Below are 104,155 nucleotides of genomic sequence, written 5' to 3' on the forward strand. Positions count from 1 at the left end.
TAAAGAAAATAAAAACTCCCTTTGCTTCTAAGAAGTGATGAGGAACTCACCAATCAACTTGCTGAACTTCACATATCGGCCCTGAGGTTTGAGTCAAGAAAAGACGAGTATGAAGTATGATCTAACAAGAAGTACATAACAGCCATTCTTACGTTTTGTTTTGGAAATGCGTCATCAAAAAATAACATGAGAAAGATCAGTGTTTGGTAGTAACTTTAAAAGGTCTTGCTTTTCAAAGCATGCCATGCAAAATGTGCAGGAATACTCTGCAGATATAATTTAGAGCTTTAAAACATTTTACTTTGCACCCCTGATATGGCAAGATAATCAATAGCGCAACTCTAAAATGAATAATCTACATGTGGTGCTTTTTTTTTCCTTTTTCTGTTCTGCATGTTCTGAGGTTGCTTTCCTCACAGCTTATTTCAGCCTCGACCGTGCCCCCTAGTGATCTTGAGCTACAACTGTCGATCTGCAGGGTGGATGGATGGTGGAGGATGAAGAGCAGTTTAAGAGACTGTCATTGTTAAGCTTTTGGTCTTCTTAACAGAAAACAGTCACTTGATCTTAATCTAAATACTGAAAGTATTTGTTAAGATGAACAAATTCACAGTACTCAAATTACACATATTTAAATTGATGTGTGGTTTTAAATTGGTTTCTACTTGAGTGACGAGTAAATGACATCATCACATTCCCCAGACTGTGCTGAATGTTTCTACTGTAATTGAATTCAGACTCAGTCTCATGCATAATTCAGAAACCTGACACATGAGCACATTTCAGTGCGGAAGGAAAGTTTTATCCGGTAAAATTCTGCCAGGTAACTATTCCCAAATCATTTGAACACAACATATGTAAACAGTTACATGTGATTTACTTTTTACATACCACTTACTTTAAGCTCATTCATGCACTTAAATATGCTTTACCTCTGTTGTTTGCTCAGACAGGTTTTTATTAGAAATTATCCAATAGTTTTAGAAAGAACCACTCCCAACTCCATCTTAAAATGTTATATTTCTTTTATAAAGAGGAGACTAAATGGTTGGAACCATTGCTTTAATCTATAATAATGAACAATGTGGTGTTTTTAATTAGATTATTAGATTACTATTGGTATTATCCTAATATATAAAGTCATTATATAAATTATATATCTATCTTTCTCACTCAAGATCGATCGATCTATCTATCTATCTATCTATCTATCTATCTATCTATCTATCTATCTATCTATCTATCTATCTATCTATCTATCTATCTATCTATCTATCTATCTATCTATCTATCTATCTATCTATCTATCTATCTATCTATCTATCTATCTATCTAGCTATCGTGTATATTGTGTTTTTCGAACTTAAGACAGCTGGGAGCTTAGACACATCCAAAGATGTTATAGGATGCTATTTTACATAAAGAGAAAAACGGAATGATCGGGCACAACTGCTCACGTTAATAACAATGTGGTGTAATAAAAGTCTAAAAAAACCCCAAATAATTAAAAAAAACTTACTTTCATACTGTCTCTGGCTTTTTTATGGCACAGGTACAGTTTCATCCAATGCTAAAGCACTGTTAAGGTGTCACACTAAACAATACAAAAGTATGGCAAGAAAGATCTGAAGTGCTTTGGTTCCTATATTTGTACGCCTGGTTTAATTTGACTACAGTTTAAGGAACCGTAGTGGTTAAAACTTAAAGTGGGAATGTGACTTCTCTAGCGAAATAATTTTACATGATTTACATGACTGAACCTAAAACAACAGGAAACTTATTTCCTTTTCAGCACCAGCAGTCAAACTGCTGTGCATCCTGTTTAGCCTTGCGGGCAAATGCACAGAAAAAGTAAAAGACAGACATCACATTAGGATTTACTTTGTGTGTGTGTGTGTGTTTGTGTGTGTGTGTGTGTTTGTGTGTGAATGTTTACTCTTTGGAAATATTTTTAAATGTCACTGTTATTTGTCACACTTTCCCCCCCTTACTTTAATAATAACAGCGACATGCTGCTTGAACTCCTGCCTTTTGTTCTGTTAAGAACAGTGAATTCATGATGGCCAATGTAGGATTTCATTTGACGTTACAGCGAGAAACTACTTCTTTTGCTAATTTTGGACAGGCAGGCAGCTGGATTTCCACAGACAAAGCAGCTTCATTGCTCTTTTCACAGGTTTGATGATTCAAGCTCAGTTGTGTTTCTCAATAGGAAAAACATTTACTTCGAACAATAAGATCGTAGCTGTAACCCCAACTGTTAGATCAGCGCTCGTGGCATTTGTACACAGGCATGGACCAATCTGTTGTAATCTCTGAGGCAAATGGGAAAGTAATGTAAACTAATGAGATCAATACGAGAGTGTGTGAGACAGTGGGCTGTGCCAGAGCTGAAAAAGCAGAGAGTCAATTACTGAACTCCTTATGAAAATTGGCATACGTGCCCAATAAGGATACATTAAAATAATTACAAAGCAGTTCTGCTTAAAACTGAGCTGCGTCCCGCTGGAAGAGACACGTCTGAGCCACTTCCCACTGCTTTGTGGCTTTTGTGCCTTCTTCTGCTTTTTTTTCTCCTTTTTTTAAATCAATTGGCATGCACAGAAAATGGACGAAAACCTAATATTGTAATTGAGCTGGACAGTTGCATTACTGCCTGATTACATCACTTGCAAACAAGAAATATCAAAGCTTGAGATTACGTTTAAAACCTCAATATGACATATGCTTTTAATATTCAAAGATGAACATCGTTAAGTAGTAAACTTAGAACATGAGTGTCAAACATAAGGCCCGGGGGCCAGAATTGGCCTGGCAGGGACTCCAATCTGACCTGCTGGATGGCTTTGGAAAATGTTAAGAGGGGCATAAATCTTTGGACTTAACTGTATTTTTATGTTTTTACAGCTTTTTCTGTTCCCCCATAGCCATTCATACTACACTAAAGTGGATAAGTAATGGATAAACAATTGAATGACTGAAAGGTTCCTGTTTTTTTTTGTCTACCATCAAAATTTAGGTAAAAATAAGAAGATTTTCATCAATCAACAAAAACCTTCGGTTTTATAAATATGGGGGAGTCTGGGCAGTGAGCTACCAGAGCTTTTTTTGTAATTTTGCACATTTATCATATAGAAAAATAGATGTGCTGTTGACATTACACTTCTTTATTTTATGTAAAGAAATCGCAGCGATTAAATGTGTAGTTTAACGTCTTTACATGGATAAAAAGTGGAATTTCACTCGGCCTGCTTAAGATCGAAACGGCCTGTATGTGTCCCTCGATGTAAAATGAGTTTGACATCCCTGACTTAACAGAAGCAATGATAGCAGTGACTCTGTCAAATAACATTAAGAAAAGTCTGGATGTGTCAATGATTTTCTAGGCGTCTGAGCAGCAGTTCTGCTAGACCTCTTGTTCCCCTCCTCCTGCTTTTCCTTCTACATATTATTTTCCCCCTACTTCTTCTTTTGTGCTTCCTCTTCTACTTGTATGTTTTGATTAATTCGTTTTCAAGGTTTTCAGTTTCTTTTACATTTATACAGTGGTATTTCAGCCAATCAAAACGTGCTGTGAATTTTCATCTGCTCAGTTTAGTCAATTGTGGACTCAGAATCTTATATTTCCTTTTGTGTTTGTTAGATAGTATGGGGTTTTTTTTTCATCAGTTTTATCAGTAAGTCTGGCTATTGTAAGTCTTTTAAAAGCACTGGGAAAAAAAAGGAGAAGAAAAAAAACCACCCCAGTGTTACACATGTCATATTATGGCCTCATCATGTCTGTGATGCCAGCGCCTTATGACAGAAGCACAGTATTTGGCCCTGGGCCTAGAATTGCATTGCAGACAATGTGTAGAAGGCAATGTCTCCACAGTCACTCTGTGTCTGTAGGAAAACTTCTCTGAGGATATCCAGTTCCGGGATCAGAATATCCAGGTTGGAAAGTCCTATGAGAACCAGTGTTGCAATGTATATGTATTTATAAGTATTCATTAATATCAACAAACCTAATATTTTAAATGCTATCTGCATAGACCAGGGGTGGGCAATCTCAGGCCTCGAGGGCCGGTGTCCCTGCAGGTTTTAGATGTGTCCTCGAACCAACACAGCTGATTTAAATGGCTAAATTAGCTCCTCAACATGTCCTGAAGTTCTCCAGAGGCCTGGTAACGAACTAATCATGTGATTCAGGTGTGTTGACCCAAGGTGAGATCTAAAACCTGCAGGGACACCTGCCCTCGTGGACTGAGATTGCCCACCCCTGGCATAGACAGTATCTTGGTGCTGCGGCTGCAGTGATGCGAACGCTGTACAGGTCCGTCTTGGTAAAGAGAGAGCTGAGCTTAAAAGCGAAGCTCTCAATTTACTGATCGATCTACATCCCTACCCTCACCTATGGTCACGAGCTTCGGGTAGTGACCGAAAGAACAAGATCGCGGGTACAAGCGGTGGAAAAAAAGGGTGGCTGGCCTCTCCCTTAGAGAGTGAGGAGTTTGGCCACTGGGGAGGGGCTCAGCGTAGAGCCGATACTTCTCCACATTGAAAGGAGACAGTCGAGGTGGTTTAGGCATCTAACAAGGTAACTCCTGGGCACCTCCTGGGTGAAGCGTTCCTAGCATGACCCACTGGGAGGAGACCACAGGGCAGACCCAGGACACGTTGGAAAGACTATAGCTCTCAGCTGGCTTGGAAATGCCTTTACAGGAGGTGACTAGGGAGAGGGAGGTCTGGGCTTCTTGACTTAGGCTGCTGCCCTGAAATAAGCTGAAGAAAATGAATGTATGGATCTGCATAGACTCTAATAATTGCCTGCATGTAGTATTATTACTTCCTTTTTTATTACTAGTTGTGGCCTTTTGCAATGGGAGTCTTCCTTTGGATGTTCAGTCTACACCTATGGAGAAAACACCCTGTTGGGTGAAAACATTGCAGACATAACCTATGATATAGCTATACACAAATGAAAGCAGTGGAAAGAGCTGTGCATAGATACTGCAGCCAAAGCTGATTTTAGCAGTCTTTTATGAAAATAGACACTATCAGTACACTAAATAGCTGAGTACAGCTTTTTTTTGAAAGGGAGAAAAGAAATCCTAGGATTAAACTGTGCATTGGCAATCATCCACTCTGCTGAAGTGTCCTTGAGCAAATGAATTCTCACCTTAAAAAAATGAATCCCAGCCAGCTTAAGAATACTGCGGGCTGACCCAGACCTCTGACACTGAACACAAATAAGGAATTGCATGAAATCTATATCTGACAAATCATCTGCATTAAGTGACGCCTCTCCTTTAGAAGCCAGTGAGAAAGGACCCCAAAGAGATGTGAGAAAAGATGCAAAAGCGACCACAAAGAAACAAAATGACACTGCAAAACCAGCGTGCTGCCACTCCTAACTTGTCACTTACGAATGCTTGGTCAGGATTTTCTGGAATATCTGTGGGAAGTAGCATTCCCTGCAGGTAGACAACCTACATGTTTATAAAACAGATAAACTAAATGTAATTTAATGTTGCAGTTTTTTTATATGCTAGTTTAGGATTTTTTCATTTTCACTGTTACATTCAGTAACCTGCTGATCAACAGCAGGTGCAAAATCAGGATTTCTTTATAAATCCAGAGCAGACTGCATCACCTACATAACCAATGTACTTCTGCTAAATTGACCTTTTCCAGCAAGAGTGCAGCAAGCTAGCATTTAGCATCACGCTGGCTCTCTCACATCTGCTCAGTGGTTAGAATTGCTGCATATACCATAAGTGGGTCCTGGGTTCAAACCAGGGTACGGCTCTTTTGTGAGGAGGTACACTTCTCCCCATGCTTGCAGAGATTTTTCCTGGAGCTCTGTTTTCCCCTGCCATGAAAAGTATGCTAGGTTAATACTGTCTATAAGTGGCTGTGGCTTAGGAGCTACACCATGTTGTCAGTGTCTCTGTTTCTTACTTTGGCTCCTGAAATCAGCATGTTGAAGTATCCTCGAGTTGTGGAGGAACTGAACTGACATATGCAATCAGGCAACCCCCCTATGAGCAAGCATTGGGTGACACTGGGAAGGAGAAAGTCCCTTTAAACAGGAAGAAACCTCCAGCAGAACCAGGCTCAGGGAGGGGCGGCTATCCATCATGACTGGCTGGGGGTGGGGGGAAAGAGAAGAGAGCAGAGAGAGGCAGTCTATCCATAGCTGTAATGCGGTTTGCTCACATTAAAACTTTTTGTACAGTATGTTACAATCCACATGTGAACCATTACTCTCCTTAAAGTTCCTGAAAGGTATATGTATGCTCACCTCCCAGATTCCATTTTTGTCACCAGCCTCTCACAAAGATCAAGAACCTATCTTTCCCTTTATTTTCCTCCCAGTTCTCCATCCGCTGGTAAGTTATTGCTCCAAAGTTAATTGCAGTATCCGTACTGCAACACATCAACACAAGATTGGATTACAGCAAAATTTAATGGATGGAAGGACATTTTCTGCACTCTGAAATTGATTGTCTCCAGGGACCGCATGCATGCGATGGCTTGACATAAGTTGTTCTTGTATTATTTGATGCTGTTAAAGGTTACATAATGGTGCCCTGAAATCTCACACTTCCACTTCTCTTCCATCAAATCATAGCTGAACACACCTATTTCCTGTCAGGCTTTTTTGTCCTCTGGCTCCCTTTCAGACTTTTGGTTCTGCTGCCCTGTCTGCATTTTCTACCTCTAATCTGTCATTTCCGTCCTCCTCGGATACTTGGCTTTAGGTTATCTTTCGCATGCATCTCACTCTTTTATTCTCCCTCCTCCATCATTTCTCATCAATAAACCTCTTTTTCTCTTTGTTCCCTTCCTTCCTCTCTCCTCTCTCCAACTTTCCCTTCATCAGCTGCAATCCCTCCTCCTCTCAAACATCACACAATCCCCTCCTATCCCAATCCAGTGCACCCTAGCTCTCTCCCTCCCTCTCCCTTTATCTCTCCCTCCCTCTCTCTTTCTCCCCTTCATCTCACCTCCAGCTAGCTAGGAGAATCCTGCTCCTCCACTTGGATCGCTTCAGCCCGCCCCTCTAGTCCACTTTTTCCCTTCTCTCACTCTCTCTCTTTATACCTCTCACTCCCTCTCCTGTCTTGTCTCTCTTTCTCTCTCTTCCTCTCTGTCTGTCCTCCACTTCTTTTTTATCTACCAGAAGCTCACAGAGGCTCGCTGCTCTATCTTCAACCACTGAAGATTCAGAAGCACTCCGGACGGAAGATCCTGTCACAGAAGGTAAGTGTCTACGCTTGTGTGTTTGTATGTGTGTGAGTCTTTAGGCATTCACCCTACCCGCATCAGCACCTTCCTCGGGATGCAGATGGGATGGTGAGAAGAAAAGAAGGGTAAGAGAAAGATGGAGTGACAGATAGAAAAAATGTTGTGGAAAAAGCAAGTTGTGCAATAAATGGGAAAGTGGACAGGATAATGAAAAATATTTGGAAGAGGCAAACAGCTGTGGATGATGGTGAAGGTAATGGTGAAAGAGGGGGGATATTTCAATGCAGCAGTCACATCCAACTGCACCATCCAAAAAAAGATGAAAAGAGTCAGAGAGAGTTCAAGAAGAGGGAAAGAGTGATGCTGCAATAATAAAAACAACCAAAATAACCATACCATTAAAAATGAAACACAAAGAGAAAATGAGAGAAATATTTGGGCTTGTGGAGGAAAAAAAAATGAGAATGGGATGCTGATGCTTCCCCGCTGTAGCAGCTGCATGCCTACAACACAGAGGTGCCTGCCTCCTCCTCTCCCGTAAAAATCCCATTCACAAACAGGACCTGAAAACAGGCAATGGTGATTGGTTCCCTGAGCGCTGTGTATGTGTGCTTTATTGTGTGTATGTGTGTGAGCATGTGATCAAAGGAAAGGAAGATATGGAGCAAGAGTGAGTGTGAGCAGTGGAGAAAACACAGTGCATCCCCGTGCGTGTGATGATTTGGAGTGAATGAATGTGCAGGGCGTGTGTGTGTCTGTTCTTGTACATTAACTGCACTGCCATAGTACATACTACACAATGCTGCAGAGGCATTGAGACAAACAGTGACACTGCATTATATATCTGTGGAAGCACTTTCTCACTGATACCACAGCCTCACAATGACAGACAGATGTGGTCACAGACTTGGGATGTCAGTAATTTGCAACCAGACTTGAACTCTTCCTCTCTCGTTGCGTCATTCACATTGCCATTCCAGATTGTCATCCCTCTCCCCACCACTGTCACAATCTTCTCTGCCGCTGCCAACCCTTCGAGATTAACAGCTGTCCAAACAGCGACGCTCTCATGACTCCCCAGTTCTGGCCAATTAGAGAGTGACATTTGTTTGGGGAGAGGGGGAGAGTCGGTTGCACTTCAAGTGGAAGGGGGTGATCAAAAATGGTTAAAAAAATGGATGGAGAAAACTTCAGATGCCTTCTTAGTGTAGGAGTGATAAGTTGGACTGAAAAGGGAGGCGTACAGATAACGATAGGATCCCGTAGAGGCCAAGAGTCAAAGACAGAGGATCACCAAAGCAATTAAAATATATCTTCTGGTAACCATTTAAAGCCTGTGCAAAATTTGCGCTACAGCAACAAGAAGATTTAATATATATAATTCTGCAGTACTGATATGTTATTCTTGGACTTTATAATAAATTCTGTGTTCTGCCAAATACATAAAAAAGGCAGATCACGAGCTTTGGAGCATGTAAGCTAAGCATGTCTAACATATTCACCAGTCCATCCATTATAAAGTTGGATGAAAGACATAAAACAGTATTGTCTTTTCACTGCTAGTTAGCTTTTTACCTTAAATTATAACTTTGCAGCTTGACTGAGACACTTACAAATTATCAAAGAGATATATAAATGTCTGTCATCTGCATATGATTTAGCACTATATAAATAAAACTGAATTGCGCTAAATGATTTATTACGACTTCCCTATTAGATATAAAAGTCAGATGTGATGCATGGTAGAATATCTTTTTGTGATTTCATGGCAGCCCTGCATAGAGCCCTGTGGAATGTAAAATACCTACATATATAATTATGTCAGTTTTTGTCTTTAGGCTCGAGATATGAAACAAACCAAGACAAATTATAGGGACATACAATTTTGTGTCATCTGCATATACAAAAAGTGCATATGCAGACAAAAGAGAAGAGAAAATAGGGCCTAGATCAGACCCTGATGTGTACCACAGGTAATTTCTCTAGATGAGGAATTGGCCCTCTAAAAAAAACCATTTTAGAGTGACATTAACCTATAAAAACATTCTTTTTGCTCCAATACTTCAATAAAAAGGATAATACGACAATACAGCCCTCTGTATCTGCCTCTTGCTCTCTCTCCACTCCTAAAACTCACAAATCACACGTCCCAATAAACTTTGTCACCACTTCCCTATTAGCTATAAAAGTCAGACGCAATGCATGGTAACATATCTTCTTGTGATTTCATGAGAATTCAATGAATTAAAAAGCACAGGGCCCTGCGGAGTGTGAAATACCCAGGTGGGAAATAATGCTCTGTGGGAGGGAACCATGAGACGGGGTTGCAGGGTGTGTGTTAGAGAGAGAGAAACAGCTTCAAAAAGAGGGAGTGAATGTTTTTCTTATGTCACCATGTTTGACAGGACAAGAAGATGAAAAGAGGGTGACAGGGGAAAGAAAAATAAAGATTGGTGTGTGGATCATTATATGTCTGTGTGTGTATGTGTGTGTGAAGTTACAGCAATGATGTGCATGCGCATTTAAGGACACGTCTTGAAAACTGCGGCATAGTATATCTAGTATATCTGTAATGCAATTTTGTCCGATTCCACATTTCTTCAACTGCTGTCATTGCACCGGTCATTGCAATATTGTCTCTGTTTTAAAGACTCTCAGACTAGTTTGAGGTACAAACTTGTTTATGTTTAGGTGCTAAAAACTTATTCTAAGGTTGTGAAAAGATTGTGATCTGTAAAAATGCTCCTTCCCAGCCAGTAACCCTGACGAAACATGAGCTGGGATCGACAGTCCCATCTCGCTAATGCCATGCGTTAAGCTCCGCTGCTTAAGGACACCTTGTGCTAAATGAGCCAAGCCAACAGCTTTGATAAAACACCATTAATTGTTGCCCCAGGAATAAGAACAGGCTGATTTAGGGAGGCACTGGGAACCAGTGTAGAAATTCCAAACCTTCAGTAGGCAGATGCGCATCACATTAACAGTGTGACTGGGACATCAATGACTGCACTTATGTGTATATTGACAATGTGTGAACTAGGTGCTACCTGCTTAACAGTGACAGTTTGTTTTAGAAGACGGTGCTCAATTGTGTGGTAGAGTTACACACAGGATATATGAATGATGCCATTACTATATTAGCAAGAATATGGATGCTGATGTACTGTCTAAATCGGCTTTGAAGTCTTAAAATATTATTAGTTATGATGTTACGCTACTGACTTTTTAAACAGGAAATTGACAGGAAATTGAGGGTGTGGTCAAAATGAGTAGGATTCATCCTGTGGTGGCTATAAAAATCTGTAATGCATTTCATGGTGATCTATCCAATACTTTTCTATCATCTTTTACAGCCTCGGGTAAAGTGGTGGACTGATACACAGACAAACTGACATTAAGATCCTTAGCTTACAAACAGACAAAGAAGCAGGAAACACATGACTGACATCAAAGTGCTCTTTGGTTTACAACAACTTTATTTTTTCAAGTGAATCCAAGTGAAACCATGCATAATAATTAAAAAAAACCCCTACTGCCTACGTGTGGCTGCTGATGATTGTGTTCAGGGTTTTATTTTTTCCTGCGTATTGCTGAGGAGGATGTGCTTTGGCCTACAATGCAAATCACCCTCTGCCTATCTTTTGTCCTACTGCTGCCCATTGTTGCGGCGCACATGTTGTGGAGACATGGCTGTAAATGTGAGCAGGGAGGATGGAAGCCCATTGGCAGAGGGCTGGGTAGGGAAAGATACTGGAGTAGCTGTTTCTGGAAGCGTGTGATAGCACATAAAAGAACATCATGAAATCAATAGTCAGAAGGTTAGCAGTATATTGACGTTTCTTCTAGACCTTTATTTATTTATTATTTTTTATTGTTATTTTAAGCATCACTATCATCATTGTTCCTTATTTTTGGTGCTTTACTTCCTGAATATCTGTAAATCCAAACATTCTTCCACTGATCCTCCACATTCGTTCATTTCCTGTGATCCGCAGTATCTCGAGGATGAGACCTGACTACTGACCATATGGTTACCCCGTCACCACGGTTTCTTAAGAGGTTGTCTGGATAATTAAAACACTATTCCAAGGAACGGAACAGAGGTCACGCAGAGAGAATTTGCATTTGAGCTGATTTCACGAAAAGCACAATTAACCCCCTGTTCAGAGGGCCCTTGTTGAACGGCGTTAATTAAAACACAGATTTTAATAAAGATGACTGAAGAAGAGGGAGTCACGTGGTTTTGCTGAAGAGATGGAAAAAAGGTCAACCGGGGTTCGGCATTTAGGAACAATTGATGTTCATTTTTTAAATTCTCACCCCTATCCAGTGTGTAATGCACACGGATACACAGACACAGGGCCTGTAACGCTGGGCCAGTCATAGGTGACACAAAGACCCCCCATATACCCCAATGCACCCACAAACTAAGCAGTTGCATTTACACAGCACAGAGACACATTAACAAATGGCCCTGTTATCATAATGGACGCGACAGAAGGCTGTGATAGGCGGAGCAGCTCGCTATACACTGGTGGGTTTTCTTTGCCAAGGTCAAGGACAGATGTTGTTTGTGGCGGTTGCGTTGGGAGAGAGCTTGATGGTTTCGATGATACGCAGGCTGATCATTAAAAGAAAACGTGCCCAATGCTGCCTGTTTACAGCTTATTATTGGGTGTGCTGGCCTGCAGACACACGTGTGTAGATGCTGTCGCGTGCGTTTATGTGTGGCACTGTGACTGTGTGTGGACTGCACTGGTGCTGGATCAGAGCCACCTACTAACAAAGACTTATGAGGCTGGAATGAACAGCTTGTATCGAAGCATCAGATGTTGCGGTTTGGCTAATATTTGAATAAGTGATGGGATTGTGGCAGTGAGCAGTTTACTGCCAGACAGTGCTCAGCTGCACACTGTGTGGTTGTGTCAAGGTGTCACAAGCTACCAGAGTGAACAGCATGGTGCAACAAGCGGCAAATTGCCCAGCAATACTGGAAACTTGCATTACTTTTAATGGTTTTGGGGTGTATAGGGCCTCTTCCTCTTTGTTCTATCAGTGTAGCTCATCACGTAGCTTTTCTCCATCCAAAGTAATGTCACTAAATCCACATAAAGTCACTATTTCTCCAAAGGCAAAGAAGGCTTTCCTTAAGGGAGCTCCAAAGGTAATTTGAGCAATTAAAAGGGTCGATGTGGACTTGTAAGGTCAGTCGGTGAGAGAAACTTGACTATTTTTAGTGGGGTCACGAAGTCTCTGCTAACTTTAGACCGTCACAGAGGTCAGTCCAGAGAAACAGTAGTCAGCCCACTTCCAATTAGAGTACCCATGACCTCTTAAATGAGATCATTAACAACCCCGTGGTCAGATGGGAGAAGGAGTGAGCAAAAATTGGATTGAGAGTTTTCTTATTATTTTAGCTGGGTCTTTTTTAAGAAAAGGAACATTAATAGGATGATGATGTGACCTATTTTGTCAAAGTCACTTAAAGCCTTCATCTATGGGGAGCCAAATCTTATCACACGCACACACACACACACACACACACACACACACACACACACACACACACACACACACACACACACACACACACACATACATATATATATATATATATATGAATGCCGTGACTCCTCAGGTTAAACATTCACCGTTCAACAAATGCACAGCATTTATTCAAATACAGCTTTGTCATTGGTTTAAATTTCAGGCACGTTCTGGCTGGTTTCACAATAATAAGGCTGAAATGAAACAAAAATGCTACTTTGGATTCAACGAATAATTTGGAAATTACAGCCAAGTTATGATGAGGACTCGACATAAGCAGCAATGTGGAACTTTTGCTTCTTTGCTATTATTACACATCCTTCTATAAAAAGTCATTTTAGTAAATGGCTTTCTTATTTCTTCAAGAAAAGCAAAATCTAGCAGATCAACATTACATTGATTAAACAACAACAGCACCAACAGCATAAACACAATGAAAGCTCATCTCAAATACTCTCTAATGTGGAGAAAAAGTAGTTAAATGGAGGGATGGTGTTGCCACAAAGTAGTTGTGGCCTTGTAAAGTCCTGTTTATTTAGAACAATATCCATCAATCCCCATTGAATGTTAACATATACCAGGCCACATCTTGCCCCTTAGGAATAAAGCCAAGGATGCCGATGGTGCGTAAGTTTCCATTTATCACTTCTTCCTCTTACCTTACTCCCCTTTCATCTGACCTTCATTTCCAATTCCCTGACGCTACATTCTGTTTAATCCAAAACCCTTATCCAATCATCCACCCTCTCTCTTTCCTGCTACCATCTCTGTGTTATCACCTGTTTTCCTGCTGGTTTATACTGAACTATAACTGTCGATGAGCCTGGTTGGTACCCAAGATAAATCTGACATGAAGATGACAAATCTGCATTTTACCATTAGATCTCTTCTTCTGTACTGGTATTGTGTTTCTCATGCACTCTGAGACTGGACTGAATGATCCTTCAGATTGAACAGAGAGCATCATTTATCTGCAACAAGGTCACTTAACACAAAAGTGTAACCCCCCCCCCCTTTAGTCCCATAGGCTTTTAGTGCCATACTAGTAGTCTAGGATCCACCTGGAGTTTATTGCATTGCCAGGTAAAGAGATGGAGACATTTTTATTTCAAATGTAATAGAGTTCTGCTCAAGTTCATTGCTGTAGTTTTGTCAAAACCATTTGTGTATCGAGAGGTTCACATTTAACCGCAGAGGCTTAGTGTGGCTAAATGTGACCCTAATATTCATGAATATGTTCGTAGAAATGTTCTTACATTCCTCTCTAAAATAAGTGCACATGCAAGTTCCACTGAAGTGATGAAATGTGTACACTTACCAGTGCTGTTCTTGGCCTTCATGTGCATACATCTAAATTGGTATCTGAAATCTGCCTTCAACCAGGACACCATTTCTCTTACTGACCTTGAGGTTGAGGTTGTCAGCAAAGCAGTAAGCCTGGCTGTTCAAAAAACCCCAGCAATAACCAACATTGTGAAAATTGTGCCTCCTCTGAGAGACGTAAAAAAACCCAACACATCTGGCATCAAACTTCATGTGAAAAGAAAACAAGTATAAGGAAAAGAAGGAAGCAGGCGGAGGAAAAGGAGTACCTGATGTGTCAGGAAATGGCAATTATGAGGTTATGAGGAAACAGTTTGAAAGTTTGAAAACCAACTCATGTTTATTTTTGTCTTCCTATTGGTCACATCTAGTAGTGAAAGTGCTGCCTAGTAGAATATGCCATGTTAAATTTTACATGTAATTTAATTCTTTATTGATAGTTAACCATAGGACTAACGGTTGGCCTTGTTTTTTTTTAAAGCATTAAGAATGACCCACAAAAATCTATTAATATAGTTTAGTTTAAGGGTGTGGATTTACGTTTGGCCTTTGTCATTTGTGTGTATGCATGACCCAGGGGTCTCTATATGTATTCGCAGAGTGCAAACAAATGCAGGAGTTTAATCCTGGATTTGTGTGTGAATTGGTCATATGCAATACTTAAGCACAGGTTAGTCAATGAGGTCCTATGACACTGTTAAGTCATCTGTTAACATGGGGCGTAATATTATTAACCCAAACCAGCAATTAAAATGAAAGCTGGCTCAGTAGTTTGGGTGTATAAAGAGCAAATGAAAGCTAAATTCAAATAAAACTGAAAAAAAAAGTAAAAAACTGGAACAAAGAACAAAACACAAAGCTCTCAAATGGGATATGAACCGCTGTGTTTTGGCTGACAAACGTGAATCTTTGTGCATTCCTCTTAATGCCAGTGACTTCTGACAAAATGCTGGTGAGCGTGCTGAGTACACGTTGTCACATCCTGCTCGTTGACTTTGATGTGTAAAATTGGTGGAGCCCCCTTTTAAAAAGTAAACATTTCATTATAGTTAATTGTCTTTGCCAAGCCCTGTTCTACTTTGTGTGATACCTAACTAAAACACCATTTGGCTTTATACGATGCATTTGAAACAGACCTGCCTTTTAATTAAAGACAAATATATTTCTAGGCTTTAAATACAGCAGTGTTTTCCCAGCAGGATTAACAAAGCCCCGAAACAGACAAAAACTCTCTCTGACAGTGTTCATGCCATAATGCACTTGTTCCTGAAACCCATTCACTTCCCTGTCATATTCAATCTGGCGACACAAACCTGAGGCCTGTGGTATTATCAGTAAGAGGCACTAGGTTGAAGAGAAACAATGGTTTTGTCATATTTAACCAAGGACTGGACTCAAAAGGCAGGACTTGGAAACCAACTGCAGTTTCACTGGTTTTATTGCAATGATAAAGGTGTAATTTATGGGCAGGTAAGTGATACTGGCAAGTGGAGGTTTCTCTAAAGGCACAGGATAGGAGGCTCTGCCAGAGAGGAGGGGAGTGATTAGTGATGGCCAAGGTGAGTCAGAGATGATCTTGCAGATTTTGCAATTAAACTTGGAGACCTTGTTAGCTTCTCAAGCAGCTGATCCGGAGTGGGAAGCTGGCAGATGGATAGGTTTTCAGGAGGGTGGAGAGCGGGCAGGCAGGTCGAAGGCAGGTAAGTGTAACTCGTCACAGGTAGAGTGGATGACAGGGAAGCTCAGGTGAGTGGAACTGGATGTGTGAAACAATGTTCTTAATGAGACAGGAATCCAAGGAGCTGAACAAAGGTTCAGTATTTCTGACTTGAACAATGGAAAAAAGCTGAGAGAGTAGAGGTGACCGGATCAATCTAGTTCTCAACAGTATCACTACCGACGCTGGTATTGGCATCGCATTTATATCTGTGCCAAAGCATTGATTTAAATTCTAGGTCTCCAAAAAACCCAGGTTCAAAAAGTAGTAAAAAGCTAAAAGGTGTGTTTTGTTCTGTTAACTAATTATTGTGGAAAGTAAAACGTGTTCAAAATTAGCAAATTAATGATGATTCGTCTCATAAATTATGACACACTGCTCTCCACTATAAAAAATGGCTTTATAGGTTAAAAGTATCTTTATTTGTATTAACAATCTTGGCCCTGCATTTACTTGGTATCTGATCGATTCCAGAATTTGCAGTATTGCACAGCCCTAGAGAGGAGGCAAGTGCCCAAAAATGAAGGCTCCGCCCACAACCGGGTCTAACAAGGAGGGGTGATCCACAGCTCCACCTGAAAGTGGGGATAGAGAGTCTGGAGAGAGAGAGAGAGTGGAAAAAGGAAGAACTTTTATCTGACTTTTACCAGCTGCAGGGGAAGTTGGGGCTGAGGATGCTTTTTGCTTTCTATTTCAAGCGTGTGTATGGGCATTACATACATTCATAATGCACTTTGTAGTGCACGCTAACGCATACATAGAACTGTGTAAAACTCGGTGTGTGCGTGTTTATTCATTTCCCTCCCTGCGGGTAGAACTCAGTTTCACTCTCTGTCTCTTGTCGCTTTATAAATGAATGCACATTTGCTTCAGTATATGGGAACGCGCGTATTCTGTCCTCAACCACCAGCCTCGGGCACATTTTCTGTCTTGCCCATTTCCTCATGCTTTGTAAGAAGGCTGGGGCTGGCAAACAGGCCTGAGGTGATTCCAAAGTGTAGACCGAGCGTCTGAATGAGCAGGAAGAGATGCGAGGGGTGAGAGCTGTGTGTGCGCCGTCCCAAGCGCGTTTTAGCGTGTGAGCAGTCAAGGGTGTGCTAGTATTGTTGGAACTGTTTGGGTTTTCTGCTGCAAGGTCAGTGGAGCTCTGCCGCCCCATCTTTTTTCCTTCTTGCAGCACTGCAGGAGCTGCTGTCAGTGATGGGGTGGGAGGTTTGTGTGTGTGTGTGGGGGGGTGTCAGCTGCTGACCAGGCATCGCTGCCAGGGTAGGATACAGGGCAACATGTATAAACGGGCATCCATGCGCACACTCATTCGTGCAGGGGAATATTGCTCAGTCATGGAGGTACAAATTCAAATGCATCCAAACACACCGTGCCACCAGCATCTAAAAAGTCTACTGTTGAGCACTTGACTTGCCACGTGTGTGGATAGCCATCCTTCTCCCTCTCTCACCCCTCTAACTGCATCATTATCCAACTGTGAGGATACACTGGGAGTCTATATTTAGGAAAAAAAACCCACACATGGGTAAACTCAAGCGCAATGCAGACTAATGTGTCAATATACAAATCACCTGTGTAATGATGCACAAAATCAGGCAGAATTATAACATTCTGCAAGATGCATTTCTAATTTCTCCTCGCTGCAGTAAAGTCAAGCTATTGTTATGTTAGGAAGTGAGTGATGGTGCATTGTAGTACCTTCTCTGGCGTCAGAGCATGCCACTTTGCTGACTCAAGGTCAAATTCCCTCCTTAAAATGAAACCAAAAGAAAAAAGAAAAAAATCAGTCTACCATGTGGGCGAATGCCCCCAGACACCTGCCTTTATGTCAAATACATTTAACCAGTCATCAAACTGTGACTTTAACAAGCCCTCCTCTCCTCGCTGCCCACCTCCCTGTCTCTCCTTCCCCCTCTCTGTTCACTCACATCACAGACATGGCCCGGAATACAAATTGTGTTTTTCTTTCTTTAATGCTGAGGAGAATGAGAGTTTGAGTGAAAGTGTCCAACCAAAGCTAGAAAAGAGGTGGCTGTAAGGCGTTAAAGCAACTCGTCAGACAAGAAAAAAAAGATGAGCGGACAAAGAAGTGAAGAGGAGGTGAGGTGAGGTGGGAGAGAAAAGTATAGGTAAATGGAGGATGTGTGAGCAGTTAGCGACAATGAAGAACGATACAAAGACGAAAAGGCAAAATGCAGATAGGAGGTGCTCCGTGAAAGCCAGGCAGCTGGACAGACTTCAAAGAATTCAATTGTCTGCTCCGGCCTACAGCGCGAATTGCTGCCAAAATGTTGGGAAAACTGCACAGAGCTGTTTAACATTGCTTTGATTTCTCAGCATCTACCTGAGAAACAATCAAAAGTTATTTAATAATAATGGCCGTTGATTTTGTCATAATGCGTACCTGACTACTTAACCAAGCTTTCGGGTTAGGCCACAGAGCCTAAAGAAGTGCACATTTCTGCATGTCTTTCAACTGGACGGGTAAACTGAACTGCAGTAAATCCAGCAAAGTGCCCCTTTCAGTTTACTGATCTGAACTAATGATTATTGACAGTGTTTTTTAGACAAGCTGGGGAAATTAATAGAATTTGTAAATCCCTTAACACCGAGAAAAGACAAAAATCCAACACTAACTTAAAGGAATTATTTTTGAGGTCCTGTGTGTAACCCTCACCCCTGCTTTGCTTAGTCCTCCAGGGCACTGCAGCATGACACAGTGCATAGTTTTTCTGCATGAACAAGCATCTGCCTGAAGTGCCTTTGAGCAGGATGCTGAAAGGGACTGCTCCTTACCGACAAGGACGAGACTCGTGATATACAGACCGTGGCACTCATGAAGCAAGCCATAACTCTCGGTAAGGCAGGGTTGTCCTGCGCACCTCACGGACAGTATGCAGTGAGTCAGATCTCAGAGTCCATCAACCTTCATTAAAATCATCAAAAAGGGGTCTGCTGCCACTCACCCCAAAGGATCTCTCGCTCTGTCCGCTGGACGGACGTCTCGCAATGTTTCACCGAAGCTGTCTCTTCCCGTTTTTCCTCACCAACATCAGAGGAAATAAAGGGGAACAGGCAGACGGATGAAGAGGGGAATCAGGACCCAAAGGCCGGGGATGCTTTTTGTTTGTGTGACTGTGAATTGCCTGTGCTTTATATTTTTTTATGTCTGTATAACCATGAAGGCCAAGTGCCTGGAAGAGGTCTGTGTCTGCATGAGTAAAAAAAGAGACACGTCTCTCATGACTCCCCCTGACCCTAGTTAGTCACGACTCAAACCATATTTGTGTTGTGTTGCCCTAAGTGCCACACCAGCTAGTATGCACACAAACTCTGTGGCGCATTCAACGTCTGTCTCGTTTGATTAAAGGTTTTTCCTGCACCAAGCCCGGCCAAACTGGACTCCATCACTTTAAAGGAGCCAAGGAAAAAAAAAAGGGCCCTTACATCACGCTGCTGTGAGCCAGCGAGGCATGACGAGGACTGCAGTATTTTCAGTGTGTGTGTGTGTGTTTCTGTGTGTGTGTGTGTGTGTGTGTCTGCACACACCTGCCTTTAACAACACTACATTAAACTAATCAAGCCTCTCTAATATTCACTGACACAAGCGGAGATAGGTAGAAGTGGGTTTTCACTGTGAATCGTTCAGTTGAAGGTCACAGTAAACACTTCTCCACCTGGTTTCGCTTTTTTAAATGTTTTCATCAGCCATATCCATCAATGCCACACAGTGTGTGATAGCAGCATGATGTATAGTGCACTTTTACATTTCTGCCATGAAGAATCAAAGTAAACAAAGAAAAAATACTCATATCATAAAAGACAGCAGAATTGTTCCCAGAAAGACCGGAGGCTGCCATTACTGATAAAGTAGTTTTAAGCTACAGTCATATGAAAAAGACTGTATGCAGTCTTCAGAAAAACTAAGTCTACCTTTACTACTTCCATAGGAATTATGAGGGCAAGTAGCAGCTAGATGCTGACAATCAAATTCACTTGATTAACTGAGCATCAGCAAGTGTGAGCACCTCTGTAAAAGGAGAAGTTTTCTCAGTTTGCTGCACTGGGAGGATTCAGGTGTGTTAACACACACACACCACAGTCTTTCCAGAACCTCTCAGGAAAATCCCTCCAAGGTCAGACGGTGCAATGCACAGAGAAATGGATAACAACACAAGAGCTGCATCTCAGACTCTACAGGCCACAGTTAGCGTGTTAAAGTTCATGATAGTATAATTAGATAAAAACTGAAGAAGTATGGCTTGTTTGGAGGGGCTGCCTCTTGTCTCTAAAATGAACATGATAGCATGGCTTAGGTTTGCAAAGTTGAGTCTGAACAAATCACAATGTTCTTTGAACAGGCAAGACCAAAGTGGAGATTTCGGGCCTCAATGCACAGCTCCACATTTGGAAACTAAACACAGCATGCCAGCAAAAACACCTCATACCAACTGTCAAGCACGGTGGTGGAGGGGTGATGATCTGGCCTTGTTCTGCAGCCCCAGGAAACTGGGCATTTGCAGCTACTGAGTCAAACATGAGCTCCTCTGTATATTACAGAGCCCTACGGAGCCCCGCAGGGGACATGGGAGAAAAAAAAATTAAGACGGACCTTTTGCGAGATCTTGCAAAAGTTTTGCGAGATCCCGAGTTTGTTTTGCGAGATTCCGAGTTTGTTTTGCGAGATCTCGCAAAAGTTTTGCGAGATCCCGAGTTTGTTTTGCGAGATCTTGCAAAACTTTTGCGAGATCCCGAGTTACTTTTGCGAGATCTCGCAAAAGGTCCGTCTTAATTTTTTTTTCTCCCATGTCCCCTGCGGGGCTCCGTAGTATATCAAAGTATTCTAGTGTCAAACGTGAGGCCATCTGTCTGCAATCTGCCAATTGCTTCACTTTATCTGAATGATACCAAAAATGTAAGTAAGTATGGAAGTAAAGTTTATTTGTGGTGATTTTCACAGACATGCAAGGGCTGTAGAATAAAAACAAGACAAAAAAAGCTGGGAATGTAGGAAGCTTGAAAGGGTCTAAAAACTTTCTGAATATACTCTGATTAAGTCGGTTAGAGCTGTTTGCAAACGTGGGAGAGAGATTAATCTCAGAAGACCTGCTTCTTGAACTTTGTCATGCAATGACAGTGATTTAACTCTTGCAGTCAGTGGCTTGTCTGGGTCACTCACGAGTGTGTGCTTGTATGTCTCTTCGTATTTGTGTGTTGACTGTAAATTATGCATGCATGTGCAGACTTCATACTCTACAAGAGGAAAATACATGGTTGGATTTTTATCTCAGTTAAAATGTGTGTGTGTGTGTGGGTGCATATGTGTTTTGGCTGCATCCGGACCTTCGGGGTCTTTGTCTGGCAATGCTGCTGAATAAAACAAGTGAAAAAGACAGTAAAAAGGACGAGGCATTGCAGTACAGAGACAGAGGAGGGGAGATGGTGACACTGATCACAGAGACAACTAAAAAACAGAGATTCCCCCATCAAAGCCAAGGTCATCCGAGTTATAGGAATGATCTTGGGGAAGTGCATGTTATAATCCGCTTATCATTCTTTTAGCTATCTATCAAATTTTTTTGTTTTCATTAAGGTTGTTACCTTTAGAGTTTTTTCCTTTTTGCTTTACTACGTATCATGTAACAGTCATAAAATTGGTGTTGGCAGGTGGGGGTTGGTCTTCAGGGGTCATGGACAGTAACAGTGAACACATCAGCATGCATGACAAAGTCTTTTGTCATTCTTTATCTGTATCACCCAGCCGCTGCTCACAGAACTCAAATACAGAGAAGCTGATAGCTAGATTATGTAGACAGTTAAAGCACAGTTTGTATAAAATGCAGCATAACTGATTTTCTATTTTTGTCATTTTTTTTTTTTTTGCGTAACACACTGGTGGACAGTCAGTTGACTTTTACTCAGCAGAGGCAATGCACTGTAGATATAAGACTAGCTGAGCACATGCTGGGAATGCTTCAACACTCCCTCAACTTGAGGATGGTTTTAGTTCATACAAGCCAAAAAATAATCAGATCCACTTTTGATTTAGAAACTGCAGGACAAGCTGATAACAGACAGCAATAATGTGCTGATGGTTCATGTGATACCCTTCTGTCCTTGCAATGGACATATTTAACACAGGGCACACGATATAAGATTCCATGTAAATTCAGAAGATGAGTCTGTCAATTTTTTCTGACCGCTTTAGTGACTCTACAGAGACAGGTCAGGAATGACTACTCGACTGTTGTGTATTATTACTATTTATCCATCCATCCATCCATTTACTTCTGCTTATCCTTTTCAGCGTCGTGGGGGGCGCTGGAGCCTATTCCAGCTGTCATAGGGCGAGAGGCGGGGTACACCCTGGACAGGTCGCCAGTCTGTCGCAGGGCTAACACACAGAGACAGACAACCATTCACACTCACACTTATGGGCAATGTAGATTGATCAGTTAACCTATCGCCACTAACTGCATGTCTTTGGACTGCGGGAGGAAGCTGGGGTACCCGGGGAGAACCCACACAAACATGGGGAGAACATGCAAACTCCACACAGAAAGACCCCAGCCTGATGGTGGAATTGAACTCAGGACCTTCTTGCTGTGCAGCAACAGTGCTAACCATTTTACTATTTAATCATATATTTTTCATATATCATTATTCATATATCTTGTGCTTTTGTTTTATTGTTCTTATTTTGTCATTGTTTTATTATGTGTTTTATCCTATTGTAAAGTGTCCTTGGGTGACTTGAAAGGCGCTCATAAACAAAATTTATTATTATTATTATTATATATTAATAATATTGATAAAATGTTACTATTTAATCATATATTATTTTATTAATATTATTAGTATAGGCAGGTGTAATCTAGACTTAAGTCTGCCTTAAATTGTTGCACGTCTGCAAGCAGCTTTGCAACCCACAAACAAATCCAGCTTTTTTTCCTTTTTGTGCAAAGTCTGACTTAATCATTGTCATCACCATCGTCACAGATGCAACGTCTTTTTTGTATGGGCATCTTACTTCTGCTCTCTACCCTTTCATATATGAACATAAAATGCAAAAAGATAAACAAATCTAAGAGAGTACAGATGTTAATAAGAATTATCTTTTGGATTATAGTGGCAAATCCATCCATCCATCCATCCATCCATCCATCCATCCATCCATCCATCCATCCATTATCTTCTTCTTCTTAGCCAGGGACTGGGGGCCTAAGCACAGAAACTCAGATCTCCCTCTCCCAGCTTGCCGAGAGATATAATCTCTCCAGCATGTCCTGCGTCTGGCCCAGGACCTCTTTCCAGTGGGACATGCCCTGAACACCTCACCCAGGAGGAATCCTAACCAGATGGCTAAACGACATCAAATGGCTCAATTGAATGTGGTTGAGTAGCAGCTCTGCCCTGAGTCCCTGTTGAGTGACTGAAGTCCTCACCCTATTGTTAAGGGACAGGCCAGCCACCCTTTGGATAAAGTTCATTCCTGCTGCTTGTATCTATGAGCTTGTTCTTTTGATCACCACCCAGAGCTTGTGATCATAGGTGAAGGAAGGGATGTAGCTCAACCAGTAATTCAGCAGCTTTGCTTTTCTGCTCAGCTCTTTCTTCACTATGACAGACCGAATTACAGAATTGTAATTAATATACATTTAATTTGGCCCTAACACTGAACCTTGTGGTACACCACACACAATGTCCAAACATTCAGGTGTATATTTATCCATCCATTCATCCATTGGTCGAGAGACAATTCAACACAGGTCTAACAAAGACAGGCAGACAGACTACCTGCACTCACATTAACTGTCTTGGACTGTGGAAGGAAGCTTGAGTACCCAGAAAGAAAATGCAAACTCCACAGAGAAAGAGCCCTGCCAGATGGTGGAGTCAGCTCCAGACCTTCTTGTTGTGAGGCAACAGTGCTAACCACTGAACCACCATGTTGAAAAAGGAGAAGGGCAAGGCAGACCTTATTTTAGGAGGGGGGTTCATCTGTGCCAGCTAGAATGAAAAGTTCCTTTGTTCTATGATTGCATGACTTGGGAGAACAATTTTAACCCAGAGGGTTAAAACATAAAGGTAGTGTAGCCGCATTGAAGTTCTATTTATTTCTGCAGGCGGATTTGCAATAGCATGTGTAGTGCCATGGGTTCAAATAGCTAGTCTTTTTTTAAGCCTCTGTTATTTGATTGAGAGTGTTATACAACAAGAAGAATAAACTTCTTCCACTTTACTGTGTCAGCAGCTCAACACACCCTCAGCTGAATATCTGTTTCTTCGACAGAGGAGAGCATCTCACTGGTTACACTCATTGATACATAATAGCAGCATTCATTCCTCCAGAAAAGATGCCAGTTCAAGCACTGCACCTGAAACTTAACCATAATTTGCAGTGATTGTGCAATCATTTTGTCATAAGTAGCAAAAGACTCCCCGTAAGGGCCAAAACTATTGCTTATCAGAGGTTAAGACTGGATAAATGAGACATATAATTTATTTTCCCCGCATTGTTTTCCCGACTTCTTTCACATTCCATAAACCTCTTATCTACTTTCCCTGATTCAAATTGTTAACAATGGTGGCATTTTGTTGATAAATGCAGAAACCGCATAAATCTGTCCCACAAGTGAGGCTCACACAAATATCAATCCAAAAAGTAATTAATTCAGAAATTCTCCTTGGCGGTTGCAAATGTCTTACTGATTTCTACCATGAAAGATTACTCCCATTCAGACACTTCCATCCAAATACAGTGACTCTTCTGTCTTCCCCAACAAGTTATAATAGCCATTTTTACACCTCATTGAGCCTAGAGGCAAAATTATGACAGCACAGTATTGATGCTGTTGTCTATTTAATGAGCTAGATGAATTAATCCATTTGGAATTAGAAGAAAAGAGAGAAGGCGAGAGTAATGGCTTGGCAACAGTTGGGACGATGGCATGGAAAACACATTTGTCACACAGAGCCAAAAACCTCAAGGGGGACTGTACCAAGTTTGTTTGTGTGTGTACATTTATATGATATGTTGGAGGTATACATTTGTACCTCCATGTCGGTGTGTTCATCTACATATTCATGGATTATAAGTCAATTTCTCAAGACACAGAATGACTCTATTGTTTGATTTGTCTATTCTAACGCAGGCTGACTGGCAAAACATGACAGATAGTCTTCCTGGAAAGAGAGGAAAGGAAGAAGAGGAAATGCTGGGCACAGAACTGTTGGTGCAATGATTGGGCCATTGGCTGCTCATCGCAGATGTGTGTGTGTGCATTTGTGTATGTGTGTGCATGTTTTGTGTGAGCTGTATCCAGGTCCTTCTGTGGTCAATGCAGTGCACCTGGAATATAATGGCCCATTTGCTGTGGCCAAATGATCTCGAGGGGGACGGGTGTGTGAAAGGAGAAAAAAAATAGAGAGGAGGTTTAGGGAATTTAGGGGCGAGAGAATGGGGGAATTCAAAATGCACATATGAGACCACATATGTGTGCCACTTCCAGGAAAGGAAAGTGGAAAACTATGGGTGGGAATGGTGGAGATGAAAGGGAAAGAGAGAGAAAGAGAGAGGGGAAGATTGGGGGAAAGGATAAAGGCTAAATGAAAGGGAAGAGATGGATGGAGAGCCAGAGAGATAGATGAGAGTGTTAATTTAGGTTGCAGGGCCACATTGTTTCTGTAGCTTCAAGGGGATGGAGAGGAGTCACGTAGACAAATGAGGCAAATAAAATTAGAAAAGAAAACGTTGAAGCAAAGACAGAGAACGTACATACAGGAAAGCCTTGTTGTATTGCTACCTTTTCACTCTGCTGTTGAAAATGGCTCCAATCCCAATAGATGATATCATAACACTGATTTAGAGTTACTTCAACATGCCTCCTCTCCTCCCTCCTTTTTAAACTCTGGGGGGAAAAAAGCACTTTTAAAATTGGCAGAGCTGGCAGAGATTCACTGATGCAGTGAAGTTATTCCACCAAAAAGTCCTCCGACTAAATGATCCTACTGGCTTTTCAACCATATCAAACAAAGGATATTTAGAAGAACTGAAGAATCCAGCATCCGGCTGGTGGGATCGATGTTGCACACTTATTTTTGGGATCACTTTTAAGTGTCATTTTCACATCGGACTTACATTTATAACCAAGTCCTTTAAGAAGTTTCCACATCTGCTAGTCCTCTGGGGTCTGCTTGGATCTGAGTGGTAGAGGTGGGCGGATCGATGCAAATATTGATAATTTTGATACCAACACTGGAACTGGTATTGAATCAATACTAGCACAGTATGATCAATGCTTTGTTTCTATCCTCTAAGTTGAGTATGTAGCCCACCGAATTGTGTTAAATTAACATTTTTTGGCAATTTCCTCCTACACATAAGCTGCCTTTAGAAGTTAAAAGTATCTGTATTGATATCGGCGTTACTAGCCCTTTATTTATTTGGTATTGATATCCAAATGTGCAGTACAGCACTGAGCCGACATCATCAGGGGTTCTGAGTAGACATCAGCATACTTTCCTGTTTTCTGTGGCCCCTTCGACTCATCTGCAGAGCCTCACTGTTGGTTAACAGTAAAATGACTATTTATTAAGTTTAATTAATTATCGGCTTACATCTTACTATAATGACCATAACACATGTATGTATTTTAGCCCTTTTCCATTAGTACCTACTCAGCTTGAGTCGACGCAGCTTGACTCGACTTGAGTACCACCTAATGTGCGTGGGGTTGTTATAGCAACATGCCCAAAAGTACTGTGAGGTCATTTTTATATGAACCAGAACAATGGAGGAGTCTAGTGAGTCATCTAGTGATGTCACTGACTGGCCAATTGGTGACATCAGATCTCTTACAACCCCGTACATGTAGATCCTAAAACAGTACCTGGTATGAGGTGCTACCATCTAATGGAAATCCCCAGAGTCGAATCGTGCTGAGCCGAACCAAGTAGGTACTATCAGAAAAATGCTAAATGTCTTTATCTACCCTGTTTCCTTCATGTGTGTGGGCCAAACTTTGGACAAGGATTATCTACACAAAGCAATTGTTAACATCTCTCTATTTTTTTTAATCTTATGGATTTAATCATCATGAAGAGAAAGGTGAGTGTTACGTTAAAGCTGTTGATTTAGTGGTCGATCTACATTTTTTTTTTTTTTTTTTTTTTTTTTTAAACCCCTTATTGTCCCACACGTGGGAAATTCTATAGTCCTCTGCATTTAACCCCAGCACCCAGGAAGCAGTGTGTAGAGATGGTACCATGCTCAAGGGTACTTCAGGGTAGCCGTTCAGTGGATTCAAACCCCTGACCTTTCGATCCCTACCCCCACCTATGCCCACAAGGGGGTTAGTGACCAAAAGAATGAGACTGCTGATAAAAGCAGAAGAAGGAAGTTTCTGCTGAAGGGTGGCTCTCTCTCTGAGGAGCTCACCCATCTAGGAGGGGCCCTGCTAAAGCCAGGATATCTCCACATCAAAGGAAACCATTTGAGGTGGTTCTGAGGTATCTGACTAAGATGGAGGAGGCCCCCAAGTAGATGGCACTCTGAAACTGCGTATGGAGCACCTTGATGTCCCCTCGGATTCCAAGGTGGAGGAAGTGTGAACAGGGAAGTTTGGGTATCTCTGTTTTTACTCCCACCCCCTGACCCAGACTTGGTTAAGTGGCAGAAAATGGATGGATGAAAGGAAATGAGAGAGAAATACTTCAGGCAAAGCATTAAATCTTTAAATGGAAACCAACTTCCAACTGCCTTACAACTTGCTACTAACTTCTAACTTGGCTGTAAAATACACTCAGTGTATTTTGTATTCATAAAAAACAAAAATCAATGTTTTCTCTTTTTCAGATGAACCAACAAATAGAACTCATAGAACTCCCTCAGCAGGGGACAGGAAGTAATGAAGGACGTAATGATTTTGGACATAACCTTGTTCTGAATTTGACTGTTTGCCGTCTCACTGATGCAACGCATTCAGTAGCTACTTGAGATGCAAAGAAACACATGCCCATTGAGGCACAGCATCTGACTCTGTCTCGTCTCGCATGGATGGAAAGTGGCGTAATAATGAAATGAGAAACTCAATCATAGATCTCAAGAAAAATGACAGGTGCCAACATCCAACTGTGTGAGAGAGAAAGATACAAATATTTCTCAAAAAGAAAAAGAAAAGAACAACAAAAAAGAAACAAAGAAGAAACTTTATTTGATACCAAATGCTACCTAGGAGAGAAGCGATGGCGTGGACGTACAACTGAGAAAATGAAGTTCCGATGCTGGGGAAATGAAAAACAGAAAGAGGACTAAAGGTGAAAGAGAGAAATAGAAACTGAGTATACTCACACAGCCGTTTATCTTCAAAAGCTCATCGCAGATCATCCTATGGGAAACATGATTGTCTGCAAAAAATATTGCAGACTTCATTGTGGACCCACGTAAAACTCAGGGGATCAAAATTTCATGGCACTGTCTAGCAGCCGTTGAGGTATTTCAGTCTGTAAAAAAGTGGGGCATGACTTGACTTGCACTGTGATCGAGGAAAAAAGATCAAAAGATAATTTAAAAGGCGTGAAAAAAGCTGGTCTATTATTGTTTTCATTAAACTGTCAGAACAGCAGTTGACTGCTTTCATCAAAGCTCTGCCACTCACGTGTACGTATCTCTTGCTTGCGCTTCCTCTTTCGCCCCTATCTTTAAGCCCTCGACGCTCTATTTCATTCATACCTCTGCTTCCCGCACCCCCTCTTTCCAGCATTGCATGCCTCTCCTAATTACTCCCCCTGTCTGTTTCCTTGTCTCCCCCCCACCCTGCCCTTCCTCACCTGTCTCATCTGTCACCTCTGATTCTGTGTCAGGAGCTCTTATTGGCAGGCCCAGTTCAGGAGCTACTACAACATCAATCCTTAATGTAAGCCTGCTTCAGTGGGTGCGATGTGATTTAAGAGATAAGGAGGAAAAGATGCACGCGTGTGTTTGTGTGTGTCTGTGCCCTGAGTCCGGGTGACTTCTGTTTATGTTGCAGAGCGTGAAGAGAGGACAGGCGAACCACTCTTGAATGAATGATAAACCAAAGTCTTGCGAGGGGACGAGGGGATCAGAGGCAATCTCTCAGACACTCGTCTCTGTTTCTTTCTCTGATACTCAGTCGCTGTGCTCGCTGCTCCCCTCATGCACCATCTTATCTGCTCTGTATTCACTTCATCTCTGCTTGTTCTGCGAGATGCCAGAAGTGAGGAACTAAGAATCTCTGCACACACACACTCAGAAGTAGCATGTGGACATTGACATGCTGGTGTGAAGAGTATAAGTTTTAATACTGACTCCCTCTGGTGCAGCAGCTACCCTTCAGGGAGTAACAACTAAGGTCAAAGTATTGATCATTATTCATTGTCAGGAGCTGTGTGAGATAGTAAAAACTTCTTTTTTCTTTTCTGGGAAGCACACACAGACACACTCTTCCTCTCCAAGGCTTGCATTCAGGAAAGTTCGGGGTGTTATTGGAAGAAGATTTACAGTTTAATGTTAATTACGAGAAACATTAAATAGAATTTTTGCTTTAACGTTTTATTATTAAATTTATGGAGTATATTCTTCATAATAACCACAGAAAATGATACCATCAGAGTTTAGACTGGTTGCCTATAAATTTTTCTTTCATTGCTGGCACCAGCCTGCCTGGGCTGGAATTTTCCTGCACTAGATCTGATTTAAGAAAAAGAGGAAGTAAGTCAGCAACTGCATAAAAAGCCCTGGAAGCAGGTAGTGGCTAGCACTAGGCTAGGCTAACGGTAGCTCCTGTCCTGCAGAAACAGCAGGAATAGCAAAGAAGTAATTTCTTAAAGAAGTTGTAAGTTTTTCCTTCTACTTCTTTTAAATATAAGCAGGATTTGACAAAATAAGTATTTAAGAGGAATTTATAAGTGTTTTATTAGTTTTATAAATGATACATATCATTTAATTACAAAACAGAATGGTGAAATATATTTTACTAATAAACAATGGGTGCAAGAATCAACATGAACAATAATTGTATTAATGTAGAAGAATTGGATAATGGAAAACGTAAAAAATAAAGTCGCATTTAGCTGCGCTAAAATAAAGAAGGTACAACAACAGAGCGCTCACCGTGAAACAGATTGAACCAGTAATTTTAAAACTGACCTCACTATGTAAGTTCACTATGACAAAATAAGAAACATGTTGAGTAAATTTATTATAGTAAAAAAGGAAATAAAGTTCATCATCTGCCGTCCACTCTGGTCTCCCTGTAGCCTTTCTCAGCTCTGCTGCTCGAGTCTAAAACTCGGCCGATTGGCTCCAGATTTCACTCTTTATTTGCTCGGATTACTCCTCCACACTCCACTCCTTTTTTTAACGTAGACTCAGTTGTAACTAACCTCAGGTCAGAAGGCAGCTTGTTCCAAAGAGCAGGCCCACATTACCTGAAAGCACCCTCAGCACTTAGATCTAATTCTGGGATCAGTTAAAATATCTGCACCTGATGATCTGAGCAAGTCAGAGATGTCCTGAGTGCTTTATAAACTAATAGAAGGGTTTTAAAGGCAGTCAATGACGTGACCTCAATACTGGGGCAATTTGTTCGAATTTCCATGTATGTGTAAGGACGCTGGTTACTACATTTTTGAACAAGCTGAAGTCATCCTACTGATGATTGGGATACTCCTGCAAATGAAGCATTAAAGTAGTTTAACCTGCTTGTTATGAAGGCATGGGCCAGTTTCACAGTTTGGGATTAGAATTTTCTTACTTTTGACTTTTTCAAGTGGAAGAAAGCTGTTTTGGCAACCTTATTAACAAGATTATCAAAACTGAGATCACTATCTAAAATAACTTCAAAGTTCCAGAGTTAGTAAATTTCAGAGATAATTCGGAACAAACTCTCTGTCTGACTTTTTGGACCAATCTATCTATTGTAGTTTTAGGTCTTCACTTCTGGTACAAATACTGATCATATTAAAAGCCCAGCCAACATTTAAAAGGTTCACATACAGGCAATAACCACAATAGCAAATCCCACGTAGCTACATCTGCATATAGACATCCAAGTATGTTTGCCTACACAAGTACATTAACACTTGTAAGCTGTCTCTTCCTCATTTCATGGCAAACATGTTGCACTTTAATTACAACCCAAATTTCCAAAAATCTGGGACTCTGTGTAAAATATAAATAACAATAGAGTGCAATGATTTTTAAATCTTATAATCCCATTCTTTATTCACAATACAAGTACAAGTTCACTCCCATTTTGCACAGTTGATGCACTTGTAGCGCATATTGGCGAGCACAGGTGGCAGAAGTTAAACAGAGCTACAACACAGACATCATTGCTCGCACTTGTTGCCAGTGCTGTTCAGAAAGCACAGGTAACACGGGCGAGCTGAGGGTTGATAGACCTGGAAGGCAGAGGAGAGCGAGTGTGTTTCAGAGGTGGTGGAATTTGAAACTGGAATTTGAGCACCTGTGATAATGATGTTCATGTAATGGCAAAAGGGGAATGAGGGCAGAGTACAACCCAACTTCAGCACATTCTCTGTGGTCGCTGTGTCAGTGACATCCAGAGAAAATGCTCTCATTGCTGACAGGGCTACTGTTATGAAATCTGAAAGGACTGAACTATTAAAGACAATGTGAATTTAGAAGGAAACAACACCAATGCAGCAGGGTGCTCATAAAAACAACCGTAAAGAGAAACCTTTAAAGATCAAAGATTGGGTCAGAGCTGGTCCTCATGTGATCCTGAGTGAATCACATGACAGTGTGCTGTAACGTCCTTTCCGTTTGCATTCTGCCAGCATCCACTGGCCTTTCGCAGTGCTGTATTTTTAGAGTATGCAAGTGCTGAAGCCACAGAAATTCAATACTGTATTGCCTGCTGTACAAACAGCACAGAATTTCTCTGTTATTTGTTCTTTATCTAAATGGACCAACCACTGTGACTGTTCATCATCACTTTAATTTAGTACAAGTGATCAGAAAACGCCATTTGGCTGTTTGTCGGTTTGGTCTCCCAGTTTTCCCCAAACTTTGATGGTTGCATGAAATTTTAAGCTTCAAGTCTCAGCATATGTGACAGATTTCTCATACATCAGTGATGCTGGAAAAGAAATGGAGTGGCTGGATGGTCACTCTGTGTTTATTGTATCTGTGTTCAGACTTGTTGTTATTGTAATGTGTCAGGAGCCGAGGTTAATGTAAAAGTAATAACAGAAGGTATGTAATGCCATATCCAATTTTATCTGGGTAAAACCACAGGATGGGGGTGAGGAGTGAATATGTGCGTACACAGGGATGAGCGAGCCAAAGGGGGCAAGCCAGCGGCAGCTTGTTTGGAAGGGAGATGTTTGATTCAAGGCAAACAATGTACGAACCTCCGAGAAAAGAAACGGAAGATGAAATTGAATCTCGAGGCTGTTGCATGCTTGTTTTTTTCCCCGCAGAGAAACCCTCACAAAGCATTTTTCTAAAGCTTTTTCCTCTTTTTCTCGTCTCTATTTTTCAAAGCACAACTCGTTAAATTAATATTTAGCATATCCTTTGTCCCACAGGAGATTTTTTTTCTTTTTCTTTTCTTCTTCTTCTTTTTGTTTTTTTTACAGAGCTGGGTAACATTAGCAACATTAACGGCTTACAGTCATTTGCTGTAACGGCTTATTGTAAAAGGTATTACTTTTTTCTGGAGTTCCTTATTCAAAGAGTTCCTGAATTTCTTTATTGGGGACAGTTAGAGGAAGTAATTCGTAGAAAGACTGATGGCCTCTGCTTCTTAGAAAAGCAATAAAAGATTTTTGAATTAGCTCTTGAAAGCCTCGGTGATGCTTCACCCAAACTTTCTAATTGTAACTGCAATCTCCATTATCTACTCCATAAAAAGCACTGGAGCCAGTGATGGCTGGACACATTTGAAATCATTTTCATTTTCAACAATGAAAATGATTTCTCTTTTTACAGCTGATCAAATTAAACACAGCTGTGACATTTTGGCATTACGCTTAGATAAGAAGAAATTTGCTGTTCTGAGCTTGAAACAAGCATTTCTGTGACTCGCCTGACTTCATAAACCATTGTGTCTGTTGCTGCTACTTTCTTGTGTCACACAGCAAGGTGCGCAGGTTGAATGGATGCTCTTTTATTTAATCAGATCATACTGTGGTTCCAAGTGTGCACCTAATAAGCCTAACAAGTCATGCCACCCTGGGACATTAGCGGGCTGTGGATCGATGCACATGAGACTCCAGTGCATTAACTTGACTTAATTATAGTGTCCCTGTAGCGTCAGACGCCTTCTCCACCTACCCTGCAAAACACATTTGCTATACTTTGCTGCCCGTTCATTAGGTACACCTGGGTAGAGCTAATGCAGTCATGTGGTTGAAACTCTTAAAGAGTGATGAGTGATGGTCTTGGTGAACATAGTTTGTTGGCTGTTCTAGTTTACTGCAGATGTCCTTCAATATATGAAAGAGGCTTTAAAGAAAGAACACCACTCGTAGCCACCATGTTTGCAGCTTGTAACTGTAAATACACAGGAACATACACGTACTAATGAACGTGCAAAGACTAAGGACAGCGGTTCACAACTGAACTAAAGCTATAGTCTAGTGCATGCACTACATGCACTACCTTTTTGATACACTGCCACTTTAACATTCAACTGATTGATGATATAATGATAGCGCGCCCTCTTTTCTGCTTTGCAGAGCATTGCTCTGAAGAACATCTCACCCAGGAGAGTCCTTGACTGAAATAAGTGTTTGACTGCAGTGTGGCTGGCTTTCAGTGCACAGCAAGCTGTTATCCACCTAGCATAATGTGTGTTAATAGACTATTCACTTAAGACGGATTCTTGAACTTATACTGGCCATAAAAAGCAAATAAAGCAAGACATCTGCAGGATGAGACTGCAGAGCAGGTGCTGTTTTCTTTGCAAACGTGGCCTTGTTATCGCTTTAATGTCGTTGTAATGTGCAGTGTTTAGCAGGCGCAGACGCCAAGCATGCCCATAGATTAACAAAAGGAATGCACAAACATAAGGCTGTGTCTGACAAGAGCATATTTGTTGGTCATTATCATAACCTGCAGATTTCCACCGATGTAATTTAAAGCTTTAGAGGATTTAAGGCTGAGTAATCTTCAGAGATTTCCCTTGATGCCTTTACTGCCTGACACTAGTGATTTGCTCTTACTCCACACCTACTGTAAGAAATGCATTTTCTAATTCATACTGAACCTCAAGGTCAAGTACTGCAGTCTTTAAAATGCACATAAAAATTTGCGTGTGTGCAGTATATGTCTAGGTATACCATATACGAGCATATTTGCATATATATACACGAGTGTCTGCTGGCTTATAGGTTGTGTTTGCAAAGTTTGCAACTGGTACTGAGCAAATATGCTGAATGGGAGTGCATTGATGCATGCATGTGTGTTTGTGAAGCAGTTTTCTCAGTAATTTCATCCCCTTTATCAGCTATTTCAGCTTTCTTTCCTTTAAAGATTAGCCGGTTGTCTAATTTGTAGGAATAAAAGAGTTTTACCTGTAGTTCAAAATGTTCAGTTGTGCTAAACCAATAGATACTGAAACGCACAGGTGAGTATATACACACAGGCTAGCTGTGACTTAAGATTTATAATATGTGTATTTTTGGATTTTATGTGCACTTTCATATAAAATATATTCTCACATATATTAGTGTTATTCATATTATTTGTAAAGAAATTCCTCTAGTTTATAAATTACATAATTTTATATAAAAGCCTCAGTAAAGGTGAATGGGACACATCACATTCTTATTCCCTTTGTCTTCTTCTTTGCTTGGCTGCCTCCACCCTATCCCAGCATCCTTTTCTGTCACACCATCCCCCTGCAAGTCCTCCTTTGCTATATCTATGATCACTACACAATTACCACATCTTCTCGGAGGTCTTTCTTTATTTCCTTCTGACTGGCAGCTCTATACTCAACATCTTTTCTCCACTATATCTACTAACTCTTCTCTGCACATGTCCAAACCATCTCAGCCTTGCCTCTCCAAACTGCCCAACCTGAGCTTGTCCCTCTGATTTGTTCTTTTCTAATCCTGTCCATTCTGGTCACTCCCAATGAAAATTTTAACATCTGCAGCGCTGCCAGATGTTTTTTTTTTTTTTTTGTCAGCAGCACTGTCTCTAAATCAAAACATGATATCCCAGCAGGTCTCACTATTATCTTGTAAACTTTCTTTTTCACTGTTGTTGCCGTCGTTCTGTCACAAATCAGCCCTGACACTCGTCTCCACCCGCTCCACCCTGCCTGCACTCTCTTTTTCACCTCTCCTCTTAACTTAGCTTCAACAAATCTTCCCAGTACCTCCATTGTGTGATCAACTTTTTGATCAAAACCCATTTATCTGGGTTTGGGTTGGGCACAACATATTCTAAAGATAAATTATGATGCCATTTTTTGCCCCTGTGATGGACTGGCGACCTGTGTTTGGTGTGTACTTCTGTTGTAACACTGTGTTATACATAACCTATGTGTTACTGAGCTTTCCTCAAGTCTAGATAACACTTGAACTATTTACCACTTACAGAAATCTAAAGTTTAAAATGTCTTAGGTGAAAAAAGTACCGAGAGGTCAAACACGCTGCAACTTAAGAAAACACCATCAAAATTGAAAAATGCTGCGAAAACGTACAAACAACATCAAGTGTTGCCGAAGTGACTGTTAAAGGCTAATGGCAAACATGTACACTACCAGTCAAAAGTTTGGACACACATTCTCATTTAATGTGTTTTCTTTATTTTTACTACTATCTACGTCGTAGATACAAACTGAAGACATCAAATATATGAAGCGAGGTCTATGGAATTATGTAGAAAGAAAAAAATGATCAATAAATTCTAAATATGTTTTATATTTTAGATTCCTTTGCTTTGTTGAGAGTGCTGCAAACCCTTGGCCTTCTCTCAGCTTCATGATGTAGTCACCTGAAATGGTTTTCACTTCACAGGTGTGACTTGTCAGGGATCATTTGTGAAATTTCTTGCCTTCATAATGGGGTTTGGACCAGGGAAAAGCAACAAACACGAGAGATTTTTGGGGACCAAGAAACACAAGAAATGTACATTAGACCAATCAAATCTGTACTTTGGTCTGACGAGTCCAAATTTGAGATCTTTGATTCCAACTGTCACGTCTTTGTGCGACGCAGAAAAGGTGAATGGATGGTCTCTACATGCATGGTTCCCACCTTGAAACCTGGAGGAGGAGGTGTTATGGTGTGGGGCTGCTTTGCTGGTGACACTGTTGGAGATTTATTCAAAGTTGAAGACACACTGAACCAGCATGGCTACCACAGCATCCTGCAGTGACATACCATCCCATCTGGTTTGCATTTAGTTGGACCATCATTTATTTTTCAACAGGACAATGACCCCAAACACACCTCCAGGCTGTGTAAGGGCTATTTGACCAAGAAGGAGAATGATGAAGTGCTGCACCAGATGGCCTGGCCAAAGTCACCTGACCTAAACCCAGTCGAGATGGTTTGGTATGAGATGGCAAAAGGGCCAACAAGCACTCAGCATCTCTGGGCAGACTATTGGAAAACCATTTCAGGTGACTACCCCATGAAGCTCATCGACAGAATGTCAAGTGTATGCAAAGCAGTAATCAAAGCAAGGGGTGGCTATTTTGAAGAATCTAAAATATGAAACATGTTTTGAATAGTTTTACACTTTTTTGTTTACTACATAATTCCATATGTGTTCATTCATAGTTTTGATGCCTTCAGTGAGAATCTACAATGTGAATTGTCATGAAAATAAATGAGAAGGTGTGTCCAAACTTTTGACTGGTAGTGTATGTACACTCTTATATGAAGGTGTATCTGATATCCCCGTGTCCTGCATCATCATAATAATATTGGTCCAGGATCAACATTCGTGTTGTTGGGATGTCAATGCATTGGAATATGGAAGAAAAAGAAAAACCAAATCCATTTGTTTATATAAAACTGTCTGCTAGAAAAAGCTGGTAAGTGTTTTTAAGTGTTGTCTTTATTAATTTATACATATTAGCAAGTTAGCTAACTTCTTAGCTAACTTCTTGGCTAATGCAAAGTGAACATCCAAACTTCAGGACTCGTGAGTTGCAATGTTGATCCTGCACCAACACTGATCAGGTTGTGCATTATGCGATTAAAAAAACACTTTATCTTGCATCTTTTTCTCTTTCACAACACTGATGAATCTTCCACTTTTTTAAGCACACCTCAGTGTCATTCTTGGCATTTCTTGCTTTTTGTGAGATATTTGTGAAATTTCCATTATGTTTTATTCAGCTTTCTACTTTGGTTTGTGTATGCTTTTGCAATCTTTTTCTGTTTGCTGGTGCTTTCTTAGATTGCAGTGCATTCGAATCCCTCAGGGCCATCATAAAAAAGGAGTTGTTGAGATAAAATAAAGTTCAATTTGGTGACTCACAGGCACAGCTCAGAAGAAGAAAACAAGACAAAAAAAGAAAAAGATTTTTTTTTGGGGGGAAACACTCATCTTTTAAATATTTCCATATATCAGCTGAAACATTTAACTCTGCAATGCTTTGAGCTGACAGATACATCCCTCTGGGGACTGTGAATGTAAAAAATCTCACAACAATCAGACACTAGTCAAGATGTAAAATCCTAACTCTCATCCATTTTCATGCTTTGTCTTTAGAGAGCTGCAGGAGAGGTGTTATATGATGGGAATGTTTGTGGCTCTACTTACAGATCACTTATATCACCATCAGAATGAGATAACTTTCCCTCGTGAACTCTCTTCAAGCTTTTTTCATCTCTCGGTATCACTCCCTTCCATTTAAAGAAGAAATTAATTTAAATAACTTCACTGAATGTAAACCAACTGCTGAAGGTAAAATTAGTTCACTGTGATTTTGGCAGAGATCAGGTTACTTGGTGTTACATTCAAATCGTGCTTGGCAGAAACTGTAAACCTCCTTCAGGGACACTAGTGGCCACAAACACGCTCTCTCAGCTCTCATTTAGTTCCAGGTAGACCTCAGTTTAAGATGTTTATCTTGCTTTTCCCCTAAATCGCTCTATTTCCCCATTTCCAGTACTTTTCTTTAGCAACAATGTGTCCTTTGACATTTCATGTTAGATATACTTCCTCTTTCTCATTCCTTTCTTTATCAACATCCCTTTTTCTGATTATACAACTCCAGCTCCCACACTTGGACTTTTTCTAAATGAGGAAATGTAACTTTTTGAAAACAGTAAAAGAAAAAAAGAAAGAAATAAAAAATTAAAAAGTGAGTTTTTTCCCCCTTTGTCACTCTCCTCTCTCTCTGAATATCTACAGCCTGTCATATCTGGTTGCTGGAACTTACATTGCTTCTGAAGTCACTCTCAGCTATTCCCAGACACCTGTTGCCTGAGTTCACACCATTCATCCAGCCAAGGCTGGCACAAGATACTGTGTGAATCAAACACATCACCCCAGCTCTCTGCAACACCCTGCACTGTAGCTCGTCACCACTCCTAGATGCAATCATATGCCAAGTTTATATATCACCATGGTTTTGTTTATATGTCTTTTTTCTAATTGTTTAATAATGCATGGAAAAACAGTTGTTGCTAACCTCATAAAGCTAAAAAGTAATGTTTCTCTATCATGGTCGACACCACATATAAAATACTGGGATGTGAACATGTGGAGATTAACATGTAATGCATCGTGCAAAAGCATATATGCTGGCAATGCTGTTGGCCATTTGCATGAATCAGCAGATTAGCCAATGGTGTCATTGACCTGTGGAGCTGTGAACCCAAATTCAAGACACAGGAGCCAGACTAAAGCAATGGAGAGCAAGCCCTTTATTCAAACCAAAAACAAACTCCATATTCAACATGGTCCAGTAATGTGAAACCAGCAAAAATCCCCAAACATAAGAGCTTGCATGGTGAAGCAACAACAGATCATTTGACAATGGACAAGAGAAAAATGGGACTGAGGAAGTAAAACTAACAGGACACAAGACTAACTGTTACAGTAAAACAAAAATGACACTTATCAAACACAAAAGATCCAAGGGAGCACTGGAGAACAAATACAGACCTGTTGAGGCAACTAAACACACAAGAAAATAATAAACTCATAAAAAGGAACTGAAGCTTAAACAAACAAGGCAAGCAATCTAAACCTTTGTCAAAACTCCCACCTTTATAGGCTATAACAAACTATTTTAAACCACAGCATGAACCAGTGTGCTTAATTGAACCCATACAGTCATAGTGCACTCAAAGAAAAATGATAGTTATAGTATACAAAACAGGAGACACATTTTCTGAAGTGGATTAAAGAACTAATCACACTCTCGGATGAGTGAGGGTCACCGACTGTGAGCGCAGAATAAACTGAAAACATTTTGTTTTGTCATTTTCAAGCGAGATCATTCTTTAAAAGTTAGCCTCATGAGCTGATATGCGACATCTTTTTTGTTCTAAACACATATAAGAGAAAGGAGAAGTTTCATAACTTCCATAACCCCGTGTGCTCAGAAAATCAGTGTCGACGATCAACCTATTGCTGCAGATGCACTGCTATGTCAGGTAAAGGCTGTGTGCAGGCAGGAGTGGTGGTATGGAGGACACAAAGTGCAGACATTCGGAGGCAAACGTGAACTCAAACTCAGCTTTATTGCTGGATGGCAAGGCAGAACAGAAAACTAAACAATCTGAGAATACAGATAACTAACTGGCAGGCAGCTGGACAGCCCACACAGCGTAGGATGATGGTAGATCGCAACACAGACCGATGAAAACACAGGGCTTAAATACACAGAGGGAGCAATCAGTGAATGAGAGACAGGAGGGAAACACAGCTTGGATAAATCAGGGCTAACGAGACAAGGGAAGCAAAACCAGATACATTAACATGAGATACGGACTTTCAAAATAAAACAGGAAACATAACACAGACAGACTTGACAAGGGGACACAGCTGATAGGGGAGACGGCAACTATAGAACACAGAGACATAAACCATAAGACAGAGAACTCTAACAAATAAACCAAAAGAGTAGAAATGATAAATGATATCAAAATCAAAGTTCAATAATAATGAAAACTCAAAACTCTGGATCAATGACCCAGGTCTCCTAACAAGCTACTGTCAAATGGATAATTAGCACGAGCTTGGTCTTTAGTGCATTAACTTATTGTTGAGCTGAATGTTTTACATTTTTATTACCAAATTGTGTGACTTCATTTTACTTCAAAATGCAAAGGTATGCAAGTAAAATTTAGCTGAGGGGCCAATCTTACCCTTTGGGACAGACCAGAACCCACCAACACCTTGTAACAGACGATAATTAATGAACTCAGGATCATCAGACCAGTTCTTATTGGAAGTTCTGTTGTTTTTTTTGTTTGTTTGTTTTTTTCAGAATATATCAGAACCACTTGTCCTGAAATTTTCAAACCTTGACCTCAGCAATGTTGGTCTGATCCACTTTGATACAGATCAGGATATATCAGCCAAAAAATTCAGTGTTATTTATATAATGCCAAATTCCAACAACAGATGCCCCATGGTGCTTTTTATTGTAAGGTAAAGACCCAATAATACAGAGGATACCCTGGTGACCGTGGGGAGGAAAAACTCCTATTTAACAAGAAGAAACCTCCGGCAGAACCAGGCGCAGGGAGTGGCGGCCATCTGCTGTGACCGGTTGGGGGTGAGGGGAGGGAGACAGGACAGAAGACACACAGTGGAAGAGAAAAAGGATTGCCATAACATTCTTTGGACAATCTGTCATCTCCGCGCTTTCAACCAAATAAAACATCTGAATGATTTTAGGCATTGTCATTTTGATCATGGATGCTGACATTAACAATTCAAAATAATTTTCCACCATATCCACGAGACATATTCTTATTTGCATCACAGTAACTTGTTAAGCTCATAACTCGATTCGTGGGTTTTTTAAATCTATGGGATGATAATCTTACTCCAGCTTGCTCTGATGGGTGTGCGCCAGCGTCACCAGATAAAATCACTTCCTTTAACAAGAAAGATGGTGAATCTCTGAAAATCAGCTGAAGGGTTTTCATCCTCATCTTGTTAAGTCAGCATGACAACTGTTTCAACAAAATTACCATGTTCACCGTGGCCACATGAAAAATAAAAGGAATGAAGGCACAGCTGATGACAACACTGTCACCTCGTGGATAGTTCAACAGTCGCTCGATGTGAGAAATTTTATTTTCTCAACTCTCCAGACCAAAAGATAGACGCACAGATGGATATCTGACAGCCACACTCATACATCTTCCACCCTAAATCCAGCAAAATCCTCTTTTCTTCGATGTAGCTTTTTGTCTCGTCTTTTTCCACCTTCCATCAACCTGTCTTCTCTATCGGTACATCCTCCTCCTTTGTGTGTAGAGACAGGTCAATCATTCGTTCACACTTCCTAGTCTCTGGGTATCTTTGTCCAATATCTTGAGGCCCTGCAGCAAGGAGTGGTCCTTTACATCTATAAATTTGCAGAAACCTTCTAGGTTTACAGGATGCAGTTTTATAATTCAAGGGGGGGACGTCTGCTTGCTTTGATAATTAAGCTGAAAGATGATTAATACGGTGAATAACCAGGTGGATTATTCTGTCTGTCTATTACACATCTTTTCCCTTTTTCTCCTATTGTCAGATTCGCCGCCACTTTTCCCGTCAGTCTATCAAATTGTCTCACAACTCTGTGTACTTTACTTTTCTTTCTGCATTTCGATGTGAGAGCGAGATGGATGGAAGCACTGCTGAGGCACAGTAATATAACAGTGCACATGGAGGACAAAGATGATGGCTGTTCTCTCCAGCTTTCTCTTTCGCAAACACTCTTAAAGCTTATATGTGTGCGCGCGTGTCCGGGATGTTACATTTAAAAAAATTGTGTGCCTCTGTCAAGGATCACAAGAGTACTTTTATTTGCATATTTATTTCTTAATTCTTTTAATAAAAATGATTTATTTTTTTTGTTCCTTTCAGTCGCTGATGTCATTTATTGACATTCTAACCTAAAACATTTCATTTCCTCACATCAGATTTTTGCACAGTGAAGTTTCCTCAAAAGAGGCCTGGATTTGATTTGGATACAAGCAGCACATAAAAATCTCAAAGGGGGCTTATTAGATTCCCTTCCAGCCACTGTAGTAGCTTTGCATGATTCATAATTCAATGTAATCCTTATTTGTTTTGTAGTAGGCACTGATGTGACCCTCCAATTCATCCACTGCTTGAAACAAGCTGTTTTAGCTTCCCCATCTTTGGCCGCTTTTCCAAATGACGGCCACTTTCTTTGGAATGGCTGCCGCTCTCAGCAAGATTTGTAGCAATAGCAGTATCTGCATATCTCCTCTCTTTGTCTCTCTGAAATTGAATTTTCAGTGCAATCTGAAGCTGGTGCTTTTGGATCACAGAGATGACTTGTATAAATGCTGAGCTCATTTTTGAAAACTTATGCCATATTAAATGTTACTGTGCGGTGACAACCCAACATATATATTTTCATTAGATGGAGATGACACATTTTTCAAATTGGTTTTGTTAGTGGAGGAAGAAAGAGAATCAGAGGGGGTGGGGATTTCCAAAAGAATCACAAGGTTATCTAGGACTGAAGGATATTTCAGACAGGCATACCAAGACCCATTCTTAGACCTCTGTGTCATGAACTGGAAAAAGAAGTTGACACTGATATGATCTGCAGAGTGAGACAGTAGCATGTTATGATACTAGCATCATCTGCAAAGACGATATTCATCAGATGACACCAAGATAGGATAACTTCTGGGATGTCAAGGCATTTGAGTTTAGTGTGCATAAGGTCATGTGTCATGTTTTAGGGTGATTTTGCATCCATATATGAACAGTGGATTTAAAAGAAAAATCCAAATGTAATTCAAAGGCTTTTAATTCAAGAGACTTAACAAAAGTATTGTATTAACTGTTTAGGAAGCTAAACACCTATTTTCATACACAGTTCTTCTTTTTAGAGCTTCAAATGTGATTGGACAAACTAACATAAATATCATAATCATAACATCACAAATATCCTTTGCAATCAGTGACAGCCTAGGCATCAAAATAGGAAACTCTTGGGTTGCTTTTGTCTTTGGGTCATTATCCTTTTGCACTGTGAAGCTCTGTCCCATCAGTTTTGCTTCTATTAGCAGTCAAATCATCACTAAACACTAGTGACCACTAGTTCCACTGGCAGTCATACACCCCAATGGCATGACATTGCTCCAGATGTCGGGGTATGCTTGCGGGTCATGATTTATTTCTCTTCTCCAGAGTTTTCTCTTCCTATCATTCTGGTAAAAGTGCATCTTGGTTTGATGTACCCAAAGAATTAAGATGTTTTCTAACCCTCTTGTTCTGGAGTGTAACCAGTTGTTTGCTGCAATCCCTCTATGTTTCCATTTACAAAGGCATCTCTTGAGTGTAGATTTTCACAAAGACGCTTACATAATGACACCTATCTCCTCCAGAAGAATATGAAGACAAGAGAGAAAGAGTTCAAGCCTTTTCTTTTGCAGTACATCCATACATTTAAAATATGCAGGGAAGCAGATAGTTCGGAGTAAACTTCCTTTTTCCCTGTCTCTTTGTACTTACCAGGTTCACATTGTGACTGCATTATGCTGGCTTACCTGGATTCCCGCTCAAAGGAATTTCACTCAACCCAACTTCTCTTATTAGCATTTCTCTTTCTTTTCCTCCTTGGAATTCTACCTTATACTTTATCATCTTAGTTGATCCCAAGAATAACCTCCCTTTGTTCTGATGTGATGAGTAATCATGTTTTGCTTAGAATCTTTTTAAAAAGGAGGCCACAGAAATAAACTGAGAGGAAATTAGTAGTCATAGTCTTAAATCCCAACTCAATAATTAGCATTTTTTTAACGCAAATAACTTATACAAATATTTGATCATGATTTGACTAACAAAGCCAGATAAACTCAGGAGAATCCAATAATGAGCCAAACGAGTTTGCATGATTAAGAGTAGATCCGGTCTGCATGACTGCTGCCAAAGCCCCAGTGGCTAATAGCACAACACTGTCAATGAATCAGAGAGGTAGGTTGTAATTTTCCACCTTAATGTGCCATTCTGTGCACAACAACATATCCAAATCCATTTGGAGCAATCTCAAACAAACATTGACAAATGGGAGTCCCATAAGTAAACACGAGCCAAAAATATTTTTTTAATGAAAACGGTGCAGCGGCAAACCAATCATTTGTAGCAGCAGGGCGACTGGAAACATTCAGATGCTGTTCAGGAGGGTGGAGTCTGTGCTGCCATGGTAATGGGACAAAAGAAAAAAGAAAAACTCCCAAAGATTTGTGTTTTGTCTCTAAATGTGAGCCAATGATGGACCTGGAGTCCTGCAGTCTTTGGGGTTTGAGATAAACCCAAACACATAAGGCAAACTCTGGGACTGATCCTGCCTCGCATTCAGTCCTTTTGCGTCCACAACATTCAACCCCTCTGTACACCGTCTTACATCGAAATTCCTTTGCATTATCTACTGTCAACCTTCTAGCCCTCTATTCCTTCACTAGAGAGAATGCTATCTTTGCATTACTCTTTAAATCTCTCCTTTGTCATTGCTATTTTAATTTCTGCACTTTCATCACCCACCTTTATCTCCCTCCTGGCTTCAGTTGTCACAACTCCATCACCTCTCTCTCTCTCTCTCTCTCTCTCTCTCTCTCTTCTTCTTCTTCTTCCCTCCTTCGTCCTGTCACCCTGCTGACTCCTCTTGGCAGGCAACAGCGAGAAGCACCCAGGCAATGAGGGAATCAAGGTAACTCCCTCTGCGGCCCTTTGGCTGGACAAAGTGAGAACTTAAAAGGAGTGTACTAGCAAGAAAACGTAATGGATGGAAGGAGGGATAGAAATTCCTGTCACAATGTTGCAACAAAATTAGATAAAGATGGAGGGAAGAAAAAGGAGAATACACAGCAGAGAAGACGGGGCAGAGGAAATAAAAGAGAAGGTTATTTTTAGTTTCGAGTTCTCACATAAGATCCAAAACCTGAACATAATAAGGAATTTGTCAGTACCTTCAATTTCATATCATTGCTTTTTGCCATCCTACAAGTAACTGTGACTAGATTACTGATCTCATATCTCAGTTTCCCAGTTTCTGTCAACATGTTGCAAATGTATGATCGGAAAAGAAAGAGGTCAGTATCATTTGGGGGCGGTTTAAATCCCACATAAGAATGGCAGACACCACCAGTAACATTATATAGACTAGGAAGGTCATTGGAGAACTCGATTTAATGCCATTAAAACCTTGTAAGGATTGCAAAGTCATGGTGATGACAGTCTCAGGCAAATATACAAAACATTTCATAATTAGATGGCAAAGATAATAAATCTTTGCCCGTTTGAACACTGTTCTGTCTAAAATAAATACCCAGCATGAAATTGATAGCAGTCTCATACATACAATATCTTTGCAGTAACTGGGATAATAGCACCTGGTGTCCACAGTCGCTTGACAGAGAATACACGCCCCTGTTTTTAATGTCTCACTCACACTCCTGCACTCAGCATTCACAATGCATGCACGAGTCCCAAACACACATAAGACTTGTTTACGGCTCTTACATGCAGACAGTAGTGCCTAAGCCTTGGACTGTCTTTCTAAAGGTCACTGTGAGCGATTCTTTAGTGGAAACAGCTGTTTCCACAGCTATAAGTACTTCACATCTATAAGTGAGCCTCAGGGACAATTCCTGCACTGGGTGTGCTCTGCTGGGCCGGAGATGTAATACCTGCCACTGTCTGAGTGATCAACGGCAGCGTGGTCCTCTTGCAGGTTCTTTCTCTGCACTGTTCACTGTGGAGGTGTACTTCTCTGCAAATTTTATTCAGAATACTGTTCAATTTTCTTTTCCTTAATTCATATCTTAACTTCAGAAAACCTAACAATTAACGATTCACAAAGCCCCTCCCTTAGAAAGGAAGTAACGAGGTATGAATCAGCAGCCTGGGTAAGCCACAGCAAGTCTTTCAAACTTTCAGTTTCTTCTAAAAGTGAGATTCATGCCTCTGCATTAAATCTATTGTAGGTATATAGCATCCGCAAACCCTTCTGAAACTCTAGCTAGCTTTGATTGACCCACTGTAAACATATTGTTGGCTTCTGTCAGTTCCTGGCCACCTGTTCTTCTGATTCGATTTTCCAAATCAATGGAAAGAGAATGGATGAACTAGTGTTCACTGGGAACTAAAACCGCTATATAAATGCAATCCATTATTATTATTATTATTATTATTATTATTATTATTATTATTATTATTATCATTAAGTACTGTTTTGGCAGCAAAACTGCAAAGCAACACCCCAGCATTGGTATAAATGCTGGAAACATCGTAGGGGCTACATCGATTCAAAGCAGAAGTATAAATCACACATAAGCAAAAGGAATGTAGACCACACAGAGTTAACAGTACCAAGGGTGGGGACTTTTTTTTGAGAAACTTTTAACTTGGCTCTTTGTCATGTCTGAAATCTTCTCTCATGTATCCTCTTTTTTACATTGGATTTAGGAATATTTGCTTTGGGCCCAATATACCCTTCATGGAAATATATATTTCTTTTTTTCCCACTATATATTCTAGATAACCAAACTAGTATTGTTAAGTATCCTGTTTGCACCTACGTCATGGGCTTATGTTAGCATAATTAGCTAACGTTTACAGCCAACTCAAGGGGCTAATGTTAGCTTAATTAGCTAGCTAGCCACATGACAAATTTCACCATCGGATATAAACAGAAATCAAAAATGTTTTGCCACCGCAGGTGTAAACGACAAAGTATAACAATACAGGAAATCCTGAGCATCAATACTAACTAAAAAAAAGATTATTAGACAAAGCATCATAAGAAATACCCTAAAGACGATTTTGTATGCCAACTTTATAACAGTTTAAATTAGCAAGAGATAGAAAACAACAGTGATAGAGAGCAGGGCCTTGTAATTTGTCACTGATGATGTGGAATGCCTTAAAGGAGGAATTCGTAGAGGAGAATTAAAAGTGAAAATTAAAAGTTTAAGAGAATGGAGAGAGGAAGAGAGAGAGAGAGAGAGGCAAAGAGAAGTAGAGGAGTGAGTGATAGGATCAGAGACGGATTAGAGGACAGAGCAAAGTCCCTCGGGTGGGAGGTGTGAGAAAATTAGGTGGAGAAATCGAATGGCTGGAAGGAGGGAGAGCTAGAGTGAGGGAGGGGTGAGAAAGGGTGAACATAAGAAAAGAAATCTGGCTGGAAAGAGGGGTGGAGATTGATCCAAGATTATTAATAGTAATGTTTGATTAGCACGGGTCCAGTCAGGAAAGCGATACAGGCCAACCTAGCGGGATAACATCCCTGTCCCCACACTGAACCCGGAGCCCATTTTTCATCCTAAAATAGTTGGAGAGGACACGTATAAAACTGAAAGAGCAGAGCCTCTGATCTTTGACTGGACATCCCTCCTGAACCCATCTCGCCCCTCTTCCCGCCTTAAACCCGTCCACCAGCAACAAGGTAAGAGGAAGAATGAGGGAGAGACAAAAAGTTTGCCTGAAAGAAAAAGACAGCGATAAATGAGAGATGAAACGACAAAGGCCAGTGCTTTAAGTGTAACCTGCAGCAGATCACACTTGACAATGATTTTCAGGTACCTTCCTCACAGGGCTGATGAACACTTACAGCTGGCTTTGCTTTCTAATCAAATGCAGTGATAGATGAAACTAAACAGGAAAAGCAATTTGCCTTCTTTCACTGTCTCCATAGAGTCTGATTAGATTTAGATAGAGCGACAGTATATCAACAAAGTAATCACTTTCTGATAGTAACGCTTTGCTGCCAGAATTAAAGGACACAGGTTTGCAACACCGCTTACGTGTGAAATCTGTCAAGGTCAAATTTTAATTACCACTTAATGAGATTGAAAGCAGTATCCTGTCCGTGCTCCTTGGTAATGCATCTGTATCAAAATGCTGATGAAGTACGGGAAATTTCTCTTGAGAATAAATCCATGTGCTTATGATTAAAATGTTGCATATTACTCACATACTAAACTGTGCCATGAATATTAATGAGGAGAAAAATACTTTAGTGGTTGCAGTCTTAATTAATGAGGAGACAGAGTTTTTTGGTGCAAACATGACACAGGGACGTGCCCCTCGGGTAAAGCGGTACAACTTTGGCCATCTTTGCTCGTGGGCCGTCATTAATGGTGTATCTGCTTCACATCAGGATATTCTTATTGCACGTTGGCATAATTTAAAGTACAGCTTTACCTCAGGTGCCAAATGACATATCTCTTATATACTGGTCTCTAAAAACTTACTGTACAGGAAGAGCAAAAAGATGCATGTCTCCTGCTTGAAATACACAATAACACATCCCATGTATATAAAGCTTCACTTCAAACTAACAGATTCAGCCCATAGCACACTGAAATGTCTAAAAAAAGCACAGTTTTATATTTGTGTGATCATTGTTATGATTAGATTAGAAGTTTTGTTTTCCTATGACCAACAATTGAATATTTTCTTGTAAAAAATGCACATATCCTTCTGCACATACGCACATGCAAACCACAAATGCAGCACTGTTGCTGATGGCAAGCTGTAACTGTGTGGTTAAGCTATCCTCTCCCGTACCTGCCAGCGGATTAGACAGTGGCCAGTGGTGATAACAGCCAGATGATCCCCATGCCTCTGCTGCTCTTATCAAATCCTCTTTTTACTCGCTGCAGTCGCCCGTGGCTCCATGCACGCACAAGTGTGTTTGTTTCAGTTATGGAACTGACACCACTGTACCATCTCTTCTCATAAGGAGCGGTATACAATCGATAAGCAGTCTTATGCACTCTAACAGATAGCTCTGGTTGAGGTAATTTTGCAGATCAGTGGCGATTCAGATTAAAAGCTTTCAGGGAGAAAGAAAATCATTGAGGGCTCCGTTTGTTTCAAGAAAGAATAGCCCATCAGAGTGCTTCATTGTCTTCACATTAATGGTGTAGCTAAAGCTACTGGCACCCTTTAAGGGAACTGAATGACAAATGTTAAATACTGAAATCTTTTGTAGGGATATGAAATGCACTGTATGGTTATAGGCCAAATGAAAAATTGTGCAGTTTTTAATTACAAAATAAACCTCGCTGTTGGCGATTGTAATGAAACGTTAAATCAGCATAAAGCTTGAGGGGTGTTTAAGTCACATAATAACAATAATTCCACTATAATGTGTTTATTGTTTAATGTTAGATTGCTGTAAAATGCCAGAGAGGCGGAAAGAGAAAAAATGAAGAAGGTTCATTTTCAGTTCACACTGCAGTAATACTGAAGGGGCACCTTGCCTTGGTTTATCTATGTAAGTCTAACACACACTGGCACACACATATTACCTCAGCTTTTAACAGAGTTCCTCTCAAACACACACACAAACACACACACAGATTCACGTTCTCAAATGAGCACAAACGGCTCAGGTTTCTTGAAATGCAAGTATATTCTTCTTCCTGCATTCCACCTCTTCACTCGAGCCTGCCTGGCACCTCAGTAACACATTTAAAAACTTTCACACACACACGCACACACACGCTAATATATTCACACATCCATGCAGCTGTTACTGTAAACTGGAGAGTTGGCACTCCTGCACTATAGTTGGGTTTCCCACACCTAGCAAGACCACCAGAGTCATGTGACTTCCCAAGTCTTTCCCCACTTTAAAAGGTTCACGGGCAAGCCAAACCAGAACTGCCTTTGAGATGTTACCTTATCCTCAAGAAATACGAAGTGTTTTCTAAAGTTCTGTCTTTGTAGAATAACTTTCAATTTTTTATTTAGCCAGACAAAAGATGTCATCTAATAATAATCAAACATTTCACCAATTATGAGCTAAATGTGTTACTGTATACACTGTGTACAAATAAATTACTCTGTTAATAAATAGGCAAAATTACAAATGGTTCATTATCTGACATTTTAATAAACTACAAGAAAAGTAATAACAATAAGAAGCAAATAATATACAAAGAGGGATTTGCAAAACATTAAGCAGTCATTGAGTCCACACTTTGAAATACATGAATAAATTCATAAATGCATAATGGACTTGGCTTGTTGTGGACATGGATCATGTTGACTTCTTAATAATTGTGCTACTATGGCTGGCATAGCTGTTCACTTTAGATTAATTTTGTGGTATTGAATGAAATCCCCTGACATTAAAGTTTAGAGTTAAAGCAATCTGTCAACATTTTAAAAAATCTGCTAATTACCTTTCTCACTCATTAGTACATGTGATAAAACAAATATATAATATGCCCATGAATAAGCTTTAGAGTTGTTGGTATGTGGATTTCTCTTATGCTAAGAACAAGTTTCATCCACTTCCTTCCAATCTATTCTGGCTCCGGTATCGTATACTTCAGGCACGCCTGATCTTTCAAATGTTCTCATTTGACTTTGCAAGAAAGTCCAGCAAGCTGAATTTTTTTTATTTTAAAGAAGCTTTTTTCTAGTCTTGCATTATCTAGTTTTGGCACATCTGTGTGAATTGTAGCCTCAGTATCCTTTTCTTAGCAGACAGGGCTGGCACGCAGTGTGGTCTTCTGCTTCTGTATTTAGAGATGCTCTTCTATAAACAGAATAGTTGATCGACTGTTGCCTTCCTATAAGCTTGGCCATTTTCTCTGACCTCTTTCATTGGCAAGACCTTTTCATTGGATATTTTCTCTTTCCCAGACGGCTCTCTATGAACCCTAGAGATGGTAAGTCTCAAGAGATCGGCAGTTTCTGAAATACTCGGACCACTCCATCTGGCACCAACAACTATGCCACTCTCCTGACAGACTTTCTGACTAATAGGTCACAATGCGTGAGGGTGAATCATGTATTTTCTGATGTGCTCTCCTCTTCTACTGGATCACCCCAGGGTTGCTGCCTCTCTCCCCTTCTGTTCATTCTGTACACGAATGAGTGTCGCAGCAATTTTACGAACAGACACATCCTGAAGTTTGCTGATGACACAGTGATCGTCAGTCTTCTGGTGGGGGACGAGTCAGGCCATGGACAGGTTGTAGATGATTTTGTGGATTGTGTGATGAGTCCTTCCTTTCACTCAATGTGTCAAAAACTAAAGACATGATTATTGATTTTAGGAAGTCCTCTTATAGCTCATCACCTACTATCATTAAAACTGCTGATATTGGGATTGTTGAGAGTTATAAATATCTAGGTGTGGTACTTGACCATAAACTGTGTTTTGAATCTCATGCTGATGCCACTACTAAAAAAGTTCAACAAAGACAGTTCTTTTTAAGGAAAATGAGATCTTTTAATGTCTCATCTGAGATGTTGTCTTTGTTTTATAGAAGTTTTATCGAATCTGTGATGTCATTTTGTATCGCTGTCTGGTTTGGTAACCTGATGGTGAAGAATAAGAATCAGTTGGGTCTTTTGGTAAAAACTGCTAGCAAAATTTCAGGGCGCTGGCAAGATGGACTTTTGGCCATTTACAATATAAATGTGCTTAGAAAGGCTCATTCTATTATTAATTGTTCGAACCATCCACTTCACAGTGAGTTTGAGTTGTTGCCTTCTGGCCACCGTTTTAGAGTACCTCTGAGGAAGACCAAAAGACTCCAGGCTTCTTTTATCCCTACTGCATCCTGTCTCCTAAATGGCATATAATCGTTCTGGGATTTTCTATTACTATCATTGTCATTTTATATTATTGTTTTGTTTACTTTTATCCTGTTGCTAAACTAATTTCCCTTTTGGGACAATAAAGATTGGATTTGAATTGAATTATGTGATTGGCTGATTAGATCATTGCATCGATGAGAATTAAAATGAATACCATGTGATCTACCAATCACATAGACATTACCAACATTAAGAATGAAATAAAATGACACCAATGAAGAAAATCTGCAAATTTCCTCAAATACCCGGTAATGCCTAATTTATTTAATAGATTATTAAAAGAGATCTGGGATGTTATAGATTAACTTTGGTGTATTTTTACCATCCTCACAAGGTGAACTGTTAGTCTGTTTGTATGCATGCAGGTGTGTCTGCGTGGTAAAATGTGCTACTGTAACAGGAAATATCACAAAGATGGATTTTTGGTTTTAAGCAGTTTTTTTGTGTCTTTCAGGGGACAGGCTTGGTCAGCAAGTAAAAGCATCATTCACAAGAATTTACTGGTGTATAGTTGAAACCAAAATGACTTTGAACCCTTAACCGTTAAGGGTCATAAAGGTACATAAAGAGCTGCTAAACATTAGTTTTATTGTGGCTATTAAACACAGTGATGCCTGAGGCATGATGCAGCAAAGAACAGGTGCATGAGTCAATTGCAACCTGCGGAAATGTATAGGTCATACAGACCGTATTTCCAACAGTGAGAAGGACGGAGGGGTGATATTGGCCAGTTCAGTATCATTTGCTGAACAGAGAGAACAGCGTTGATGACGGTCAAAGGAAAATGATGATGGAGTGTCATTCCTATGACTTTAGCTGAGACAGTTCAACTCCCTCAACTCTCAAAGTTTTCCACCAGAGCATCTTACTAATCTTTGAAGTCAGACTCATACAAATGTGTTCCATGTTAAAAAATTAAGAAGATGGATTACCATGAAATTAAGCACACTTGTTGATAATTGGTGAATGCATTATGGTTAATTTGTTAGTGTTGCTGTTTCAGACAACCTCAGAATAGGATATTTTGAACCCTTAACTAGATTAAAATGAAAGGGCTGAAGATTTCAAGTATATTGTACAAAATAGAAACTTATTGTCTTAAATATAAACTGGTGTTTTTTTATGTAGTAATGACATGACTGCTAACCCTTAGAAGTGATTTGACTTAATATCTTAAGCTATGTTTACACGTACACAGGAGTTAAAAAAAAACCCCACAGAGTTCATTTTGAAAAATAGTCTATATGAAAAGGCAAAAAAACTCGATGTCAAACTGTGTCAAGAGAATGCCAAAGGAACATGTGGTGATATAAGCTGAAATGTGAATGTTGGACCATAAACAATAACAGAGTGCACAGTATTATTCTGAGACAAACTCTGAATTATCTTTGCATTTGCATTTTACAAGACTCGTGTACATTTGGACGTAGCCTTACTTTGGCTAATTCAACTTAGCTGTTTTTTTCATTTTCAAAACTCAACATAATTTTAAACTTGACTAAAGCTTTTCAGTCAAGTTTTTTTAAGCTGCAGTGGAATGAACACCAGTGGTTGCCCTATACCAATCTGACAGTCTAACTCTTAAATAGCTTCTAAATTATTATCATTTAATATTTTTCACAGACATTTCATTATCTGGATTAATCAGACAACCCTAACAACACTGGATAAAAACTAAAAGTAATATGAATTAAATTTTCACTTTATTATCACCTGTCACCTGCTGACAAGTTTTTACCCTTGAAAATCATCTCTTCTCCTCCTGTTTTCCACCCTTTTTCTTTCTCCATCTTTGAGAGTGACAGATTCATTTTTACATTTTTAAGCTGTTGTTAAGCTGTTTGAAACACTGCATTTATATCGAAATGACCTCCTACTTTAAAAAGTGGCTCTGCTTATGCTCATCTCCCATCTGTGCGAGCTAGACGCTGAATAAAAAATCTCTTTGTTATTAACATCTGCTTGCACGACTGAATGACAGGTATTAGAGGATGTGTGTGGACTGTGCTCTGCCATGGGGTGACATTACGTTCTGATTTGCTGATTATCTCCGTGGCATCTGCATCTGAATCAAACTACGTATCAGATTTAATTGCTCGTTAACTGAAGGTGTCAGGACAGGGATCACGTGCGTTCCAGTGTGGCTGGTATTGCTTTCACCTTGTGAATCGTTCTGTCTGTCTGCGTGTTTTTGTGTCCTCATAGGAAAATATCGTGATTGTGACGCCAATATATACAGGACCTGTTGCAAGGGCAGTGTTTTGAGTGTTTTGCAAGTGTACACTTGCTGGCTACATCATTAGGTACATCTTGCTAGCAACCGTTTGGACCATTTTTTTGTCCTTAGAGCTGCCCTAATTCTTGGTGGCATAGATTCAACAAAGTGCTGTAAAACATTCCTCAGAGATTTTGGTCCACATTTATATTCACAGCCAGTTTGGCTTTGTGAGAGTGTGTTTTATACTGCTGAAATCAGCCTTCAGAAGATGGGTGGACACCATCACCACTTACTTGAACCTGACCCTCCTATGCCAGTGTTGCAGCACAAATCAAGACTCATCAGACTAGGACATGATTTTCCAATCCTCTGTTGTCCAATTTTGCTAAGCCCATTCAAATTTCAGCCTCAGTTCCCTGTTCATAGCTGACAGAAATAGCACTCGCTGTGGTGTTTTGCTGCTGTAGACCACATCTGCTTCAAGTTCTTGAGATGTTGTGTGTTTAGCGATGTTCTTCTGTGTAGCTTGGTTATACCGAGAATTATCTGTCAGTCAATCACTTTTGCCTTTTTCAGCTCAAAACAGTCTCTCCTTTGATATCTCGCATCAATAAGGCATTTTCTCTCAGAGAACCAGCACTCACTAGATGTTTTCTCTATTTCAATCCACATAACTAAGTCTACTTCCTTAGACACAGTTATGTGGAACAATCCCAGTACATCAGCAGTATATCCGTCTGGCACCAACAACCATGCTCAATGTTCAAAGTCACTTAAATCACCTTTCTTCACCACTCTGATCCTCAGTTTGAACTCAAGCAGGTCATCTTGACCACATCTGTATGCTTAAATGCACTGAACTGCTGCCACGTGACTACTGATTAGATTATTTGTGCTAATGAGCAGCTGAACAGGTGTGCCTAATGAAATGACTGTTGAGCGTGTGTTAGAAATATGAGGGATCCCACACCTTCCCATTTTACACCCTGCTACACAGTCTTTGGCTTCTGATGTATTTGTAACTCCCACTGTAATGTAGCTTTATCTGAGGTACAAAAATGTAAGATTTAGGATGATATAAACTCCCAGAGATGTCATTGGTACTCTAGGCAAACATTTTTTGCAACTTTGTGGGACACAAAGTAAAACATATGCTTCCAGTTTATCATTTTTGATTTGTAGGGAATAAAATTGGTGAATAAATTAAATAAAATATATTTGATCTACTAAATGTCCTCAACTAGTTAGTCTCTGGAAGACCTGCTGACCTTTGGCTTTTTGCTGTGGATTCGCAGTTAGCCTTGTTGTGCGTGGTGCTGTGTGACAGCCTGCACCTGACACTCTGAAATGATTTAATGAGCTAATTTCAATGTAATGTATTATTCACCTGATTTCTAAGACACTTTTCTGGTGAACTGTGAATAGCGCAGAAAGTCGTACATTTGCCTATTCAGGCAAAGGTTCGTGTGGATGTGAGTGAACTAGCACTCATTGATCACACAGCCTACTTGAAATAATGTGTTGCCCACAAAACCCCATTATGGTTCGCCTGCCTGTAAAGTGAAATCAGAGCACTACTTCCTCTAATCCACACATAACTCGCTTCCCCTTAGCACCACTCCTCTCTAGCTCTCTGACATCCTCCTCCACTCTTACAGATTTGTGTTTACCTTCTAGTGTATACATCCCATACACGTGTCTTTACACTCAATAGCAGGAAAGAGGGCATCAGTCAAAGTCAGCGGGAAGGTGACAACTTCATAAGCAGCGATCAGGTTCAGTCACACACACGCAGTAAAAAGTCAAAGTGCAGTTTAGCGCAGGGTTCACCTTTCATAGCACGAGGCACAAGAAGAAGATTCTCCATCTGGAGTGGGCTGACAAACTGAATTCTCCAGTGATATTTCAAACACAGCAGAGGACTCATATGGCCTGTTAAACCCCTGCTGACTTGGCCTCTCGCTCTGTTTGTATCCCTACCACCTCAAAGGTATGACACAGATAAAATGGAAAACATTTGAAAGGCACATTTGTTTTTGTGTCCGTCTGTCATCGCTCGTCTCCATCATTCTGGTATTCTCCTTCCATCCTGATTTTTGTTTTAATTTCCGCAGCCCTGGCTCTACATCCTGATATGCCACAAACAAACCTTTACTTCCCGTTTCTCTCAACACCCTGCTACAGCAGGCTACCTTTCTCCTCTCATTCTCCTCTTTCCCTTTATCACTCCTCTTTTACTGTCACTAATTCATTCTGTCACTCATCACCTCCTTCTCACATGTCCTGATTTCCTGCTCCATTTCTAGAGTGTCACCAGTGTAATACGAGAATGTCTCAGTACTGTCTCTGCTCTCTGGCGACCTTGCTTTTAACCTTGTCCCCTCTCGGTTCTTCTCTTTTGATTCAGTCTCTCTCCCTGACTTTTTTTTTATCCTCCTCCAACAGCCGAGATGGCAATGAGCAGCATCCTCAACACCGATGACATCAAGAAAGCTCTAGATGCATTTGCAGGTGAGTACCAGCACAGCTGTGAAGGGAAAAAGTTAGTCCCAAAAAAGCTGGAACCAGAACTTTTGTTTGTTTTTTTCCCCTTATAAGGAGTAAGTGTTAATCTGTAGTAGACAAAACTCCATGACCTAAAACTGATGGATCTTCTGGCAATGACACGCGCTGTTGTTCAATATCTGTTACACTCAACTTATTCAAAATAATTTTCCACCTTTGGGCTTCATTAACCAGACCAACACGGAATAAGAAACGTTCCTCGACATTGAGAAAATAGTAGTTTCATCATGTTCTGACAGTTTGTGAATATTCACACTTACCTACGTCGGGAATTTGATGCCCTTTAAGTGTCCAACAAAAGCTTTGTCTCTTTTTTATCCAATCGTATCTAAATCACTCTGTTTTTTGGAATATCAAGTTTTAATAGGCGTCAAGAGGAGTTTAAATGAAATCGTCAAAGTCCTGATGTGGCTTCTGTGTTTTTCTGCGTCTCCAGTTGCTGACTCTTTTGACCATAAGAAGTTTTTTGAGATGGTGGGTCTGAAGTCCAAGTCTGCCGACGATGTGAAGAAGGTCTTCACAGTGCTGGACGCGGACAACAGCGGCTTCATAGAAGAGGAAGAACTCAAGTGAGACAAACTAACACATGCACTCAAACATACGTGTGTGTGCAAAGAAATCCCCAAAAGAGTAACAATTATCCACACAAAAGCATTCTGTGACACAAATCCAATCTTCTTTGCTTCCTCTGGTAGATTCGTCCTGAAGGGCTTTGCCAAAGATGGCAGGGACCTGACAGACAAAGAAACCAAAGCATTTTTAAAAGCAGCCGACAAGGATGGAGACGGCAAGATTGGAGTCGATGGTAAACAGCAACACAAATACATCTAATTATTCTGTTATTCTAAATAAAGGCCCACACACAAAGAACCCAAAAATCCAAACCAGTTGTTTTTTTTTTATTCCCATTTTCATTCATCTATGTATGTGTTTAGTGCTTCATGGATAAAATCATGAGGAAAAAAAACAAGAAAAAGCAATCAGGGCAGATTTTAAGCACAAGGCTATGAATGTTCATATTTAAGAAAAGTTTTTTTCAGTTTTTTGCCCTGAACTATGGGGTAAAGCACACTACTAAAATTTAGCCTTGCTCCTTGAAATTGGCCATAGCAGTGTGGTTGTGATCGCATCCATAAACAGAAGCTACTGTATATCACCTCTGCTGCAGCAAGCACGCTATATGGCCTTCTAAGACTATTATCCTGAATCTTGAACTCATCTGGACACTTTTATATCCACTACTAAAACTGACTTAAGAGATATCTATGTCCTAGAAGACCTAGTAAACTCCCACACACCCATACAAGATATCCACTTGGCCATGTGTTTCTTCTGCCATCAAACTGCATTTTTTTTTCATGGTGTAATTATATCTGTTCATTTTAAAAACCGGTGGGGGATGTAGCCATTGTAAGTGACACCTTAACCACAATAGTCAACTAAAGATAAAGGGCATGTGGTTCAAAAGGGTTGGAGGAACATCTTTGTCCTTAGAGCGGCAAGAATGTACAGTTCAACCCTGATACAGAATTGATAGATATGATTTTTGTCTTCTGAATATAGTAAACATACGATTATGCAAAAGCTGAGATCCACAGTAGATGCAGAATTCATACAAATGTCTGTCTACCGGTGGGTCCGCCTATAGGAATCATCAGCCCACTCACGGAAAACTCAGGTCCACACTTACACAGGTATCTTTTAAAATTAGGATTTTTCAAAAAAATCTCTGTCCACATGGAAAGGTTGGGGGAAAAAAGCATGCTAAAGCAACAGATGGTGATGAAACAATATTGCGGTGTGCAGCCTGATGTCAAAAAAGGCGATAAAGGTTCCCATCTTTGATGTTGCAAGATAAAAATCTCAGGTTGTGAAAACATTCACCCTGGAAGGTGTTTTCTCTATAGCTTGGTTTTCAGTTATCTAAATTGCAGTTTCTGTGTGGATGACAGTCCAAAACACATGAAAAAACTATGTGTATCAAAAAACCGTGTACGTGTGGACAGGGCCTTTGAAAAATGAAAAAAATCACAGTCACTTTTTTACTTTCTTACTTATTTTTGAAGTCTTGTTCTTTTCTAAAGGCCCGAGTTGTCCCTACAAAAAAACCCTGAATTCTGTCATTGTAATGTGTTTGATTGAATACAGAAAGTATTTAAGAAAAGTAACATTTTTTCTTTTGTAAGCTCAAGAAAATTCAACTGCCCACCCAGAGATAACAGTGTGACATGATTTTTAAAGGCATGCATGTGATAACTTGTTTGATGCAGATAAGTCTCAAAACCTTATTCTGATATTGACATGGTATCAACTTGGCATTGTGCATAAAATAAACCTGCCTGCACGTGCTCCTCAACAGTGTTTCGATGTTTTGCTGTTTTCGCACACTCCTAACAGGTTGTGGTTTTTTCCTTCTCTTTCAGAATTTGCTGCCCTTGTGAAAGAATAATTCTTCTGCTCCCACTGCAATGAAGGATCACGTCGCAACCAACACCACATCCTGGCAATCCCCCCACCTCCCCCTCCTCCTCCACCTCCGCCAGCACCTACACCTCTCCTTCCCACCAGGCTGAAGCCGATCCCCACGCCGATCACTCCTCTCCTCAACACCTCCCATCTGCAGTTTTCACGAAACACAATGCTGCACTGAAGTAGGCTGTGCTGTGCAACCTCCTCACGTCCCAAGTTTCCCCTTTAGCCGTATTCACCCTATTTATTTAATCCTTTTTATACAAACTGTTCTTGTTTCTGTTTATGTATAGATTAAAAAACATGCCTGCAGGAGTTAAACTTATATTGTAAAGCATAAAGTAGATATATAAAGATAACAGAGATTATAAAAGAAAGACCCTCATTTCCTTCTCTACTTCTGACTTTGCATCCTTTCCTAGCTTTCAATTTCCCTGAACCAGTTCTTCCTCTCTCTTCCCTTCTTTGTTTTTCTTTTTTTCTCTTCTTCTCTCTACTCATGTCTGGCTCAGTGCCCCTTACTGCATTCGCTCCCCTCTGTCCTCTCCCACATCATCAACCTATCTATCTAGCTATCTATCTAGCCATCCATCCATCCCTTTCTCCTCTGGTAATGAGCTGTTGTAAAACACACCAAAAGAAGAAAGAAGTCAAGCTGTGAAAGAATAAAATAAAGTGGAAAAAAGAAAAGCCTTGAGAAGGCTGACTCACTAAGTCTCTTCTGTTAATTCCTTCCTTTGATGTGACTCTTATCTGATTTTACACTTTCAATCTTGTTGTCCTTCTTTCTTTCTCCCTTCCTCTATTCTGTCACTTTTTCCTTTATCAAGCAGATCAACTGAAAAAAACAACAACCCCTAATGTTGTATGAGAAGGTGTACTTTCAAAAACAAAACTGCTGTGTCTAAGGGGGTTAAAATGATCACACAGTATCATCAAAATATTTCTTAATATATAATCTGTGGCATAAACAAAACCTCGGCGCAATTATGGATTACTGAGGAATCTCCTGCAAGGCCACATTATGGGTGTAAATCCAGTGGAGGTTTAAAAGGCCATATCTCCCATTTGCCAAAGAGCCTTTACTCAAAAGTGCAATACTAGTTTGAGAACCATGCTGTAGAGCCATTAGCACAATTGGATTCATGCCGAGGTTCAATTTGGGTTAAGTATCCCCAGCGGAGGACCCAAACAGGCAACACAGGAATCTTTATCTTCTTTAGTAGAACATTTTACTGCCTGAGCAAATAAACACAGATCTGAAGCTCGAAGGATATCACTTTATTTAGCGGGCATGAGACTATTGAGCTCAGTGCTGCTGAGACAACCTCAATGCTTGTTCCAACAGACAGTTACGATTAGTGTGAGGAAGACAAAACCCGAGGAATTATAGAAAGAAGTATGTGGGAATGGCATCCTCTATCACAGGATGAAGTTACCATGATAACTTTGTTTCCTGAGATCTTTTGATGAGTTCTCAAACTCTAAATTGCCTAACAATCCTTCACCATACTGTGGTACCTAGGATTCCTAAGAATAAACTACCACATGAATTCAATGAATTCAATTCAATTCAGTTTTATCTACAGTCAGGTCCATAAATATTGGGACATCGACACAATTCTAACATTTTTGGCTCTATACACCACCACAATGGATTCCAAATGAAACGAACAAGACATGCTTTAACTGCAGAGTGTCAGCTTTTATTTGAGGGTATTTACATCCAAATCAGGTGAACGGTGTAGGAATTACAACAGTTTGCAAATGTGCCTCCCACTTCTTGAGGGACCAAAAGTAATGGGACAATTGGCTTCTCAGCTGTTCCATGGCCAGGTGTGTGTTATTCCCTCATTACCCCAATTACAATGAACAAATAAAAGCATATTTGACAATCATTGTATGTTTGTCAAATAAAGGCACCTGAAAAAAAAAGCTGATAAAATAAGCATTATTAAGGTGTGTGAAGCCAGTGATCTTCTTATACGTATGTAAAAGGAGACCTCAGTTTAAGTATGGGCCCCAGGGATAATAAAGTCTGAATACATATCATTTAGATTGCTTCTACATTATGAACCAATTACAAAAATTGGTTCATAATTATCTATAAACAACACACACTAGCACAGAATCACAGAAAATGATTTGACATTTAATTGAATGTAATTTGACATTTAAAAAATCTGAATGTTTTTCATAGTTAAGAGTACTGTACTATTTAGTGTGCCAGAAAGAAATTTAAATGTGTATTTTCACACATTATGTCAAAGATGCTAGGGTATTTTAAAATACTGCATTTGCAGCATGAAAAACATCATTGCTTTTCTGATCCATAATCCTCTGAGCCCGCTATACACACTGCATCAAGTTTAAGGTGCAATTTATAAAGTACAATACTGTGCAAAACTCTTGAGCTACACCTCATTTCTTTATATTTTTCTAGGAAAATATGACATAGGTGCAGGAATTTCTTGAAACATTTACAAACATGCATGGTAAAATATTAAATAAGGCAAAAAACAGAGTTTGTAAAATTCTGAAGAGCTTGAAAGACCACCTTTATTCTTTGACACAACTAGGGATGGGTACCGGTGTCGTTCTGACATAAATGATAGTAACCAGACCAAAAAGCAGCGCACATTTCGGTGCTTTATTTCGGTGCTTTTTTTTCCTGAGATGTCATACACTTTGGATTCTAGCCAATCATTTTACCTTTCCGAGGATAGTAGGCGGGCCCAGATACGTACGTTCTTGTAGAGCAGAGCTACAGATTAAAATGCCCAAGGTGAAGCGGTCAAAAGTCTGGCTGTACTTCACAGCAAAAGATGCAAACTCAGCAGCCTGCAACAAGTGCTTTAAGCTGATACTGTGATACTGTCAAAGGAGGTAACACCTCAAATCCGATGAAACACCTGGCGACGCATAGCGTTTTTTTAAAAGCCGAGAAATGCACCGTATTTGATAGCTTGCTGCAAGACCTCACACCGAGCACATCTACTGCGGGTGTGGTGCCTGTTATCGGACCCGGAGTTAGCAACATCCCCCAAGAACCCGAAGAGTAGAGTCCTGGCCCCTAGCCCTGCCAGTGTAGCAGAAATGATGACGGATGATGATGGCAGCAGCAGCCTTTCTTCTCTGCGTGAGTAGCTTAATGTTGTTCGTGTGTAATTTACGTTGAGTAGGCTAACCACGTTATTAAATTAATGCAGGTAAGGTGAACTAGCAAACACCGTTGTAGTTACATGCGGCTGTCTTCTTGTTTGATAGAGTGATACCATATATGCCCAATAGCTGCAAAAAAGGCTAACATTGTTATCTTTTTACAAAAAAAAAAACAGCTAAACATGAGAGGTTTTTGGACAAAGTTTGTGTTTTCCATTGTTTGAGCACTGGTTCCAACCAAAGGAGGTATGTTGTATCAACAGAAAAAGCTAACTTGGTTATCATTTTGCAGAAAAAAAAGAGACTACTAAAAATAAAAACATAAGAGGTTTTTGGACAAAGTTTGTGTTCTCCATTCTTTAAGCACAGGTTCAAGCACAGGTTCGAGCACCGTTTAAGCACCGGCACCGTTTCAAAAGTACCGGTTTGGCACTGGTATCGGATAAAACCTAAACGATACCCATCCCTAGACACAACCTGATCTCCCTCAGGCAGCTTTCTTGTCATTTTCTTTAAGCAGACGTCAGGAATATTTCCTCGGTGCTTCTGCTCTACAATCCATGATTAATAGTGTTCTGTTGTGTTTTCGTATCCATATATGCTTTCCTTCAGAAGGGCTGGACTGCTGTTCAAGACCACAAGTTCAAAGAAAGTCTGACTCAAGGTAACAAGACAGGTGGCTCAAGACCTTTGCACAGTATTGTGACTCTATTAATTTTATGGATTGTAAAGGCCTGGAGTGTGTACTGAATGCACAAAAAATCTGAAACACTAGATCTGGCTGCTCATATGTACCCGTGACAAAAAGTATGCCTCTGTGGATTTTGTAGGATGAGGGTTAATACTTTTAAAACCATTAAGGGTTCATTTGTGACCAGGCTGCAGTAGATGCTCATTTGCCCTAAAATGTGCAAAACGCTTTGATTATTCAGAATGACAGATGAAGGAAGTAGAAAGAAGTGGTGAATCGCACTGAGGTACTGATGCTAGGAGCAGAGGCCAGATATGAAGTCGGGACTGAAACACACTTGGTAAAGTAACAATGCGATGCTATTAAGGTAGTATTACATTATCCTTTAATACATTACATTATTCAGTACATTCCATCTCAGGCACATCATCCTATTTTTATAAAATATTACATTAGGTGCCTGCGGTTATATCATCATTTTCTAAAGTACATTTGAAGTACAATTAATATTTAGCAATGGACTTAATATCACATGTTGAACATGTGGAGGAAAATGGTGAAGGTGCAATATAAAAACATAAAAAAAAGATAATTAAAGCAGCTGCATGGCATCGAGCACCCTCCCTGAGTTATCCTACATAATGAAAGATACACTTTACATTAACATAGTTTTGGCTCTGTTCCTAACATCAGCTGTACATTATATACACATCACAGACAGCGATTAGTTATTTCCAAAAGGGACAAAGTTAAAAGCGTTCGCATGTCATCTCTTGGCAGAAAGACGTAAACATCACAGGAGAGGAATGATGATTTAAGACCCGTTGTGATCAACGCACCCACTGGTTTGTGTTACAGTGATTCGTTCTTACTATTTTACAAATCATTTAATGCAAGTTGTAAAAGATCTGACATAAATACACACCTCAAGTCCTTATTCAGACTTGTTTCTTCTTTGTCCCATTTTGTGTGACAAAGGGGGAAAAAAAGACTCAATTTTACCTCAGAATTGAACAGTATATACTGCCAAGGTCAAGAACGAACTGCTAAGCCTAATAAAAGCATTTATTTCAGGGTCGCGATGTCATCTTCGATATAAACGTGGAGCCGATCGGTCATTGGTGGACGTGGGCTTCAGCTTAACCGTGGCGAACGGATTGGTACCCCTGCAATATACAAGGAGATAAGGGCAGAGGAAAATAAAAGTTGGGTTGTATGAAGGTTATAACCGGAGAAATGAGCATTACATTTCGAAAACTGTACAAACATCAGCTCACAAACCTGAAATGAGAAGGATAGTCATGGTTTTCCAAATGCTGCTAACTAAAATGGTTTCAGCACTAGAATGCACTTCAAACTCTAATGGAAGCAGTGCCGTGCCATTTCAATCACTGCCCTCAGCTGTTGCTCTCCGATTGTACGGGTTCGTGATACACTTCAAAAAAATATCATTAGCTTTTTTAGAAGAGAAAGCAAAAGTGCTCCATTTTAACAGCCTGCCTCCACTTTCAAAGCAAATTTGAAATTATATTATTCTTACTTTGGGAAGAGCTGCGGTCGGGAGTCATTCACTTGCGATCTCTGTCGAAAAAAAAAAGGAAAAAGAGAAAACATGATGAAGAAGGTACAGTATGAGATAGTGAGAACCATTACAAAACCACAAAACAAAGACACATGCACTAATGGGAGCTCAGCGAGATCAAGCTCTTGACCCTCTCGCCCTTTCTTTTTCACTTGGTCCTCCCACAAAGGGGCTGATTGATGACCTGTGTCAGGTTGCCCCACACGCACTTGGCAGTGGGTCCACAGTTGACACAAAGTGCAAAATTACATTTTTACAGTAGTGATAGACTGCAAAAACAACAACTGAGAGCAAGCAAAGACAATCTGAAAATATGTTTTAAGCTCCTGGCACTCAAATTATTTCTGCATGTTCCTAAAATGCAAATGCTATTCAGAGCACTTTCTGATCTCAGTAGCACCAAAGTGAAAAGGTCATTTCTGGAATTATTTCCAGATCACGGCAGGGTGCTAAAGAGGAGCAAACGAGGAGCACACACACACACACACATGCACACAAACTCCAGGCTCACATCAGCAGCTCGAGCTTCCTCCCCGCATCCACCAGAAAGAAGGATGTGGTGTCATTGAGAACAGCACCTGGCCACAGTGCCCCTGCTGGACAGATGGGCAAATGCCACATTTGTAGCAAAGGTCTGCAAATATCGCACCCCATGAGAAGTTCCATCTCACTTGCCTATCTTAATTTTCTCCATTATCTTTGCACTCACATGCAGTTTTACATGTTCGCTGAGTCCCACACTTTTTCACAGTGTGGTTTTTGAATGATCTTTATCGTTAATAATCTGTGGGCTGGTGGTTAGAACTTTGTGGTTTAAACTTGGGTTAAGACCAAATGAACCACATATTTGTGGGAAAAGGATGCACACAACTGTGGGAAAGATTGATTTTTGCAAGCGGGCAAATAAGAAATCATTAATAAATTATCAGCAATTACACATGCGTTTAATATGACACCACCCGACCAGATCTGTACAATTCACAGTGGATCGGATATCGATCTATAAGGACTAAGTGATGGAAAAAAATAACCATTAGATAACTAGTTGTAGCGTAAATCTCTTTTACAAAGACTGCAGATGATAGATGATAGGACAGAGGATTGACTGATATTCTCCTCGCTGGTTATTAATAACTGACTGTCATACCTTATTTTCTGAATTAGACATGTTTGAATTCATAGGGTTCATAGATGGCGACTGTGGTTTATTCATAGATGGCGACTGTGGCGGCGGTGGTGGTGGAGGAGGGGGCGCGGCCCCACTCTGACTGCTGACTCTTGGTTGGTCGGGCAGGCTGTTCATGCTGCTGTTGCTCCTGAGAGTTGTTCTACTGAAATTATACAAAAATTAAAATTAGTTTAGAAATACAAATTTTTTAAAAAGCACCTGGACTTTTTAGGTCCTATCGATATAAAACCTGGTATTGGTATCTCAACGATACTTTGTTTCTGTCCTCCAAGTTCAGGATGTAGCCCACTGAAATATGTTAAATAAGTTATCAGACTTTGAAAGATGTCTATTAATTTTTGTGTTGACTGCTGCGTATACTTCATTTATAGCTTGTAGCACATTTAAACCAAGGAACTTGACCCAAAGTCTGCAGTATAAAACATAACTACTAAAAAGTCCAGTTGCCTTTTTTAAGCTCTTGAGACTACCACAGAAATACAGGATCTCTGTTTTTATACCCAACACCTGATCCCTTTCTCTCTCTTATTCACAAAAGCAGGTCTTACTTATTAGCCGAGGGATGGATGGATTGAGTTTTCACATGAGATGCACGGGCCTAGCTTTGGTGCAGTTCACATTTAGCTGTGGCAGACTGTGTGTCCAACTGAAACTGAAAAAGTTTTACTTTAGCAGCTCTTGCTGAATTTCCCCACAGCAATAGGTCACCCAAATATTTTAAGTAGTTCACCTATTATTTCAGACCATGAAGTTTCATACTGACCCTCTTTTAAATATGTTGGCCCCAAAAACAATAGGGACAGCCTTGGGGCAACCACATCATGTTTTCTGCATCACGTTTGAAGGCAAACATTGTGCATGAGGTTTAGTTTCCATCCATTATTACCTGCTACTATTACAGAAAGGAAAGATATACTGACTGAAAAGCAATAAACGCGAAGCATCCTCCATTCTGAGCAATACGTTGTTTTTGTCATGATATAGTAATACACTTCTGTAACAACTACCGATTATAGCAACATGACGTGACATTTGACAATAAGAGGCACCGCTTGCCACCAGGGCTGATATACTTTAAACTACAGCAGGGCCAAAGTTTGCAATGACACTGGGAAACAGACCTAAGACCTTTCTAGAACTTCATTCGTTCCAGCTATAAGTAGCAAGTAGGATTGTGTTTAAACAAACTTATTAACAACAACTAAAACCACCCACACCCACTGAATATGAAGAGGAATTATACTTCTGGGAATGAAATGAGACTGAAAAACAAGGAAGACGAGACAAAAAAAGGAGACAGTGATGAATGGAGCAAATAATTATGATTTTGTATAATGCTAAATAGCTAATTAGTGCTAGTCTAACCTTGAATGTAGGAGTGAGAGACACTTGAATAATGTAACTTCCACTAGCCCCAAATTATGTTGTTTACTTCGAAGTTTAAGCAAGTTGGCTGGGTATCAGAGTCTGGACAGCAGGAGTTAACTTGTTAGTATAGCTAGCATGCTGAAAGAATGCAGATGCTAGTAGCTGCAGTATTAATACTTCAAAATCAGTCACCTCGATCTTGGGCGTTTTTACCATAATGCACATGCTCTCTGCCAGTTAGAGTAATTCTTTTACCTGCTGTTTTATAGGACTGCTGGTGGTGTCAGATTATATATAACATAATGGAGAGAAAACTCTAGAACTGCTGATCACTGATGATCAGTCAATTTAATGAGATGTTTATTACCTGGGGGCGGGTGACACTGGTGGATCGTCCACTGCTTCCACAAATGAGGCTGGAAACCATCCTTGACTGAAAACAAAAGGTGACAGAAAGTAAAAGCTACAGTTGTTAAGTGTTAAGTGAAAGAAATACACATGTAGGAACATGTAACGACTTGTGAGCCTTTTAGTACAAGTGAGTTATGCTTTTAGTAGTTTTTATCGATGCTAGCTGTGTGGTTAATGCCAGTCAGTCAGGTTGGAACTTTTGCCTTTGGGTATCATCTCTGTTAAGTACAGACTAAATATTTAATTTTGTTATCTTTGTTTCATTCAGTGCACTTTTTTCATTTTTCTTTTTTTCTTCTAGTCTAACATTTTATTCCTGTATTTTCTATTCATTCATATGTTGGCATAGTGAAACTGATCCTTCTTAACTTTAACAACTACTGCTTGCACAAATTCTAAGGACCACACATTTTCTCAACACAGAGAATGTAGAACTGTTCAAATTTGTTGAACTTACATAACAAAAAGCAGTAGAACAGCAAAATATATACACTGTGTGTTCTGATAAAAGATTTCTAGGTAGTTTACAGACAATCTTGATGAGCAAGTAGTTATATGTAGCAGAGCTATGCAAACAAATTAAGATTTAATGTGTGTTTGGAGTTTGCTTTTGCTTATTTCTAAATGGGCTAGAAGGGCTTATGAGGCACTATCTCTGTGTCTACAAATAACCCCATTCATTTTGTACTATGCTAAAATTATTGCTTTTTTCTTATTAAACTGGCCTATGTCATCTGCAAGCAAATGACAGGAACAGACACTTTGCACATCCACACATGCAGTCTCCACGCAGTCACAAACTACGATTTTTTTTTACCGTGGGCTGTTGTCGGCACGTCCAAACAGCCAGCCGTTCCTGGGCTGTTGGACCAGCACATTAATTATCTGTCCCCTGTTGAAGGACAGCAAGGTGGGGTTGGAGCCAGCAGGCTGGTGGGCCACCCGGGCCTTCATGACTCGTCCTCCACCACCACCACCACCTCCTGCTGAGTCTGCTCCAAAGCGAAAAATGCTTCCCTGTGGAGACGGGGCTGGAGGAATGACAAATGAAACACAAAGGTACGAAGAGAACAGTTTGTTAAGCTGATAAACTTTCTTTGCAAAGAAGAATCTCTGGTGAAATTATTAATTAAAGAATATTAATGACTAGATTTTTTTTTGTGTGTGTGTGTAACTCAGAGGGTTAGGAGACTACTAAATGTCTTACTCCAGGCGCAATGCTTTTGTTTTAGCAGCGGGGTAATTCATTGAATTATACTGAATAAGCTGATGTTATTTTCCCCTCCAGTGAACACTGGTTACAGCCTACATTATTTCGCTACTGTTGTTTATGTTCTATTTTGATAAATCATTACTCCGTCTATTTTTACTCTAAGCAACCAAATAATTAGACTTTTTTCAGCTGAAAGTACAAATGAGGAGCCATGAACGTGCACGATGTGCAATGTTATTAAGAGGGCAATAAACAGTTAGAGAAAAAAAAATGATAAAAACATCTGGTAGCCGTAAGCATAATAAGCACTGATGAATAGCCATGATGGGATGTGAATATTTAACAGACAAGCATTAACGTGACGGAAACACATTTATTTTTGAGTGGAACTAAACATCAGATCACTGAAATGGGTTTTTCACGGTGGCTGTGGCTCAGGAAATAGAGCGTGTTGTCTAATAATCAGAATTTCGGTGGGTTCTCCAACCATGTGTGTCGAAGTGGGTAAGATACTGAACCCAGAGCTTCCCCTGATGCATTGTTTGGAGTGTGAGTGAATCTTAGATTGATAGTGCTTAGGCGTAGATAAAAGCTAGAAAGTAGAAAAGCACTATGGATCATAAATGCATCACTTGAACACCTAAAAAGCTGATGTTAAGTCTATTTTAAAGTATTGTAGTTCTTTATTAGTCCGCTACTCACCTCTTGATGGTATTTTGCCGAGGGGCATCTCGTCTCTGCTCCTTCTGATTTCCTCCTCCCTCATTCCCACCTGTATGAACATATAACAAGCACAGACTGAGACTATATTCAAATCTGTTGTCATTTTACTATTCATGTAAACATGAGGTACTGCTGTTGTTTTTGTAGGAAAGAGTAAACTAAGAGTGGACTAAATAAGCTTATACCTGCTGGAATTTCAGGTACAAACAACATTTCTATTAATCTCAGAATCAGAATACTTGATTAATCCCGAAGGAAATTATGGATCTGATATCCAATCACTAATCTCTCAAAGGTTTTTGAGAATCCTCTAAATCAAACTATACTGACAGCAATAATTGGGGTCGTTTCAGTCTAAGCTGACCTTCCACAATAAAAAATGAATACTCTGCCATTTGTGTCTCTGATTGGTAGATGACTAATTTTCCTAAGAGGAAACACCGCCCACGTAGACTGACAGGATTTGAGGTATGATGCATTTTTTGCATCTGACTGCTTGAGGGGATGTAGATGACAAATTTTAGGCCTGGTAGCCTTTCATTTCACGTGCAGTGAGCTGAAAATTGGATGTTTTATGTAGACTTTACCATGTGAAGTAAAGCGAAAATTAAAATGATAACTGACCTGTCTTAATGAATCTTTCATGTTAATTTTATACATTTTTTTAAAGTTCTCCTAGGTTCTCATTAATATTATGCCCATGTTTCTTTTCTACTGCTGTGGGAGCTTTTTTTACTTGTTTTGCTCGATATGTTCTTTGTTCCAATCACTTGTACATACTGGACTTTTTTATTACAAACCCAGTTCCAAAAGTTTTGGGAGGTTGTGTAAAATGTAATTAAAAACAGAATGCAATGATTTGGAAGCCCGTGCTGTATTCACAATAGAACACAAGGTGAGATTAAATTGCATAAGTTTTTAGAAAAAGATTTTGAATTTGATTGCAGGAACATGCCTCAAAAAAGGTTGGGACAAGGCCGAGTTTACCACTTTAGCTTCCTCTTTTCTTTTAACGACAGTCTGTAAAAATCTGGGAACCCTTGAACACAAATACCCACAGATTCTCAGAATCTTTAGAGAATAAAAAAAACATTATTCTGAAATTATCCCACAATTTTCAGATATATATTTTTTTTATTTACTGATTTTTGTTTTTTTAGAATTATAAACCTCTGCCATCATTACTTCTGAGAAACTCTGCCCCTATAAGATGTTGTTTTTTTTTATATCCATTCATGTGACTGACCTGTTGCCTGTTGACTTAATTGGCTGATAAATGTTCCTGCAGATGTTTTGTCGCAGTACAGCGTCATTTTCTAGCTTTTTGTTGACCCATCCCAGACGGGTTGCTTGTCGTTAAATTCAAGATGAGATAATGGTAAATTTTCTATGTGTATTCTGTTCTATTTTGGATAAAATATGAATTTCTGAGATTAACAAATTATTGCATTCTGTTTTTGTTTGCATTTTACACTTTACAGTTTTGTTTCCTTTTGGACATAAAAAACAATTAAGTATCATAGCATTTCTGTTTTATGACTTCACTGCCCAGAAATTATTCATTGTGGCATTTTTGAAATTACAGTTGTTGAGTGTTCACTATTTCTTGTGAAGGTAGTTTACATGTGATAGCAGCTGCGGCAGATTAGTTTGCACCAGCAGGCCAGGAAACAGCGATTTATTTGAGCTTAAAGGAATAGTTCCACATTTACTCACTGATTGTTAGATGAAAAGATTTATTGCACACTACAGCCAGCAGCCAGTCAACTTATCTTAGAAACTTGGAGGGAACAGTGTGGCTCTGAAGTCCGTATACACATAGATGCTTTTTTTTTCTTTTAATTTGTCAAACCTGACTCACAGGCTTTTCTCTATGATACACTGGGATAAATCCCTCGTCAGACCAAAACAAACACTGGATCAATGCTAATCCTCTGATTGTTATTATGAAAGGATATGTGGGATATTGTGGTTCACTGGCATGTCGCCTTCCAATGAGGAACAGACCAGCAGGGTTTATCTCAGGGACATCTTTGGTGTTTACTTGAATAGTAATTACAGCTGTCATTATAAAGAACAATGTGGTTTCGATTTGTGCAATTATCTTTGGTGGTAATAAATCACTTTAGAGACGCAGAGAACTCAGAGACAGTAAAATGTGCACATATTTGAATGCTACACAGGGTTCAGATTCAGATAGCTTTAAAAATGTGTGCCGCATTCTTCAGTTTATAACTTTATCCCTCCTCTGAAGGTTTTCTGTAATTGTGCCTTATGCTCCAAGTGTGATTCATTTGGAAGATTTCAAAATCAATCAATGCTAACCACCAGAGGGCACTCTGGTAACAAAAATGTTGTGCTTTCCCCCACAATGGTGTGCCTTGGGTCTGATGTTATGAATTTCTCAGTGGAGATAACTCACAGCTGTATCGCAATTGGATTTCTTATCTAATATTTGGCTCATGAATTCAGTTCTACTCAACAATGCAATTTTTAAACTTTCAAGCGGTTTTCAATTTTAAATTTCCCAAAATAGACTTTAAAGAGATTCACTCAGTTTTCCACCCCAAAGACAGGATTATACCCCACACAGCTGCATATTTTTGGAGTTGTGGAAGTTTCATATGTCACTGTGGCTCCAAACCTTGCATAAATAATTCAGTTGCTAGGGTGAGTCACTGATATAGACACACTTTCTTCTGAACTCACAATGTTGTCCAAAGTTGCAGGTCTGTGGGCCTCCGGTCGTCTGGTGGCATCAACCTCTTCTGTCCAGGCAGCAGCTTTCTGCTGGAGAGTACCCCCGTTCTGCAACACATCGTCATCAACACACACACACACACACACACACATGCAGATAAATATTTTTCCCCATTAGTAAGTGAGGATTAACACAGTTGCGAGCTTTGGTCAGAGCAGCTTATTTTAATACTCATTTGGCCAAAAAGAGGAAACTGAACACAATCTTCAGAGTGGTGCTATTACACATACCATTCGTACAACTTTTGAAAAAAAAAAGTAGGTTTAAATCAAAGTAGTTTTATTAATCTTGCCTTACAAATATGCCACCAGCATGCCTTTCTGTTTACAAGACCGAAATCTGTTTCATCTGGAAAGGTTAAAGCTGTGGCATTAAAAGTTTGTGAGGAATTATCCCATTAGGCAATAACTGCCAGATGGGGCCAACTTTTTGAGCATAAACGATAACAAAACAAAAAAAATAAAAATCCCAACTTCTGATTATGAACTCAGCAAAAACTTTTGAGTCTCTGAACTCGATATTTAATTTCACATCTTATTTACTACAGCTTGATGTTTATTTTGTAAATCATGGCCCCATTTTCGGTAAAATAGATATTAATTCCAGGAATGCTTTTGGGAATTCCCTGCGATTGGTTAGTTGTTACTGAATGGCTGTGCAGTGTCTGCATTTTCTAAAAACCAAGTTGGTGATGCCCGAAATGTTTGACTTGAAGCTTCAAGACAAAGGTCCACATTCGCTACATCTGTGCTTTATATACAAGCTATGTTGCAGACATAGTACACCCCAACAGGAAAATCCACCACACCTACCATGTAAGGCGCACAGGCACAAGGAACAGAAAAAGGAGCCCAAGAGATTGGGTATGTTCCAAAAGTACCTCCTATCTCCTTTTCTAACCACTTGTCCTTGACCTCGATGACATTTTTACTGTGGTCAACGACAAGCGGTGGGTAGGAGAATTCGTATGGACGCTGGACATGAGAAGAGCGGTTTGCTGAGCATCCAAATGACCCTTGTCTCCTAAAATGATGTGAGGTCACTGTGTTGAATCAACAGTGTGCAGAATATGAACCACAGAACACACGTCTTACTTCGCCACAACTTGTTCTTAGCCTGAAGCTTTAAAATGAAAATGACGTGAAAACTAACACTTCATCAAAAAGGTCGGAACTTTAAAGAGAGAACATATAGGGCCAGATTTACAAAGAATATATGACAGCGCAAAGCCTTCTCACACAAAAAGCTTTTGGATTTACTAACAGTTTTGTGAACGTCGTGGATATTTTTGTTTTTTGTTGTTTTTTTGTGTTTTTTGGCAGCTGGCCTGTGACGTATGTATGATGTATCTGTGACATATATTATGACGTACGTATTTGCAAACATGATTTACTCATATTTGTGGTGCATTATTTATTGTAAATTGCACAAAATCTAACACAAATAAACCCTAATGCCTGTCGTGGATGTCGTAGTTGCTTCTCAATGTCTTTATGTGGAAAAAGAGGGGGGAAGTTATCAGGCCAAGTGTGTTATTAGTATGGATGGATGGCTCAAAACTTTGGTTCTGTCCTAAAACTCTTGACTCATAATTCACCCTGAATAATTAGAGTCTTATTTCTGCTTGTCAATAATGCTGGTATTGTAACACAGCAGATCAGAAAGAGCTGTTTCTCAGCAGTGCGCACACAGCGAGTGATTTCTCTCCACTGAGTCTTTAATAAATAAAATTGAAATGTCTGTCAAAAGCTTTTTGCAGCTAATAATGAGATTATGTCACTATGTTAGATGAATACTCAGAATGTTACCTTCGTTAAGACGGGGCAGCTCAAATTCTGATGGTAAATAACATTTGGCATTCTTCTACACATCCTATAGGTCAGCCGTTCCACACAGATTTCAGTTTTATACAGTGTAATAGTTTGTAATATTGCAGCTCTCCTCTGGATAAATCCAGCTATCCACCTCAGTCTCAGGACTTCAAACCCAGTGCCAAGTGGTTTCTAACAGAAGAGTTATCCCTCATATCCTTCAGACTCCTCCCACTGATCTGACCTGCCTCACTGGGTTCTGAGAGTAGAAACTATACATGCGCCTATGCACTGTAATATTTTTGTTAGTAGGCCTACATTACTCTCCCTCATGCTTCCTCATTGGGTCTGGGGCTGCTCTTGGTAGAATGCTGGTTAGTACTGCGAGACAACAAAGACAGCATCATTTAAACCAAACTAAATTCTACGGACACTTGAACGCACTTTGATCAATTAATATAGCTCATAATCTTGATTTAGAAAGTTGATATATGTTGTGTAAGGCAACAACGGGACGAGAAGAAGATTATATTTTACAGCAGTGTGATGTTCAGAGTTCAACTGTGCATTTAACAAGGCTTGAAATGGGAAACACAATTATAATTCACATTTACATGACATGCAGCACATTGACAGTTTTGTCCGTTGCTGTCACTTATGGGATGGCGTTTTCTCCTCTCCTTTCATAAAGGATGGTCCCAGTGTTTTCTGTGCTAAAGGGGGTAATAAAGGAAGTAGTGGAGCTTATTTCTTAGGCACCAGGAGAATTGGAACATTTCTTATTATGTCTGCCACACAGACACTTACGCATCACTTCACTCAGTTAGGAACCTTCCTGAGCAAAATGAACTACTGGAAGGTATCAAGTGATCCAAACAACAAACTTTCCAGATCAAAATCTGATCAGCTGCAATGAGCCTGTTCCACATGGGCCAAACCCTCATAGGACCTGAAGGATCCACTGCAGCACCCTGGTGCCACTAAACCCACGGGCCTCCTTGTTCACATCATGTTTAAGCTGCTTTGGTGGATTTTATGCTTCCCTCCCCTTGAGAAATAATCTCTTTGCTTCTTCTCCTTTGCTCCTCTCTCTCCTCTCTCACTAGTCTCCCCCTTCTTCCTCCGGTATGTCAGGGGGAGTAATTGATCCTTTCCCTGCCCCTATTTAAAGAAGCCCAGGAAAAGGAGTTCTTTGACTCCCAAACAAAACAGCTCTCTGCTATCCCCACACCCTTGATTTTTCCTTTAGGGATTGAAGACTTATTTTGTTTCTTTCTTTGTTAGCTTAGATTTCTTACCATATTCGTATCAGGAAGGAAGTTCTGGGTCCTTTGTCCCAGGCACCTTACACCTTTTTCCCCCATTTATTTTGCCAGGGCTCAGGGCCTATAGTTGATGTTTTTTCTGTTTAAGTTTTTCAGTTTTCTGGTAAACTAAAACTCAGTGTGGCATCCTTTTTCTTTTTTACGTCACTAAAATAAGTTGAGCCTCATATTTTTGCGGCAATAATAGTAACTATAACTGTGCTCCTGTCATGTCAAATCTATAATTAAATTGCATGAGATAATCTGTGGTTAAATAGTAACTGTGTCTCTGTTGAGCTCCGGCTTCATTACATCTGCTGATTTAATCTGACTTTCATGATTTTGATCATTCATGAGCATCTTTCCTCAGATTCTTTCTCTGTTATTCATCTACTCCATTTTAGCATCTCTTTGAGCAGCTTTCAAACTGCTGATCGTAAAGGCATACAGCAGAGTGGCCACACCTTACTTGCTTATTCTCACATGACGGTAAGATTAGTTGTTATGAGGTCATATTTAATATGTTGCAAGGGTATGTTTTGTACAGTAGTAGTTATTTATCTATTCCTGTTGTAGCATACATTATAAGTTCAGAAGGTTCAACCAACATCAGCTCAACAGGAACAACTAACATGAAATGTTGGTAGAGCAGTATCATAAAAAGTGAAACAAATATCATAAAAGTGAGTCCAGAGTTCAAAGACACAACCTGCAACCAGGCTTGCTGTAGGAAGGAAACCTGCTCTTGAACTTTAAAGGTCCGACAAATGGTTATAAAACAGGATGACCTCACTCTGGGGAATTATATCTTATATTTTATCTTATGTTTTCCTGACATTCATTAGTAAACTTCATCTGCGAAGCGTCTCCAGTTAGTAAGCCAAAGTGAGCTATAAATATTAAATTTACAAATGCTATTTGAAGTAAGTTGTATACCTTATTCATGAGTTTGGTGAAGGACTCTATCAGGCCACAGTGCTTTTCTGCCAGGAAGCGGTATCTTCTCTCTTCCTCCTGCAGAGCCTGGTTATGGCTCTCCCTGAGGAAGTCCGCATACTCACTACCACCCTGAGGATACGCCTAATTGACAGAACATGGATACAGAAAACTGTACAAGGACACATACACAAACAGCAGTGCTGAATTTCTCTCCAGTCTACTGAAAGAGTACAGGAGAGAAACGCACAAACCTGGCTGGGTCTCCTCTTCAGTCTCTCCAGAGCTGCTGCCTGGCTGCGGAATTGCATTTCATATGTTTCCCTGCTGCCCTGTACGAGAATGCATATCACACCTGTGTAAAACCATCTCAATCACCCAGGTATTTACATTAAGTTGAAAATCTATTTGTAGAAGCTACAATTTTCAAGTTATATTAATTTACAGCTTGATGTTTTGTTTTGTTTTTTAAGTTTTGGGCTCTGCTAGAGTAACTTTGTATGATTCACAGTTCAAAATAAGCCTTTTTTTTAAATACTAGGTTACAGCCCTGCCACTCAGTCCATCAATTATGTGAAACAAGCTGGTTTAGTTTGTTGCCTTTTTAGGCCACCCTGGCTTAAAACCAGCTTTCTTCTGACTGGCTGCCAATTGCAAACAGAAGGTTTGAACAGCAGGTGTGTTGGGCGCCATTCACAGCCAGACCTCTGACATCAGACAGATCCAAGAGAAGATAATCTGAGCCGTTAGAGCAGTCTGAAGTCTTCTGGTTCACTTTGACATACACTGACCTCTATTTTTAGTTTTGGCCATGTTTAGCATGACCACCATTGTAAGCATATATAAGAGGGAAAGCATAAGAGGTTCAGTTTACCCTATCCTGTCATACTCTTACAGTCCCTTCTGTTTTGTTCTTACTCACCAATAAGTAATCTCTGTCTAATCGGACATTTTTTTCCATGGAGTCAAGAACCTCCGAACTGAACCAGCGGAACTGAGAAGAGACAAAGAAAATAAAGTTACCCTAAAAACATGAAAAACCAGGAACTTATTCATTCTGTCGTAGTCAAACACTATGATGAGCAATGAGTGTCTATTAATATGTAACTTACTAATCCCTCTAGTTCTAAGGTGAGTCTTCGCTGGCTCTCAGAAACCTGAATCAGGACATCTCCTGAAAGATGAGTGGATTATAAATATATAATATCTTTACAGAACAAAAACATGAAATTATATAATGTGCATTTTGACTTTCAAACTCATCAGGTATCAACAGATTCTAAACCAGATTTATCAGTAATGATAAGCAGGTAAAATACTGTTCTGTTGTTGCTAATATGAGATCAGATCGTCATGACTCTAAAGTCCTTTTTGTGTCAACGATACTGAATGATCTCACAACTCACTATTGCACAAGCGGCTGATTCCAGCTTTGTGTTGCTCCAGCCTAATTTTTATTGTTTTATTAACACAGATTATGTTTTTCCATGTAGGTGCATGTAATAACACGATAACTCTAGCCAAATTAAGGAACTGTATTTCTAAGTCCATTAAAAATAAAGCAGATGTTGACCAAAGTGTTGCACAGCTGATGAGAAACCAACATAATGGCTTTGACAGTATTTTGGGCAATTTCCACTTGTGAATACAGACTGGAGTAAAGCCAAATAAAGACTCGTGAAGGAGTAAGCCAACCCTGAAACTATAAATGTTGACAGCATCAGTCCAAGGCCCATCTTTGACTGTTGACAATTATGGAACTGCCATTATATTAGCAGGTAAAGAAATGCTGTAAGAGTTATTTCATAAAGAGGTGTTCAAGGCTGTACTAACAGTGACTCAGAACAACAATAAGGAAACTGTACTTATTAAAGGAGACTGCTCCAAAAGTACATAGCTACAGTACAATGAAAAGTATTTACCTCCTTGTTCGTTTTTCTCATAATTTTTACACTTGTATTTCTCAGATAATCAAACTAATTTCTATATCAGGCCAGTATAACCCGAGTAAATACAAAATACTGTTTTTATATGAGGATTTAGTTTATTAAGGGAAAATTTTGCTCTAGAGGAATTTTAGCACACTTTTCTTTGCAGAATTATTTGAATTCGGCCACATTGAAGGGTTTTCAAGTATCAATGGTGTGTTTGAGGTCATGTCAAAGCATCTAGATTTAAGTCTAGACTTTGACTGCCTCATCCCCAAACCTTCTCTTTTGTTATTTGTTTGATTTTTGTGAGTCATTCAGAGCTGGTCTTGTTTTTGTGTTTTAGATTATGTTGCGTGACCTAAGAGTGCTTGAGCAGTAGGGCACAAACTGATGGCTGGACAGTCTTCATCAGTTTTTAGGCCAGGCAGGTTTAGATAGCTTTTATCCCTTATTACAGGAAAGCCAAACTCATCTTCCATTGTGGGCCACATACAGGACTGGTAAACGTCCCCCTTCTGTCAGCATGAAGCAGTGTAACCACGTGTTGAATTCCTCAAATATCTTCATCTAAAAAAAACTGATATGCAGTTTCAATTTTACAGCACGTCTCAGGTTTTTTTTACATGATAAAGAAATGCTGCTGTAGTAAATGGAGAAAAAGTACATTATTGGCCAAAATGCTCTGTAATAATCAAACTACATTTTTGCTTATGTTTTAGTTTTATTTTATTTTAAAAATGTATTACAAAAATATAAATTGCTATGGTACAAAATAAAAACGAACTTTTCGGTCATTTAAATATTTGTCTATTACGTGATTACATTGGTGTAGTATTAACGACCATAGCCAATGTCTTTATCAGTAGCAAAAACCTGTAAAACTTTAAAAACTAAAATTAAAAGTCCAATAACCAAAGCCCTATGACCTTTTTCACATTTCAAAAAGCCACCAGATATTGGATTTGGGCCTTTGGTCGGCTAACTCTGGCACCCATGGCATATATTTAAGATGATTTATTTTTTTAAAAAAATCATCATTTATAAACTGCATTCTGTACTGACTCTAGTTATCTCTGTCTAATGATAAATGACATGATGATCTGAAATGAGGTAGTTTGTTAGCTCTGGAAGTTATTTTCTTGCTAATGCTGTTGTGTATATTACAGTTTTCCTAGTGTTCTACTCTTTGTGGCTTTATAAAGTGTTCTTTACCACTTTGTGTGGATGGCTGGTGAACTTTCAGTTTTGACTCTTGGGTTTGAGGACCAGTGTAAGTGATTTGACAGTTACATACATTTTTATACAGTTTCCTTGTTACTATACTGAATTGATTTCTTACAACACCTCTACTTCCTTTTTTATGAATCTCTGCGTAATCGCAATAGCATCCTGAAAGTTTCACAACTGCTTCCTGAGAAACCTCAAAGGCCAGCTCCTGCTGTCAACATTTATTGGAGTGAAGGGTAGGGGATGGACCTAAACACTGATAAGAGCTCTAACCCAGTTCCATCATCATTTTCTAGCCTACTGAAACATTGCAGTACATTCTGGAAATGTTCGACTTATTCAGCTTGGCTGTCACTGTTCCTGAAATTCTTGCTCGGATTCATTTCCTCAGCAGGGAGACTATATCATTGTACAGTGTACAGTAAGAGTAGACTAATGATCCAGTTCCTACAAGGTCTTCAACTCCAACTGTTTAAACTGTCATACCGCTGACATAAAGCAGTTAAGTGAACGGAGCACAGCCCGCAGCCTGTCTTCATCTATTATTCATGTCCCCCGCTGACATCTGACACCCATCTGCCAACATTCTTAACTTACATAAAAACTCCCTGAAACATACATTAATTTAGCTTTGAACCCATCCAGCTGTTATGAATTAGAAATTAAAGTTTAAAGTTCTGCCACATTCTTCAGCCCGACTTGATTTGAGCCCAATGCAAATATTAGGTGAGTCTAAGCGAAATCTTTTAGTCCTTGTGTGCACTGACTGTTGCAAATACTGCGAAATGCAGTGCCTTCAATAATTTCAAACACTATGTTTAACACACACATCAAAGGGTATGCTAATCACACGCACACATTACGCATGCACAGCAATTATGAGTGCAATAAAATGCTGCCTCAGGGAAAACTGGGGTCCTCGCGATGAGGAAAAACATGTTTTAATGTGTTTAATAAATGACCATGAATACATCACAGACAAACTGCTCATATCCTGATGAGGTGCAAAAACGTCTTTGCGTTTCCACTCATCAGCTGTGGATTCTCACATACCTATGGAGCGTGATGATGCCGTGTGGAAAGCTCTCTCCCCAATCTTTGAAAGTGCGCTGAAGTAAGCGTCACTTGTCGCAGCAAGAGCTGAAACACATACACACAAACACACACACACAGCACAGTCGTTTGATGCTTTTCTTTAGCACAGTTCATTTTCCAGATATGGCACTTCAAAAGCAGGTAAAGAGAGCTGCTAAATATAAGAATATGGAAAATTATCCACCCTATTTGTATTCAAATGTAACGTTTATATACCCAGGTCCTCTGCCTGTAATGTACCAAATGAGTGGTTGAACAAAAGTATGCAAAACGGTCTGAGAGTGTGAGACTGGCTCATTTGAATAGTGAAACATTACTGATTGTGCTTTATTACTGTCAGTCTCCATTTTATAAAGTGACGCTGGGACAGTAAAATTAACAAGTTCTAATTTTGTCACTTCCTGGTCTTGGTAAGAGCTCAGTGACATGTTATAAGTTTCAGGCTCCGCCCTGAACACACACAAGAAGTTTACAGCCCCCCTTTGTGGCTGAGAAAGAGACACATCTAAATCTAGTTCTCACGTCTGCAGGACTGTTGATGCACCACTGCTATTACTGATTAATTCTTGATACAATAATTGTGCTGACTACACAAACACATTTAACTTAATATAATGAATATCATTTACATTTCATCATTTTAAAGATCTTCACATTAATGCACCAGCAGTGGGATGAGTGATGAATATGATGTAGGTAGTTGAAAGACAGAGTTTAATCCTGGCTCTGCAATGAGCTCTTCCCTTTCTTACAAGACTTATAGAAAACATATAGAGCTACACCTAAAAAGAATCCAATAATACTGTATTGAACAAAAGCGTCATTGTTCCATTATGTCCATATCAAATATAGTGGTGGAAGCGTGTTTGTCTGCTGATAATGTAGTCATAACAACGTTGGTTGGTTACAGACCCATAACTAAGGCTGTAATAGCGCCAGGATATTCCCAAAGCATATGAACTTTGGAGTTGCACTCAAATAGATACCTGGCAGCTCCCAAACTGCAGTTTATGGCAGTTATAAAGATAGTTTTGCGAAATTTCCCCAAAATAACATTTTAAAAAATTAGCAGCAGATTTTTTCTTTGTTTTTACTTCCATACGTTTGTTCTTTTCTTTCAATACTTACTCTTGAAGGCTTGGACGTAACTGTTCCCCAGTGAAACCAGTTTCTGTAGGCCTGGGTTGAACTCATTAATCAAGCTCTGTTTACAAAAGCACACACACACACACACACACACACACACACACACACACACACACACACACACACACACACACATATGCACAATTACCACAGCTTCTTTTGAGTATTGATAGCCAGAAAAATGTTACGAACCCACTTAAAGAGGAATCAATATGATTAATCTTGAACTCAATTTATATTTATGAGCACGCCCGCTCTCTCTCAACACTGGAGCCTCTGCAACACAAGACTCAAATCTCTGCTGCTATCAATTGAAAGCGAATGCTCGTTGAATTCGAAAATGACTTTCCGAATTCACATCATGTTCATCACGAGTTTTCCACCTCAGTAGCCACGAAATGTTTCCATGTTACAAAATTTGCCCCAGTTCCCCAAAGAATCTCTCGAGAGGAAATCAAGTTTGTTTAATGCAAGTGCGCGGCCCACACAAAGTATCTGTTTCTTACCGAGTAAATCCCCAAGGTGGAGCGATGCAGCTGATCACTATTCATTCCCGACATGTTTATATCCAGAATAGTGCAACTGTGAATTGAATCCAGAGAAGGTCTGCAGGCCTTAAATCTCTCTGAAAAAGTCCCACAACCTCTGAAAGAAATGAGAGTTAGATTGGGTGTGGAGCTGAAGAGCGAAGGCAGCTCAGTGAGGTGGTAATCAACACCGGTATGGCCTGAGAAAGATAGGAGTAAATAATTAAACGTGGCCCAACCATAAAACACACTGACACATGCTTTGTGTGTGCTCAGGTGGGTGTTACCTGAAGTGAATGTTTTATTCAAGACTTTAGTACATATCTGCTTTCACAAAGTGTTGGAAATGATTAAAAAAACTGTAAAATTACACTGTTATTATCATATAAAACCATATTTTTTCAATATAACAGAATAAATCCAACAATTTCTCTCGGAATTTGAGGATTTTCCTTTCCTGCCCCAGATCAAGGCTAACAGTTTCCTCATAGGTACGTACTGATAGTTTATCTATTGTACAATTTCTTACAGTAGCATTTTTCAGCCACTAGTTTTTTCTCCTTTTCTTCTTGGATTAATACATATACCAGTTGATTTTTATATCAGCAGTGGTCCGGGGGCAGTGTATATGCCTTGTAGGTTGTAAAAGCGTTGAAAGATTCTTGATGATTCTTATTTTTAGGGTTTATGAAAATGAATGAATGAACCTGTTTCTTCTCAAAGCAGTGTTATTAGTTATACAACTAATGTCATTTAAAGAAAGAAATATATCATTATGTCAACTGAATATTTCTTTTTTAAAAAGATTGACAGAGTGCTCATATCCACCTCGATACTGATACGTTAATGTAGTACCCATGGCAAAAATTAAGGGAACAAATTGTTCAGTTTATTAAAAGTCCATATGCAGTATTGGATGCTTTGGATTGGGTCCCCTGGGACCTCAAAACATTTGTGCTTTTAAAAAACACTGATCAACACAAACAAACTGATTGGTAAAGTCATTAAAAAATGAAAAAATAAAAAACACCCATCAGATATGAGAAAAAACATACTTCTGGTGTCTGCACGGACCATAGTTGGTAGGATGTGGTTTCAACAATGCTCATTTGATACTAAGTATGCGGAGATGGTTTCATGGTTTCATATTGTTTACATCAAATTGTGATCCTACCATCTAAATGTCAGGGCAGAAACCAAGACTCGGATCAGACAACACTGCTCCAGACGTCCACTTTCTAATTTCAGTGAGCCCATTGGAAAATCAACCTGAGTTTTTTGCTCTTAGCTGACAGTACTGGCACCTGATGTGATCTTCTGCTAATGTAGCCCATCTACTTTAATGTTCAATGTGTGATACTATTCTGCATCCTTAAGTTGTAACGAGTGGTTATTTGGCCGTTGTCCTGTGACTTCTGCCATTTTCACCCAGATAACTGCTGCTCACTGGACATTTTCTGTTTTTTGGAGCATTCTTTGCGAATCCTAGAGATGATTGTGTAGGAAAATCCCAGCAGGTAAGATGAACCCATCTGGCACCAACAACCATGGTCAGTTTGAACTTCAGCGAGTCATCTTTACAATGACTACATGAGGTGCTGCCCTGTGATCAGCTGATTAGATATTTGCATTAATCAGCAGTTGATCGTGTATATCTAGTGAAACTATATGAAAGATGTATATAAGTATAAAGTATATAAAACATAATCATTGCTTTTTCTTCCACAAATAGCCATAAGGAAGGAAAGAAACTTGAAAACCTTTTCACCTATTGTTCAGAAAGACAGGGGCAGAGTTGCCTTGCCATATTTGATCAACGTGTCAAGTGTGTGGGAGGAAGGTTATCGACTCATCTCTTTACTTCATCTATCACATTTTGGTACGCGACCATCCTGCTGGCAAGCTGAAATACGCACTGCATTCATCTCGCAGGTCAGATGGATGTATTATTGTCAGCCGGTAGGTTGTTTTTTAAACATATGAGTGTCAGTGAACTCCTCATGAACTCCCAGGAAAGAGGTGTGGGTGTTGCATGGACAATAATGTATTCCTTTAGTCAATTTTAGGGCATAGATTGTCTTCTATTTTTTTATCCTGATGAAGAAGCCAGGCACAGAGTCCAGAAACACTTAGTGAAACCTTTGGTTAATTTTTTAAGCTATAATAAATTACAGACCCATCGTTCTAAAATCAGTGATAGATATATATATATATATATATATATATAGCGAGAGAGAGAGAGAGAGAGAGCAAAGATTCTTGAATTAGAAGCAATACTTTTGGATATTTTACTGACAAAACTGAGAAGCTTTGAGGAAATCTCTTCGTAGATTTCAGATAAAACCCTGTGCGAAAAGTGCAACAGCAAAATGAAACATTTCTATCACAGAAAAAAAAACTTTAAAGCTCTAACAGCGCAGTAGCACACAACACAAAGGTCAAGGGTGACTGAGATAATAAACTGAGCTCAGACATGCTGGGCACAGAGTCTCACAAAAGCTTTTATAGACGTAATAGATCAGGACTGCATTTCTATCATTAACTGGCCAGCAGCAGCAGAGTCCAGCATGCTTTACCCAGACTGGCCTTCTTAATGCACTCACATCTTTTATAATACAGCTCAATGGACTAAAAACAAACCATGCTACAGGGCTGACCCTTTATTTTGCTTACAAAAAAATCCAAAGAAACCAAAGAAAATATAATGTAATGTTCATTTAAAACATTCACAGCCACAAGAATTACTGCAGGCAACATCATACAGTTTTGTGTGCAATATATTGTGCATGCTTGTATGTTGAAGGCTCTGTTGTTAGTCTCACTTGCAAACTGCTCACGTACAAAGAAATGAACAGTCTCTCATTTTTATGGCAGTTTAATTTAATAAAGAGAGACATATCAGCCAAAATTCTAGAAAAAACACACATTACATAAAGTTATACATCAATTTACATGTCATTCAGTCAAGTAACACTTTGATCCAAAACAGCCACAATTCTAGCTCCCACAGTTACTGATACTCCTGATCTCAACTCGATGTGTGCATAAAACACGTCCATCCATAGAATCACTTTCTTCCAATCCAACCTCCCCACCACCAAGGGCCAGACCAAAGAACTGTGAAAAGATGTGAGGGACATGATTGCAGACCTGCATAAGGCTGGAATGGACTATAAGACCATCAACAAGAAACTTGGTGAGAAGGTGAGATCTGCTGGTCTGATGATCCAGAAATTGAAGAAATATAAAACTAAAAAAAGTCAGAAACTACATGGGAGGAGCTCATTAATGAACTGAAGACAGTGGGACCACAATCATCAAGAACACCACTGGTAACCACATTGGTTTGAAAACTTATAGCACACACAAGGTCCCACTGCTCAAGGAGGCCCATCTTTTGTTTTTCACTGAACATCTGATTCGGAGAAGGTTTGGGAGGAAGTGCTGTGGTCAGAAGAAACCAAAACCGAGCAGTTTGCAATGAACTCAGCCTGCCATGGAGAAAGAGAAATGCTGAGCATGACCCAGAGAACACCATCCCCACAGTCAAGCATGGAGGTGGAAACATTATGCTTTGAAGCTATGTTTCTGGTTACAGGATAACTAACCACGTTGACGGGACAATGGACATAAAATCTTAGATGATCTTTCCTGAACCAGAACACTGAAGATGGGTCGTGGATGGGCCTTCCAGCATGACAGTGACTCAAAGAAGTATCACATCAAGGTCATGCCTAGCCAGTCTCCAGACCTCAGTACAATAGAATATCTCTGGAGGGAGCTGATGCTTCAAGTTGCTAAGCAACACCAAAGAAACCAAAAGGATTTAGAAAGTTTCTGTAAAGAGGAGTGGGCCAAAATCCTCCCTGAGATGTGTGCAAACCCAATGACCAACTATAAGAAACATCTTACTGCTGTACTTGCCAACAAGGGTTTCTCCAACCTCCAGTAATAATTCGTTTCCCTTCACGATCAAATACTTATGTCACTAAATAACATTCAAAATAATTGATAGTTTTTACATAATATTTATTCTTTTAATGATTTTTGAGCGGTCCTGGGTTCAAATCTTTCATTTTTCAGCCTTTCTGCATGGTGTCTCCATGCTCTTAAGTGTGAGTGGTTGACTGTCTTTCTGTGTTGGCCATGCAACAGTTTCTGCAGGGTATCAACTAATTATTTCCCCCACTGTATGTTGAAGTACTTGCACACTCACATGTTCTGGAAAGAAAGCTACAATAACACATGCTACTGCGGCAGTGCTCAGACACTTACTATGTGCTACTTAATGTGACTTGTTTCTATTTACATTTCTCAGTTACCTCTCTTCATAGCTAAAGGACTCATTAATCTTTTTTAATATTCTAGATCTAGCGAAGCCCATGAGTTTGTTTCCACAGCAGACATCTTGGATGCCATCTCCCTCACCTATCTTAAGTTTGAGCCTTTAATACCTGTGACTTTGAGCAGTCTTAAGGTAAATCCCCTTGTTACAAGTGTGAGAATGCATGCTGCAACGCTCATTTTCATACCAGGGAGACAGACATCCCTCACAGAGAGATTGTTCCCACACCAGCCTATATGCTGGCTCCCATTTTCTATCTAAAGCGCATGCATAAATACATTTTTTTTAATTAAGAGTGTGCATCACACGGTGTAATGAAACCTCTTATTAGTTCCGGGTCTTTATCTCACACACATACACACACACACACACACACACACACACACACACACACACACACACACACACACACACACACACTAGGGTCATCATTCTGTCATCTCTGCTGCTGGGGCGCTGTTCCACAGGGAGCCTCCGGGGTGAATTATGGCTCTGCACACATCACATTACAGTATAGCCGGTCTGTAATGTGTTGTTGAGCTGGAAAATATAGCAGTAGCCAAAGGGCCGAAAAACTAATTTTCTCGTGTAATGGGAGTTTTTTTTTATGTATGTATGCAGGACAAAGCTGGCTCAGAATTTGATGGAAGCTGAAGTGAAAATGGAAAGAACAAAATCACCTCTCCTCCAAAATTTCTTTGCATGTATTCTGCAAAATAAAATTTATCTATGAAAACGGGGGAGAAAAGGGTCGCAAACCGCCCTGCCCAAAGGTTAAAGTTGTGCTGTTAAACAGTGCAGGTGGGGGACAGGTGTGTTCTGTATTTTTTTTTTTTTTTTTTTTTTACATTTAACTTCTCCTCTCTCTCCTCCATCTCTCTCCCCCTCGTGATTCCGTCTCGGCATTAACAGGCTGGATTTTTTGCCTGAAAACCGAGGACATGCGCGCTGAACAGGAGGAGGAGGAGGTGAAACACACGATCTGCTTCTGATATTTTCTGTTGACTCCGTGATCACTCAATTATGGTGCGGAACTCTCATTTTTCCATCGCCTGTTTTTTTTCTCTTAAAGCGGGATGTGAGGAGTGATTTTTGTCCCTCTCTCTCATTTATACAGACTAAACTTCAGTCATTTCACACTTTATTTAGCTTTATTTGGTGGCAAGATTTCTTTTTTATTTCTTGCAGATAAGGAGTGTTATTATTATTAGTATTGTTATTAGATTTTTCTAATAATCGATCGCCCCCGCCGCCACCCTGAAGTTCATCGTTATTATATTGGCCGCCGGGATGGTGGCCTTCATCGGAGCGGTTATCTGCATCATCGCGGCTGTCCACACCGGATCCTCCAAGGCTGCTGCGGCTCAACAGCAACCAGCAGTCGACAACCACTCGCTGTACCCGGACGCCGCAGCGCAGACACCCGCCGCTGCGGGCTCCGTGGCCCGGCCCGGCTCCCTGGGTGCTCTCCACGGTTCTGAAACGCCCGATTCAGAAGCGCCTACCTTCAACATCGGGCTCGGCGGGCTGGACGGGGTCACCGGACTCACCGGACATGACCCGACCGTCAGTCGGCTGATCTGCACTCCGATCCCAGCCGGGGAGTGCAACCCGAAAAACTTTCAGCAACAAGCGGACGACCCGTCGTTGTACGCAGGCGAAGACTGGGGCTACCTCCGCACCACCGCGGAGGAGCTCCGGCAGACCGTTCTGCAGCAGAAGGACCAAATCTTAACAGACCAGCGGACCATCAGGGAGCTGACGGGGAAGCTGTCCGAGTGTGAGAAGGGGCTGGACGGGAAAAGTGGTAGGAGCAGCAGCAGCGCGGGAAGACGTGGGAGCTCCGCGGCGCTGCGAGGAGGCAAAGGCGCGGCGCAGGAGGCGCACCTGGACCGGATCATGGTGCGGGACAGCCCGTCTGCGACCTCCGACGGTGCCCACCTGCTCACAGTGCGAGCTGTGGATGAACTGGAGCAGGCTATAACTCAGCTCAAAGACCGTATAGAGAAACTGGAGGTAGGTAGAGTGTCGAGAAAAGCACACAAACCACCCTCTGCATACAAATCAAGCAGCACTTGATCGAGATGTAATTAATCCCAGGGAGCAGTATTTAGTCACCACAGGGACCTGAGGGCACAAAGAAGAATCTCCACAGTGTAAGACTGATGGAGAGGGAGCTGTTTTAAATATTTATAACACACTCCTCCGTGCTGGCCACTGTGAAGACACCTAGCTGTTTATTTCTTCTTTACTCTAGAGCTCCCTTTAGGATTTATGGATATGACCCATGAAAGCAAGGGGTTTATTTTTTTCAGTGAACTATCTGCTACAGTGTTTGTGTCAGTTGTTAATAACACCTAATTTTCTCCATGTCATCACACCTGACATACGTAATGAAGCCCACATGCACTGTTGCTAATTCCAGAACTGAAATGATAAAATAATGGAAAGGGTGAAGAGTGAGGCGTGCAGGGAGAGCAGGAGACAGTGAAGGAAAGAAGGTAGCAGAGTGACATCAAACACACTCTTACTTGACCAGATTCAGATGAAGGATAACCTCATTTTGGGGCTAAAGAAATGACATGAATAATTCAGGAGGTTCCTGTTTGTTTGGTCCAAACACAGGCTGATTGTGTTTCCCTGCAGTTCTGCTCTTCAGATGTAGTTTATGTAGGACATGCTTGTGTGGTGGGTCACTTCCTTTGTTCGGTCTGTTGTTTCTGCGTTGCCACTGTCAGAGAAAACCTCTATAGGATGCATGCATGTGATCTGTCACACATAACCTTATCACCCTACACTGCTGTCAGAAGGCTTTCATCCCTGTTCTCACAGAACTTAAGTTGTGCCTGAGTTGAATTCCTGCACTGTTGCTATTTTTCTCTTGTTTTTTCTTTCACCCACGTACCCCCCCAAACTGTTTCTTCTACCATCCAAGTCCCGTTTCTACATACTGGAGCTATTTGCTTTGCTTCTGTGGGAGATATGGATTTTTTCTTTTTTTCAGACCTTGTGAACTGGTGGTCAAAGGTGGAAAGCACTGGTTAAATCCCATGAACCTAGCTTTCTTCTTGCATGTGGTCTCCAGGACTTGTTTTGCATCATGTCTAGTCTGCTGCAGCTGCTAATACAGCCAGCTATGCCCAAATATTTGTACAACCAGAAAAAAAAAAGAAAAATAACTGTCATGATGTCTCCCCATGTATCAGGAGAGCAATTAATCTGAATTGAATATATCCCATTAGCATTAACACATTAGCTTCAATATATTACAGCAGAAGCACCACACTGTGCTTGAAAATTTAAATCAAAGAGCCTTCTCGTTCTGGGTATTATTGTTCAATTCAATTCAATTCAATTCAATTTTATTTATATAGCGCCAAATCACAACAAAAGTCGCCTCAAGGCGCTTTATATTGTACAGTAGATAGCACAATATTAAATACAGAGAAAAACCCAACAATCATATCATATGACCCCCTATGAGCAAGCACTTTGGCGACAGTGGGAAGGAAAAACTCCCTTTTAACAGGAAGAAACCTCCGGCAGAACCAGGCTCAGGGAGGGGCGGGGCCATCTGCTGCGACCGGTTGGGGTGAAAGAAGGAAAACAGGATAAAGACATGCTGTGGAAGAGAGACAGAGATTAATAACAGATATGATTCGATGCAGAGAGGTCTATTAACACATAGTGAGTGAGAAGGTGACTGGAAAGGAAAAACTCGATGCATCATGGGAATCCCCGGCAGCCTACGTCTATTGCAGCATAACTAAGGGAGGATTCAGGGTCACCTGGTCCAGCCCTAACTATATGCTTTAGCAAAAAGGAAAGTTTTAAGCCTAATCTTGAAAGTAGAGATAGTGTCTGTCTCCCGAATCCAAACTGGAAGCTGGTTCCACAGAAGAGGGGCCTGAAAACTGAAGGCTCTCCCTCCCATACTACTTTTAAATACCCTAGGGACAACAAGTAGGCCTGCAGAGCGAGAGCGAAGTGCTCTAATAGGGTGATATGGTACTACAAGGTCATTAAGATAAGATGGGGCCTGATTATTTAAGACCTTGTAAGTGAGGAGCAGGATTTTTAATTCAATTCTGGATTTAACAGGAAGCCAATGAAGGGAAGCCAAAACAGGAGAAATATGCTCTCTCTTCCTAGTCCCTGTCAGGACTCTTGCTGCAGCATTTTGGATTAACTGAAGACTTTTCAGCGAGTTTTTAGGACATCCTGATAATAAAGAATTACAGTAGTCCAGCCTGGAAGTAATGAAGGCATGAACTAGTTTTTCAGCATCACTCTGAGACAGGATATTTCTAATTTTAGAGATGTTGCGCAAACGGAAGAAAGCAGTCTTACATATTTGTTTAATATGTGCCTTGAAGGACATGTCCTGGTCAAAAATGACTCCAAGGTTCCTCACAGCATTACTGGAGGCCAAGGTAATGCCATCCAGAGTAAGAATCTGGTTAGATACCATATTTCTAAGATTTTCAGGGCCGAGTACAATAACCTCAGTTTTATCTGAATTAAGAAGCAGAAAGTTAGCGGCCATCCAGGTCTTTATGTCTTTAAGACATTCCTGCAGTTTAACTAATTGGTGTGTGTTACCTGGCTTCATGGATAGATAGAGCTGCGTATCATCTGCATAGCAGTGAAAATTTATGCTATGTCTTCTAATGATGCTGCCTAGGGGAAGCATGTATAATGTAAATAGAATTGGTCCTAGCACTGAACCCTGTGGAACTCCATAATAGACCTTAGTGTGTGAAGAGGACTCTTCATTTACTTGAACAAATTGGAGTCTATTAGATAGATATGATACAAACCACTGCAGTGCAGTACCTGTAATACCTACAGCATGTTCCAATCGCTCTAATAGGATATTATGATCAACAGTATCAAACGCTACACTAAGGTCTAGCAGGACAAGCACAGAGATGAGTCCACTGTCAGAGGCCATAAGAAGATCATTTGTAACCTTCACTAAAGCTGTTTCTGTGCTGTGATGAGCTCTGAAACCTGACTGAAACTCTTCAAATAAGCCATTCCTCTGCAGATGATCTGTTAGCTGTTTGACAACTACTCTTTCAAGGATTTTTGATATGAAAGGAAGGTTGGAGATTGGCCTATAATTAGCTAAGACAGCTGGGTCTAGAGATTGCTTTTTAAGTAAGGGTTTAACTACAGCCACCTTGAAGGCCTGTGGTACATAGCCAATTATTAGAGATAGGTTGTCTGTATTATACAGTAAGCATCAGTTTTTTACTAATCATATAAAAGAAGACATTTCTTCTCTTAAACTAGTGTGCCAGGAGCATGAATAAAAATATTTAATTACTGCAGAGGCTGACTTGACTTTTGCTCCAGTGCCACTGTGCGTGCTTTATTTTCACTTATGTTTTCATCCACTGCTGAATGTCCTGAAATTTGCAGGATGAGGTCTAATTTGGATGTGCTGCTGATATTTCATCTGTGACCAACATTAGGTTAAAACCTCACATGTGAAACTCGGTCTGCATTTTGCTCAAAGCACTGTTGTGCTTTTAACTACAGCCTCACAGACCCACTCTCATGGAAATGCCAAGATAGCACACAAAGAAATATGGCAAAAACCTCAAACAAACTCTCCAAATCATCTCTGAGATCATGCCAACAACTGTACTAGCAGTTACAGTTGGAGCTGCAGTACAGATTTATAAAGCAGAACTAATGTGAGCATCATTTTTTTAGGGTAGCTCAGGTGGTACAGCAGGTCTTCTACTAAAGGTGGTGGGAGGGGCAGATCACCAGGGAGGCAAGGGGAGCGACTGCCACCCTGACTAGACCTCTTGCCCCATCTTTGGCCCCTCATGTAAAATCTTCTCGATCCGCCAGTGGTTGGTAGTTTGATTTCTCGCTGTTCCAGCCTCTAGTCTGCAGGCCAAAGTATCCTTGGGTAAGATACTGAGCCTGAAATTGTTCTCTAATGTGTGAATGTTAGATATAAAACACTTAAGCATAGACGAAAAAAAGTGTTTTTGTGAATGGGTGAATGAGACATGTTGAATACTGTTGGGTCCTTAAGTAGAGTAGAGCTGTGCTATAAACCAGAACCAGACCAGTTACTATTTCCCATAATATTAACAATGAATGAAGCATGACGACACATCTGTTTCAGAATCAGTGATTAAAGCTTTTTTTTGTTTTAGCTTGACAATAATGACATATTGCAACTTTCGGGAAAAAGCCTTGCTGACAGTTTTATTGCTGATTTTATCAGAAAATGCACCCAGTCCTATAAAGTGGTGTTTTTATGGCTGGAGAGACTGCTAAAGTACATCTTAATATAATGCTGTGAGCATTTCATTGGAAATTCCATCTGTCATCTATCTTTGCTCCATCAAAAACCTTGAATATGCATTAAAGCTGCATATACATGTTCAGTGTGTTTCTCATGAGTATAGTATATTTCCCAGGCATCTCTGTATATTTAGACTGCATATACCATGTAATAATGTGCTCGGGGAACAGCCTGGACAAGCAGGTTTGAGGAAACTTGCTGAGTCTTTATTTACCTCAGTGCTTCCTTTGTGGTTTGAGTGTTCAGTGAATCACATTAATATGGAATTGTGAGTTTCTGTTATTTGGTGAGATGACTCACCTTATTTAGGAACTCGATAAACATTTTTTTTGCCATTTTTTCTGGAGCAACAAGTGCTATTAAGTTTAGACTGCTTTATTCATGGTTCAGTTTTTTTTTAGTGGAAAGCGAAGCCTTAAAACTGAGAATAGCAGCTGACAGGGTAAATAATGGGCAATGAAGGAAAAACATGTCAATGTTTAGCTGCGGTGAACTTAGAGATTCAATAAAGCTGCTTTCAGATGCTCCCTTATTCGCAAGGTGTCACCACAGCAGGCAGACTTTTTACTCTGGATGCCCTCTCTCACACAACACCAAAGGGATTTGTGTCTCCTTCTGCATTTAAACTGAGGATCTTTTGCTTGCTAGGCAAATGTGTAAATCACTATACTGTGGCGCCTCTAAAACACAGAGATCCACTATTATTAAGAATATAAAAAAACAGTTTAGAGGAATATTATATAGAAATACATTTATTTAGAATTTTTGCCAAGAGCTGAGATAATCTAACTCCCTTATATCTGCCTGCTTTGTACTGACCTGGCTGTCTGAAGACTGAAAAAAAGGGGGGCGTACTCTGTTTGCAGGTAGGCTGAACTGAAGCAGGTGTTTGGGGAACTGGAGATCGGCTCGCAGTTAGAGTTTAGTAGGGCGTGTGGCAGACAGAGAGTGGGCAGGGAGAGGAGCAGAAAAAGTCAGGTAATCCAGGAAAAAAGCAGAATAAACCTTGATGCAAAATGAGTCTAGTCAGCTGGAGTAAACTTACAAAGAACTGAGAGAATTTGCATGTTAATGATCAAGGAACTGACCTCACAGCCCATTGTTCTTCAAATGTACTGTTTATAAGATTGGGGAAACCTGCGGTCAGCTGAGACTGAAGAAGTGACTTGGATGAGTGACTGAAAATACTACGTCCAGATGAACAGAATCAACCTTTTGGGAACTGAGAAAGTTGCACTTCTCCAACAAAAGGCATCTGGAAAAATTGAAGCTAAGACACTAGCGAGGATAGTGATATACAGTATATATACATATGAGTGAAGCAGGGACAGATGCAAAAGCCTTGATGGTCTGTTAAGATTGATATACAGTATGTTACATATATGAAATAAAAAGCCAAAGTATAAAAATATAACATTCTCTTCTTGTTAGAGTTTGTGCCAGACTATGTTTGCCTGCATGCCAACCAAGCAAACTGTGCAACAGGATAGAAATAGACTCACACACACTCAGAAAACATGCTTCCCAAAATGCTGATGTGTTCTTTTAAGTGGAAAATTTTTTAAACCTATCCACAGCATATAAAGACTCCTTATTAAATCAGTCCTTTAAATTCTCCAGAAGTGTTCTTTTTCCTTTTCCCCAAAACATAGTTTTAGTGTTAGAGTTCAGAGTTAGGATGTACATGAAGTTTGGATAAAGAACTTGTTGCTGCTTCTTTTTTTTTTCATATAATACCCATACTGCTAGAATTACTAAACAGCCCCTTCCATAGAGACTGTGCACTTTTATTTCATCCTTAGACTTTATAAACCACATTCTGACCAAGTTTTCTTCCACTGACTCCCTCCTCTGCAGTCAGATATTGGCCCATTTCCTCACAACCAGACAGACAGCAACACCTCCGGAGTGCCAGAGGAAGGTGGGATGTCTGGCGGCCCAGAAAGGTTGCCTGATCCTGGGCATAGAGATGGTTCTGACAGCTCCTGGAGGATGGACGACTTAGAGGTCGAGCTGGAGAAGAAGGTGCAGCTTCTCGAGAAAGAGAGAAAAGCCTTGAGGCTGGAAACAGAGAAACACAATCAGGAAATCGAGCGGGGCATCAATAAACTACACCACCGAATCTCAGGGCTGGAGGAAGGTACGGCATCATTGCAAAGGGGGAAAAATGGAAGAAAAAAGCAGAACATTCGCATTTGTGTGCAGCCGCATTTTAATGTGCATTAATGAAAAAGAATTTTAAAATGATGAGAGAAATGACGAGTGACTGATTAATCACTCACAAAATGAATTAAGTTACTAATGATGAGAAATAATCTGGCATAAAAAATAACCCTAGAGGTTCGACTTTCTTTTGCTTTTAATCAAATCAAGCCATGGGCTTTCATTATAATGAATAAATCATGTTCAACTTGTGTAAAAGAAAAAAAAAGATGAGAAAGACTATAAAATTCATACCCAGCTTAAAAAACACATCAGATGCTGTGACGAAAATGCAGTTATATAATAAAAGCTGGGAAACTGTTTGATCTGCTTAACTGGTTTCTCTTTACACTCTCTGTCACTTCCCCAGGTTTCTCAGGGCATTCTTTCCCAGAGGGCTACAGATTGTCCTTCCCAACACGGACAAACTACATGTACGCTGTTGTGACGCACTCCATGCCAAAGCTGCGGGCCTTCACCATCTGCCTGTGGCTGCGTCCCGCGGAGAGAGGCATCGGGACCCCCGTGTCGTACGCTGTCCCCGAACAGCCGAATGAACTGGTGCTGCTGCAAGGCCTGCACGCTCCTGCTGAGCTGCTCATCAATGACAAGGTACTGAGAGTCTCTGACAGTGTGGGGAGTGAATACCTATTTCACAACTTCTCTGTAGTCCTCTGGATTTTCAAGGGAGCTTCTCAGCCTTTTTTCAAATGATTTTTCGGTTCAATTCAGTTTTATTTATATAGTGCCAAATCAGACAACAGTCACCCAAATGTGCTTTATCTTGTAAACACCCTACAGTAACAGAGAGAAAACCTCAACAATCAAGGTTCAAGGTTCAAACAACCACCTTTGAAAAGCAGTTGGTGACAGTGGGAAGGAAAAACTCCCTTTTAACAGGAAGAAAAGGGGAAGAGCAGCCATATTCTAGCTTGGGGGTGATGGGAGGAAAACGAGATAACAGACACACCGTGGAAGAGAGCCATGATCTATTTGATGATTAAAACCTTAAAGGCACTCATGTACAATGTTTGCCACTAGTGGGGTACATAAAAACCATAAAAGGGTAATGGTTTAAATCCACTCGTCAGCTGGAGCCTTTCTGTGTCGAGTTTGCATGTTCTTCAGGGACTCTTCCGATCACCGTCCAAAGACACGTTTGTTAGGTTAACTGGTGGTTCAAAAACGGCTATAGGTGTGAATGGTTGCCTCTCTGTGTGTTAGCCCTGCTACAGACTAACGACCTGCCCAATGTGTACCCCACCTCTTGCCCTGTGACAGCTGGGAAGCTGTTAAGAATAGATGGATGGATCGATAAAAAATTATAGCCTAAATTTGAATTTCTACTGTCTGTTGAGGAAGAAAAAGTGCTTTGAATTAGCATACAAATAAGCAGAACACATCAAACGAAACAGCCAATTTAGACAAGCTAAATAACCCCATTCATGTGTTTAAATGATAAACTGAGATACCACCTTGGGTGGCAGGGTAGTGTAGCGCAGTGCAGTGGCTTTAGGCACAATCCAATGAAGTCATTATGGTAATAGATGCCTGGAGAAAAAGTTGTGTGTCCTTGGAGGTAACAGAATGTCTTTGGTACAAGTTAAAAGCTGTATAAGAGCCATCTTTAGAACTTTAGCATCAAAAGGTGTCTAAGGGCTGTCTTATGACTTTAGAGCTGCATTTCTTTCATGCAAATGCAATCTCAGCACAAGCTGTCTGATGACCCGCCTTACCTTCAGAACTGTGGCACTCACAAAACCTCTCACAATGACATCTGCTTCATCTAGACTGCCCTTTTGTTCCTCTCTTCTTAGGTGGCTCAGTTGCCTCTGAACCTCTCCAGGGGCAGCTGGCAGCACATCTGTGTGAGCTGGACACAAAAGGGAGGAGTGTGGCAGGCCTACCAAGGGGGGAGGCTGAAGGGAGAAGGTCACGGACTAGCCGCTGGACATCACATTCGACCTGATGGAGTGCTCATTCTCGGGCAAGAGCAGGTGAATAAATTACATAATTAAGTAACTAAAGTTTTAGCTGGTTAAAAGCAGACAAGAAGCTTAGAGAAAAAGTTCATTTGGCGAGTCCTCCTGAGTACAGCACAGTCAAAAGTTTAGCCACTGCGGCTGTGGCTCTGCTCACCTATTGGCTTCTCTGTTAGCTGTAATTAAAACTAGAAAATGAAAGCATCAGTGACTTTGAGAAAGTAAGCAAATCCATGAATTATATTTTCTGCTTGCCTGCATTCAGATACTGCGCTAAGATGTGATGCTATAAATGAGATGTGTATGTGTGATGGATACAGAGCTGGTAGTTAAAAGAGCCCGCCCCACATGTCTGCTTTTGTTTCTTGGCTTGTGTTCATACTGATCACCACATCTTTTTCATTTCCCAAAATTCAAATCCACGCTCTTGCCAAAGGCAACAAAAAAGATAAAGCTGTGCTCATAGGCATTAGAAATAAAAGTGCATTTATTTTAGGTATGTGTATTTGTTTTTTTCTCCAGGATTCCCTGGGTGGAGGTTTTGACTCATCCCAAGCCTTGGTTGGAGAGTTGTCCCAGGTGGGTCTTTGGGACCGGGTCCTGACGTCCAACCAGGTGGCCAGCTTAGCCCGATGTGGCAAAATAACCCAGGGCAGTGTGGTACCCTGGGCTGAGAATGGAGTTGATGTTTATGGTGGAGCAACCAAAGACCCCGGGGAGCCTTGCAGTAAACACAGCAGGAGTTCTCAGTGAACTACAGGGGTGGGTTTTGAAGGGAAAGATTCCACATCTCCAGTATTACCACTAACAAGGGACGTTTGAAACAGTAAAAAACTTCTAAAACTGTGTGGCATTGGATAACAGTGTAACATGGAAAAAGAAACTAATGGCATACATTTATATGAAGTGAGAAGGGGCTTTACAGTTACTTCTGAGACACCTAACAGTCCAACAGATGCTCTTATCCTCTGGAAGGTTGTGCAATACAAGATAAATACAAATGTAGTATGCAAACAGATTGTATTTTTAAAGTATATATAGTCCATTTCTTAAATTAGAATATAAAATGAAAATTACGGTGTAGATTTGCTCACTTAAAAACAGCAGCTAATAGCTACTGTTAGCAGTAACAGTAGCTAATTGCTAATTAGAACTTGTATAACTACTTAGCTAAAATGCTACACTGCCATCTTTAAATAAATAAATGATTCCTCATTTTACAAAACATACTTTCTTGTTGGGAGTTTTGAGTAGAGGTATTTGAATGTTGTAAAGCAGCCAGCTAACTTAGCGTACCAAACAATTTCTTTACTTAGATAAGCAATCAGACATGAAAGTCCTCAATCACTTCTGTTCAGTTCAGTTAAATTTCGTAGATCCCGAAGGCTGCAGAATTAAATGTATTCCCACTGAAATACATTTTAGTGCCAATACATTCAATACTGACAGTTTTTAGTTTTACATATACTTTAGAAGTGCTTACGGCTAATAGCTGATGAGTATTATTTAAAACGGAGTTATCAAGTTCTAATAGCTTCTGTGGATTTCAGTGTTTTTGTAAAATACTTGTAGTGGGTTGTTGAGGTAGAGAAAGTTGTCATCATTTGGAAGTTCAGGGTAATCCAAGCTTCTTAAGTTTTATTGGGAAAAATAATGAACTCCAAAAAGTTAGTGTGTATATGGCACAGTAAAAGTGTTATAAGAACACACACAGTGAATGGGCGTATTGTAAAGTTTAATGAGAGTAGAAGTGTGTTATATAAATGCAGACCATTTACCTCATTAACAAGAAAAAAAGGAATTACAGCTGATGTGACAAGATTTGCAAGAAACTTCTGATGATTATCCAGCATTGTAAAAGATCTTGATTTCTCTGTAAGACAACTATTATGTATTTACTCCCTAGATTTTGTACAAAATACAATATGAATGAGTTTAATGGCAGATACTGTAACTTTTGAAGAGTGGCAGATGATGTATTTCAAACACTTTTGCTAAGTTAGCCAGCTGCTGCAGTAGTGTTAATTATATACATTGTGTGAGACTGGCAATCGCCTTTTATCAAAGTCTTAACAAGAAAGCAAATAAAGAAAATTCCAACCCGTGGAATTTTTACTTAAATCAGCTAAAAATAGTGGTTATGATGTCATTTAGCAGTCAGAACTGTGCAAAAATTGAATTTTTCAATAGCACTTTATAATATGGCCTGTTACTAACAGTTTAATTCTCTACTATAAAATACCATAAAATGCAATTTTATGGTATTTTATCTAAAATTATAATGTAATTTTTTAAACCTATAAATACTTAGATTCACTAAAAAGGGTGGTTATAATCCAATGCTTGTTTTCTTAAGGGTTTTTTGAATAAGTAGGAATATGTACTTCTATTATCAAAAATTCATCATGCCCACCAAAAAACTGACATGTAGTTACAATTTAAGGTTGGAAGGTTAAACCTCTCTATAATACGGGCTGCATCCATAAATGTACTGCATACTAACAAAATAAACTAAAGAAATATCGTTTGTGTTTGTACCGAAACACATGGAAATTTCCACCCACTAAAATTACGTACTTTATTCTTTACTTTATTACTTTATTCTTTTCTCTAAAAACTTCACCCCTTTATTGTCATTTGAAATGGAATACTGTTAGTCGTAGGCTGTATTATAAAGTGCTACTTTATAAGCAACTTTTCCATTTATTCATTTATTTTTAAGCTGCCACGTTGTATGAAAAATAATGAGTTGATCTCAGTCTCAGAGATCTGACCTCTACTATGAAAGCCAGAGGTTGTGTCAAGCCAGCAGAAACCCAGCAGGGTTGGGCAGGAGTTAATTAAGGGCTGTGACTGCTTTAGAGTTTAGAGTCAAGGTAAGGTGATGAAAAATGCTGGAGAAAGTGGTAGGAATATTAAGCAGTAGGTGGCAGCCAGGAGTAGATGATGAAAGTGAATGAAAAGAGAAGGCGGGGATAGAGATGGATCGGATACTTGTTATAAGTGATGCTACATTGTTTTCACCCCTGCATGATGTATTCATATGCTTTTATTGTCTTGCCACTGCAATGTGTTGCTCACAGATTTCACAGAAGAGGACAGAAGCATTTGCATTCATGCAAAGGTGGCTGTCTTTGTGTCTGTCTTTAAAGGTCAGGGGGGTCTGTTTTAACCCCTAATTACCTGAAATTACAGAAATATTTTTCCCTAAGGAAATCCTCAGCACAAACAGAATGTTTTTGATGTCTTTAATGTTTTTACTCATTTCTTGAATACATTTTTCTCCATTTATGTAACCTGAGAAATTGAGAAATCAAGGTAAAAATACACCCAATCAATAAAATCTCAAATGATCACATGATCACACTATACCTTATCTTCTTTAAATGGATAGGTACATAAAGCCCTGCACATCTACATTCTTAGATACTCTTTGATTTTAAACATGCAGCCACTCAGTAACACGGTTGATCTGATATCTCTGTGTTGGTGTTCTTCCTGCATCATCATAATAACGTTGATCCAGTGATGTTGTCTGAGCATTCAGTTAGCAATCGAAATTTAAAGAAGTAAAGTTGCTTTCTTTCCAAGCTCTTTAACTAATGGCATACATTTATATGAAGTGAGAAGGGGCTTTACAGTTCCTTCAGAAACGCTTAACGGTCCAGCAGATGCTCTTATCATCAAGTACGGAGCCCCGCAAGGGACATAGGAGAAAAAAAAATTAAGATGAACTTTTGCGAGATCTCGCAAAGGTAACTCGGGATCTCGCAAAAGTTGAATTCCAATAATGGCGGCAGCTACTTAGTTGTAATATTACTCTTTCTGGGTCACAAAATAAACTTTTAAGATATTTTGAGGTGTGAATGTAGCTGTGTAAACGTCAAATATCTGCTCGATTTACAAGACATCACATATTTGCAAAAGTGCTCCGACGTTTTCGGAGACGTCTGACACCCACCATCTCGAAGCTAACGGGAGGTCGAGACCTACTATAGCCGGGGGGAACACCACTCTCCCGGCACATGGTGCCTCGACCTCCCGGTCGGCTTCGAGCTGGCGGCCTCCGAATGCGGCTAAAACTTTTGCGAGATCTCGCAAAACTTTTGCGAGATCCCGAGTTAGTTTTGCAAGATCTCGCAAAAGTTCATCTTAATTTTTTTTTTCTCCCATGTCACTTGCGGGCCTCCGTCATCTAGAGAGTTGTGCAATATAAGATAAAGATAAATGTAGTTTGCAAACAGATTGTATTTTTAAGGTACATATTGTACATTTTTAAAATTAACAAATAAAATTAAAATTATTATATAGCTTATGTAACGTTAGCGGTTAGCTAACCGAAACTCTTATGATTAGCTAGCTTAAAAGCTATACTCTTACCTTTAAATGAAGGCTTCTGCATTAACACAGATGATGTCTCTGTGTTGGTGTTTTCCCTGCGTCGTCACAATAACATCGGTCCAGGATCAGCAGACCAGTGACATTGTCTGAGGTCACTGTTAGCATTAGCCAAGAAGTTAGCTAATGCTTTTAAAAATTATCACAAAAAATCAACATGAGCAACCTTTAGAAAATAGCAAACCTAACTTGATGATATATTTATAATACTTTATGACTTACTAAATTAAAAAAACATAAAAAGAAAAGCCCCTCGTTAAACAAAACTTTCTTTTCACCATATTGCAAAGCTATGACATCATAACATCCTGATGGGTCAGCTGCAATGTTGATTTTGGACCAACATTATTATGATGACGCAGCAAAGCTAACAACACGGGATATGAGATACAGTCAGTTACTATTTCAGCTGTAATACATTCCATGCATGAGTTGTACTGTTGTTTGTAATATGCCTTAGTGAGTTTCAGAAAAATCCACCTCTAACCATTATTCTCAACTGGTGTATGAGACATGCTGTTGAATGCAACATTGCTCTAACACTGGCTCTCCCTAGCATAAAAAAAAGATCCTTAGTGGAAAGTGCCTGCCAGGGTGTTTGTACCCATGTAAACAAATCATCAAATGAATTGTCCTGATGTAAAATTCTCATCGCAAGATATTTTGAACTAATTAAGCATCTGCGTTTCTGTGAATTCTTTTTTGAAGACGTAAGAGGTTTGAGTAAACATTTGAAAGCGCCACCACTAATTGAAACGTCTGCACGGTGCCGCAAAACTGATGCTAAATCAGGTCAGAATCATCTTGCTGTGGCTAACAGTGTCTTTGATGATGCCTCTCAGTCTGCAGTGGCGATATTATATGTCATGCTTGGTGTCTGTTCAGCTCCCGCCTGAGCTTTGTTTGGGCTTTTTGATAGTAGTGTGGAGTTATATTGTTTACAGCTACTGGAACTGATTCTTTTCCATTGTATGCATTGGTATCTGTCTGATTTAATGTTGTTGAAATACTGTATGTCCATGTCTTGTGTGGTGTTGTATTGTTCTGCACATGTGCCCTGTACAAAACTCAAATCTTTATTAAAGTAATAATTTTCAGATGCAGTTAATGTCATCATTTCATATCTCACACTTTCTACAAAAGTGTAGTAGTTAATGTCTATTGAAACTATGAGAAATATGAAGATTTTGTTCACAGACACACACACAAGCCCACAAACACACCTGGACCTGAAAAGCAGCAGTAATAAAACCTGCTGGGAGAGCAGACTATTCTATAGTAAGACAGGTTGGCATAATGCAGAAGAAAAACGACTGTTTCTCCAGCCATAAAGAAGAAAAAAGAATCATCCTTCTTTGTTTGCGAGGTTAATTAATGCATAAAAAAGTCTTTTAAGCAAATTAAAGGAGAGAGTTCAAGGGGAAAAAAACCCTGGAGTCTTTTGTCTCAAGTGTAGCAAGAGTATGTAGCTAGATGAGTAAACTGAGGAACTGTGAGACTCAGTGAGTCATTTGTTTTTGTAGTATTAAAATGAAAAGATTATATTTCTGTAGGAAAAAGACATAAAGGGTTTATGACCTCATTACAATGAAACACCAACAATAGCAGTGCCTGAACATGAAAGTGTTTTGTATCTGTAAAAAAAAAAAAAAAAAATCTACCACTGACTTAGCACACTGGCTCCTGCGGTGCCGCTTTAACCAGTGCTGTTAGAGCACTCTCAGGGTTACATTGCGAAAATATCCCAGTGCTGTGATGTCACTTAATATATTTACTAAGTACTATATTGACTTTTAATGTACTTGTATTTTATGCTGGTTTCTAGTCTAGTGCTGACCAAAAGTAACAAATCTAACACGAACAAGAGAACTCAAAGAGCACATCTCCCCCTGAAGGGCAAGGGCAACCTGCTGATGTCAACCTGCTTTTCTTACAATGCAATAGTGTCAGGCTATTATGACGTCATTGTGACGTCGCAGGTCGCCGTATTGAAAAAATAAACTGTGTTGTACAGCTCTCTTCATGCCCTATCATATGATATATTACTCAATATGGTTTCTTGAAATGTTGTTTGAAGGTCAACTTGGGCACTAACTGTGAAGATCAAGGTCAAATCCTCATTGTTGTGAAGTTTGAAGATGAAAGAATTGTGGGTAAGATGAAGTTTTACTGTTTTTGGTGTGATCTTGACCTGATTTTCACCAAAATTAAATCAGCTGGAGTTGTTTTTGGTATCTATCGTCACACAAAATGTTAAATATATCTTGAAAAATGTGGACGATCGACTGCTAATAAACAGGCAGAGAGAGATAAACAGACAGAACTGATTAAATCCTTTCTCACTTCAGGAGGAGAATAACAGCAGTCATTGTTCCCTCAGCTGCTAGACTGCAGAAGCTACTAGATACTCATTAAAATAGAATCAATTTATTAAACTTTTAAAAACTGAAGGCAGTGTGGCTTTGCCTTAAACCTCTGTTCTTTCTTCCTAAAACTCAGCAACTCATTCAACTGGAAAAATCTTTGATTTGAAGTGTATAGTCTTAACAGCATTGAGGTCATTTTAATGCAGAATTATGTTTATTTAGTAAATTATGGTCTGAAAAAATAAAACAAAATGCTACTTTGTTAAAATGCTGGGTTGTCGCATTTGTGAGATGAGGCTGTCACTCTGAAGTAGTCATTTTAACCAAGTAGTTTGTAGTGATTAATACTAAACATACAGTTAGTTTTTCTTTTTCAGTATCTCTAACAGAAAAAATGACTTTTGTGCTCATAAATAAACCTTGACTGTACATGTTTTATCATCTGAAAACGGGTCTCTTTGAAAGAAGCAAAAACATGAAGGAAAGAAACTTTGCAAATGGCATCTAGATGAAACGTGCTCCTCTTCCTCCTCACCTCAAGCCTCATCTCCTGAACTGAAGTCAGGGCTCTAAGA

General features: G+C 39.9%; 3 protein-coding genes across 3 annotated transcripts; 2 read left to right on the forward strand and 1 right to left on the reverse strand.

Annotated features, from left to right (window-relative positions):
• The first annotated feature begins 6,992 nt into the window (after positions 1–6,992).
• pvalb6 (parvalbumin 6) lies at positions 6,993–59,568 on the forward strand. The gene is made up of 5 exons (XM_063470555.1): positions 6,993–7,248; positions 56,288–56,353; positions 56,844–56,976; positions 57,103–57,212; positions 58,831–59,568. Exons 2-5 carry the CDS (start codon positions 56,293–56,295, stop codon positions 58,854–58,856), a joined length of 330 nt encoding a protein of 109 aa, XP_063326625.1. The 5' UTR covers positions 6,993–7,248; positions 56,288–56,292; the 3' UTR covers positions 58,857–59,568.
• Positions 59,569–63,813: 4,245 nt separating this feature from the next.
• On the reverse strand, positions 63,814–81,986 carry baiap2l2a (BAR/IMD domain containing adaptor protein 2 like 2a). The gene is made up of 14 exons (XM_063470556.1): positions 81,933–81,986; positions 81,409–81,484; positions 80,239–80,325; positions 77,140–77,201; positions 76,950–77,021; positions 76,282–76,359; positions 76,028–76,159; positions 71,925–72,023; positions 69,195–69,264; positions 68,097–68,310; positions 67,236–67,301; positions 65,532–65,642; positions 64,270–64,308; positions 63,814–63,895 (listed from the first exon to the last, which is right to left on the reverse strand). Exons 1-14 carry the CDS (start codon positions 81,984–81,986, stop codon positions 63,814–63,816), a joined length of 1,242 nt encoding a protein of 413 aa, XP_063326626.1.
• A 5,272-nt stretch (positions 81,987–87,258) lies between these two features.
• cbx6b (chromobox homolog 6b) lies at positions 87,259–99,016 on the forward strand. Its single transcript, XM_063471466.1, has 5 exons — positions 87,259–88,314; positions 94,490–94,772; positions 95,205–95,446; positions 96,652–96,831; positions 97,339–99,016. Exons 1-5 carry the CDS (start codon positions 87,589–87,591, stop codon positions 97,567–97,569), a joined length of 1,662 nt encoding a protein of 553 aa, XP_063327536.1. The 5' UTR covers positions 87,259–87,588; the 3' UTR covers positions 97,570–99,016.
• Positions 99,017–104,155: the final 5,139 nt, after the last annotated feature.

Source organism: Pelmatolapia mariae, linkage group LG4, assembly GCF_036321145.2.
Source record: "Pelmatolapia mariae isolate MD_Pm_ZW linkage group LG4, Pm_UMD_F_2, whole genome shotgun sequence".
In the NCBI taxonomy this organism is placed as follows: Eukaryota; Metazoa; Chordata; class Actinopteri; order Cichliformes; family Cichlidae; genus Pelmatolapia; species Pelmatolapia mariae.

Excerpts from the sequence above, each read along its gene's own strand:
- cbx6b (XM_063471466.1), top strand. The coding sequence starts at position 87,589 with ATGGTGGCCTTCATCGGAGCGGTTATCTGCATCATCGCGGCTGTCCAC. Across the intron at positions 94,773-95,204 it reads AATCTCAGGGCTGGAGGAAG|GTTTCTCAGGGCATTCTTTC; the intron begins GTACGGCATCAT and ends TCACTTCCCCAG. Across the intron at positions 95,447-96,651 it reads AGCTGCTCATCAATGACAAG|GTGGCTCAGTTGCCTCTGAA; the intron begins GTACTGAGAGTC and ends CTCTCTTCTTAG.
- pvalb6 (XM_063470555.1), top strand. The coding sequence starts at position 56,293 with ATGGCAATGAGCAGCATCCTCAACACCGATGACATCAAGAAAGCTCTA. Across the intron at positions 56,354-56,843 it reads AGCTCTAGATGCATTTGCAG|TTGCTGACTCTTTTGACCAT; the intron begins GTGAGTACCAGC and ends CTGCGTCTCCAG. Across the intron at positions 56,977-57,102 it reads ATAGAAGAGGAAGAACTCAA|ATTCGTCCTGAAGGGCTTTG; the intron begins GTGAGACAAACT and ends TTCCTCTGGTAG.
- baiap2l2a (XM_063470556.1), bottom strand. The coding sequence starts at position 81,986 with ATGTCGGGAATGAATAGTGATCAGCTGCATCGCTCCACCTTGGGGATT. Across the intron at positions 80,326-81,408 it reads TTACGTCCAAGCCTTCAAGA|CTCTTGCTGCGACAAGTGAC; the intron begins GTAAGTATTGAA and ends TATGTGTTTCAG. Across the intron at positions 64,309-65,531 it reads CCACCACCGCCGCCACAGTC|ATCGCAAGTGAATGACTCCC; the intron begins GCCATCTATGAA and ends TTTTCGACAGAG.